Below are 134,486 nucleotides of genomic sequence, written 5' to 3'. Positions count from 1 at the left end.
TCAGCACGTGCTGGGAGAGGAGGTGACACGAGCCAGCTGCCCCCATCACCTCTGCACAGCTCTGATCACACCTTGGAATATCTCCAGGGAAACACAGCCAGCCATGGCTGGAAATAGAAATCAAGGCAAGGGAGGGCGAAAAATTAAGTTTTTGATGGGAATTTCACATTTCAGCAGGAGGAAAACATGCACAGAAACAGCCAAGGATAAGGATAAGAATAAGAATCCAATAACAAATCCAGGAGAAGGCTGTGGGGTTTTTTCCAGCCCACATTTCGTGGAGAAACCCTCCAGCTCCAGCCTGGTGCTGGCCAGAGGCTGCAGACATTCCAGCCCGGGATGGGAAGGAGATGCTGAGCCCAGCCTGGGGTCAGGGGTGGCTGGAACAAGGGACAGTCCCAGAGCCAGCCTGGAGGAGCAGCTCCAGCAGTGGGATTATCCCACTGAGGGACCAGGAGGATCCGTCCTGGACACTGAGGGGCTGGAGCGTGTCCAGGGCAGGGAACAGAGCTGGGAAGGGGCTGGAGCCCCAGGAGGGGCTGAGGGAGCTGGAAAGGGGCTCAGCCTGGAGCAAAGGAGGCTCAGGGGGCCCTTCTGGCTCTGCACAAGTCCCTGGCAGGAGGGGACAGCCGGGGGGGTCGGGCTCTGCTGCCAGGAACAGGGACAGGAGGAGAGGGAACGGCCTCAGGCTGGGCCAGGGGAGGCTCAGGGGGGAGGAATTTCCCCATGGAAAGGGAGCTCAGGCCTTGGAACTGCCCAGGGAGGTTTGGAGTGCCCATCCCTGGAGCTGCCCAAGGGACACCTGGAGGTGGCACTCAGGGCTCTGGGCTGGGGACAAGGTGGGGATGGGACACAGGCTGGACTTGGTGAGGGACTTTCCAACCTCAGAGATGCTGGGATTCTATGAGCTACTCCATAAATGGAGCAAAAGTCACATATTTTAAGGATCTGCCCCACAACTGATCCACAGCCCCTTCCTCATCCCCTGGGGCTGGTGCTGGAGGATCTGATCCCTGTTCCCTGTTCCCTGTCCATTTTCCCTGCTCCCTGCTCTCCCCCTCCCATCCCTCCCCACTCCAATGAATTTAAAGGAGCATTTATATCCCAATGTCCATGTTTACAATTTCTAATGGAGTTCCAATTATGGGCTGGGAAAGCAGCTGGAATTGAGCCTGTCTCCATAATTTATGGGCAGTGCAATCCCAACCCAACGAATCCCTCTCAGGAAGAACAGGAACATTTGTCTCCCGAGCTCCAGCAGCAATTCCTCATGCTAATAGAGTCTGTGATCCAAGGAAAATAATCCTGCCCAGGGACAGCAGCATCCCAAGGGATCCAGAGGACTGAACAGGCAGCAAAATCTTCTGGGATACACCAGGATTGGAGTGGGAGGATGAGCAGGAGAATGGGAAAATCCCTGTCTTTCCCGTGGTGTCAGATCTCTTCCTGTGTGTCCATGGAATATCTGAACTGAGGGGTTGGTTCCTGCCCCTGTGACATCCCAGTTTTCTTCAGGCTGTTTTTCCAAGAGGAACCAGCCCAGCCGGGGCTCGGACATGGGGCCTGGTGGTTTTTCAGACACCCAAAATTCAGATCTCCCCCGGCTGCTTTTTCCAGGCTGGATGAGCCCAGCTCTCCCAGCTCTTCCTGCGGAGTCCCAGGAGAGGAATTCCAAAGGCAGCAGATCTCAGGAAGCAGAAACCTTGTCCTGATGTGTCCCGGCACAAACCAATCCATGGCAATTCCTCTGAGCATTCCCAGGCTGGAGGGGCAGTGAATCATCCCAGAATTCCATAATGGTTTGGAAGGGACCTTGAAGCCCACCCAGCTCCACCCCTGCCATGGGCAGGGACACCTCCCACTGCCCCAGGATGCTCCAAACTCTGTCATACCCTGGACAATTCCAGGGATCCAGGGGCAGCCACAGCTGCTCTGGGCACCCTGGGCCAGGGTCTCCCCACCCTTCCAGGCTCATATATCCCATCTAAACCCTCGGTGTCTCAATTTGAAGGATATCATTTATATTAAAAAGACATTTTTGGCCCAATAGGACCCATGAGGAGCAAGATTCCCAAATAAACCTTCCCCACTGTCCTCCAATCTCTCCTCCCAGGGCTCTGCCAGGCTGTGGAGAGCAGCAGTGCAGGGACATCATCTCCATCTCCATCTTGATGACCTTGATTTTGCATGACAAGCTGCATATTAATTAATTAAAGAACAGGCCCAGCGTTCCCTGGAAAGGGCCATTCTTTTAATGCTGACAGGTAATTACAGCAGCAGAAATGATAAATCTTCCTGGGCACTGTTTGTCTTTAGGAGAGGCTTTAATTATTGAGATTTTAAGGCTGGAGGGAGCTGGAGATGTGTCAAGGGATGAAGGAAGGCTCAGGACCACCTGGAGTGGGACCTGATCCAGGCCCATCCCTGCCTTTCTTCCCAATCCATGGGAGGAATGCTCTGCTGCAGGAAGCAGGAGGGATGGGAACAAGCAAATAAAATCCACTGGAGAAATTCCTAACAGCAGGACAGACCTCTGGAGGTCATTGTCATCATCTCTCACCTGGCAGGGTCTGAGGAGGGATCTCCCTTTTGTGAGGATAACAGGAAAATCCTTATTTTTAGGAAAGAGTTAAAAAGAAAACTGAGATATTCTGTGAGGAGTGAAAATCACAGCTTGGTTTCTCATGCACTGCTGTGCCCTGCAAACATCCCACAGGAATTCCAGCTCCTCCTGGTGTCCTCCAGAGGGAGAGGAAACCTCCAGCTCTCTGCAAACTCACTCAAACCATCACCAAAGTCTTGGACAAGGCACGAATTTGAGGCTCTCTTTATCCAGCCAAGAACCTCCACAAAGCTGGAGGATCTCCATCAGCCCACCAGGATCTGCAGGATCTCCATCAGCTGTGCATGGGGACCAGGCCTTGCTGTCCTTGCATCCCACAGGATCCCAAAATCCCAGGTGATTTTTTAAGCTGCCATGGCCAAGTTCTTCCTTGCTTATCCCCCTGCTCAGCTCTGAGAGGGGATTCACTCTTGGAGGTGACAAATCCAAGCCAGGCCAGGGCTGGCAAATCCAAATCCAGCCAGGAAAGGGCTTTGGCTGTGAGCTGGGCAGGGAAGAGCAGCTCCAGTGGGTCTGGGTGGAGCAGCCACCAACACACAGAAAACGTGGACGTGTCCAATTGAAGGCTCATTGGTGTTTTCTGAGGAATATTTACCTGTCCCATCCCTGGAAGTGTCCAAGGCCAGGTTGGATGGGGCTTGGAGCAGCCTGGGACAGTGGGAGGGTGGCACTGGTTGGGCTTCCAACCCAAACAATTCCATGGCTCTCAAACCTGTTGAGCACTGCCCTTTCCTGAAAAATATTAAATCCACAGAGATCCAATTCCCTCTCGCTTCCTCTTCCATCCTTGCAAGGATCCCACAGCAGAAAGCGGGATCATTCCCTCCATGAGCTGCTTCCATGTGCCAGGACTCGCCGGAATTCCAAGCCCATGGGAAGAGCCCACCCCGTACCCCGACAGGAGGCTCTGCAGGATGGAGCAGGAGTTGGTGGGATGCAGGAATAGCCCCTGGAAAACATCCGGCCGAGGAGATGGTGCTGTCACGACGATGCTCCCATTCCCGACCTCTCGACTCCAAGCCCGGCTGTCGGGATAAGCCAAGGCAGCCGGGACATCCGGAGGGATCATTAGCGTGGCAATTAGCGCTCGGAGCGCTCATTAAAAGCCATCAATCAATCCGAGCTGAGCAGACATCAAAGCCGAGCCTCCCGCGGGGGAGGTGACAGCCGGGACACCCCCGGGACCATTCCTGGCTTTCACCATTGAAAACTGGGATTAAACACAGGGATTGGGGAGCCTGTGATCCGCCTGTGCCCCGAATACTCCGGGAAGTGTTGGCGCAGGGATCAGGATCCAGCAGCATCCCTGCTCCGGCTGTCCGGGAGGGTTTATTTCATCCCGGGAAAAGCTGGATTCGGCTGCGGGGAAAGGCAGATCCAGGCTGGCAGCGCATGGAATCGCAGAGTCATGGAATGGTTTGGTTGGAAGGGACCTTAAAGAACACCCAGTTCCATGGGCGGGGAGACCTCCCAGACATCCAGGGAGACTCCGGCTGATGGAGGGGCCAGCGGGATCAGATCCCTTGGAGACCCTTCCTGGGGCTGGGGCTCAGCCCCTCTGCAGATTCCTGCAGCTCCATTCCCATGGAGGGCTCTTCCCTGGTTACAAATCCTGGCCCCTGATTCCTGCTGGATCCTGGTTCCTGCTGGACCCTGATTCCTTCTGGATCCTGATTTCTATGGAACCCTCATTCCTGCTGGATCCTGGTTCCTGCTGGATCCTGGTTCCTGCTGGATCCTGATTCCTGCTGGATCCTGGTTCCTGCTGGACCCTGATTCCTGCTGGATCCTGATTCCTGCTGGATCCTGATTTCTATGGAACCCTGATTCCTGCTGGATCCTGGTTCCTGCTGGCCCCTGATTCCTGCTGGATCCTGATTCCTGCTGGATCCTGATTTCTATGGAACCCTGATTCCTGCTGGATCCTGGTTCCTGCTGGCCCCTGAGCTCCCCACCCCTCTGGAGCCGCTGCCCTCCAGCCCCTCCAGGTGCTCGGTGGCAGTGCAGGATCCCCTTTTCTAACCACAACTTCCAGACACAGCATTGAGACATCCCAGGAAAATCCCAGATTCCCTGCAAACCTCTGGGAGGGTTTCCACACAGCCAAGATGAGCCCATCCTGGTGTCCCCTGGGGCCATGCTCAGCCTTTGGATATTGTCCCACCCACAGATGTGCCAAGGGAAGTGTCCCTGGATATTTATCCTGAGCCATAATCCCCCTGGAGTCACTTCAGTGTTCTTGGGACAGAAACTAAGGATAAATCCAAGTCCAAACCCTCTCAATCCCTCCCTGTCCCCAAGCACAGGGAGGAGGGACAAGGTGTCACCATCCATGGTGACATGCCCATGGAACCCGGCTGGGGCTGAGCAAGGGACGAGCCAGCAGCCATGGACACCCCTGCCCTGGCCTTTGTGCCCAGCCTGGGTGGCCACACCAAGATTTGAGGCTTTCAGGGGGTTTTGGTGGCCACTTCACTCAGGGTTTCCATCCTGAGGAGGAGGGGACAGCAGTGCTCCTGTGCAGGGACATTCCAGGGATAAAAGTGCTGGAGTCTGGAGCTGGTGAGACATTGCCATGGAAACAGGAGCTCCAGCACCTGAGCAGCCCTGGAGGAGAAGGTGGAGGGAGCAGAGAGAGGCAGGAGAACAGGGGAGAGGCTCCAAACTTGGCCAGGCAGGAGGAGGAGGGAGGAAAACCGGGAAGAGAGGAAGCAGAGGAGATGGGAGAGGGAGGAGAGCTCTGCTGGGAGGGACACGGGGCCACCTGCAGCTCCTGTGTGACTCCATGGCTGGGAAAGCCACCGAGAAAGGGGCTGTCCCCTGAGGAGGTGATGTCCCCATGCTCATCTCCTGCACAGCAAATCCCAGCAGCGTGTCCAGGGAAGGAAGGATTGAGATCCTGCAGGAAGCTCAGGCCTGTCCCTGGTGTGAGGACAATCACAACAGGCAGATACATCCCAAGGATTTTCAGTTTCCTGGTCCCCACCTTTCTCCTCATCCTAGGGATGTTCAACCTTGAGACCTTCCCAGCACCACTCCCATAAATCCTGTGGGAATGAAGCAGCTCCCAAACCCTCCGGGCTCCACAGGAAAACGCTTCCTTCAGATGTATTGAACCTCTCCCTGCTGGAATCACCTCTTTCCTCCCCCATTCCCTCCCAGCCACCACTCCCTGTTTGCTCCTTATCCTGCTGGATGTTCAGCTCTTCCAGGGATGCACCCACTGGAATAAGAACACCTAAGTCTTTTTTCCTTCTATCAGATCCTTTCTCCTTTCCCCCCACCCCTAAAAATAGAAAATAAAGGGATTTATTCTCCTTCTTCCCAAACCCTGATCCTTACAAAGTTGTTTCTTTCTCCTCACCTGCATGAAAATTGTTCCCACAGGTGTTTGAGGGCTCGGAAAAGCAGAAACTTTATCATTTAAGCATTGAAGGATTTCAAATCCCTCAATTATCCCCATTTTGAGTAGATTGAAGGAGCCGAGGAGCAGCAGCTCCGTAACAATCAACACAAAAGCAGCTTCCAAGTGTGTCATTTATGTGGTTTTGTCCATGATCCTGGCAGGGAGATAAATTCCGGAATTTATTCCCTCTAATCCAGGCAGGCAACAATTGATGGTTTTTTAGGAGGGTGAAAATGGCCGTGGGATGTTCCAATGTTTATGGGCCGCTAAATTTGATTTATAGGGAATTATCAGCACTGCCATTGGGAAGGGTCCAGGGAGCTTAATATGATTTGCATTGATGAGATTAATATCAATTAACAGCTGCCAGGTTTGTGGAGCACAGCTGAGGCCTGATCCTGAACAGCTCCAGCTCCTGATTCTGAACAGCCCCAGCTCCTGATTCTGAACAGCTCCAGCTCCTGATTCTGAACAGCTCCAGCTCCCAATTCCCACCAGCTCCAGCTCCTGATTCTGAACAGCTCCAGCTCCCGATTCCCAGTGGCTCCAACACTAGCAGGTGAAGGGGATTTTTCTCTGCAGATGTTTGACCTCAAACCCCACAAATCCTGAGGAGTTTGATTGTTTTTTTCTGGTCCCAGCTCCACAAATCTCAGCTCGGCTATGAGACCCTTCAGAGGGGTGTAATTCCAGGGAAGGACCCAGGATGGACACAGATTCCATGGGGTGAAGCAGGGGCAGTCTCAGGATGTGTCTGCTCCACTCTGAGCCCGGAGGAAAGGGTAGAAGGAATTTTGTAGCTCCCGATCCTCGTGGTGCTTCAGTGCCCTCTCATGCCCAAATTTACGGAGGGGCTGAGCCTGGAATGAGTCTCCTCGGTGGATTTGGGAAAAGGAAGAAGCTTTTCCATTGGGACCACCCCCCTTATCATGATCCTGAAACTCCTGAAGATATAAAACCCCACAAACATTTTTTAATTTAATTTAATTTAATGCTTTAAACACCAGCTCTGGGCCACGAAGGCTCCCCCTTGGCTGGGAGGGAAAGGACTTGGGTGACTCCCAGTGCCAGTTGGGGTGTGGGAGAGAGCGACAGGGCTGGAATTGGTGCCAGGGATGTGCCAGGAGACCCAGCTCCCCTGGCACAGTGGGGATACCCAGGATTTGGGGCATTAGGAGGTGATTGAAGGTTTTGCTGTTGCTTCTTTTCCCTTCAAGACCTCTTGGCTCAGCTGGAAAATTCATCCCAGTTCTGTTCCACGGTACCAAATGTCACCCACCCTGCAAGCCCAGCCTTTGTCCCCTGAGCCAGGGGATGGAGGGGACAGCGAGGGGCTGTCCCCACTGTCCAGGCAACACAACCCACCCCAAGCCCAGCACACATGGATGGAGGCTGGGAGGCTCCAGGGTGGTAACTCCAAGTTTTATTGTGTGCCTTGTGTGAGAGCTCTGCCCCAGCCCGGACCAGCTGCAGCTGGGATGGACTGGGATGGACTGGGATGGACTGGGATAGACCGGGATGGACTGGGATGGACCTGGATGGACTGGGATGGACCGGGATGGACTGGGATGGACTGGGAGAGACTGGGATAGACTGGAATGGACTGGGATGGACCGGGATGGACTGGGATGGACTGGGATGGACTGGGATGGACTGGGGTGGACTGGGAGGGACTGGGATAGACAAGGGCTCATGGTTGGATGGAGATGGTGCAGCAGCCAGGCTGGGGATGGATGAAAAGCACGGAATTTCCTTCTCAAATGAGGAGCACGCCTGCCCAGGTGAGGGGAGTGACGTGCTCTGAGCTTGGAATCTGCTCCACACCACCAGGAGAATGGAATGGTTTGGGCTGGGAGAGCCTGAAACCCACCCTGTGCCACCCCTGCCATGGCAGGGACACCTCCCCCTGTCCCAGGCTGCTCCAAACCCCTCCAGCCTGGCCTTGGGCACTGCCAGGGATCCAGGGGCAGCCCCAGCTGCTCTGGGAATTCCATCCCAGCTCCTCCCCACCATCCCAGCCAGGAATTCCTTCCCAATATCCCACCCATCCCTGCTCTCCGGCACTGGGAGTCATTCCCTGTGTCCTGTCCCTCCATCTCTTGTCCAAAGCTCCTCTCCAGGTTTCAGCTCAAGCTGTGGAGCCCTGAAATGTCAGTGGGCACCACAAAGGCTCTTGTCCCACTGGAGGGGACACTGTCCCTGGAGGTGTCACCTCTCCAGAAGACAAAACCAGGGCTTTGTCCATGGATTCATGGAGCTGTCCTGGAAGCAATGGAATGATGGCTGGCCAAGGTCTCAGTGTGGAATGTCCCTCCCACACAAACTTCTCCACTGGTCAGGACACAGAGCCATCTCCAGCCCATTATCCCCCAAAACCTACTTCTAATGCTCTCCTGGAGCCGCTGGATCCTGGGAAGGATCAACTCATCCGAGACATCCGAGGCTTGCACGCATCCAGCTGCTCCAGGAAACAAAGCCTGACGTGGAATCAGCAGAGCCCAGGCCGTGCTGGTTCCGTGCTGTCCTTCAATCCTCCCTCTGGAGCTTCCTTTGGAATCTCTGCAGCTGCCCTGGCCCAGGGCTCTGGGCCTTCCTTGGCAGGATCAGGGCATCCTCAAACAGCCACGGTCCTGCTGCTTTCCCCCTGCACCATCTGGGACAGGATGGACACTCGGAGTGTGTGCGTGGAATATCCCTTCCATCACCAAGGTATGGAGTGGCCACAGGCACGGACCTCAAAAAGGGAGATTTAAATGAAGAATATGCACGGGATGCTCCTGGTTTTCCATCCAGAGGGAAAATTCCCTGGTCCCTGCAGCCAGCCAGGAACAAACACCTTCCCAGGAAGCACTGAGCCTCACCTACACCAATTAACAGGGTCTGCTTAATTGGGTTTCAGCCTAATGATAGAGAAGAAGGCATAGTAATCACCTTTAACTGCCACAGAAATGATCCTTTAATCATCATCCTCTGGGTTTATCCTGAGCTGGCACCTGCTGGATGCTGGGAGAGCTCCTCATTTCCAGAGGAATTCCAGCAAAGCCGTTCATTGCTGGGGTCTCCACATCTTGGAAAACGTCCCAGGAGGAGGAGACTGAAATCAGCACCTGAGTAAGGGGAGAGGATGGAGCCTGGTGCTCCTGGGAGCTCCTGAGGCTGCAGGGAGGGAAAACGGGCAGGAGGCTTCATCCAACGTGCCTGATGACCCCTGGAAGGGGAGTGGAGCAAGGAGGAGCTGCAGGCAACGGCAACAACTGCACAGACACCCCTGCTGAGCCCTGGGAAAATGGAGCTGTGGTTCTTTGGGAACCTTTGCCCTGGGCAGGGAAATCTGCTGGGAGCAGCGCTTTGGGATGGAGCAGATCCCACTCCAGCAGGGGCAGGAAAACTGAGGAGAGAGGGAAAAAAGCAACTTCCTGAAGGTCATTCAGCCAAGCAGGGATGGGAGGAGGACCCGGTGTCCTGGGAGTCCCCAGGCCCAGGGACTTTCCATGGGCTCAGGTAAGACAACAGGAATGACAACAGAGCTAGAAAAGCAATAAAGCTCTAATTCTCAAAATCCCTGCCTGATTTCCCTGGAATCCCCATCCCTTCTGCATACCAGAAGGATGGCTGGGACCTGCCTGGAGAGAGAGAGAAATCAGGCTCAGCTCAAGCCTTGTCCTTGCCCACCTGGTTTCCAGTTTATTTTGCTTTGGGAGCATTGCTTCCATTTCAGTAAAAGCAAGAAATCCACGAGGAGAAGCTTCTCCAGTTCAGACTTTTTTCTTCCCTACAAGTGGGAAAAGGAGCTCTGGATCCTGGAAAATGTTTTTCCTATGGGAAAGGGAAGCAGTGCCCAGCACAGCCCTCTCTGAAGGAAGCAGGAAAATCATCTCAGTGACTGAAGCTGTGGTGAAGCCACTGCAGGGGAACGTGGCTGACACTTTTCCTGCCCATCCTGAGGCCTTCACTGGATAGACAGGGATCAGCCAGGACACAGACTACCCCAAAATCCTGGAAACATCCCCAAAACCATGGGAAAACATGCTGGGATGGGAGACAGCAAGTACAGCTGCAGTGAGGGTGTGATGCCAGCCTGGGGATGGACTCAGCTGATGAGGAATTCCCTCAGGGCAGGAGTGAGCCCTGAGCATCTCTGAGTGCCCTGTGGCAGCACCCAGAAATTCCAGCCTTTCCCGGGATTTCACTGAGGGTTTCCAGCGCCTCAAATCGCCCCGGGGCAGGGTTTTGTTGCGTTTTTTGGGGTGTCAGCCCTTCGGAAGGGGTTCAGTGGTGATTCAAGCCCGCTGTGGGAGCGTCCAGGTGCGGCTGCAGAGCAGGAGGCTGTGGAAACACAACCCTAAACTCTCATTCCTTGCAGGGCAGGGGCGGACCCCGCCAGGACTGAGGAATTTAATGGGAATTTTGGGGATTTCGGGGATAGGAATTTAACGGGAATTTGGGGATTTCGGGGATAGGAATTTAACGGGAATTTGGGGATTTCGGGGATAGGAATTTAACGGGAATTTGGGGGATTTCGGGGATAGGAATTTAACGGGAATTTGGGGGATTTCGGGGATAGGAATTTAACGGGAATTTTTGTGATTTCGGGGATAGGAATTTAACGGGAATTTGGGGGATTTCGGGGATTTTTCTTCCACACGTCCGGACTGCTGTCCTACAGCGCCCCCTGGCGGCCGCTCCGCAGAACAGCCGCGACCCCAGGGACCATCCCCAGAGACCCCCGGACCACAGAGACCCCCGGGATCATCCCCCGAGACCCCCGGACCACAGAGACCCCTGGGACCATCCCCAGAGACCCCCGGGACCATCCCCAGAGACCCCCGGATCACAGAGACCCCCGGGATCATCCCCCGAGACCCCCGGATCACAGAGACCCCCGGGATCATCCCCCGAGACCCCCGGATCACAGAGACCCCCGGGACCATCCCCAGAGACCCCTGGATCACAGAGACCCCCGGGATCATCCCCAGAGACCCCCGGATCACAGAGACCCCCGGGATCATCCCCAGAGACCCCCGGGATCATCCCCAGAGACCCCCGGGACCAACCCCAGAGACCCTCGGGATAGACGGGAACAACGGAACCATCAAGATCCCCGAGACCCCCACGATCCTCAGGACACCCGAAACCACCGCGACCCCCAGACCTCCGCAGCCGCGTGTGCCCCAGACCCCCGGGACCCCCGGGACCCCCGGGACCCCCAAAACTCCCGCAACAGCCGCGCCCCCCGCAGCCGCACCCCCGTGTGTCTGTGACCCCCCCGACTCCTCACAGCCACACCCGAGCTGTGCCCGGCCCCCGTGTCCCCCTGTACCGCACCTGCACACACGAGTGTGCAAACGCTTCAGGTGTGAACACACCACCCCACACCCGATAGGTGTGAAAATAGCCACAAACAGCCGTGTCACACACACACACACACACACACACACACACACACACACACCCGTGTCACACACAAACACACCCGTGTCACACACAAACACACGCGTGTCACACACACACACACACACCCACACACACACACCTGTGTCACACACAAACACACCCGTGTCACACACACACACACACACCCACACACACACACCCGTGTCACACACAAACACACCCGTGTCACACACACACACACCCGTGTCACACACAAACACACCCGTGTCACACACACACACACACACACACACACACACACACACCCGTGTCACACACACACACCAGTGTCACACACACATCAGTGTCACACACACACATCAGTGTCACACACACACATCAGTGTCACACACACACCTGTGTCACACACACATCAGTGTCACACACACACATCAGTGTCACACACACACCTGTGTCACACACACATCAGTGTCACACACACATCAGTGTCACACACATCACTGTCAAACACACATCGGTGTCACACACACCCGTGTCACACACACACATCAGTGTCACACACACACATCAGTGTCACACACACACCTGTGTCACACACACATCAGTGTCACACACACACATCAGTGTCACACACATCACTGTCAAACACACATCGGTGTCACACACACCCGTGTCACACACACACATCACTGTCACACACACACATCAGTGTCACACACACACATCAGTGTCACACACACACCTGTGTCACACACACATCAGTGTCACACACATCACTGTCAAACACACATCGGTGTCACACACACCCGTGTCACACACACCCGTGTCACACACACACATCACTGTCACACACACACATCAGTGTCACACACACATCAGTGTCACACACATCACTGTCAAACACACATCGGTGTCACACACACCCGTGTCACACACACACATCACTGTCACACACACACATCAGTGTCACACACACACATCAGTGTCACACACACACCTGTGTCACACACACATCAGTGTCACACACATCACTGTCACACACACATCGGTGTCACACACACATCAGTGTCACACACAGCTGCACAGGCTCAGCTGTGTCACACACACAGCTGTATCAGTGCACAAACACAGATCCACACACGTGAACACCTGCACACCCTCTGGGGCTTGTGCTGCACACGGACACACAGACACACACACACACACACAGCCCATGAGCACACGTATGCACACACTCATGCTGGAACACACACACGCAGGGACACGCACGCTCAGGTTGTGCATGCACACACATGGATTTGCACACACGTGGATTTGCACACACACACTCAGGTGTCCATGCACACACGTGGATTTGCACACACACACTCAGGTGTCCATGCACACACGTGGATTTGCACACACACACTCAGGTGTCCATGCACACACGTGGATTTGCACACACACAGGTGTCCATGCACACACGTGGATTTGCACACACGTGGATTTGCACACGCACACTCAGGTGTCCATGCACACACGTGGATTTGCACACACGTGGATTTGCACACGCACACTCAGCGCACAGCGCCTACAACCGCACCTCCCACAAGAACATCACGCACTTGACGTCACGCGTTACGTCACACGCGCGCGCTGGGGGCGGAGCCTCTGCCGGGGTAGGCGGAGCTCCCGGTGAGCGCAGCGCTGTGGGGGCGGGGGAGTGGGCGGGGCCTGAGGCTGGGCTGGGGCGGGGCTATGGCCGATGGGCGGAACTTGTTCGGGGCGGGGTCTGGGCTCTGTTCGGGGCGGGGTCTGGGCTCTGTCGGGGCGGGGTCTGGGCTCTGTTCGGGGCGGGGCCCGGGCTCTGATCGGGGCGGGGCCCGGGCTCTGTTCGGGGCGGGGTCTGGGCTCTGTTCGGGGCGGGGTCTGAACTCTGTTCGGGGCGGGGTCTGGGCTCTGTTCGGGGCGGGGCCCGGGCTCTGTTCGGGGCGGGGCCCGGGCTCTGTTCGGGGCGGGGCCCGGGCTCTGTTCGGGGCGGGGCCCGGGCTCTGTTCGGGGCGGGGTCTGGGCTCTGTTCGAGGCGGGGCCCGGGCTCTGTTCGGGGCGGGGTCTGGGCTCTGTTCGGGGCGGGGTCTGGGCTCTGTTCGGGGCGGGGTCTGGGCTCTGTTCGGGGCGGGGTCTGGGCTCCGTTAGGGGCGGGGTTTGGGCTCTGTTCGGGGCGGGGCCCGGGCTCTGTTCGGGGCGGGGTCTGGGCTCTGTTCGAGGCGGGGTCTGGGCTCTGTTCGGGGCGGGGCCTGGGCTCCGTTAGGGGCGGGGTTTGGGCTCTGTTCGGGGCGGGGTTTGGGCTCTGTTCGGGGCGGGGTCTGGGCTCTGTTCGGGGCGGGGTCTGGGCTCTGTTCGGGGCGGGGCCTGGGCTCCGTTAGGGGCGGGGTTTGGGCTCTGTTCGGGGCGGGGTCTGGGCTCTGTTCGGGGCGGGGCCCGGGCTCTGTTCGGGGCGGGGTCTGGGCTCTGTTCGGGGCGGGGCCTGGGGCGGCGGGCGCGGAGCCGTTCCCGTTCCCGGTCCCGTTCCTGTTCCGGCGCCGCCGCTCGGAGCCGCCGCCGGGGCCTCCCCGCCCCGTCCCGTCCGCTGCGGCCCCGCCATGGCCGGGCGCGGCGCCTTCCCGCTCAGCCCGCTGCCCCCCGCCGCCGCCCCGCCGGCCCCGGGGCCCGGCACCGCCCTGCTGCGCGGCCCCAGCCCCGCGCCCGCCGGCGCCCCGGGCTACCGCGCCATGGGCCCGGCCGCCGCGCAGTACCAGGTGAGGCGCTCCGGGGCGGCGGGAGGGGCGCGGGGGGCACCCAGGGGCCCGGGCCAGCGCCGGGGGAGCCGGCGGGGCCTTCTCGGGGCAGCGCGGCCGGGCCTGGCCGGAGCGGGCCCGGGACCCGCGGTGGGGCCGTTCTGCCGCCCTTTTCAGTCGGGACACTTCCCTCTTCCCCCGCTCCCGCTTTGGACCCTCAAAGCCCGGTAAAAGTTCGGCCGGGTCCGTCCCCTCCCGCAGCGGGTGACTCCAGCCCGGGGCCGGGCCGGGGTCGCTCCCGTGGGGCCGTGAGCCCGATCCGTCTGCGCAGCCTTCCCGTCCCTTTCCCGTCCCTTTCCCGTCCCTTTCCCGTCCCTTTCCCGTCCCTTTCCCGTCCCTTTCCCGTCCCTTTCCCGTCCCTTTCCCGTCCCCTCCTGTCCCCCGGCACGGACCCGCCGGGAACACGTTTGTGTCCTTGGCAAAGGCGCAGGTAACGCGTGGTGTGCCGGTGTAGCCTCGGTGTAACCCCGGAGTATTCTCGGTGTAACCCCGGAGTATTCTCGGTGTGTCCTCCGGAAGGACGAGGGGTTGGACAATGGTGGAAGAGGAGAGCAGGCACTCGGTAATGTTGGGGAAAGTAAATCGAAACAACGAGCAGCCCTCAAGAAGGACATCAATTCACAGTTTTACAGCCTCACATCTTTTACAAGTAGATCCAGGAAGTGAGAGCTGTGTTTACAAGGGCCTGGAGGGACAGCACACAGGGAATGGATTCCCAGTGCCAGAGGGCAGGGCTGGATGGGATATTGGGCAGGAATTGTTCCCTGGCAGGGTGGGCAGGCCCTGGCACAGGTGCCCAGAGCAGCTGGGGCTGCCCCTGGATCCCTGGCAGTGCCCAAGGCCAGGCTGGACATTGGGGCTGGAGCACCTGGGACAGTGGGAGGTGTCCCTGCCATGGCAGGGGTGGCACTGGAGGGGATTTAATGTGCCTCCAACCCAAACCATTCCATGTTTCTGTGCTATTCCAGCAGGAAGAAGTATATCCTGACACACATTCCTGCTGCCCCTTACACACCCAGCTTCTCAGGTCACTCCAAGCTCATGCTGATTATTTTGGGAATGGGTTTTCAGGTGTAAAGCTCAGTTTTCCTGGCAGGCTGGAAATGGAGGAGCCCAGTTGTGCAACACGTTCTCCTGGGCTGCCGCTGCCTCCTCCAGAGCTGTACCTGATTTGCATGATTTAAAACTCAGGAAATAAACCAAGCTCAGGGAAATTCCGGCTTCTTAGCACAGGAGAAGGAAACAACTTCCTTCTGCAGCCTTCAAAACACCAAAACATGGTGTTGGAAGCTGAGCTGGCCGAGTGTGAGCCGCTGGTAACTCGAGGCGGGGGCACTGCCTGACCTTCCATGTGCAGGGTGCAAAATCCAGCTGGGAAGCTGGAGCCAGCTGGGAGCAGCCGGGTAAACAGGCTGGCAGATGCTGCTCCCCCGGGGGACGGCAGCAGGTGTCGGGAGCAGGGGGTGATGGCCCCGCGGTGATGGCCCCGGAGTGTCCGGCACAGCGGGATCCAGTCCCAGCACTGGTTCTGAGTGGCCTCTCCCTGAGCCTGGGAAAGGAGAGGATCCAGAGGGTCTGCCCTTTGTTTTGCAATTCCCAGGCTGAGGAAAACAGCCCCTCCCATCCCTGCCATCCCCCCAGGGCTTGGTTCTGTCCCAGTTTTAGGAAGAGCTGTGTTGTTTGGGCACCGGGAGACAGGAGAGGCCCTGGCCAGGCCAGCGAGGGCTTAGGGGCTCTAATCTCAGGATTATTAAACATATGCTCGTCCTTTGGACATCCTTGTGTGCCTGCTGGGGATTTCTTGGCAGCCCAGGCAGGGACTCCAGGGGACTCTGTTGGTGGGAGCTGATGTTTCCAGAGCAGCCAGGAGCTGGTGCCATGCCTGGAGCAGGAAGATCAGGCGTGGTGAGGAGGGTGGGCAGATCCTTCACCCTGATCCCTCTCCCTGCCCCTGGAGCAGCCAGGATGCCCAGGCTGAGCCCCAGCAGTCAGGTTCCATGGAAGCTCAGCGGGAAGGAACCTTCCTGTTTTTTCAGGTGCTGGTTTCAGGTTTAGGAGAGTTTTTCCCAAGTTTTGGGATTAACACCGTGGCCTGGAGTGGCATGGATCCATGTAGGATGAGACCTTGGAATTCAGCACTCTGGCTTTGCAGTCACCCCCAGCTGATGCTTCCCTGGTGCAGAATTAGGTTAAATACATTAAATGTATTTTATTGGCACATGTTGGGAAGACAGAGCCTGGATTCCCTGGGCCAGGAGGCTGCTGCAGCCTGAGAACTCCCGAGACTGGAAGCAGCTTTGTGATCCTGTCCCTGGGCACATGGCAGTGGGAAGCAAAGTCGTGCTTCATGGAGAAATCCGTGGAAGCAGTGGGATGGAGGAGCTGAAGAAGTGTGGAGTGTTGTGCCAGGTGAAACTCTGCTGGAGAGAGTGTAGTGCAGGAGAAATCCTCTCCTTTGGGAGCAGGCAGAGCAGTGTTGCTGCTCATGGGGCGGTTGGGACTGGCTTGGAGGGGGCCAGGGGACAACAGCCAGGGCTGGAGCTGTTCCAGAAAGCTGCTTGTGCTGGATAACCCCACCCTTCCCGAGGGAGAGGCTTTCCAAGGCAGGTTTCATCAGAGCCGGAGCCTGGAGCTGCTTCCAGCACTGATCCAAAGCAGATGGACACTGTCCTTTGGAGCAGGGGGAGGAGGGCAGAGCAGAGCTCAGGCACGCTCTGCTGCTCCTGGGAAACGTGACAGTGAAGGGCTGAAACAGCACCTCCAGCGCTGCTGCTCCCTCTGATTCCACAGGGCCTTCCCAGGAGCCCTCGAGGCTGTTCCCAGAAAGTTTGGGAACACCACGGGCAGGGTTTGTGCCAGGCCCATCTCTGCTCCTCCCCAGAGCCTCCCGCAGCTCCCAGGAGGAGCCAACACCTTCATTCCTTGTTCCTGCTGCTGTTGCTGTGACATCTGAATCCCTGTGACCTCTCCTTTCCCTTCTCTGGAACATGCAGGGCTCCAGCTGCGGGCAGGACGGGCAGGTTTGTCCAGCCCACACAGCTCTGCTGCTGCTGCTGGAGACATTCCAGGATGTGTCCTGGGTCTGCTGGGGGCTGTACTGGTGCTGTGCCCTTCTCCCTTGGATTTACCACGTCCTCATGTCGGCTTTACAGCGGAGATGTGGCTCCTGGAGCTCCTGCTGTGTCAAACACAGAGGTTTTCCAAGTGTGGGGGCATTTGGGGGCTTGCAGGGAGCTGCAGCAGAGTTTGCAGCAGCAGCAGCATCTCCATCCCAGCAGCACCTCCCAGCTTAAGGTCTGTGCCAGCACCAGCCCAGGCTCAGCCTGGCACCCTCCCAAGAGGGATTTGCTCACAGATAAGGAGGAACAAAGGGGAAAATCACCCTTTTGGCGTATGTGGGGGGCTCGTCTGATCCCGATCCATGCAAAGCCCTGTGCAGCAGAGCTCTCCTGGAGCCCAACCTGATGTGGAGCTGGAATCCTCTTTGAACAGGGATTGTTCTGTATCCCGAGGGAAGTGCTGCTGCCTGGGCACGAGGGGAGGAACTTGCAGGAAGAGCTCTTGGTGCTGGGCCAGGCTCTGCTCCAAAGCCCCTGGCGAGGGTGGATGTGAGCTCTGGCTCCCTGATTCCCTGTGCTGGATCCGGAGCAGGACAGGATGGCTGTGGGGAGGAGCCTTCCTCCCTGGCTGGGGAGGTGCAGGGAAGAGCCAGGATCCTGCAAGGGACATGAAGAGACTCTGGAGCTGTTAGCAGAATTCCTGCTTTGCCTCAGCTTTTCTCTCCAGCCCAGCTTCTTCCGGCAGATCCATTCTGGGATTTATTGCTTCTCCTTTCTGCTACCAGCCCCTGATTTCTGGGCTGCCCTTCCTCAAGAAGGGGCCTTTGGCAGGCTCAGGGGCTGCTGCCACGCCAGCAAACATCCCTCAGGAATGCTTCCAGCCTCCCGCTGGATTCAGGCAGGGCCATTCCGAGCAGAGCTGCCCCAGGGCCCGTGGCCTGTGCGGTGGCCTGGGCTGAACCCCGAGCCCAGCCCCATCCCTGGCAAGGAGCAGGCACGAGCTGTTGCTGTCCTGCCTGCAGAGCTGGATGGGATCCAGGCTGTGCCTCGCGCTGAGCTTGCAGTGTTTGCCCTTTGTCCGCTCTTCTCAGGGGAGGGGACAGCGCAGGCCCGGGGGTGGCACAGGGACAGCGGGTGCTGGGCAGGAATGAGCTCCTGCTTAGAGCTGGTTTAATCAAATTTCCTGAGTTTAAGCCCTCTGCATCCTGAGAATTTCCAGGCGTTCCAGAAGGGGCTGGAGACTGGCTTCACCCCGGGGCTGTGGTGCTGCCTCCTGGCTTGGCCTGAGCTTTTAGGCTGGGCTTGTGTGAGAAGGCTTTGGGAGCCTCTGGGGGCAAGCCCCAGGCATCAGTGACTGGTTGAGCCAAGAGGCTTCTCTGCTGCAAATTTGAAAATCCTGAGGGTAAACTGGGAGGGAAGATCTGTGTGGAGGGTTCTGCCCTCCCCTTATGGCTCATCCAGGTGCTCCAGTGTGCATCCTTGCTGGGCTGGGAGTTGCTCCCCAGGCAGCTGAGCTGTGGCTGATGGTTCTCAGATGGTTTGGGAGGTGATGGTGAAGTTAAAGTGGGACAAATCTGTGTATCCTTGTGCTGATGGAATTGTCTCGATGGAGCCCTGGAAGGAGCATCCGGACACACAAGAGACTTTACCCAAGGACGTGGCGCTGTCAAAGACTCTGAAACCTCCAAATCTCTCACTTTGGGGATAGATCCAAAATGTGCTTCATGGAGTGGCAGAGAGAGGGAGGAGAGGGCTCAGGGCTGCCCTGGCCAAAGGACAGGAGCTGGGCATGGCTGGGTCGGTTCCAAGCAGCTCCTGACAGCATTCCCAGGGCAGGGAATGTCTCTGTAGCTGTGGAACCTCCCTGGCCTTCCAGGCCCTGAAAAACACCCAGGGCAGGGTTTCCCTGGGAGCCATTTCCTTCTCCCGGGGGCTCCAGGGAATGCAGGCTCTGCTTCCAGCCTGGGCTCTGCACTGAGCTGCTCTGGTGGGCCAAGAATTTCAAATTAGAAGTTTTCCAGTTCCTTCTGGGGGTTTCTCTGCTCTCCAGAAGCCCTGGCAGGTGTCAGCACAGGTTTGGGTTCGTTCCACAGTCCTGCTGGAGCTGCAGAGTGACATTTACTGTGTTCTGTCCTGTTACACGGGGTGTGGGTCTGCCTGGCCCTGCACGATGGATTCCTTGATAAACAAAAAGAAACTGGGTCCTGGTCTCGTGGTTTTGGCACAAAAAGGTGCTGCTGGCCCTGCTCGCCGTGGGTGCTGCTGCTGGAGTCACGAGGAGCTGCACAAATGGGGCTGAGCAGGAGGAGAGGAACATCTGGGAGGAGGAAAAAGGAGCCTCCTGCCCTGGGGAAGGGCAGGTCAGAGCCCCAGCTCTGGGGTTGCTGCTTCAAAGGCTCTGGAGCCATGTGTGGTTGTGTTTGTTGTGTAACGGGCTCAGCCTGGGCCTGGGGGGGGTTGAGCTTCCACGTGCAGCTAATCCTGGGGCCCTGCTGCTCCCCTGATCCTGCCTGGAACACACTGCTGCTCGGGATCTGCCACTGGCAGAGGCACCAGGAGCAGCTCAAACTCCTGGGTTTGTGTTTATCAACTTTTCACGGAGGTGGGGGAGGTTTTTAGGCTTTTTTAGGCTGCAGCTCCATCAAACCAACCCCTGCTACAGCTTTGAGCTGTGGAGGGCAGGGCGGCTGCATCCCATATTCACAAGCCTCTTGCAGCCAGGGTTTGCTCCAGATGTATCCTGTGTGCAGGGAATGAGGTGTTTCCTTGGCTCCCAGCCCTGTAGGGCTGTGGGGATGTCCTGGCATGTCAGGAGCCTGCGGCAGGGCAGAAATGTTGCTCTGCTGGCTCGGTGGCTCTCTCAGCCTCCCACCTTGGCAGGGGGAGCTGAGGATCAAAGGATCCTGGGAAGCTTCTGGATCAGCCCCAAAGTGGGGCAGGGGAGGAGCAGGAGGGGTGGCTGGTGGGTCCTGGGGGGACAAGCTGGTGGCACCAGAGGGGCTGCCAGGGGCGACCCCTCAGGGCTCTGTTGTGGCTCCCCAGTTCCCTGTGTGTCCCTGGAAGGGGAAGGACTGGAGCTGGCTGTGGACACGGGGGAGCTCCTTCCTCCTCCATCCCTCACTTCCTTCCTGCCTGTGGGAGGAAGTGGGATTGCCCTGCTCCCCCTCCTGTGCTGCTTTCCAGAGGAACACACGAGGTCCCGGGGCTGGGGACATTGCAGGCGGTGTCCTCGTGCAGCTGTGGGGTGCTGGCACAGGGCCACCAGCCCGACTTTGGTTCCACAGCTGCCAGGCCAGGCTTCCCTGCCCTCCCTGGCTTCTGTTCCTGCTTCCCCATCACTTCCTGCAGCTCCTGCTGTCATTCCTTGCACCCTCGGGCAGGGCTGACACCGGGGGGTGGGTGACACTGGGGGGTGGGTGACAGCATGCTCAGGTCCCGTTTAACCGTGTCCCTGTTTCCCAGCAGCGCCCAGGGATGCCCCCTGGGAGCAGGATGCCCATGGCAGGGCTGCAGGTGGGGCCCCCAGGAGCCCCCCCGTACGGAGCAGCGACCCCGCTGAGGCCCGGCCTGCCCCAGGCCATGATGGATCCGTTCAGGAAGCGCCTGCTGACCCCCCAGGCACAGCCACCCATGGCCACCCCCAGGAGAGGGTAAGGGCTGGGGTCCCGTCCCGGAGCGATTCCCATGGGAGGACGGCGGGTCCTGCTGGGTGCCGGCTGCACTTTGTCAAATCACGGAATGGGTGGGGTGGAAGGACCTTAAAGCCCATCCAGTCCCACCCTGGGGCACATTCTGCTATCCCGGGGTGCTCTGAGCTCCAGGAAGCTGCATCCCTGCTTCTCAATGGATCCACCTTGTGTTTCACCTCATGTTTTCCATCTGAGCTGAGCCAGGAGCTGCTTTGTTCAAACCAGGCACAATAATTCAGTCCCAACAGGATCTTCTGCTGGGAAACCTCTCAGGAGAGCCCTGTTTTGGAAATACCTATATAAATAATACAGAAATGTAGATATCAATGGGATGTGACTGCAGACGCAGAGCTGTACAAAGGTGGCTGTAATTCCATTCAGGACAGGGATCCCAGGGCTGTGTCCAGTCAGTGTTTGACTCTAAGACCCCAAAGCCTCTCCAGGTCCCACTCAAGTGTGTCACAAGGGTCACATCATGCATGTCACATGTTGCATCCTATCCTGCTGCAGAGGAGGCGACCAGCAGGGTTTTCCTCCCTCCTGGCGCCAGCCAGAGCTCGGGAATGGGATGTTTTGGGCCAGAGGCAGAGATCCCTCAGAATTTGCAGTTTCCCCTCACTCTGATCTCCACACCAGGAGCCAAAGAGCCTCGTGGGGTCCCCAGCAGCAGCTCCTGGGGCTCATCCTCATCCTCCCAGGGGACCCTGGTGGCTCTGACAGGCCCAGATGTGGCTGGAAGTGTGGGATGGGGCTGGCAGATTTTAGGGATGCTCCCTGGAGCTGCAGTTAGAGCAGGACTCTTTGCTTGGGCTCTGTCAGCAGCTCCTCGCTGGTTCACAGCCCTGCTGATCCCTCTCTGTGAGGGCTTTTTGGCTCCTAGAATGTGTGGGCAGGATCCCTTGGTGCTTGTGGATGCTCAGGTCCCATTCCCTTCCCCGGTAGCTCCATTGGCTCCCTGATCCCTCCTGGGGCATCCCAGCTCTGCACAGCTGGAGCGAGCAGGGGATTGGGGACAGGGACAGCCTGGCACCCACAGGGCCATCCGAGCCATCCCAGGGATCAGCCAGGCTGGGCATTCCCTGCTCCCGGATCAAGGGAATAGAAGCTGCAGCTGCTCTGGGGTGTCCAGACCCTGGGGGCAGGAGGGGTTGGATGGGGCAGGAATTGCTCCAAAGTGGGGCTCTCTCCTCTCCTTGAGTGTTCTCCTGGACCCCTCCCGTGTGATCCTGCTGCTCCACATGCAGCTGGAGAAACAGGAATTCCCTGTGCTGCCCTGTCTCCCATGCAGGAAAACAGCAGGAGAGCATTCCCTGCTATGCTGGGATGGGCTCGGGAATCTGCAGTGAGCAGGATTGAATCCAGCTGAGCTGGATTTTCCCAGGATTTCAGCCCCACCACAGCAGGGTTTGGTTTGAGCTGGGTTTAAGGGAGTTCCTGGCAGTGGCTTTGGTTTGGAGCACTGGGAGAATGGGATGGCTGCTTTCAGAGGGGAAATTTGGGAATTCTGTCCTGCAGCCCTGGCTTTGCCTTGTTACCACCTCCGCTTGCTCCAGGATTTCCTGGATTTCCTTCCCTGGTCTCAGGTTCCAACATCCAACATCTTCCCCCCAGGAATATCCTGGGTGGGAATGGACCCCCAGTCCAGCCCTGGCCCTGCCCAGACCCCCCAGCAATCCCAGCCTGTTCATCCCTGGAGCGCTGTCCAAGCTCTCCTGGAGCTCTGGCAGCCTCAGAACCATTCCCTGGGGAGCCTGGGCAGTGCCAGCACCTCTGGGGAAGAACCTTTCCCAATATCCATCCCCCCAGGGGGCAGCAGCAGCTCCTGGGGGAGCTGTAACTCTTCTGTTTGCCAGGGTGAAGAGGAGGAAGATGGCTGACAAGGTGCTGCCACAGAGGGTGAGTGTCACCTCAGCCCAGGGGACAGAGCTGAGCTGCTGCAGGGGATGGGGGGTCCCCACACAGGGAGGATCTTCCCAAGTTCCCTCCTGCCCACTGGGAATTCCTGTTCAATCCCAACCCACCCTGGAATGTTTCTGTCTCCCTCTGGTGTGGCAGGAGAGGGTTGCACTGGGTTGGACTCTGAGCAAGTGAGGAGCAGGAATGGGGTGGGATGGAGATCTCAGAAGGTCCCTAAGAGTCCCTCTGGAGATTCCAGGGTTCCATTCCATGCTGGGACACCAGGAATGCTGCTGGGAGCGGTGACAGGCTCCAGATTGGTTTGGGCTGAGCTTTGCAGGGCTCCGGGCTGAGTTTAAATTAAGAACTGGGTGCTGGACTCATCACCTGGTGTCTCCCTGGCTGCTGGGGCTGGGGGGGTCCAGCCCATCCCAGCACACCAGGATTGACCATTCCCATGTCCAGATCCGGGAGCTGGTCCCAGAATCCCAGGCCTACATGGACCTCCTGGCCTTCGAGCGCAAGCTGGACCAAACCATTGCTCGGAAGAGGATGGAGATCCAGGAGGCCATCAAGAAACCCCTGACGGTGAGTGGGGGGCTGGAAATCATGGATTCATGGAATCACAGGGTCCTTAAGGTTGCAAAAATTCTCTAAGGTCATCAAGTCCAACCATCACCCTAAGCCATATCCCCAGGTGGAATATCCACACATTTCTGGGACACTTCCAGGGATGGGGGATTCCACCTCTGCCCAGGGCAGCACATTCCAATGTTTTACAGCCCTTTCCATGGATAAATTTTCCCCAATATCCAATCTGAACTTCCCCTGAGGCCATTTCCTCTCACCCTGACATGGAGATGGGTGCTGCAGTCCCCTCTCACTCCATCCTCCCCTCTCTCCATTCCCATTCCACAGCAAAAGCGGAAGCTCAGGATTTACATCTCCAACACCTTCACCCCAGCCAAGGAGGAAGGAGAGGGCGGGGAGCGTGTGGCCTCCTGGGAGCTCCGTGTGGAGGGGAAGCTGCTGGAGGATGTGAGGATCCAGCAGGGGTGGCAGGAGGAACTCTGGTCCATCAGGAGCATCCAGGAGGGAGGGAGGAGCTGCTCTGTCGGGATCCAGGGGGGCTGGAGTGGGGTGGTGGGAGGAGCTGATCCGTAGGGATCATCCAGGAGGGGTGAGGAGCTGCTCCATCAGGACTCAGGAGGGATAAATGATGGTGGGAGGAGCAGCACTGGTCCATAATAATCCAAGATAGATGAGGAGGTGGTGAGAGCACTAGTCCATAAGGATCCAGAAGGGAAGGAGTGCTGGTGGGAGGAGCTGGTCCATCAGGATCATCCAGGAGGGATGAGGTTGTGGGAGGAGGAGCAGTGGTCCATGAGGAGGTGCTGGGAGCACTGGTGCAGTGCTGGGGCAGCCCCCACCCTGCTCTGGGGCTGGGTTTGGGATCAGGAATCTCTGCTGCCCTGTCTGCAGCCCAGCAAGCAGAAGAGGAAGTTCTCCTCCTTCTTCAAGAGCCTTGTGATCGAGCTGGACAAGGAGCTCTATGGGCCGGACAATCACCTGGTGGAGGTGAGGTGGGAGGGATCCCAGTGGGAATGGGATCTCAGGTCCCTCTGGGTGCTCAGCTCCCAGCCCAGGGCCTGTCCTGCTGGGAGAGAGACCTGAGCAGGTTTTTGGGGCTGGGGGCAGTGCCCGGCCCTCTGTGGGGACCATGCTCTGCTGCTTTCCCAGCTCAAGGTCAGTGATGGATTTTGTTCCGTGGCAGAGCTCAGCTCTGAGCCCTCAGCTGAGCCCAGGTGCTCAGCCAGAGCTGGAGCTGTTTTGGGGGCAGGGAGGTGGCTCCAGGGGCAGCTTTCCCACCCAGCCTGGCACAGAGGGGTCCCCATGTGGGTGCTGATCCCACAGGAGGCTCATCCCATTGCCATGTGGGAAGGAGGATTTGCCCTCCTGCCTGTCCCTCAGCTGGAGGGTCCTTGGGAGCCGTGCCTGGGAGAGGGATCAGATCTTCCCTGGGTGCTCCTGCCTGGAGCTCTCTCTGCACCCAGCTCATGCTTTTGTCCCAGGAGAGTCTGTGAAGAGCCCAAATCCCCTTCTGGTTGGGTTGGGAGCAGCTCTGATGCACGTTCCCTGCAGGGTTGATCCAGAGGCTGTGGGAGTCCTGCACCCCAAGCACTTGGGGCTGGAACTGCCCCAGCCCATCCCAGTGCTGGAGCACATCCCGGGATGGGATGGACTGGGAGAGCTCTGAGCTGTCACCCCTGGGGTCAGGAGCTGCCAGGGTGTGCCCCAGGCTGTGTGGCTGTGCCAGCCCCTGCCCAGAGCCCCAGGCCAGCTCTGCAGACAGGCCCTGCTGGCAGGTGGCTCCCGTGGCCATGTCCTGAGCGCTGTCCCCTTTGTCCCCGCAGTGGCACCGGATGCCCACGACCCAGGAGACCGACGGCTTCCAGGTGAAGCGTCCCGGGGATGTCAACGTGAAGTGCACCCTGCTGCTCATGCTGGACCACCAGGTACGGCCTGGGGGGCAGCCAGGGGTGGGGATGGGCTGGGACAGGGCTTTGGATGAGGGTTTGGGGATGCAGGAGGAGCTCTGGGCAAGGACCTGCAGTGACACAGGGGCTGTGGGGGACACTCCTGAGGGCCAGACAGACCTCACCTTCTTCTTTGGGCAGCAGGAGAAACTTCTCTGTGAAAGGGAGTTAAAAACTGGGACAGAGCCTTGGATGAGGGTTTGGGGGATGCAGGGTTCAAAGGTGCACAGGGAGCTCTGAGCATGCAGTGCCACAGGGGCTGTGGGGGACACTCCTGAGTGTCTCTTCTCCGAGCCACAGGAGGAATTTCTCCATGGAAAGAGAGCTAAAAACTGGGACAGGCTGCTGTGGTGGAGTCCCCATCCCTTCAGCTGTCCCAGGAGCAGCTGGGCACACCCCTCTGGGCTGGGGGACAGGACAGGGGATGGCTCAGGGGTTGGGCTTTGCTCCGGGAGGGCTTTTCCATCCCCACTGATTCCGTGGCTGACCCTGGCTGTCCCTGCAGCCCCCCCAGTACAAGCTGGACCCACGGCTGGCCCGGCTGCTGGGGGTGCACACCCAGACCAGGGCCAGCATCATGCAGGCCCTGTGGCTCTACATCAAACACAACAAACTGCAGGACAGCCACGAGAAGGAGTTCATCAACTGCAACCGCTACTTCCGCCAGGTACCTGCACATTCCTACCTCATCCAGCTGGGAGAAGTCTCTGCCTGGCTCCCACCGCCCCTCCAGACTCTGGTTGTGCCCCTTCCCTGGGCTCTGCCTTGCACCACCAGCTTGGGGATGCCCCACCTGACTGCACATGTTGGGGGAGGCCCTGCCATGGGTGCCAAAGGCTCTGCTTTGCCCCCCAGATCTTCAACTGTGTCCGCATGCGCTTCTCTGAGATCCCCATGAAGCTGGCAGGGCTCCTGCAGCACCCGGATCCCATCATCATCAACCACACCATCAGGTGGGGGCACAGCGTGGGCACAGTCCCTGAGGGGCTCTGTAGGCTGGGCAGCACCTCCAGGGCTGGGGGGCTCCATGGGATGGGGCTAGGGGGCTCCATGGGATGGGCAGCGCCTCCCGGACTGGCAGACTCAGTGGGGGTGGGTTTTGGGTCAGGTGCTGTCCCCAAGGGCTGGGAGTGCCCCATGAGTGGAGAGGGAGCCAAGCAATGTCCCCAGGGCTGGGGAGCTCCATGGTATGGGGCTGGGGAGCTCCATGGGATGGGGCTGGAAGCTCCATGGGATGGGGCTGGGAGCTCCATGGGATGGGGTTGGGGAGCTCCATGGGATGGGGCTGGGAGCTCCATGGGATGGGGCTGGGGGGCTCCATGGGATGGGCTGTGCCTCCAGGGGGGGCTCCATGGGCTGGGGGCACCAGAGGTTTTGAGGTCTCCACCCTGAAGGACCAGCACAAGTCACCTGGGAGGGGAAGAACCACTGAATTTGAGGTTTCTTGGGCCATGGATGTTGCTGTCAGGGTCCATCCACCCCCAAGTCAGGTGGGGGCTCAGCAGGTCCCCCCCAACCCCATTCCCCCAGTGTGGACCCCAATGACCAGAAGAAGACAGCCTGCTACGACATCGACGTGGAGGTGGACGATCCCCTCAAAGCCCAGATGAGCAATTTCCTGGCTTCCACCACCAACCAGCAGGAAATCGCCTCCCTCGATGCCAAGGTAGGTGGGGACACAGGGGACAGCCCTGCAGGCAGGGACAGCCGTGTCCCATGGGGGGACACAGCTCGTCTGACCCCTGGCACCTCCCCAGATCCACGAGACCATCGAGTCCATCAACCAGCTGAAGACACAGAGGGATTTCATGCTGAGCTTCAGCAACAACCCCCAGGATTTCATACAGGAATGGATCAAATCCCAGAGGAGGGACCTCAAGGTAAAGAGGAACAATTGCTACCGAGGTTTAGGTTGGATATTGGGGGGAAATTTCTTCATGGAAGGGGTTGTCCAGCACTGGCACAGCTGCCCGGGGCAGTGGTGGAGTCCCCATCCTTGGAGGACTGGATGTGGCCCTTGGGGACATGGGTCAGTAGTGAACATGGTGTTGGGGTAAGGGCTGAAGGTCTTTTCCAACCTTAACAATTCCATGATTCTGGAGCCCTGGGGCTGGGAGGGGTTTTGATCCCTCGTGGAGCTCACTCCCGGTGCCCCATCCCGTTTGGGTCAGATCATCACGGATGTGATCGGGAACCCCGAGGAGGAGCGGCGGGCCGAGTTTTACCAACAGCCCTGGGCGCAGGAGGCCGTGGGCAGGCACATCTTTGCCAAGGTGAGCTCGGGGGTGGGGACGGGCTTGGGATGGCAGTGGCAGGTCCCTGGGACCCCGGGCAGTGTCCCCTGTCCCTCCGTGACCGCCGCGGTGTCCCCAGGTCCAGCAGCGCCGGCAGGAACTGGAACAAGTGCTCGGGATCCGCCTCACTTAAGGCGGGCGGGGCCCGGGGCCGCTCCCGCCCCGCTGCCCGAGCCGGACGGTACCGACTGGAAGCCACAGCACTTGCACAAACCCGATGTGCCTGGAGGGATGGGAGCCCCCCCGGGGCTCCCCGGGCCGAGCACAGCGGGGTCCCCGCTCCCCCCAAGCCCCCGCAGCGCCTCCTCCGCTTTGCATCGCGCCCTCCCCGCGCAGCCCCCGCGGCTCTCCCGCTCCCCTCCCGCTCCCAGAGCCCCTCCGGGAGCCGGGGAGCGCTGCCCGGGCCCGGGGAGGAGCTGCCAGCCCCACCCCGAGCCCAGCCCGCCCCGCCCTGCCCCTCTTCAACCAAAGTTCGTCATTCCAAACGCCAGCTCCCCCCGGCCCCCCGACGTTTTGCACTATTTTTGTGAACAGGTTTTATATAAAAAAAAACCACGAGAAAGAAAAAAAAAAAAAAAAAAGGCAGCGTTTTGTACAGTGGGTTTGTATTTGATTAATTAATTAATATATTGATTGAGCTCCTTTTCCTGCACTGGGCTCTGCAGGGGCTTGGGGAGGCTCCCAGGGCTGCTCTGGGGATACAGACCTAAGGGTTGGGGCTCAGTTTGTGACAATCAGTTTATTCCTTCCCCTCTTCCCACTGTTTTACATAATTCCATAATTAACCACTTGTCTTGACGAGGTTTGGGGGCAGAGGGGGTCGCTCTGCCCCAGGGGCCTGGGGCCAGGGGGGGCATGGGGGCACCAAGAACTGGAGATAGGAGGGAGGGGACCACGGGGACAGTGCCACCACTGCCACCCCCACTGAAGTGCCTTTGCCCCCCTGCAGGCTGCTGAGGTGGGGGGGTGTTTACAGAATCCCAGGGTTGGGCTCAGGGGTGCCTGCCTCTTCTGTAATCAGTTTTTGTCTATTTTGGATCTTTTCTAATAAAAGCAGTTAGCAGCAGCTCTGTGGGGTGTGTGCTGTGTCCTGCAGCTCTGGGGGGGTGCAGTGTCCTGCAGCCCCCACCCTGTCCCCAAATCAGTGCCCAACTCTGCCCAGGCCTGGCCACAGCAGCACTTTATTGACAGCACAGAGGGAGCAGCTCCGGCCTCACCGTTACTTCCACAGCTTCTTGATAGACATGTTCTTCTCACTGTCCTTCTGCATCACCTGGGGGAGGGGACAGGGTTGGCTCCAACATTCAGCAGCCAAACTGGCTGTTCATTACCCCATGAGCAAAGGGAGGGCTCAGCAGCCTCTCTGTCCAACCAGACTCTGTGCCCCAACAGCCTCTCCCATGTCACTCACATGGTGACAACCCCCTCGTTTGCTCCTGGCCACCAGCACCAGAACACTTTGTGCCCCTGTCACCCCCCACTGTCACCTCTCCCTGGCACCCACCTTGGCCACGGCCATCTCGAAGTCCTCCTGTGTGACGTGCACCCTCCTCTCCCTCAGCGCGTACATCCCGGCCTCTGTGCACACACCCTGAGGGGACAGGAGAGGAACCTCAGCCAGTGCCCCTGTGCCAGCTCCCACATCTGTCTCCAGAGTCCCCAGCTCACCTTCACCTCAGCCCCTGAGGCCCCTGGCATCAGCTCCGCGATTTTCCGCAGGTTGATGCCCCGGGTCAGATTCATCTTCCGGGAGTGGATCTTGAGGATGTCCAGGCGGGCCTGGAGCAGGGGCACAGGGAGGGTTGGAGCCCAGGAATGGCTCCCAGGGAGAGGGTGGGGACAGCAGGGACAGGTCAGCTGGGGGTGGCTCTGCTACCTCCTCGTTGGGAGGGGGGAACTCGATTTTCCTGTCGATGCGGCCGGGGCGCAGCAGGGCTGAGTCCAGGATGTCGATCCTGTTGGTGGCCATAATCACCTGCACGGGGGGACAGCTGTGACTGACTGGGCCCTGGGGGGCTGGCCCGACCCCAGGCAGGGCTGGCCCGACCCCAGCCAGGGCCGGCCTCTCTACCTTGATGTTCTTGGTGGCCTCGAAGCCGTCCAGCTGGTTGAGGAGCTCGAGCATCGTGCGCTGCACCTCGCTGTCCCCGCCCGAGCCACCCTCCAGGCGGGACGAGCCGATGGAGTCGATCTCGTCCATGAAGATGATGGAGGGCGCGTGTTCCCGGGCCATCACAAACAGCTCCCGCACCATGCGGGCCCCTGGGGGACACGGGGCTCAGCCTGGCCCCGGGCCCAGCCAGCCCCGAGGTGCCCCAGAGCCCCCGATACCTTCCCCGATGAATTTCTGCACGAGCTCGGAGCCGGACACGCGGATGAAGGTGCAGTCGGTGTGATGGGCCACGGCCCTGGCCAGCAGCGTCTTCCCCGTGCCGGGGGGGCCGTAGAGCAGCACCCCCTGGAAAGGCCACACGGCACCTCAGAGCCTGCCTGGGGACATGGGGACAGCCCAGGGACCCCCAGAGAAGCACTTGCCTTGGGCTGGGCGATGCCCAGCGCCTCAAAGAGCTCCGGGTGCTTCACGGGCAGCTCGATGACCTCCTTGATCTCCTTGATCTGCTTGTCCAGGCCCCCGATCATCTCGTAGGTGGAGTCCGGGACCTTCTCCACCATCATCAGGGACACGAGCGGGTCCACCTTGTTGGGCAGGATCTTGTGCAGGGTGTAGCTGTCGTTGCGCAGGGCCACGCGGCAGTTGGGGGTCACCTGAGGGGACAGCGGGGGGGCTGGGTGTCCCTGCCAGTCCTGGGGACCCCCGCAGCCCCCGGGCACTCACATCATTGATGTCGATGTTCTTGTCCACATCCACCACAAACTTCCCCTCTGGGTGCACCTGGAAAGCAGCAAATCCCCCCCTGGAGTTGTTTCCCTGGGAATTCCCTGCTGAGGGAACATCCACGTGGCCCGTGAGGCGCAGGAGCCACGAGCTCCAACCCCCCCGGACACCCCAGGGCAGCCCCAGGCCCAGCAGAGCCATCCCAATGAGCTCCTCTGGACAAGGAGCTCCCACCCACGTCCCTGAGCTGTCCCATCCCCTGTGGGGACACAGGGCAATGTCCTGTCACCTCGGGCAGCTCAGCCTCGTACCTTGACCAGCACCTTCTTCTTGTCCATGGCTCTCACCACCTCTCCCACATAGGATCCCTGCTCCTGCAGCAGCTGCAGCTCCTCCCGCAGCAGCCGCACTGCGACAGGACAGGGACAGCTCAGCACCAGCCCCAGGGCCTGGAGCCCCCAAAGCCCAGCCCAGAGCCCCCCAAACCCAGCCCAGAGCTTCCCAAAGCCCAGCTGAGAGCCCCCAAGCCCGGCTCAGAGCCCCTCAAAACCCAGCCCAGAGCCCCCCAAAGCCCAGCCCAGAGCCCCAAAGCCCAGCTCAGAGCCCCCCAAAGCCCAGCCCCAAAGCCCAGCCCCAAAGCCCAGCCCCAAAGCCCAGCCCCAAAGCCCAGCCCCAAAGCCCAGCCCCAAAGCCCAGCCCAGAGCCCCCTTCCCGAGCCCCAGGTGAGCAGGAGGCTCCAGGCCCCACCCTTGGCGTTGAGCTCGTTCCTCTGTGCCTGCAGCCGCCGCAGGTTCTGGCTCTTCTCGTTCACGATGAGCTGAAGGGGAAAGGCTTTGTAAAGCAGCCCTGGGCTCACCCACACCCAGCACCACAGCTTTTAGCACGGAATCATGGAATGCTTTGCGTTGGAAAAGATTTCAAAGCTGATCTCATTCTGCCCCTGCCATGGCAGGGACCCCTCCCACTGTCCCAGGCTGGCCTTGGGCACTGCCAGGATCCAGGGGCAGCCGCAGTCGCTCCGTGCCAGGGCCTGCCCACCCTGCCAAGGATCAATTCCTTCCCGATATCGCACCTAACTCTGTCCTCTGGCAGCTGGCACAGGGACCTGGACAGCCCCCGGCTGGGGACGTGTCCCCAGAGCCCAGGGGGAGGGTCCTGCCCGGGACAGGGGAGGGAACAGGGCCGCCCGGCGGCGGGGGAAGCGCAGTGACCCTGCCCGGTGTTCCCTGGGCTCACCTGCAGCTCCTCGATCTTGGACAGGTAATACTGCCGGAGCCCCGAGCCGCCCTTCCCATCGTCCATCTCCATCTGGAACAGCACAGCTCAGCGGCCTCTGCCACCCCCCGCACCCGCCGAGCCCGGGGCTGCCCCGCGGGGCCCCAATTCCCCCTCAGCACCGCGGGCCCGGCCCTGGCTCCTCTCCTCCCTCCTCCCATCCCAGTCCCCAGCTCCCGCTGCCGTCCGGGTCCCGAGGGTCCCTTTCCCTCCCTCTGACTCCCGATCCCCGAGTCCTGGGTGTCCCGTGTCCCCAGCGGTGCCCACAGCATCCCCAGCTCCCGTTCCCTGCGAGCCCCCGCTCCCGTCCCGCCTCAGGCCCCGCCGCCTTCCCGAGACCCGCCGAGTCACGGCGCTGCGAGGCCCCGAGCAGCCTCGGCCTCAGCAGAGCCCTGGGGCAGCAGGGAGCGCCCCGAGTCCCTGCCCGAGCCCCGCCGGTTCATCCCCAGCCCGGTCCCGGCCCCTCCGCACCTGCTCGGGCCCGTCCAGCGCCATCTTCTCCGCCGGCATCGGGCCCCAACAAAGATGGCGGCCCCAGCTTCCGCTGCCCGGTGTGATTGCATCACTTCCTCTTCCCCCGCCGGGCGGGTGCAGTGCGCATGCGCAACACCGCCTCACTCGTGTCCGCACTGCGCCGCCATGTTGGAGCGGTCAAAGGTGACTTGTCGGTGTTGTAGGGCACCGGCGGGGAAGGACGGGCCGTGATCGGGCCCGCGATTGCTTCCCGCACCTCCGAGGGGACTCGTTATCCTCGCCCTTCTTCCGCCCGCAGGCTGCGGAGGACGAGCTGCGCCACTCCTAAAATGGCGGCCAGAGCAAGAGGAAGCGGAAGCTGGATGATCCGCGCGGGGCACGCCGGGAAGGCGGTGCGGGCACGCGGCGGCACCGGGACCGGGACCGGGAGCAGGGTCAGGGTCTGGATCGGGACCGGGATCGGGATCGGGACCGGGAGCAGGGTCAGGGTCTGGATCGGGACCGGGATCGGGATCGGGACCGGGATCGGGAGCAGGGTCAGGGTCTGGATCGGGACCGGGATCGGGACCGGGAGCAGGGTCAGGGTCTGGATCGGGACCGGGATCGGGATCGGGACCGGGACCGGGATCGGGACCGGGATCGGGAGCAGGGTCAGGGTCTGGATCGGGACCGGGATTGGGATCGGGATCGGGACCGGGAGCAGGGTCAGGGTGTGGATCGGGACCGGGATTGGGATCGGGACCGGGACCGGGAGCAGGGTCAGGGTGTGGATCGGGACCGGGATTGGGATCGAGATCGGGATCGGGACCGGGATCGGGACCGGGAGCAGGGTCAGGGTGTGGATCGGGACCGGGATTGGGATCGGGACCGGGACCGGGAGCAGGGTCAGGGTGTGGATCGGGACCGGGATTGGGATCGGGACCGGGAGCAGGGTCAGGGTGTGGATCGGGACCGGGATTGGGATCGGGACCGGGACCGGGAGCAGGGTCAGGGTGTGGATCGGGATCGGGACCGGGATCGGGACCGGGAGCAGGGTCAGGGTGTGGATCGGGACCGGGATTGGGATCGGGACCGGGACCGGGAGCAGGGTCAGGGTGTGGATCGGGACCGGGATTGGGATCGGGATCGGGACCGGGAGCAGGGTCAGGGTCTGGATCGGGACCGGGAGCAGGGTCAGGGTCTGGGTCTGGATCGGGATTGGGATCGGGATCGGGACCGTTATCAGGATCGGGATCAGAAGCAGGGTCTGGGTCAGGGTCAGGGTCTGGATCGGGATCAGGGTCAGGGTCTGGGGCAGGGTCAGGGTCTGGATCGGGGTCTGGGTCTGGATCGGGGTGGTGTCGGTGTCCCGGGGGAGTCGGCTCGGGCTGGGGAAAGGAGCCCGGGGGTGTCAGGGCCGGGGGTGTCAGGGCCGGGGGTGTCAGGGCCGGGGGTGTCAGGGCCGGGGGTGTCAGGGCCGGGGGTGTCCAGCCCGGGTGTTCGGAGGCTGCAGGGCAGAGCGGCGGGGCCGGGCGCGGCTCGGGGCGGTGGGTGCGGGTGGGGACAGTGTCGGAGCTGGGAGCGGGCACCGAGAGGGCACCGGGGGGGCTGAGGGGGGTAACGAGGGAGAGCTGGAGAGACACGGGGAGCACGGGAGGGGACACCGAGAGGACACGGAGGGAGGCCGGGGCTCCCCTGCAGAGCCGCGGGGCCCCGGGCCGCCCCTCACTCGTGTTTCTCCCCGCAGGTCCTTGGCTGACAGCACATCCCAGCCCCCCCGAGGGGCCCAGCGCCACCAGCATGGGCAAGAAAAGCAAACTGGGCAAGAGCCGGCGGGACAAGTTCTACCACCTGGCCAAGGAGACGGGTGAGGGCCCTGCCCGGCGCTGGGGCTGGGGCCACGGTCCCCGCCTGTCCCTCCAGTAACCACCCCCTGCTCCCCCCAGTCACCACCCCCTGCTCCCCCCAGTAACCACCCCCTGTCCCCCCAGTAACCACCCCCTGCTCCCCCCAGTAACCGCCCCCTGCTCCCCCCAGTAACCACCCCCTGTCCCCCCAGTAACCACCCCCTGCTCCCCCCAGTAACCGCCCCCTGCTCCCCCCAGTAACCGCCCCCTGTCCCCCCAGTAACCACCCCCTGCTCCCCCCAGTCACCACCTCCTGCTCCCCCCAGTCACCACCCCCTGCTCCCCCCAGTCACCACCCCCTGCTCCCCCCAGGCTTCCGCTCCCGCTCCTCCTTCAAGCTGCTCCAGCTCAATCGGAAGTTCCAGTTCCTGCAGAAGGCGCGGGCGCTGCTGGACCTGTGTGCGGCCCCTGGCGGCTGGTGAGTGGGGACAGGCCACCACAGTGCCAGCAGCTGGCCTGGGCGTGTCCTGTTCCCTGCTGTGTCCCTGTCCTCCATCCCAGCCCCTGCAGCACGATCCCAGGCTGAGAGCTCTCCTGGGATCCTGCTCCAGCTTTGCTCCTCTCTGTTCTTCCCAGGCTTCAGGTGGCTTCCAAATTCATGCCGGTGTCCAGCCTGATCATTGGTGAGTGGAGCTGGGGACAGTCCCTGGGTGGGACACACAAACGGGATCCTGGGAGGAGGAGGGGGTGGATGGGGAAGCCCCTTGGGACGGGCTGGAGCCTCTTTTGAGGGAATTTGGTGTTTTTCTTCAACCAGGGGTGGATCTGGTGCCCATCAAGCCCATTCCCAACGTGGTGACGCTGCAGGAGGACATCACCACTGAGAAGTGTCGCCAGGTACTGTCCCAGGTGTCACCTGCTGGCCTGGGGCTCTGCAGGTCCCCTGTGGTGGCAGGGGGGTCACAGGGGATGGGGTGGGGTCCCTGCTGAGGGACAAATGGGTGTCACTGTCCCACAGGCCCTGCGCAAGGAGCTGCAGACGTGGAAGGTGGACGTGGTGCTGAACGATGGAGCACCCAACGTGGGAGCCAGCTGGGTGCACGACGCCTACTCCCAGGGTGGGGACACGGGGGACAGGGACCTCTCACTGCTCTCACAGAGTTCCAGGGTGGTTTGGGCTGCGAGAGACCTTAAAGTCCAGTGCCAGCCCCTGCCATGGCAGGGACACCTTCCACTGTCCCAACCTGGCCTTGGGGATGGGACAGCCACAGCTTCTTTGAGAAACCAATCCCAGCCCCTTCCCACCCTCCCAGGGAAGGCTCATTCCCTCTCTCCCTCTTCTCTCCTGCAGCCAACCTGACCCTCATGGCCCTGAAGCTGGCCTGTGAGTTCCTGTGCAAAGGTGGCTGGTTCATCACCAAGGTTTTCCGTTCCCGGGATTACCAGCCCCTGCTGTGGATCTTCCAGCAGTTCTTCCAGAAGGTCCAAGCCACCAAGCCCCAGGCCTCCCGCAACGAGTCTGCAGAGATCTTTGTAGTGTGCCAGGGTGAGCACCTGGGGGGACCTGGAGCAGCTGGGATGGGGCTGGGAAAACCTGCTGGTGGCTCTGATCCCTCCATCCCAGCAGGAATGGTTCTGATTCCTCCATCCCAGGAGAAAAGGTGTTGATTCCTTTTTCCTGGGAGGAATAATTTTGTGTCTGTGATTCTTTCATCCCAGGAGGAATGGTTTTGGTGGTTTTGATTCCTCCTGAGATGGTAGAATGGCTCTGAGCCCTCTCCCACAGAGAAGTAGCTCTGATTGTGGCTGATTCTGATTGCTCTGTTCCAGAGGAATGTCTGTCATGGCTCTCATTGCTCCATCCCAGGTTATCAGGCTCCAGACAAAATTGACAGCAAGTTTTTTGACCCCAAATATGCCTTCAAGGATGTGGAGGTTCCCACCAAGTCTGTCAGTGAGCTGGTCAGCAAAAAGAAGCCCAAGGTACGAGCAAGGCCAGACACTGATGGGACTGGGCCTGAAGAGGTTGTATTAATTAAAATTGTTCAGGAAAATGGAAGATTCTGGGATGGGAATTGTTGGAAGAGCCAGTTTGGGGGAGGTTTGGAGCCCTAAAGTGGCTGCAGTGCTGAAGTGGGGATAGTGAGGCTGGGGCTGGGTCAGTTAGACCCTACATGGGTTGGGCACAGGGTTTGTGTCTCTCTGAGGTGGCTCTAGGACAGTAAATCTGTGTCAGGCGGCCCCAGCTGAGCACAGAGCTGACACAAACCTGTCATTGTCAGCTCTTGTGTCTGAGGTGGGACTGGGAGCTGCTGCTGGGCTGGGGATGGTGATTTGTCCTAGCTCAGGCTGAGTTGCAAACAATTTTTAAAGTTCTCAAGTAAAACCCACAGACACATTTAGGCAGCCACTGCAGCGAGACACCCTTCAGGGCTGGTGGGGTCTGCCTGTTTCCCCTCTGCCTTGGCTGCCACAGCCCCTTGTCCCCCCAGGCCGAAGGCTACGCTGAAGGTGACACCACCCTGTACCACCGCTTCACCCTCATGGACTTCCTCAAGGCTCCCAACCCCGTGGATTTCCTCTCCAAGGCCAATGAGGTCTGTGCCTGCAAGGACTCCCTGTCCCTGTCCCGTGGAGGAGAGGCTGGGATTTAAATCCTTTTTCCTGTGCCAGATCACACTGGGGGATGGGGAGCTGGAGAATCACAGCTCCACCACGGAGGAGCTGCGCCAGTGCTGCAGGGACATCCGAGTGCTGGGCCGCAAGGAGCTCAGGTGCTGGGGGACACTGGGACAGCCCCAGCTGGGCCTGGGGGACAGCCACACCCCCCAGCTGGGCCTGCTGGCTGTCCCTAACAGCTGCCACCCCACCCAGGGCCCTGCTGAACTGGAGGACAAAGCTGCGGCGGTTCCTGGCCAAGAAGCTGAAGGAGCAGGCGAAGGAGCTGGATATCAAGTAGGACTGGGGAGCGGGGCTGTCCCCAGGCTGACATGGGCTGCCCTCAGCACAGCTCCTCTGAGCTCCTTCCTTTTGGCAGCCTGAGCTCTGGAGAGGAGGAGGACGGCAAGGAGGAGGAAAAGATGGAGAAGATGGAGGCAAAAGCTGCGGCTGCTGAGGCGAAGGAACAAGAGGAGGTGGAGCTGGCCTTGGCAGAGATGAAGGCTGAGGAGCTGGCAGAGCTGAAGAGGTAGAAAGAGGAGGAGAGATGGGGCTGCAGCCATGGAGACAGAGAGTGGCAGTGTCAGCCTGTTCCTCTGCTGGGGGGGATTTGTGGGTTTGGGGTCCTTGGGCTCCTCTAAGCAGCTGAAGCAGCTGTTCCAGGCTGTTCCAGCACTGGGAGCCCCTCACAGGAGGTTGGCAGTGCTGTGACAGGGGCTGAGCCTCTGGGGTGTTTGTGTGGGATGGGGACACTGTGGCCACACTCCTTTGCCTCCCCCAGGAAGAAGAAGAAGATCCTGAAGGAGCAGCGGAAGCAGCGGGAGCGTGTGGAGCTGAAGATGGACCTTCCTGGAGTGTCCATTGCTGACGATGGTGACACCAGCATGTTCTCCCTGCGCAGCATCCACAGGACCCCGGTGGGTGGGGGAGCTCCCGGGGACACCGGGCTGGGACAGGTGACTCATGTCACCTCTGTCACTTGTGTGACTCCACCCTGTGCTGCAGCTGCTGGATGAGCTGTCCCGGGGGGACATGGCCTCGGCTGATGCCCTGCTGGAGATGGGCCCTGCTGACGATGACATTTACCTGTCGGATCATGACGAAGAGGATGATGTGTCCCTGGCCAGCGACCTGGACCCAGAGGAGCTGCTGGAGATTGAGGCCCGGCAGCGGAAGCTGGAACGGGAGCGGGCTGGGAAGAGGTGAGAGGGGAGAGGCCTCCAGGGACAGGGGCTGCCCTGGAAGCAGCTCCAGGAGCCAGCTAGGGCTGGGGACACTGATCCTGCTGCTCCGTGTCACAGGCCGAAGTTCAAGCAGAAGGAAGAGGAGGAGGAAGGGCAGGAAGTGGAGAATCCCCTGCTGGTGCCCCTGGAGGAGAAGTCAGTGCTGGAAGAGCGACAGACCAGCCTGTGGTTTGGGAAGGTGAGTCCCTCTTGTGGGGCAGCAATGATGGAGCAGCCTCGGCCCCAGCACCTGCCCTGGCCTGCCCGGGGCTGACCCCCTCCCTGGGGCTGACCCCTCTCCCTGGGGCTGATCCCCCCTCCCTGGGGCTGACCCCTTCCTTGGGCTGATCCCTCTCCCTGGGGCTGACCCCCCCTTCCTGGGACTGACCCCTCTCCCTGGGGCTGACCCCCTCCCCAGGCCTGCCCTGGGCTGACCCCACTGTTCCCATCCCAGGACGCCTTCGCTGGCATTGAGGATGATGCGGACGAGGAGCTGGAGCTGGGGCAGGCTCAGATGTTGGCTGAGAGGCAGCGTGAGGCTCAGAGAGGTGAGGGGACACGGAGGGACAGTCCCACAGCCCAGTGTGGGGCACTGGCTCCAGCCACAATGGGGCTCTGCCCTGAGCAGCAGCATGGAATGGCTTTAAGGAGCAGCCAGTTCCAAGCTTTGCCATGGGCAGGAGCCCCTCCTGCTGGACCAGAGGCTGCTCCCAGTGTGTGTCGCTAACGAGCTGTCATTAGTGCAGTGTTAATGAGCAGGATCTCTAGAGGAGTGTCTGTAGCAGGGCCTGCCTTGGCTCTGTCCCACCCAGTGCTTCCCATTGCCAGACAAAACAACAAAGAAAGGGCAGAAGAAGAAGAAGGAGGTGGCCCAGGAGGAGGCTCCAGCCGAGCCCAGCCCTGCAGCAGCCACAGCTCCCGCTGCCAGTGAAGCTCAGGAGGAGCAGAGCAGTGACGATGACAGCAGCAGTGAAGATGAGAGGTGAGGGCTGAGGGGGGTCTGGGTGTCCTCCCGAGCTCCACAGTAGTGGAGAGCTGAGGGACCCCAGCCCTGGCCACTCCTCTCCACAGGCCACTGGCACCGGTGGGGAAGAAGCGGGGCCGTGTTGAGCCCTGTGGGTTCGAGGTGGTGCCCATTGAGAAGCCAGGTGAGTGGGGGGGCCTGGGGAGGGACAGGAGGTGGGGGCAGGGACAGACTGTGCTCCCCAGGGCTGCTCCCTGGCTCTTGGGCTACAGCCAGGCCAAGCTTTCCATGTCCCACAGTGAAAAGAGTCCTGGATGCAGAGGGCCTGGCCCTTGGCTCTGTCATTGTCTCCTCCAAAAAGGCCCGGCGGGACCTCATCGATGACTCCTTCAACAGGTACCGGGCTGGGGGCTGCAGGGATTGTTCCCCAGCAGGGACAGGGGAAGTGGGGCCCCTGTGTCCTGCTCACAGCTCACCTGGGCCCCTCCAGGTACTCCTACAACGAGGAGGAGGGGGAGCTGCCCGAGTGGTTCACGGAGGAGGAGCGGCAGCACCGGCGCCGGCAGCTGCCCGTGGATAAGCAGACGGTCGAGGCCTATCGGCAGCGCTGGAAGGAGATCAACGCCCGCCCCATCAAGAAGGTGGCGGAGGCCAAGGCCCGCAAGAAGCGGAGGGTGAGTGGGGGTGGGCCCCAGGGGTGCCCTGACTCCTCTCCCAGGGCCTCAGTCCTCCCTCTGACCCCCCTGTCCATCCTCCACTGACCCTGCCCCGATTCTGATTCCCTGTGTTTTCCTGACACCCTGCTCCTCCTCCAATGCCCCTGTCCCTCCTCTGACCCTCTGTCCCTCCTCTGACCCTCTGTCCCTCCTCTGACCCTCTGTCCCTCCTCTGACCCTCTGTCTCTCCTCTGACCCTCTGTCCCTCCTCTGACCCTCTGTCTCTCCTCTGACCGTGGCTGCCCCCCAGATGCTGAAGAAGCTGGAGCAGATGAAGAAGAAGGCCGAGGCTGTGGTGAGCACTGTGGACATTTCAGAGCGGGAGAAGGTGGCCCAGCTGCGCCGGTGAGTGGCCAAGCCAGAATCCAGCTCCTCCCTTTGTGGCTGGTCTGGCTGGTGGAGCCGTGTCCATGCAGCCACTGGGGCAGCTCTGTGTCCCCAGCCAGGCTGATGGAGGGGTGGCAGAGCCAGAGGGATGGGACCCGATGTCCCAACACTGGGTTTGGTTTTTGTCCCAGTCAGACTCACTCTGATCTTTGTCCTTCTCCTGCAGCATCTACAAGAAGGCCGGGCTGGCCAAGGAGAAGCGCCAGGTCACCTACCTGGTGGCCAAGAAGGGCGTGGGACCCCGGGTGCGGCGTCCCCCTGGCGTCAAGGGCCAGTTCAAGGTGGTCGACAGCCGGCTCAAGAAGGACGTGAGGGCTCAGAAGCGCAAAGAGCAGAAGAAAAAGCGCCACAAGTGAGGTGGGAGTGGCTCCATCCCCAGCAAGAGACTCAGCTCAGGGCACAGGGCTGGCTCCTGTGCCCCACTGCCACCTCAGGAGCCCTGGGGACAGGGCTGGGGCTTGGCCACACCTTGCTTAGTCTGTGCCTTGCTGTGACAGTGCCTTGTGCCCTCCCCTGGGGCATGGAGGGGTCATTTGGCCCCAGCCCTGCGGCCACAGCCCCTGGCCACAGCTCCAGGTGTCACCAGGCTGGCTGTGCTGGGTGACTCCCCTGGGAGATCACAGGAGCCTCCACAGCAGCCCCAGCTGTCCCCAGGGTGCGGGTGGCTCTGGGGGACATCCCTGGGCCAGATTGGTGACTGAGGTGGCAGAAGAGTGGTGTCTCTGCCCAGAGCTCAGGGACAGCAGAGTTTAAGGCCAGTCTGAGGCTGCCCAGGGCTGTGTCATGTGCCTGGGTGAGGTGAGGGACCCATGCTGGCACTGCCACATCCCCTTGTGCCATGTGACAGAGAGGGCACTGCTGGGTGTGTTCTGTGCACCTGCTCCTGCCTCGGGAGCCCTCCCCGCTCCACTCACCCGGCTTTGTCTGACAGGGATTGACTCTCCTGCCCTTCACCTCCTGCCCCAGGCCACAGCAGCCACCCTGTCCCCTCTGTCCCCACCTTTTCCAGGGTGGGACCCTCATGGAAAAGTACAACCAAGAGTAAAGAAGTGATTGACTATGGCTTTATTTAGACCCAGGGCAGGCCCTAGCTTCTCTCCAGCAGGCACCTGTCTGGTTTGTGCTGGGAGTTCAGAGTGTCCCCAAGTCCCTCGTGGTGACACTGGCACTGTGTCAGTGCTGGGGAGAGGGCTGAGGTGGCACCTCAGAGTGTCCATGCAGGGGTGGCAGGAGGTGGCCCAGGGGTGTCCCTGTGAAGTTCCCACTGTGGCTGCTCAGCCAAGTCCATCGAGTGGCAGAGCTCGAGAAGCCATATGTGTCCTTGGGCCTGCAGGAGCCCCTTGGCTGCAGATCCAGACCCAGCTATGGCTCCTGCAGAGGGGCCCTGCTGGGGGCCAGTGGTGCTGGGAGGGTCTCTGGGCCACCTGCTGCCCCCGTGGAGGGTCAGGACCATGGCCATGAGCAGAGACCCTCAGCCATCCCTGTCCTTGCTGTCCACAGGAGCTGGGGCAGGGCAGGGAGGGCTGCCAGGCTCCAGGCTGAGTTAGACGTTTTCCTTCTCCTCTTCAAGATGGAATATAGGGGTGCTGTGAGAGGAGAGTCCCCACAACCCCCAGCACCACCCTGGCTTACCCCTGACCCTCTGGTTGAGCCCCATCCCTTGGAGCTCAGTGTGACCCCAAACCCCGTGTGGAGCTCCAGGGGGTCGCTGGAGGAAGGCCAGGGCTGATGGGGACTGATCCCCCTCAAAGAGGCACAGCACCCCCTGCACCCCCAGCCTGGACACCTGGGCCCTCCCTGACCTGTGCCCCCAAGCTCTGGCCAGCAAATCCCCAACAATCAGGGCAGGACTCAGGGATGGGCTCCTCTGCCCCCCCCTCCCTGCCCAGCACAGCCCAGCTTGGCCCTTCATGGTGGCTGTGTCCCCATCAGGGTCCCGAGTGTGGGGTGACCCCTGGCCTGGCAGGCTCAGCCCCTACCTGAGCTGGGGGGTGCAGTGTAGGCCACATCCACACGGTCACCTGCAGTGGGAGAGGTGGTGACCATGGGCCTGGGAGGAGCTGCTCCCTTAACGAGCCAAAGCTCATCAGCAGGAGCTGGGAGCTCAGCCAGAGCCCACTGACCCCTGGGGCTGCAGGGGTGGCAGCAGGGCCAGGGGACACAGCCCTGCAGGCCTCACCTGTCTCGTAGTAGTCATACAGGGACACGGTGGCTGGCTGGAGGTTGCTCACCAGGAAATCCTGCTGGGCTCGGAAGGAAAAGGTCTCCTCCTCCTTGCTCAGCTGTGGAGACAGCCCAGGGGAGAGGTGCAGCCACCCACCACGGGGAAACCCCCAACGTCCCAGGGCTGCTGCTGTCCCCATCTCACCTGCTCCAGGTAAATGGTCACCTGGTCAGGCTGCACCTCCACCTTCTTCACCAGGTTCTGCCTCTTCAGCTGCAGGAACACAGCTCAGGAAGGGCCACAGCTGCTCCATGGGTGCCCAGCACCCCAAGCAGGTGTCCCTCCGTGTCCCAAAGCCCCCAGGGGATATCGCAACCTCTGGTATCCCAGAGAGGGGTGGGGGGCTCCTCACCTCCACCACGGATTTCTTGTCTGGGCTGTAGCCCGATGGCAGCTTGGCCTCGATGACAACCATGTTGGTGACAGGACGGTCCCCACTGTACCTGCAAGGGCAGAGCCCCGGGGTGGGCTTGGGGATTCCCTCTCTCCCTGTCCTCTCCAAACCCGGGAGAGCCCCAGTCCCTACCGTGCCCAGAGGCGGAGCAGGAACTGGGGGTTCTGTGTGCCAGGTAGCGGCTCTGTCTCCACCCGCAGCTCAAACGCCCCCGTGCTGGGAGGAGGGGGCACATTGTAGCGCAGGGTCACCTGGGGGACAGCACGGGGTGAGGCCAGCGAGGGGACAGGGACAGGGCCAGGGCCAGGGAGCCCAGGCTGTACCCACCTGTGCCAGGGCACAGCCCTGCCCGCGGGCTCGCAGCCTGTAGGTGCCCGGCAGCTCGGGCAGCGCCGCCCGCTGCAGCACCAGCCGGTTGCTGCTGTCCAGCACAAAGTCCTGCACCATCCCCGTGGGCGATGTCACCGTCACCGTGAAGTCCCCGTTGCTGCCATGGGTCAGGGTGGCGTATTTGGCCAGGGCCTGCAGGGCCACCACCGTGTCCTGTGCACGGGGACAGCGCCAGGGTCACCCCTGAGTGCAGCTCCCAGGAGGGGCCAGCTTGGAGCAGCCCCTGGGGCCAGGGCCAGCACCTGTGTGGAGGCAAAGCCCCCGTAGGGGTTCTGCTGCTTGCAGAGCCAGCGGACGATCTGGGATGCTGTCCCCAGGTCAGCAGGGGACACGGAGGGCTGGGACAGGTAGGCCAGCAGGACATAGGCTGTCATCTCCACCTCGGCCGGCGCAGCCGCGGCCCAGGACGGCTCCAAGGCCTTCTGAGCCTGCCCCTTCCTCTGCCAGTAGAGCTGCCCCTCTGGGGGAGAAGGGACGGCAGCTCAGCCCCTGCTGCTGGCTGGGCTGGGGTCTCCCAGAGCTGGCACTGCCCATGGTGCCCCTGCCTGGGCTGTACCTGCCCACTCAGAGCTGGCACTGCCCGTGGTGCCCCTGCCTGGGCTGTACCTGTGCTGACGCTGTGCTGGGCCAGGTGCTGCAGCTGCACCTGCTGCTGCTCCCGCAGCCCCGCCAGCCCGAACACGTAGGCGAGCAGGGCTTGTGTGTAGGGGTTGTCCGTGGGAGAAGCCTCCAGGCACTTCAGGGCTGAGCTCACCGTCGGCTCCTGGCGTGGTAGTGCAGTCAGGAGCCAGCCCAGAGCATGGGACTCGCTCAGAGACCCCAGTGCTGCCCAGTGTGGCCAACTGTGCCCTGTTTGGGCTGCGAGGTGGCCTGGAATGGCCAATCCCCTGTCCCAGCAGCTGTCCCCACCCCACCAGTCCCTGTGGGAAAGAAGGGTCCATCCTCACCAGCGTGGGCAGCCCCAGTTCCAGCATTGCTGCCGTCACATAAGCCGAGAGTGAGAGCTCGTCCGAGACACCGCCCTGCAAGGGGACAGCGGGACACTGATCCAGCTGGGCTGTGACACTAGCACAGGGACACCCCCACTGCCCAGACCATCCTCAGGGTCCCCACCCCAGCCCCTGCCCCACCTGCAGGGCGTTGTTGAAGAGTCTGCCCACGCTGCGGAAGCAGCCACTCTTCCTCTGGTGCTGCTGCAGCCACCGCAGCGCGTCCGTGATGTGCCGCTCCTCGATGGCCACGTAGGCCCGGGCATGCCCGAAGGACTTGAGGACAAACGCCGTCAGCCTGGAGCCAGGGACACATGGGAGGGCTGAGGGTCAGCACTGGGGCTCCCCGGTGGCAGGAGGAGCCCTGGATGCAGCTGCAGAGCCCTCACCAGGTATTGCCCTTGCGATCGCTCTTCCCAAAGGCGCTGTAGGAGCCGTCGCCGTGTTTGTACAGCAGCTCCCGCTGGTACCCTGTGAGGGGACACAGGGATATGAGGATGGAGCGTTGTGTCTGTGCCAAGGGCACCCCAGGGGAGCCAGGTGAGTGGGGAGGGGGCTGGGGGACAGTGATGTCCCTCCCAGGTGGGGTGTCAGGGTCCCACTGACCGCTCTGCAGGAACCCCTGTGCCTTGGCACGGATGTCCGGCAGCAGCTGCCCGGTTTTCTCCAGGTACTGCTGGATGTAGATGTTGGGGGCAAAGCGAACCATGTTCTGCTCCCCACAGCCGTAGGGCATGGCCAGGAGACTGTCCAGGTTCTGCAGGGCATTGCCCAGGATGTCACCTGACCCAGGGGGACACACCATCAGCTGTGCCCCTGCCACCAGCACCCGTGTCCCATGTCAGCTCCAGGTGGTCCAACGTCCTGCTGAGCCTGGGGACCTCTGCACCCAGGCTGTCCCTTGTGGTCCTCAGGCCTTACCCATCACGGTGATGTGGGCTCTCTGGGAGCTCTCCAGGATGTTTGCAGGAATCTCCAAGGAGACTTCTTCAGCACCTGTGGGGACAGAGGGCCATGACAGTGGGAATGCCCATCTCTTCCCAGTGGGTCCTGTGACAGCCCCACCCACCCTGTTCCTGCTCTGGCACCCTGGCCCTTGGCTCCTCTGGGCTGGTGGCCCTTGTGACCAATGGCCAAACAGCCCTGGCCCACATCCCACAGCAGTGCCTGTCCCCCTGGCCAGTCCTACCTTCCTGGCAGAGCAGGGAGCTGTGAGCCTTCTCCACCAGGATCCCCCCAGGCTGTGAGGAAGCAGCACCAGAGTCAGTCAGGAGGAGGGACCTGCCTGTCCCCCTGTCCCCTGGGTCACCCCTGGCTTCATGTCTGGGTGCTCTCCCACTGCCCCCCAAGGGCTGTTTTCACCCTGCTCCCAAATCCATCCCATTTTCCTCCTTCACAACCCTCTGACCTGCACCAGCAGGGGCTTTATCACGGTGTCCACGTGGCCCTGGGCCGGCACCAGGGGCAGCTCGTTGCCACAGGGCTCTGTGGAGCTGAGGGCCTCAGTGCTCACGGTGATGTTCACCTCCCCTGCAGGTGCAAATATGGCCCTCAGTCCCCAGGGAACCCCCAAACCTGAGCACAGCCCCCTGGGCTTGGGGTGGGGCTGGCTGGATTGGGCTGGGGGTACCCAGGAAGGGTGGGAGTGGAGCAAGGGAGAACTCCCCGGGTGCCGTGGGGTTCCTGCCTTCCCTGCCCACCCTACCCCACCCCCTGAGGGGGTCTCTGGGCAGCAGGGTGGGGTGGTGGCAGCTCTGTACCCAGGCTGGTGGCTCGCACGCCCCACTGGAAGGTCCTGGCTTCGTCTGCACAGACACAGCCCCTGTAGGTGTCCCCTGCACCTGGTGACACCTCCAGCTCCACTGACTCTGCCAGCGTCACCTGAACCTGCAGGGCACGGCCATGGCTCCATCAGACCCCAGAGCCGGCCTCACCTGAACCTGCCAGAGTATGGCCACAGTTCCATCAGCCCCTGCCACACCCCAGGGCCCCCTGCCCGTCCCCACTCACCCTCAGGCACTGGCGCAGGTAGTTGAAGACGGTGGCCCTGAGGGTGAAGGTCTCGTGGCGCACCACGGCGTAGGGCAGCGCCAGCTCCGCAAAGAACGGCTGGAAGGCCGTGAGGGTGACAGCAGGGGCCAGCCCCAGGCCCTGTGGGGCCATGCAGAACATCCCAGCCTCCCACTCTGTGATGGCATCGGGCACTGTCACCGTCACCTCAGCAGAGCCGCCCTCCCTGCAGCGTGGAGAACATCGTGAGGCCACCCCACCACAGCTGGTGGCACTGGCTGAGTGTCACCGCTGTGACACTGCTGCTGCCATCCCACAGGGAGGAGGAGTCCTGTGGTCCCCAACTCCCTTCCCTTAGGAACTGTCCTCTCTCACCCCACAGGGACCAGGTCCCACAGCCACGTCTCTGGGAAATACGTTCGGGGTGCTGCGGCCTTTTCCCCATCCCCAATGTTTGCGGTGCCTGAGCTGAACACTACCAAGTCTTCCAACGCAAAACGGGGTGCTGGCATCACTCCTGGAAAAGGCAGAACAGAACTTGGGGATCTCAGGTCTCAGCTGGACCTCACCTGCAGGCAGCACAAGGGTGACCAAAATCCTTTTCCATCCTCTTTGATGCTGAGGGTATTTCCTGGATGGCTCCAAGCCCCCTGAGGACACGGCAGCCAGCACTGGCCACCAGCTCTTTGCTCTTTCCAGCACAAGGGCTGTGCTCACCTCCAGGACCCGGCATTCCAACGATGGGGAGCCTGGGTGGGCAATCCTCCCTGGTCTTGGCACTGGTGAAGAGCTTCAGTGCTGCATCCTGTGAAAACGCAGAGGTTGTCCACCTCCCACAGCCAGCAGGAGGAATATCCCCATTCCAGCTGTGAGCAATCCCAGGGCTACAGAAAACAAGTGGAGAAGAAGCCTGGGTTTGGCAGGAAAGTCCTTTGCCACGGGTGTGGCTTTCCCAGCACTTGGGAGGAGCACGGGTGGCTCCTGGATGGGGAGGAACTGGGAGGTGCAGGTGGGTATTCACCTGGAATAACCTGGAGGTTTCCATCTTGGAGTCCCACCAGTAAAAGTCACACAATGGTTCATCCTGGATGCTGTGGGGGTAGTTGAACTCAGGCAGTGCTTTGTAGACCTGGGAATAAAGAAGTGCAGAAACCTAATTTTTGGAGCACAGGGCTCTGCCCGGGAGCCACCACAGCACTGGGTTCATGTGAGGGACACTTAAGCCAATGTCACCCCAGCCCAGGCTGCTCCTGGGGCTGCAGGGGGACCCGAGGCAGGGCCAGCACTCACAGCCTCAGCGTTGAGCTCAGCCTCAGGCTTCAGGAGCAGCACACTGCGATCCACAGCTCGGACAGCGCACAGGGAGCCCGGGGCAGCCCCCAGCTGCAGCCTCAGCGCTGCCCCAGGCAGGGCCCTGGCCTCTGAAAACGCCATCTTCACCTGCACAGGGACATCAGGGGACAGGGGCAGAGGGCAGTCACCTCCTGTGGAGGGGCAGGACCGAGCCACAGGTAGGGAGGGCTCTCCTCACAGGGTTTGGGGATCAGGGAATGGGTTGAGAGACTGAGACACTGCGATGCACCTGGAGCAGGATGGATCCCAAGGCAAGCACCTATGGACAACCCAACTCCTCTCACCTGGTTGGGGAAGCACTTGGCCACGTAGAGCTCAGTGGAGTCAGCCACCATCTCACCGTTGGGCAGCACCACGTAGACCAGAAGCTTGGCCATGGGCGCCAGCTCCAGCCCGATGGGCAGCTCCAGGGAGAGGGAGACCCTCTGTCCTGGGCCATGGAAAGGGGGGAGATGTTACCCAGGGAAACTGTGGCTGCTCCAGCCCTGGAAGTGTCCAAGGCCAGGTTGGACAGAGCTTGGAGCATCCTGGGAGACTGCAAGGTGCCCCTAGGCAGGGCAGGGGCGTGGAATGGGATGGGATTGGAAGCCCCTTCTAACCCAAAGCATTCCATGGTCCTGTGAGGAGCAGGCACAGGGAGCAGAGCCCTGCACAGCCCCTCCGTGCCATGGGACCTACCAGGCTCTGCAGCGACCTCTTTCCTGAAGATGCTGGTAATGGTCCCCTTGGCCAGGACCTGCAGGGGAGGGGGTGAGAATAAAATGGATGCTGAGTGTGGAATCAAAGTGCCTTGATGGAGGACAGACCCACAGTGTGAGTTCTGGGATGATTTTTGACCATGCCCAGTCTCCAGCCTCCCAACATCTCCCATGGGGGCACAGGCCAAACAGCAGCAGCAGGTCCCTCTGACAGGTCCCTTGGTCTCTCCAGGACAGGTTGCTCATTGTCCTGTCCCTGGGGACACTGCCATGGGGAGATGTGGTCCTTCCCACAAAACCACCCTGATTCCTGCTGCCCTCCCTCCCTGGGCCAGGGCTAACCATGAAAACCAGATCCAGGTTCTTCAGCTCACTGCCTAAAGCCTCCTTTCCAAAGATGGAATCCACATGGATCAGCTGGGAATGGCCGCAGGGCAGCTCCCCCTCAGGGTCTCGGATGTGCAGGAAGCTCCTGCTCTTCGAGGAGTAGGGCATGAGTGTCAGAGAGGCATCTTGGTCAGGAGCTCTTGAGTCCTCCCCCCCGCTCTCGGCTGTCCGGTTGAGTTGAGCCTGAGGTGGGAATCAGGGGGTGAATCCACCAGCAGCCCCCGAGGCTGGCACAGCTCCAGGCCCCACTGGAGAAGCAGCTCTGGGACCCGGGCACGGGTGGGGCCCTTACCCTCAAGGAGACATGGTCACTCCAGCCAGAGGCATCCAGCTGGAAGGAGGCTCTCCCTGAGCTGTCTGTCAGGAAGCTTTGTGTCTTCTCTTTTCCCTGGTTCCTGACCGAGAGCAGGACCTGCCTCTGGGGCAGCCCAGAGCTGTCGGCTCCCTGCAGCCGGATCTGTGCCAGGAGGGAAGGGGAGGTAGTGCAGATTGGGGCTCAGCCAGGGCTGGGAGCAGCAGGGTGAGCCCTGCAGGGAGAGGGGAGCCTCCCTTACCTTCCCTGTGTAGGGGAGCCCAGGCTTGTAGACGTGATCAGGGTTCTCAAAGGTGACCGTGACTGCTTCAGGTAAAACCTCACAGCTTTTGGTGCTCTTCATCTCCAGCCCTGTGGAGTGAGAGTGGGGAGCTCAGGGTGTTGCAGGGACACAGCTTAGCTCGGCCAGTGCCCCTGTCCCCACACAGAAAAGGTCTCTGGACATTTGGGCTTTCCTCCTGCAGCTCCCAGCACAGTTAGCATCTCCTACAAGAGCAGCAGAATCCTGTGGAATATTTCAGACCTAAAGACGAGGTGCAGCTGGGGGCAGACTCTTCAGAAAAGGCTCCTCACCATCATGAGAGGCCCCCTGGGGCTGCTGGGCACAGGGACAAGCCCAGCTCTCCTTTCTCTCCAGCCAGGCCAGACACTCAAGGTGGCAAGTGAGGGATGAGTTCCACCAGCCTGGGGGAACCCAAGCACTCTGCACTGCCAGGACTCTGCTCCCAGCGCTGGCAGAGCTGCTGGATCTTGGAAAGGTGTTTTCCTTCTGCTTGGAATTCCAAGTCTTGCCAGGCTGACCTGACTCACACCCCCACCCAAACCCCATCCCTGCATGTGCACCCCTAAATCCCAGCAGTGCTTTTGGGTGTTCCTGGAGAAGACCAATCCCTTGGGAGCACGCAGGGATGGCCACACCCCCATCCCCACCTGTCCCATCCTCCACCAGCAATGCCTCAACTTCAAGTTCCTTCCTCAACCCTGGGATGGTCTCGTCGAAGGCAGCCAATGGAACCTCTGTGGAGAAGCAGCCGTTCTTCTCCGTCTGGAGGGAAGATCAACCCGGTCAGCAGCGTTCCCAGGAAGGGAATGTCCCAGTGACACCCCTGGTCCCAGCCACACTCACCTGCCCAGTAACCTGGGTGCAGCTCTTCTTCCTCTGGTGATACCGGAACCTCTGGCTGAGGCACAAGCCAGCCTGGACCTTCCCCTGGACAGGCTTCCCGTAGGTGTAGCTGTGTGGGGACAGTGGGGAGACTGTGCTGGGGGGGCCCTGCTGCATCCCCTCATCCCCCCCTGTTCCCTGTTCCCAGCTCACCGCCCACAAATCCCCACTGGGAACTTCTCGTCCTTCTCCCACAGCGTGGGGACATGAATGGTCACCTCAAACTTGGGCAGCACTGGTGGACAGGCACAAGGACAGAGGGTGGTCACTCCCAGGACAGTGACAACACCTCCTGGGTGGCTGGAGGGGGTCAGGACCTGCTGTCCATGGGATACCACTTCCCAGTCCCTGTGTACCATATTCCTCCACGCTAAAGGAGTGGCTTTTCCCCTCCACGCTGATGGTGTAGGTGCCCAGGGCCGGCTCCGAGGCCAGCGGGAGGGACAAATCCACGATTCCCTGCCGAGGGGTCACCTCCCGCCACTGCGCGATGCGATTCCCGCTGGGATCCTGCACAGGACACACGGGATCAGCGCCCCTGGCTGTGTCCTGTGTCCCCTCTCCCGGCCCTCCGGGCCCACCCCCTGCCCTGGCTGTGCCGAACTGACCTTCAGAAACACCAGGGGCAGCTGGAAGGCAAAGAGAGGATGGTCAGAAGAGCAATTCCATTCCTTGGGGTCTCACCAGGGTGGGCACAGCCACGGATGGGGTAGAGGGAGGGTTTTCTGTGGGATGCTGTGAACTTCCCAGCCCTCAAGATGCTTTGGGATGGATTTTGAGCCTGGCTCTGGCAGGGATGGGCGGAGGGCACTGCCAGCATGGCACAGAGAGGTGGCACCTCCCAGTGCCTTAGGAAGGGTCCAGAACCCCTTTAATCTGGGAACATCCTGCACTTCCAGGGACCCCAGTGATTGCTCAGGGGTGCCAGAGGCTGAGCCTGCCAGAATTCCTGGTGTCTGATGCCTTGATGGATGTCAGCACATTCCTCACTTCCCACTCACCAGGGCTGCATCCCTCACTGGGAGCTGGTGTGGGCACATTCCCGTGTCACACGTGCCCTCTGCTTTCTGTGTCCTGCTCCTGCTGCATCCCTGAGCAGCACAGGGCATCCCTGCCCCCGGGGGCAGCTCCCCGGGCAGGGCTGGCCAGGGCAGCATTCCCATGGGGAAAGGTGACTCCCACACCTCTCCCACGGCTGGCTGGGACACTGCAGGGAGCCCGGGTCACCTCTCCATGCCCCAGCCCTGCTCTCACCTTCTGGTTGCTGGGGGTCAGGTCTTTATCCAAAGAGACAACTCGGAACTTCACTGGGAAAGGAAACGGAGGAGTGGCTTCATCTGAAGGGAGTGGAATTCCCCGTGGAAAGTGGATGGAAATCCACCCTGAGCCCTGCACTGCCCCTCAAGCAGCACCTCCAGTGAGTCCTGTCATTGCCCTTCGCCCGTGCTGGGCATTCCAGGATATCCCAGGATAATCCTTCCCATTTCCAGGCAGTGCAGGAGCAAGGCTGGGCCTCCTCACTCCTCTCCCCCACCAGGGCAGAGTGTTCCCTCCTGCCCCCCTCACCTTCCTGCCCAGGCTTGTAAACAGCCTTGTCCGTCTGGATGAAGATCCCGGGGCTCAGAGCTCTCAGCATCACCTTCTTCGACTCGGAGACATTCAGAGAATCTCCTTGGATTGAGACGTGCAGGGCCACGATTTCCTCCTTCCCTCTGGCAGGGGCAGGAGCCTGCAGGGGGAACAGCGGGCTGGGGGTGAGGGCAAGGACAGTGCCCAGGCTCCCTCCTGTGACCCAGAGCACTCCTCACCCCCAGGAACACCTTCCCCGAGCCAGGGGCTGGGAAGAAACATCCTTCCAGCACCCTGCAGGTCTGCAAACAGGATCATTCCAGCCACGGGATAAGCGGCTGAGTTCAGCTGTCAGCGTGAGGAATGAGACTGCCACAAGATGGGGAAGTTCCCAGTCCTCTGTGGAGCTGATGGACACAGCCTGGAGACCATCCAGGGCCCCCTCCCTGCTCCCAGCTGGTTTGGGGTGACATTGGGGTGACGCTCACAGGGAAGGTGACGTTCAGGTGCAGATGAGGCTCCAGGACCTCTCTCCTCAGCAGGGTGGTGGCCAGGGTCCCGCTGTCCCTCTGCAGATGGACATGGACCTGGACGGGCCCCTGGAGGTCACCGAGGTGCAGCCAGAGCGTGGCAGGGTGAGGGTGGTACAGCACGGCCGGGGACACCAGCACATAACTCCTGGCAGGGACAAGGAGAGCCCTGGGGGTGAGGCACAGCCAGCACGGACCCACAGAGACCTGGAAAAGCCCCTGGCAGCACAGGAACCTCCCCAGCCTCCCCTCCCTGCTTCTGGGCTGCCCTTGGCTCCTCAGCTCAGCTCTGCAGGTGAGGGCACAACAGCTCCTCAGAGGCACCAGAGGCACCAGGGCCGTGTCCTCAGTGCCCCTGGGCAGGGAGAACCCTCAGCCTGAGTGTGCCCACCCTGGGCAGCAAGCAGGGCATGGGAGGGATTGAGTCCCACCAGGAACTGCCAAGAGGCTGAGCCTAAACCATGCCAGCAGGCACAGGAGGAATTGAATCCCACCAGAAATTGCAAGGGAGCCGAGGTTAAAGCCGCCCCAGCAGGAACAGATGGACACAGAGGGGACTTACGGTGCTGCAGAGGCCCCGGCTGAGAGAAGCAGGATGGTGAAGAGGATGGGAAGGGCTGGAGACATCATGTCTCCAGCTGGATGTGGATGTTTGGAACAGCCACAGCCTCCTCCTGCGGGTCTTGGATCGCTCTGGATCTGTGTCTGATCTGCTGCAGGCTCTGAAATGGGATCTCTGTGTCCCATCCAGTGAGGAAACCGGGGCTGGCAGAGGCACCCTGGGCACCTGCAGATAAATCCAGGCAATGTTTGTCTTCTGCCCACAGCTTCCAGGGGTCAAGGATCCCAGGGCTGTTTGCAGTATTGGGAAAGGTCTCTGGAGTTCCAGTCTGGGGCTGGAGCCACCTCTGCACAGGTTTGCCGGGAAATGGTGTCAGGAGGCAGTGGGAACACATGGAAAACAAAAGTAGGGAGCACAACATGAGGAGTGGCTGGGAGCTGGGGGTGATTTCTCAGAAAAGGAAAATTTACAGCTATTTCAAATTTAACCAGATTTCGGCTGATCACATGGCCCAGGCTGACTTTTTTCCCAGTTTCCTCCAGGTTCATCAAATCTGGACACAGGAACAGGACAGTGTTGGGACGCGCCATCGCTTCGTCCGCTCCCATTCCACACATGGGACCTGGACACCCCTCTGAGCAGGGCCGAGCTGCTTCCCTCTGTCCTGCTGGGAATCTGGGACAGTTGAGGAGCTCCACAACAGCCCCACAGTGTCCTGAGCAATCCCCTGCTCTGGAGTTTGCAGTTCCCTTCCTTTTGAGGGCGTGGCCACCATGGAATCATGGAATTGTTTGGGTTGGAAGGGACCTTAAAGCACTTCCATCCCTGCCATGGACAGGGACACCTCCCACTGTCCCAGGCTGCTCCAAGCCCCATCCAGCCTGGCCTGGGACACTTCCAAGGATCAAGGGGCAGCCCCAGCTGCTCTGGGCACCCTGTGCCAGGGCCTCATGGGAAGCCATGGAGGGGGTTGATCTTTCCCATGGGATCTCAGCTGACCACGGCTCTGTCCCCACACCTGCCCAGTTCAGGTTTTGCTGGACACGGCTCGGTGCCCTTTGGAGCAGCCCCACAGGCTGTGGGTGGCTGGAGGGGGCTGGACCTGCCACCCCAAGGACACAAGGCAGGAGCACAGGCCCGAGTCCATCCTGTCCTGCCAGGATGTGGGAGGGGGGGTCAGTGCCCTGGCAGCCATCCCAGCATGGCTGGGTGGCACAAGGAGCTCACAGCTCCCCCAGCACTGCCAAGGCCAGCACTGACCCCCGTGCCCAAGTGCCACATCCACACGGCTGTGAAACCCCTCCTGGGATGGGGACCCAGTGCTGCCCTGAGCAGCTGTGCCAGGCTGGGCAGCCAAAGCAGCCAGGCAGGGCAGGCCTTGGAGGACCAGAAAAGGCAAATTGTTCCAAGAGCCCCTGTTCTTTTCTTCTCCTCAAGCTTTCACCTCCCACCAACAGTGGAAAATCCAGAGAAGGCTTTGGCTGGGTCCTGACCCTCCAGTCAGGACAATGTTTTGCCCAGAGCAGCTGTGGCTGTCCCTGGATCCCTGGAAGAATCCAAGGCTGGGTTGGCTGGGGCTTGGAACAGCCTGGGACAGTGGAAGGTGTCCCTGCCCATGGCAGAACTGGATGAGCTTTAAGGTCCTTCCCACCCAAACCATTCCAGGATTCTATTGATAATTAACACCCCAAACCCAAACTTTGGGCAGCCAAACCACCCCCAAGGTGGTGGGGCTGTGGTGGGACCCCACTCCAGCTCAGAGCTGACAGACCATGGGTGTTGGGAATCCTGGGAAGCAGGAAAGGATTTAAGGGGGTTTTCTGGAACCTTCCTGTGCCCTTGGCCATGTGACATGTCCTGATCCCATGGGTTGTTCCTCATGGGAAGCCTCTTTGCTGTTTGGTGTCAGATGATTGCAACAGATCTGAAGGATTTCCTCCATAATCCAGCTGCTCCTGAGAGCAGGAATGATGCCAAACCGGACCTCTGTACCTGTGGTTTGCACCTTTTATCCCAGGATGGGAGGGGAAATCTTGCCCACCCTGCCCTGTCCCTGTCCTGCTGCCACCCTGGGGTGCTGGCTCAGGAGATGCTCAGATAGGAAGGAGCCAGGACATCCCAAATCCCTGCCCAGCTGCAGGGAACCATCCAGCTGTTGGATCGTGGTCCAGAGGCCATAGAAAGGCACCTCCAGATGGGATTGTGTCCAGCTGGGCACAATCCAGGTGTTGCTGGGAATTTGAGGCTTCAGTGGATGCTCTTCTTGTAAATCTGTGTATTTACTGATGGAGGGAGAGCTCTACCTCGGGGGCAGACCCAGAGCAGTGTAACCCTCACCCTGAAGTGTAACCACCCCTGAAGAAGCTGTGGGGATGCTCCATGTGCAGGGGTGAAATCTCCCTGCGGAGATGGATCCCCCTCCCCTCAGCACAGCCAGGACACAGCACCAGCTCCGGACTCTTTAATGTTCCACCCTTGGCTCACAGCTCAGCTCCAAGGATGCTCTGCCCCCCCTGGCAACCTCCCCTGGACCTCGTGTGTCCCCCAGGCCACACACTCTGGGCCCCTCCCCAGAGCTGACTGCATCCAAGCAGCATTTCCAGCTTGTAGGAGCCTTTGGAAGGAGAATCCATGGGGGAACCCAATAATCAGGGGTGGAAAATGGGGCTGGGAACCCTCAGCCCTGCCTGGAGTATCCCTCCCCTGCCCAGCAGGCAGGCAGGAGCCATCCCGGGGACAGCCACAGCTCCACATCCAGCACAGACATCGAGGGGATGCACAGTCACAACGAGGGGTTTTAGGGGGTACCTTGCTCTGTTTTGGGGGTGCTGCCTGGTCCCATCCTGCCCTGCTCTGCTCCCCTTAGGGCACCGTCCTGCCGGGGCGGTGGCAGGGCTGCAGGACACCTCCTCAGGGGACAAGGGACACCTCCCTGCTGTGCCCGAGGGACTCACTCCCTCTGCCTATTTGCTGTTCCTGGCTGTGTCCCCCTGGCCCTGGGGCCTGCCCCTGTTGTCCCCCAGCCCCAGCAGAGGCTGCTCCGTGGCCTGGTCCCCGTGGTCACTCATGGACATCTCGGCCAGGGCCTCAGCCATGGCCTGGCGGACACTCTCGGTCAGTTCGGGGACATCCTTTGGGCTCAGGCCCCGCGTTTCCACCCTGGGAAGGACTCGGATGGTGCAGGTCCCTGGGAGAGGAGGGAGAAGCCAGGGATGTGTTAGAGGATCCCACCAGGAACCAGGTATTCCCCTGAGCATCCTCCACCCCAGCTGCCTCCCCACCCCTCAGCATCCCACAGACGCCCCCCAAGTGCCTCATCCCCAGCGCCAGCCCTGCCCTCTGCCATGGGAATTCCTGTCCAAGCCTTACCAGAGGTGAATCTCTTCTCCTTGGAGCTGAAGAAGTCCCAGTACGGGGAGATCACAATGGGAACAATGGGAACCTGCAGGACACAGAGGGTCAGACACCCCCAGACAGAGCTGTCCCCAGGTGGGACTGCTGCTCCTGCCTGGTGCTGCCCTGCACCATGTCCATCCCTGGGGCCAAACCCCATCCCTGGGGCCAAACCCCCATCCCTGGGGCCAAACCCCCATCCCTGGGGCCAAACCCCCATCCCTGGGGATCAAATCCCTGCATCCCTGGGGCCAAACCCCCATCCCTGGGGATCAAATCCCTGCATCCCTGGGGCCAAACCCCCATCCCTGGGGATCAAATCCCTGCATCCCTGGGACGAAATCCCCATCCCTGGGACGAAATCCCCATCCCTGGGACAAAATCCCCATCCCTGGGACGAAATCCCTGCATCCCTGGGGCCAAACCCCCATCCTGGGGGATCAAATCCCTGCATCCCTGGGACGAAATCCCCCCATCCCTGGGGATCAAATCCCCCCATCCCTGGGGATCAAATCCCCCCATCCCTGGGGATCAAATCCCCCCATCCCTGGGGATCAAATCCCCCCATCCCTGGGGATCAAATCCCCCCATCCCTGGGGCCAATCCCCCATCCCTGGGACCAATCCCCCACCCCTGGGACCAATCCCCCACCCCTGGGGCCAATCCCCCACCCCTGGGACCAATCCCCCACCCCTGGGGCCAATCCCCCACCCCTGGGGCCAAACCCCCATCCCTGGAGATCAAACCCCCCATCCCTCTGCCCCAGGGTTCACACCCACCCCACTCCATCCAGAGTGAGCTAAAGGGGAAGGAATCATTTTGGAAAAGGCCTCCAAGGCCACTGAGTCCCCTTTGATTTACCAAGAGGGTGCCCTTACCTGTGCCTGCACGGCCAGGTGGAAAGCCCCACGCTTGAAGGGCAGCATGGATTTGCCAGGGTTCCTGGTGCCTTCAGGGAAAACCCACACACGGAGCTGGAGAGGACAGAGACAGAGGTAACCCCGGGCCTCAGCCAGGTCAGTCCTGCCCACACCCCCTCACCCCACGGGTGTTTCCCCCCCAGACCCAGCTTCTCTCACGTTCTCATGCCGCATGGTGCTGGCAGTGTGGGAGATGACCTCGATGGCCGCGTCCCTGCGGTGGCGGTCGATGAAGATGATGCCACTGAGCCAACAGGCCCAGCCCACCGTGCCCAGGTACAGCAGCTCCCGCTTGGCGATGGGCACGCAGCGCTCGGGAATAACCTCCACCATTCCTGGGGCACAGATAACGTCCATTAACACCTGCCCAGCCCCGTGGGATTGGCGGCAGAAAAACCACCTTGGAAAACTGCTTGGAAGTTGAACTCTGCAGCTGGATAAACCAGCTGGATATCAGGAATAAGTTTTGCAGCTCAACCAGCCCTGAGAGGTGATGAGTGCAGAGAGGAGCTCTCTGGAGAGGCCAAACGACATCAGAGCACAGATGAATTAATCATTTATTCTCTAATATAGGACGAGGTTGGGTTTTTTAAACTTAAAGGACTTTAAGCTGTTCCCAGTCCCAGGACCACCCTGTGGCATCACCTTCCATTGTCCCTCCTCTCCCTGCAGCACAGCCCTCTCCTGGTCCATTCCCACCACACATCCCTGCCCTAATCCTGGTGCACCCCTGGAGTCCCCAGAGGTGCCAAGATCCCCCCTGCCCTGCCCTCACTCACCCATGAGGTCGAGGGAAGCCTGGTGGTTGCAGACGATCACGAAGGGCCCCTGCAGCTGCAGCTGCTCCGCGCCCCTCACCCGCATCCTGATGCCGTAGAAGCGCTTGAGGGGCAGGAGCGCGGCACGCAGGAGCCTGCGGAGACAAGGGACGAGGTAAGGCCGAGGGACACGGGTGGGAGCGGGTCTGCGCCGCCCGGGGCAGGCACGCTGGGCCAGGCTGCAGCTGCTCTGCTGGACCCGGGCTCAGGCTCAGGGGTGCTTGTGTTTCTCACACATTTGCAGCCGGTGAGGCTCAGATCTCACCCGGTTCCCACCTGAGCTGTGCCCGGCTCCTCGCTCAGAGCAGAAGGAGCTGCTGGGGAGGGAGAGTGACCAGCACAAGGTGGTGGGAGCGAAAAAACAGGATTTTGATACCCAGGGATGATGGGAAAGCAAAAAGAGAAGGGAGGGATGGGGATGGGGATTTAATATCCCAACGAGGACAAACTGTCTCTGCCCAGGGGAGCCTCCCAGATGCTCTGCTGGATCTGTGTGTGGACAGAAAACCAGATCCCAGACTCCTAAAGCCAGAGCTGGATCCCAGCCAAGAGGAGCTGAGCTGGGGATGGATGAGCACAGGGCATGCATGGCAGAAGGACAGGCAGATCCCCAGGGATGTGACCCCAGGGAGTGCCCCTGCACAGCTCTGGGCTGCAGGAGGAAGGGAAAACCAGCCAGGATACATTCCTTAGGGGAATCATAAATCACTCCACTGGACCTGCAGCGTCAGGAAGAGATGGATCTGAGCAGAAAAGTGGTGCCACATCCTGGGAGGGCTGGACAGGAAGGGGAATATCAGGATGGCAGTGATGGGTGATGCTCAGTATGAGAATAATGGGAGGAATGGAGGGAGGAGGAAGCACCAGGGATTCCAGCAGCCATGGAGATAAAATCCTGGGACACATCAGTGTTGGAATGGGGCAATGTCCAACCCACAGAGGGTCTGTGCCTGTCACTGCCCCCAGGGGATGGGGCAGGGGGCCAGGAAGGGCTCAGCACCAGGCAGAGGTGAGGAGGGAGAAGGAGGGGCAGGGTCCTGGCATCGCCCTCATCGCTCGGGAGCTGCAGGCTCAGAGATCCCTGAGGATCCAAGCAGAAGCAGTGCCCCAAAGCCAGGACTAATGACAGGGAAGTGCTCCAAGCCGCAGGCTTTGGGACTGGGAGGAGAGGGAGCTGGGCGTGCTGCGCCGGGCACTGAGGTGTCGGTGGGACAAGATAAGGCGGCTGAGTCACTCTGCCTCCCTCGGGGATTTCCACTAGGCCGGAAGCGTTGGCTTTGGAGCAGCTCTGGATGCTGTGTGTGCCCAGCATTCCAGCCGGGAAGGACCTGGGAGAGGCTGCACCACCACTGATAACAGCGAACCTCCGACCACACTCCTGCCACGGGCCGGGATCCATCCACAGAAATCCTCAGTAAATTTCTCAAGATGGGATATTTTCCCTGTGATGTAATTACATCCTTCCCAGTGTGTTCATCCTGCCCAGGAATCCAGCAACAGGATTGCAACACCCTGACCTTCCTCTGGTGTTGCACAGCAATGTCATCTCAGTGATGACATCTCCCTGCTTCCACCCTCAGCAGCGTGAGTCGGGACATGGCTGTGATCAGGACATGGCTGTGATTAGGACATGGCTGTGATGGGGCAGGGCTGTGCCCCTGACAGTTGATGGCACCACGACATCCCAAAGCCATAAAAATATGGAGCAGCTTGGGTTGGAGGGGACCTTAAACCCACCCAGTCCCACTCCTGCCATGGCAGGGACACCTTTCACCATTCCAGGCTGCTCCAGCCCCAATGTCCAGCCTGGCCTTAGGCACTGCCAGGGATCCAGGGGCAGCCATGGAAAAATCTGTGGCAGCCTCTCCACCCTCAATCCTGCTGCCACAGAGGTGTTGAAAGTGCTGTTCCAGGGTCTCCCATGAGCAAAACCAGAGCCAGGGACACAGCATTGGGTGTGCATTTACCCCTGCCCTGATGGTACCCCCAAACCCCCCTGTCACCACCCAAGTGAAGACCCCAGCATTGCCATGACCAGGAATGATCCCTTTCATGTTATCTCATCCCTCAGGGAATCTCAACTCCAGTGTGGCTTGACCCTCCCTCGGCACAAGCCAGCACCTCTCACAGCACAAGATGCACTTCCCTGCCCCACGGATGTGACCACAGCCCTCACCGTGGCCCCAGGGCTCTGCCACCAGCTGTGACCCAGCTGTGGGCCCATCCAGGGCAGGACAGAGCCCACAAACCACAGGATTTCCTCCACCTGAGCCAAGCCCCAGCCAGCTGTCCCCATCCCCAGCCCACACTCACTTCATGTTGTCCACGGAGCGTCCCCAGAAGGCAGCAAAGGGGGACAGCAGGGTGGCCATGGCCACGATCCAGCAGTTGAAAAAGGCCACCTTGCAGAGGTACTGGAAACAGGGGCTGCACCTATAGAGCAGCAGCGCTGCCAGGGGCAGGAGCAGCAGCCCGTGGAGCAGCAGCACGTCCATGGGGCCGCCCCAAGCTCAGCCCACGGCTGGGACGGGATCCGAGTGAGTGGCCGGGGCTGCCAGGAGCGTGGCAGGTGAATCAGGAGGATCCTGCGTGGGTGGCTGGGGCTGGCCCAGGGAAAGGCTCGGTGTGGATCTCATCCCCGGGGATGGAGCGGCTCGGGTGGAAGCAGGACACCCCTCCAAGGGTGGAGAGTGGCCATGAGTCACGGCGGGACCCTGAGTCACCCGAGGTGTCAGCGCTGACAGGGCCCTCCCGGGCTGCTAAGAGCCACTGCAGTGACTCCAGACTGGTAAGATCCAATCTGCTGAGCACAAAAGTGTCCCTGTCCTGGGAATCTCTGCTGCCTACGGGGATGCCAGCCCTGGGAAAGGGAGTCTTAGCTGGTGGGGACAGCAGGAGCTGCTCCTGGTCCATGGCCATCATCCCAGCCAGGCTGGCCACAGTCACCTGCTAGCACCCAAACCTCACCCTGCAGAGCATCAGATTATTGGAAGACATCTCCCACCTGGAATGACAGCAGGAATGTAGCACCAGTGCTCCCCAGCCCTGCTCAATTTGTGCAGCAGGAGCCCCTCTGCCCTTCCCCTCCCAAGGCCCAGCATCTGTCCCCAAGGTCCCCACAGTGCCTGGGGGCTGAGCTCTGCCACCCGCTGCTTCCAGCCCGAGCTGCAGGAGGTGCCAGCCCTTGGCCCAGTTGGCAGCCAGGGGTTGTGTTGCATGAGGTGTTTTCATGGATGCAATTAGCACAGGGTGTAATTAACCTCTCCTCCTGCTCTAGTGCCTTGCAATGGGCACACAGGAAACACAGTCCCCTGGAAACTCCTGGAACCAGGTCCTTGTCACAGGGACACCGGGCCCGTGTCAGCCCCCAGCAGCATCTCTCAGCCCTGCTGGTCCATGGCCCAAATCAGGGAATCACAGAATTCCAGGATGGTTTGGGTGGGAAGGACCTCAAAGCCATCATTCAGTGCCACCCCCTGCCATGGGCAGGGACACCTCCCACTATCCCATGTGGCTCCAAGCTCCATCCAGCCTGGCCTGGGATACCTCCAGGGATGGGGAAAGGAGGGACATCCCTGTGCTGCTGCCCAGAGGTGACCCTGGCTCAGGAGCTGGGAGCAGCGAGAGCCCCCCGTGCCTCCACACAACCCCGAGGGGTCTCTGGGGGTCTCCCAGTCCCCTCAGGCCACTACTGGGAAGGTCACATCCACTGGGCCCATCCCAGCCCTCCTGCCCCTCACCAGGCAGGACCTGCCCTCAGCCCAACATCTCTGCAGCACTGTCCCAGCTGTGCTGCTCTTCCACCCACACCTTCCCGTGTCCCCTGGAGGTGACAGAGATGTCCTCAGGCTCTGGCCATGCTGGAGGGTGCCCCAGTTTGACCAGTAACCCCGGGGTTACGTCCACCAGCGGTGTTGCAATGCCCATTGCTTCACCCTCCCATTCCTCTCATTATTCTCATATTAAAGCAAAGATTGGGTCACATGTCAAGCCCACCCTTCCTGTCCAGCCCATTCCAGGCGACTCTTCACCTCCTCCTTCCCATTCTGTGTCCATGTGGAAACCTTTAGGCACCAGCCCAGTCTCCCATCAAACCCAGCTTTGCTTTTGGATGCCTCCTTCAGTCCCTCCCAGCTGGAGGAGCTGGACCTTCCTACTGGAATCCAGCACGATCTTCCTGCTCCACATTTGTGAGCTTCTCCAGGAGCCAGGCTGGGGAAGATCTGCCCATTCCAGAGCACAGAGAAGGTAAATCCTGCCTTCCACTGAGCAGAGGAGAGGTAGGGCAGCCCAAGAAGGGGGTTTAAGGTGCCTTTCTGCATCCTTGACACTCCAGACCACCGGACCTGAGGTCTCCTGCCAGGAGCTCCACTCCAGGGAAAAGCCTGGAACCCCTTAGGGCTCAGCAGAGCTGGCACCACTCTGTGGGACTGGTGGGGTGGCACAGGCAGGGGCAGCTCCCCAGCACCCAAAAACCTTCACGCCCCACTTCCTCCTGCTTCCTGAGGAGCAGAGCTGAATCCTGGGAAACTCCGTGATTTCCCTCTTTCAAGCTGCTCTCCCAGCCACATCCCCACCAAGACCCAGCTCTCCCTGTGCTCTGGAGATCCCACTCTGAGGCTCCCAGCACCAGCCCCAGCACCCCCTCATCCCCACAAGCTCTGAAAGACCCCCAGGACACCCCTCAGCATCCCCCAAACACCAACAGACCCCCCATGACTCCCCCCCAACAGTCCCCAAGCACAGACAGACTCCCCCCAACAGCCCCCAAGCACAGACAGACCCCACCCAACAGCCCCCAAGCACAGACAGACCCCCCCAACAGCCCCAAAGCACAGACAGACCCCCCCCAACAGTCCCCAAGCACAGACAGACCCCACCCAACAGCCCCCAAGCACAGACAGACCCCACCCAACACCCTCAAACACCAACAGAACCCCCTCAGCAGCCCCTAAACACCGACAGACCCCCCCTCAGCAGCCCCCAAACACCAACAGACCCCCCCGGAGCTCACCCCGACCACCCCAGCACCCCCAGGATTTGAGAGACCCCCCCTCATCACCCCCAGGCCCTGACAGACCCCCCCCCCATGGGATGCAGGGGGCTCTGGGCCCCCCAGCCCCGAGGGAGCCCCTGCACGGAGCCACCAGCCCATGTAATTACAGATGATTAATTAGCGACAGCAGGGCGCTCTCCTAACAAAGCAAATTAATTACAGGCAACGCTGCTTTGAGAGCTGGAGGGACTAATGAAGGCTGGGACCACCTGGGCTGGGGCCACCCCCTGGCCCCGGGGACACGGCACAGCCTGTGCCACCTCGGGGTGTCACGGGCTGTGACAGCGCTGTGACACCCCTGCCCTGGGGCGCTGACAGCCGGGAAAACACCCCGAAACCGTGGGAATGGCGGAGTGTCCATCCGGGACCGAGGGATCGGCAGGCACAGCTCCCAGGCCCCGCTCCTCGGCGCTGTAGTACCCTGAGGGGACAGGGAGTGACAGGATCCCAGCCCTGAGGGGACAGGGAGTGACAGGATCCCAGCCCTGAGGGGACAGGATAGGGACAGGATCCCAGGCCTGAGGGGACAGGGAGTGACAGGATCCCAGCCCTGAGGGGACAAGGAGTGACAGGATCCCAGCCCTGAGGGGACAGGATAGGGACAGGATCCCTGCCCTGAGGGGAGGGGGAGTGACAGGATCCCAGGCCTGAGGGGACAGGATGGGGACAGGATCCCAGCCCTGAGGGGACAGGGAGTGACAGGATCCCAGCCCTGAGGGGACAGGGAGTGACAGGATCCCAGGCCTGAGGGGACAGGGAGTGACAGGATCCCAGCCCTGAGGGGACAGGGAGTGACAGGATCCCAGGCCTGAGGGGACAGGGAGTGACAGGATCCCAGGCCTGAGGGGACAGGATAGGGACAGGATCCCAGGCCTGAGGGGACAGGGAGTGACAGGATCCCAGGCCTGAGGGGACAGGGAGTGACAGGATCCCAGGCCTGAGGGGACAGGGAGTGACAGGATCCCAGCCCTGAGGGGACAGGATAGGGACAGGATCCCAGGCCTGAGGGGACAGGGAGTGACAGGATCCCAGCCCTGAGGGGACAAGGAGTGACAGGATCCCAGCCCTGAGGGGACAGGATAGGGACAGGATCCCTGCCCTGAGGGGAGGGGGAGTGACAGGATCCCAGGCCTGAGGGGACAGGATGGGGACAGGATCCCAGCCCTGAGGGGACAGGGAGTGACAGGATCCCAGCCCTGAGGGGACAGGGAGTGACAGGATCCCTGCCCTGAGGGGACAGGATGGGGACAGGATCCCAGGCCTGAGGGGACAGGATGGGGACAGGGAGTGGGGAAGCTCAGCCTGGGGTGATGGACGCTTGAGGGAAAGCTGTTCCCGTCGGGGGCCGTGGGGACAATGGGACAATGGGGACAATGTCCCCGGGGTGTCCTTACCTGCTGCTGGGAGGACGCTGGGTCCCACTGTCCCGGTGGCGCTGGGGGGTGGCGGGGGTGGCACAGCTCTGCTGGAGGGGAGCAAGTGAGGGGTTGATGTGTCCCTGGAGGCCCGGCTGGGCTGGAGGTGCTGCCACAGCGAGGTGGCACCGAGCCCACCCCGCACTCACCCCCCGGGCCCGGGCGGGGAGCGCAGGAACCGCACGGGGCGCGGGCCGGGCCAGGGGATGTAGTGATGGTGGAAAACCACGGCCTCCTCTTCCTCCTCGCCCTGCGGAGGCCCCGGCAGCACCTGCGGGAGGGACAGAGGCTGGGCCGGGCTCCAGGACCTCCAAAAGTGCCGCTGCCCGTGGATCACACCCATCCCACTCGGTCCCACACTGGACCTGGGGGAACACTGTTGGGGACACGGGGGGTGGCAGCCCCACAGATGGGACCAAAGCCCCGTGGGAAGAGCCCCTTTGATCTGAGACCCGTCTGAGGGGGCAGGGTCCAGTCCTGGTCAGCCCTGCACTGGTGGCACTGGGAGGGCAGGGGTGAGTGCTGGGAGGTGCCAGCTGGCAGCGAGCTCAGCAGCTGCCACAGCCCAGCCCTGCCCCAAAAGCAGCATTGTTCCCCCCAAGGAGATCAAATGTTTCAGATGGTTTTGGTTCGAGATGGATTTTTCAATGGTGGCCCCTGCAGAGCCTTCCTGCCTGACTGCGCTTCCAGAGGGTCCTGGCTCTTCCCAGCTGGGCTAAAGCTCTGCCTGAGGGCCTGGATGGGGTCTGAGCTGGCAGAGCTGGGGTTCAAACCACCACAGAGAGCCCCAAAACCCCAAAGGGCTGCTCTGAGCTGGGCTGGGACCACCCAAGTGCTGCACCCAGAGGGTCCCAAAGCAGGGTGTGGTGATCCTGCTCTCTTGAACAGCCCTGGGAAGGTCCCTCTGCCCACCCAGCTCCCCTGAGCCTCACCTGGGCTGGGACTGGGACTGGCCCCACACTGAGGGGCATCAAAGCTGCCATGGCCAGGCCATGCATCAGCAGCTGGTGCATTTGGGAGCTTTGAATCAGCATCAATTCCATCAAATCTGCTGGAGAATTGGAGATTCTGCGTCAGAGAGGGAGCAGATGGAGGGCAGGAAGAGCACAGCCTGGGATGAGTGCCTGGGATGGGGCGGCCCCAAGGCTCCTCCCTGTTCCCAAGCAGTGGGAGCAAAGCCAGACTTCCCCCACCCCGGTCTGGAAGCCCCATGTGGTGTTTAAAAATCATTTTGCTTGGATAAAGCTTGAAAATTGCCATATTTGAGCCTTTTCTTCCTTGCAAACGTGACCAAACATCTGGGCTGGCTCACAAGGAGTGATTACTGGGGCTGGAGCTCCAGATTTTCCACCCATTCTGGGGAGGATTTCTCCAACCCTGGAAGTGCTCAGGGGCTCAGGAAGCAGCTGCCCTGGCAAGAGCTGGCAGAGGCAGCATCCTTGGGGTGGCCCAGAGCACTCCAAGGTCAGCTCTGCTCTGTGCACAGGGGTTCACAGCCCCCCAAAGGGGCAGGAGCTGGGGCTGCACCATGGGGGTGACCCCAGGATCCCAATCCCCACTCCTGGGAGCTGGATCCAGGTGAGGAGCACGGTGGGGATGCCCAGTGCCTCCTCAGCCCCTGCCTTGCTCCACACGAGGAGCTGGGCCCAGAGCAGTGTCCCTGTCCCCTTGGCTGGATGGTCACACTGGGGGTGGCTGCTGAGGCCAGTCCATACAGTCCCAAACCTGGCTCCGCAACCCCCAAAAAACATCCCCATTTCCTGCATGTATGAAATTCCCATAAACCTGTTGGATTTCCCTGAGATCCTGCTGGCTTCATCCACCCAGAGCAGCTGGGGCTGCCCCTGGATCCCTGGCAGTGCCCCAGGCCAGGCTGGATGGGGCTGGGAGCAGCCTGGGACAGCGGGAGGTGTCCCTGCCATGGCAGGGGTGGCACTGGGCAATCCTTAAGGTCCCTTCCAGTCCAAACCATTCTGAGATTCCCTGGTTCCATGACCTGGGGCAAAAAAGGGTTTGGATCACCCCGTACCCCCATGTGCTCCAAAGGCTCCAGAGCTGCCAGGCTGGGCTCCCAGGACACCAGGAGATGGCTGTGACTCCAGCCAGGAGCATCCCAGCACATCCTGGGGCTCTGCTGAGCCGGCTCCAGGAGCAGGGAGCACCCAGCAGCAAGGAACTGAACCAGGGCTGGGACACGGAGTGCTGGCAGCTCTGAATGGATCCCACCCACCCCACGGGGCCCAGGCTGGGTCTCTCCTTTCTTTCCGCACTGATCTTCAGCATCCTTATTCCTCCCCAGATTTTTAAGGACAGCTCCACCTTCCCCCTCCAGACAGCACAAGGTGACTTTGCCCATGGTGTGTCCCCAGTGACCACGGGCCCCTGGCCCTGCTGCCAGCCCCCCGGCCCTGCTGCCAGCCCCCCTCCAGCCCGGATTGCTGCAGCCTGGGGGCACAAGGTTGGGTGAAGCCCCTCTGGACAGTGGCACAGCCCAGGGTTCCAATCCCACCTCACAATTCCAAGGAAGCCGTGGCACTCTGCCTGCAGGAAATGGGGTTTTGGAGAACAAAACCGGTGAATTTCAAAAATAACCAACCAGCCCCAAACTGTTTCCTAGGAGCATCTTGCAGCCCAGACTTGGTAAAAACCCCAAAAATCGCATCCCGTGGGGCCGAGCATCCATCCAAGGACGGGATGGACATCCTGAGTGTGGCTCTGCCCCTCTCACCCTGGAAAAGGCTGGGAGAAAAGCAGCGGCTGAAGTCAAGGCGGGTTTAGCGCTGCCCTCTCCCAGCTCTGCCCGTACCCACCTCCCCGGACGGGCGGGGGTCCCGCGGGGGCGGCCCCGGGCCCGGGGAGCTGCTGCAGGATCAGCACCGGCGGCCGGGACAGGGGGGCGGCTCCGGGGGGCGATCCCACGGTGCGGAGCTGGAAAGCAGCAGGGGAAGGAAAACACCGGAATTGCACATTCCCGGCTTAATTCAGCGTCCTGGCAGCGGGGCCGGAGGGGACAGGGGGGACAGGGCTGGTGACAGGCGGGGGTGGACAGGGGGGACAGGGCTGGTGACAAGCAGGGGGGACAGGGCTGGTGACAGGCGGGAGAGGACAGGGGGGACAGGGCTGGTGACAGGCGGGGGTGGACAGGGGGGACAGGGCTGGTGACAGGCGGGGGGGACAGGGGGGACAGGGCTGGTGACAGGCGGGAGGGGACAGGGGAGACAGGGCTGGTGACAGGCGGGAGGGGACGGGGCTGGTGGCACGAGGAGCAGATGGCCCGGGGGGATCAGGACGGGAGCCCTGGAGAAGGGAATGGTTGCTCTCCCCTGTTTTTTCCAGGGACACCTCCCTCCCATCCCAGGTGACTTCCAGACCCGGAGAGTCCCCAGCTCGGGGGGCAGGGATGGCCTTTCGGGGTTTGCAAATCCCCCGGTGCCCCCCCAAACCCCCCAGCCCAACCCCTCTGTCCTCCCGCCCCATCCCATCTCCACCCGTATCCGCAGAGGCGCTCCGGGCTCACCCTGCGTGGGACAAGGCCGGTCCCTGCCGGGGGGTTCCCCCAGAGCCCGCGGGGGTCCCCGGCTGCTCCCCCCTCCATGGCTCGGCTGCGAGGGGAGCGGAGCTGCGGCAGGAGCCGGGAGCGTCTCCAGGGCTCCCGGGACAAACAAACCGTGCCCGGAGGGAGGAATGTTCCCGGGCTGGTTTTCCCGGCAGGAAATCCCCGGGAAAGGTCCTGGGGATACCGGGCTGGGGTGTCCTTGTGTCCCCACGGGGCTGGGCCGTGTCCCCGACCCTGTGTCTCGTGCGGAGGGGTTGAAAGGAGCAGTAAAGGGGATCTGAGCCTCATTAGGGAATGGGAGGGACATTGGATTAATGAAGTCTCCCCAAAACTGGCAATGGGACCCCCAGAGTCTCCCCTAAAATTTGGGTGGCAACCCCAGAGACGTCCAAAATTCTCATCTAGAATTGGGGTTGGGAGCCACAGAAACCTCCTCAGAATCTCCCAAAAAGTGGGGATGAGACCCCCAGAGATCCCTGTAAAATTGAGAAAGGGATCCTTAGACATCTCCCCCAATAGTGGAAGATGGCAGCAGAGCCAGCAGAGCAGCACAGACTGCTGCTGGAGCCTCCCCAGAATTTGGGATGAGGCCCTCAGAAACCCCCCCACAAAATTTGGAATGAGAATCACAGAACCCCACCCCATCACCCAAAATCTCCCCAAAACTGGGGATGGGAACCAAATGTCTTCCCAAAAATTTGGGTAGGAACCCCAGAGACCCCCAGAAGTCTTCCCAAAATTGGGGGTGGGAACCACAGAACCTCCCACCCGCCACCCAAATCTCCCAGTATTTGGGAGGGGAGCCACAGAGAGCCCTGCATCCTTCCCAGGATATTCCCAAGGGGATTTGTGCCCTTGGGCACAGCCGGCTCCTGCTTTCCCCCGGCAGAGAGCTCATCCCAGGAAACCCTGGGGATGGGGAATCTGCACAAAACACTGAATTTCAGCCAAATCCACTCTGTCCCCCCCAGACCCCAAGCGATCCCAGCCCCCTGCCTCAGGCACCTCCCCTCCACCCCTTCAGCTCCCCCAGCCTCATTTCCCAGGCCCCTCCTCTGGGAGATTTCCATGGATATCACATCCCAGATCTGCCGTGCCCCAGGGCAGATCTGGGAACTTTTCCCAGGGTTTCAGCCCGAGGCCAGCTCTGCGCGGGAACAGATCTCTCCCAAAACTCTCGTTCTGCCCCTGAACAGCACCGGGGACCCCCCCAAATCCTCCCCCCAGGCTCCGAGCCCGGCTGCCTCAGCCCCCCTTGGCTCCAGTCCGGGCTATTTTCTGCTTGATTGGACTTTTCTCTGTGTTCCTAATTTTCCCGACCCCCTCTGGATTGCTTTTCTGCCTTTTGTTATAATCCTAAATTCCCATTATTTGCCCATTTAATTACTGTGCTGCTTCCTGCCTGCTTTGGCAGAGCCTGGCTGGCTGATCCCGATCTTATCTTCCCTTAGGAGGGATTCAAGCACCGGGATGGGGGATGAGGAGTGTGAGGGATCCTCGTGCCAGGGGTGGGACATGAAGGGTGACAGGGACCTGCTTGGAATGTCCTCAGCACCCCCATGGCAGCCTGAGTCCCTCTGGGGGGGACATTATTGAGAGGGGGGGAGAGAAGGAGAAGGAGAAGGAGAAGGAGAAGGAGAAGGAGAAGGAGAAGGAGAAGGAGAAGGAGAAGGAGAAGGAGAAGGAGAAGGAGAAGGAGAAGGAGAAGGAGAAGGAGAAGGAGAAGGAGAAGGAGAAGGAGAAGGAGAAGGAGAAGGAGAATTTGGGAAATTTTCTTGAGCCAAAGCAAGCACAAGCAAGGCTGGCCCCAGGTGTGTTGTGCAGCAGGGCAGGGCTTAGGCCGGGCTCAGCTTGGGGCTGTGCCTGGCTCCAGCCTGTCCCCTGTCCCCTGTCCATTTTCAATTCCCCCAGAACATCCTGTCAGCCCAACTCCCAAACCTCTTCAAAGCTCAGGGTGACAGAATTAGGGCTGCAGGTCAGGGTGGGGGCAGTCCCAAGGCAGAAGCACCCCTGGCCCTTTGGAGGAGCAGGAGGATGAGCAGGAGGATCCATGGCCTGAGGGACCTGAGTGGCAGGAACTGGCCAGGAGAGCAGAGACTGGGCACAGGGCAGTGCCGGGATGGGGACAGCTGTGGCTGTGCTGTCCCCAGGACACTGCCCAGGTCACCCTGCCGAGGTAGGAGTGATGCCCCAGCTGGAGGTGCCACTTCTGGTGACCCCCCTCTTGTGACACCCACACTGGAAGAGGTGACAGCCCTGGACTGGTCTGTGTTCCCACTTGGAGTGTTCGGTGGGGACACATAAAACATCCACTGGGAAAACAGGAGGGATCAGAGCATTCTCCAGCTCTGATGGGGATGGATCCCACTGTTCCCTTGGCAAGAGCCAAGGATCCTCTGCCTGAGGATACCCAGCAGAGGATTTGCTCCCTTTGGAAGCTCTGGAGCCCCTCTCTTAGAGCAGCTCTGGGATTTCTTCTGGAAACCCTCAAAAACTCCCCCTTCACCCGGCCCAGGGCCGGGATCTCAGCTCCGTCCCTGCTCAGGCACAGGAGCTCCGCTTTGGACCAGGAATTTTGCTTTTCAGGTCCAAAGCCTTGGAATGGGGTCAGTCCTGGGGGGCAGGAGGGACAGGGACCCTCTGCCACCCCTTGGGCCGTGTGGGTGCTGCTCCAGCTCCTGGAATGGGATCAGTGGGAACCAGCCCCTCTCTGCAGGGCATCAACCAGCTTTGGCAAAATAACAGGGCAGAGGCAGGCAGGGCACGGTGGCCCGTCAGACCGGGAGCACCGGGAACACCGGGAGCACCGGGAACACCGGGAGCACCGGGAGCACCAGGAAGCCGAGAAATCGAGCCCTGAGCTGCCCTGGAGGTGACAGCACATCTCTTGTGCCACTTCTCCGGAGACCAAGCAGAGCCAGAGAGATTCCCAAGTGAGGAAACCCCGGCAGGATCAGCAGCCTTGCCCAACACTCGGGGGAGATGAGGAAAGCCCGGCTGAGGCAACACATCCCCCCAGCCCCTGCTGCCTCCCGGGGCTCCACAAACCAGTCCAGAGCAGTTTGGAGCTGCACACGGGGACAAAGCCCGGCTGTGGGGTGGCAGTGTGGGAGCCGCTGTCCCCTGGGCTGTCCCCATCGTGCTGTCTCGTTCAGGCACTCAGGATACACCTCTGGGGACGCTCTGTCCGGAACTGTGAATGGGTTTAAGCTCCTCATTTTGAACGATTACAAAAAAATCGCCTTTCTAGGAGGTGTCAGGCTGACAGTGCTTTGATCTTCATCGTCCCCAAGCTGTCACCCAGCCGTCAAAGGCTTCTCTTCCTCCGAATTTCCCTTCCCAGATTTGTTTCCTTCCACGGAGCCCAAAATCCAGGAAGAAGCAGCTGGCGCGGGGCGGGGACCCCGCCTGGCTACATCCCTGCTGGGATGGAGGCAGCACAACCAGTGATCCCAGCCCTCCCCAAAAGAGCGTTTGTCACCTGCAGGAGGAGTCCTGGCAGTGACTTCCTTCGCTTTGGGATCAGCTGAGTCGTCGCTAATTCCCGGCGGGATCAATGGGAACAACGCCCGTGCTTGCGGAACAGCCCCTGGGGACATTCCCTGGGGCTCGGCAAGGACACAGCCACCCTTCCCCTCCACCCGTGTGCCCGAGCAAATCCTCCTGTCCTGCCCGCTCCTGTCCCCTCCGCCTGTCCCCACTGGCGCTGGCACACGGGTGGACACCGCCACCCCCTACGGGACCCCTGGTGGAGCCCAGACCGGGCAGGATTTGGGTTCGGCATCTGCAATCCAGAATTTGTCCTCATTTATTTCCCTCTTGCTCCCGCCCGAGGTCAGCAGGGCTGGGCAGGTCGCCCCGCACCGGGAAGGAGGTCGGGCCACCATCGCCTGTCCCAGCTCCTCCTTGCTGGAGGAAGATCGGGAGCAGCCGGGAATGTGTGGGCTGGGAATCACCCGAAGGACCCCCGGAGCTCCTCATCCTGCTGGGAAAGGGGAGAGGAGTTCCCATCCCACGGCGAGGACTTCCCGATTTCCTCCGGCTTTCCAACCAGCCCGGCCACCTCCCAGCCTGGGGACAAAGCCCGCAGCCCGTTTGCCACAGACGGCACCAAAGTGGCCTCGTGGGGACACCCGGGGCACCCGGAGATGGTGGCACCAAAGTGGCCCCGTGGGGACACCCGGGGCACCCGGAGGCCACCCCCGCCCCCCCAGAGCAGCCCCTGGGGCGGTGCCAAGGTGGGCGCGGGGTTCTTCCAGCAGGGATGGTTAATCCGGGCTTTAGGCTCGTCCCAAGTGTTTATGGGCTGCTGGAAGATGAAACGATTCATTTGAGCGGTTCCATTTCAGATGTTAATGAGCCTGGCCCGGCCTCGGCAGCTTTGGTGTCCACAGAGCCCCGGGCTCAGCCTTCGCGTCCTCATCAAGGCAAAGGAGGCTCGGAATCATTGCGGACCCGGTTCTTCAACCCGCGGTTGTGAGGGTGATCTCATTTACAGAGAACTTCTTAATAAGACCCCCCTCCAAGATTTGGGATGGGACCCCCAGAGGCTCCCCTAAAACTGGGAATGGGACCCCTAAAAATGTCCCCTACTACTGGGGAGGGAGCTCCCAGAAACCCCCAAAAGTCTCCCCAAAATTTGGGATAGGACCCACAGAGACCCCTCCCCAGTATCAGGGATCCCTAAAGTCTCCTCTAAAGTTTGTGTGGAAACCCCAGAGACCTGCAAAAAATTTCCCCAAAAATTTCCCAGAGAAACTCTCTCATAATCTCCCCAAAACTGGGGATGGGAACGCTAAAGTCTCCCCAGAATTGTGGGTCCCATTATTAACATAATTAAAATGGTGACATTTGAGTCAAAATTCCCCTTGCTGAGGGGGCTGGGGATTTCCAGCAAAGAGAACTCTATAAATACATTTATTTTACATATCCACAATACATATTTATATCGATTTTATACATATTTATATATTTACATATACATAATTTTATTTTTTTCTGTAAGAAGAGCCCAGGTGATGCTTGGGGGTCTGGATCCAAGGGCAGCCCCATCCCTGAGGGAGATCCAGGAATGCATATCCAGGTGTTCCCGGCTCTGTGTCCATCCCAGGTTGTTCCTGGGCTCCCCTAAAACCTCCCCTGCTCTGCTCTGGCACCGAGGTGACAACACCCGGCACACACCAAAACACCAAAATCGCGACCCCAGACCCAGGGCTGGACAGAGTTGGGGTCAGTTTGCAGAGGGGGTGGGGCTGTCACACACCCAGAGCCCATCCCAGGACTTTCTGGGCAAGGGGGGATATCGGGGAGGGGTTCGGGGTGTCCCGGGGATGGGCTGGGGCAGGGCTCTCCTGCAGGGAGCAGCCCCGGCCCCCCGTACACGGTGTGACCCCGGATACCCGCACCCATCCCGGGACCCGCACCCATCCCATCCTATCCCATCCCATCCCATCCCGGGTACCCGCACCCATCCCTGCCCCCCGCACCCATCCCTGGCACCCGCACCCGTCCCGCTCCCCCAGCCCATCCCGGGCAGCCGGGGAGCCGGGAAGGGCTCGGTGTCCCCGCTGTGCCCCCCGAGCCGCCGGTGCGTGCTGGGGGGCGCTGCCAGCCGGGGGTCCCTCCCCGAGCCCAGCGGGGGCAGCGGGAGCGGAGGGAGGAGCCTCCCGGTCCCAGATCCCGCAGCGGTGACATCCAGGCTCGCGGAGAGAGCCCAGAGCGCCGGGCACTGCGGGGGGACACGGGCGGGGGACACCGGGCAGGACCGGGACCCGCGGCAGGGAAGGGTCCTGAGGGACACCGGGCAGGACAGGGCTGGGAAGGGCAGAGGGCAGGGGGCAGAAAGGTGCTGGGGCACCCCCGGATCATGAAGGAGGAGCTGGGCTGTCCCCAACCCCTCGGGGACAGAACCGGGACCCCACTGGGTGCAGCCATCGGGGGGCCCTGGCAGCCGCCCTGGCCCCGCTCGCTGCTGCTCCTGCTGCTCCTCCCCACGCTTCAGGTGAGTGGCCCTGGGGACAACGCGGGGACAGGGTGGGGGGCACTGGCGGTCCCCCCATGCCAGCCACCCTGGGGCCCGGGAGTGAAGGGTGGGGGCTGTCTATCCCACCCCATCCCATGGATCCCATCTCATCCCATCCCATCCCATCCCTGTGGGTCCCCCTTGGGGACTTTCCCCACAGCTCCTGGGGACAATGTGGTGACAAGGCTGGTGCTGGGGCCCCCCAGGACAGAGGTCCCACGGATTCAGGTCCCAGAGATGATCCCTTGGGAATGGATCATCCATCCCACATCAGCCAGTGTCCCACACCCCTTGGAGGAGCCCTGAACTCCCTGGGGAGCATCCACAGGCACAAAGGCTGGGATGGCTGCAGGGTGCAGGGGACAAGGACAAGCGTGAGTGATCCCCACCCCAGGACATGGCAACGGTTGGCACCAAATCCTTGCGGGAATGGGGGGAGTGGGGTCCCTGCCAGAGTGAGTGAAACACCCCTGAACTGGTCAGGCTGCTCTGGGGAAAAAGGGGAAGGGGAAAGGGAAAGGGGAAAGGGAATCTGGGCTGTGGGAGCACTGGAGGTTTGGAGGGTGTTAGAGTCGTATGGTGTCAAGCCCCTTCCCAGGGGGAAACTGAGGCACAGCAGGAATTCCCTGCCCTGCAGGGAGCTCTGCACATTTCCTGTTCCTGCTCCACCATCCTGGTCCTGCTGCCATAAATAATAAATCAAACCCAGCAGGTCTGCAGCTAAACAGGGGTGAGAGAAGCCCCTCTGCCCCATCCATGTCCTCCATCACTGGCAGGATGGAGAATTCCTGGGCTTTCTCGGTGCTGTGCCCAGAGCCATCCCCAAAATGCCTTTTCCAGGCTGGAAATTCCCTTGAAATCTTACGTTCAGCAGGAAAAGGAAACAAAATTTCCTGGGGGAGGTGAAGGGACCCTGAGGAGTGGCTGCATGGTCAGCGCAGGGCAGGGCAGGGCTCAGCCAAGGGATGCTCCAACATCCACACTTCCCTCTCTTGGGAAGTTCATGGATTCACCCTCATCCCTCTGTTTCTCCACAGACATCTCTGGCCCCTCACCTAAAACAATCAGCAATCCAAGCCCAGCTCCTGGCCCCAGATCCCTGTCCCAGACAGCCCTGAACCCAGATGCTGCAGGGATGCTTGGGAATGGGCAGAGATGTGTGGGAATGGACATGGATACATGGAAATGGGCACAGACACTTGGGAATGGGCAGGGGTGCATGGGAATGGACAGACAAAGTTCCTGGCCTGCTCTCAGTTCAGCCTCAGGCTCCTGATTCTCCAGCCGGGAGCCAAGGAGGAAAATCCCAAAGCAGGGATTCCCAGACAATCCAATCCCAGCACACTGAGCCACCACGTCTGTCACATTTTTGGGATCTGGACATTCTCCCTGGTGTTCCATCACCTCTGCAGGCAAAGCCCAGAGCTGGGAATGTGGGAGGACAGAGCTGGGAATGTGGGAGGTGTCCGTGCCCCTGGCAGGGGGGAACGGGATGGGCTTTGTGGTCCCTTCCAAGCCAACTCCATGATTCCATTTCCTCAGTTCCATGACCCTGATTCCACAGTTCCATGATTCTCCTGCCTGCCCTTTCCCCTTCTCCCAAGGTGCGAGGGACTCATCCCGACTGCTCCGTTGTCCTCCACTTCCAGAAGCAAGAAGCAGAATGTCTGGAGAGGATCGGGAGTGAGAGCCAAACCCCAGCACTCCCTGGGCAGGAAGGTGAGGGTGAGCCTGGGATCAGCTCCCCTGGGACCAGGGCAGGAATTCCTGAGGGGTCCTTGGAGGGTGATCCATGGTAGGGGATTGCAGAGTGCCCATGGATGTGGAAACGAGGGGATTTCCAGGGAAATGGAGAGCAGCACCAAGGCAAAGGACAAGGATCCCTGCAGAGCCCCAAAAATGCAGTTGGAATGGGATAGAGGGGATTGAGGGACACAAACAACAGCAGGAACTCAGTCCTGGTGGATTTAGAGAATCAGGGAATGGTTTGGGATTGGGAGGGACCTCAAATTCCACCCATTCCCACCCCAGCCATGGCAGGGACACCTCCCACTGTCCCAGGCTGCTCCAGCCCCAATGTCCAGCCTGGCCTTGGGCACTGCCAGGGATCCAGGGGCAGCCCCAGCTGCTCTGGGCACCCTGTGCCAGGGCCTGCCCACCCTGCCAGGGAACAATTCCTGCCCAATATCCCATCCAGCCCTGCCCTCTGCCACTGGGAGCCATTCCCTGTGTCCTGTCCCTCCATCCCTTGTCCCCAGTCCCTCTGCAGCTCTCCTGGAGCCCCTTTAGGCCCTGCAAGGGGCTCTGAGGTTTCCCCAGAGCCTTCTCACCCCTCCAGGGATGGCTTCATGGAATATGGCAGTGTTGGATCAGCCCATGTCCCTGGCAGAGCCCCCTCGATCCCCCTGCACCAATGCCAGGGCTGTGGCCACCAGCACCGGGGTCACTCCGTGGTGTCACCATCTCACATCTGCTCCCCTTCCTCATTCAGCAAATTTTACAGCCAAATATTTTTTGAGCAACTCAATTTTCCCATATCTGGGATTTTAAACAAATTAACTTGTTGAAAAAACAATTTTCAATTGCTGCTTTTGGACATCCTTTTTAAAATTGCATCTCAGTTTCCATCCAAAGGGGAATGGCCCAATCCCAGGCAAAAGCTGTCACCAGGAGAATAAGGAATGCGTCATTCCAGGGCTTTAATCTCATAGTAGTGGAAAAATTAAGCAATAAATGCATATGAAGGCACATAATTGCTTAAGTAACTCAGCAGAGATGTCATTTATCCTTCAGCTTAGCGGGGAAAAGCCAATTTGATTGGAAAAAGTCCATTTTGCAACCTGAATTGTGCCAGCCAAGGGGAAGGAATCTCACTGCAGGGAAATATCTGAGAAGCAGGAATGTATAATGAAAACCTGGGTTTAATCCCGAGGTTGCTGCTGTCCCCAGTCCACCTGAGCTGCATTCACCCCTTCCTCTGCTTGTGCCAGTGTGGGAGGTGTGAGCGAGGACAGGCTCAGATCCCATGGACAGAGTGGGAGGGCTCTGGGAACAATTCCTGCCCAATATCCCATCCAGCCCTGCCCTCTGGCACTGGGAGCCATTCCCTGGCTCCTGGCCCTCCATCCCTTGTCCCCAGTCCCTCTCCAGCTCTCCTGGAGCCCCTTTAGGCTCTGGAAGCAGCTCCAAAATCTACCTGGATCCTTCTCCTCTCCAGGTGAACACTCCCAGCTCTCCCAGACTTTCCTCACAGCAGAGATCTTCCATTCCTTGCACCATTTCCGTGGCATCCTCCAGACTATGGGGGCTACAAATTCCAGAGGATGTCCTGGAGATTCTCCAAAGGCTCCTCTGGAGCCAGGCTGGGAGAGCTGGGGGTGCTCACCTGGAGAGGAGAAGCTCCAGGGAGAGCTCAGAGCCCCTTCAGGGCCTAAAGGAGCTCCAGGAGAGCTGGAGAGGGACTGGGGACAAGGGATGGAGGGACAGGACACAGGGAATGGCTCCCAGTGGCAGAGGGCAGGGCTGGATGGGATATTGGGCAGGAATTGTTCCCTGGCAGGGTGGGCAGGCCCTGGCACAGGGTGCCCAGAGCAGCTGGGGCTGCCCCTGGATCCCTGGCAGTGCCCAAGGCCAGGCTGGACATTGGGGCTGGAGCACCTGGGACAGTGGGAGGTGTCCCTGCCATGGCTGGGGTGGCACTGGAGGGGCTTTAAGGCCCTTCCAACCCAAACCATTCCCTGATTCCCTGCTTCCACAACCCCAAGAAATGAAGTGACTGATCCCAATTCTGTGCTCACTCCCCTGATTCCCCTGAGCAAAAACCAAGCCTCACTTTGGCATTGTAGATGCAAATCCCTCTGTGCCTGTACTGACACCCCCAGGCTGAAATCAGAGGAAACTCATCAGACTTGTCCAATTCCATATTCCCTGGCTGGCAATGGATGTGGCTCCAGGTGAACAATGTGGATCTGCAAGGTTAATGATGGAGCTGTGCTGGGACAGGAGCTGGCCTGGAACGGGGTGTCCTTGTCCCGTCCCATCACGAGTTCCTCCAGGCCCGAGTCTGCCTGGCTTTGCTCATTCCCAAGGAAATTGGAGAGTGATTTAAACGGGAATTGAGTGCTGGATAGGGAAAGTTGTTTAAGGTGATCACTCGCAGCAAGCTTTGGCTGACTTCCCCCTGTCCTTGGGGATACATCCCGAGCTGAGCCTCCAGGTGCAACAATCCAGCAGAAATCTGTGTTATTTTAGGCGCCAGGGGCAAATCCCAGCCCACCCCACAGGCAGGGTCTGATGCAGCCCCGGGAGTTCCCAGGTCCCAGCGCTGGGAGAGGATGTTCCCAGGAGCAGAGCCAGGATGCTCCCGGTTCCTGCGGGGCCCGGCCCTGGATGGGGGGACAGCGGCGGGGCTGCGGTGTCACCCGCACGTCCCCTCCTGGTGTCACCGCGGTCCCCTCTGTCCCCAGGCTGCCCGACGGAGTGGGACGGGGTGAGCTGCTGGCCCGCCCTGCCCCTTGGCCAGTCCCGAGCTGTCGCCTGTCCCGACATCCTGAACGTCTTCAAGAAGTCCGAAGGTCTGAATCCAGCGGGGATCGCTCATCCCGAGGGACCCACCCACCCTGCCAGGGACCCCTGTGCCCCCCCAGCCCTTCCCTGTGACCCCGCAGCTCCTGCCTCTCCAAAACAAATGTCCTTGGTGTAAATCGCATTCCAAGCAGGGGGCAGGAAAAGCAGAGATTCAGGGAGCTGCCACAGCAGGACCCAAATCCTTTCATCCTTTGTGGGTGGAGCACCTGGGGACCTCATCCTCCATCCTGGTGACACCGGGACAGTCCCCGGTGCCCTCCTTCCCCACACACCATCCCAGCCCTCCCGAGATGTCTCCATCCCTCTTGAAGGGCTGGGAAGGAGAGCTCCCACCCAGAGCATTCCAGCACTTCTGCGGTCTCTGAGCGCTTCCTCAGACAGGAGTAATTTGGAAAATGCTGGGAAATGTTTGCTTTGGGGCAGGAACAGCTCAGGAGAGGCTTGATGGAGCCCTCACAGGAGGAATGAGCACTTTTATTGCCTCAATTCCCAATTCCCATCCACTGGAGGGATCTGAGTTTGTTTTCACACCCTGCCCAAAGTTTTCCTGGCAGCTCCAGGCACAGGGCCAGAGGGAGTGATGGGATCCAAAAGGGATGGGGTAGCAATGGGATCTGCAAGGGAGTGATGGTGTCTGGGAGGGAAGGAGCAGTGATGGGATCCAAGAGGAGCAGTGGGATCCAGGAGAGATGGGACAGCCAGGCCACTCGGGTACCACACTGCTGTCCCCATCTGTTCCAGGCTGGGCATTTTGGGGATGCCATCAGAGGTGACACCCATGGCTCCCCTGAGGTCCCTCCTTGCCCTGCAGGGTGGATCCAGAGGAATTGCACCAAGTGGGGCTGGAGCCTCCCCAGCCCCCCCTACCACAGCGCCTGCCAGCTGGAGACCCTCAGCAGCAACGACACCGAGGCCAAGGCACGTGGGACCCCTGAGGCTGTGGGGAGCTGCCCCCATGGCTCCCTTCCCCTCACTGGGCAAGGAACCATGGAGATGTTCCCAGGGTTATCCCATCGTTGAAGGGGGAGCTGTCCCTGCTTGTCCCACACCAGCACTTCCCAGTCCATGTCCCCTCACTGCCCTGCTGTCCCTTCCAGAGAGGTCATTTTGTCACCATGAAGGTGCTCTACACCTGCGGCTACTCCACATCGCTGGCAGCGCTGCTCCTGGCCATCGGCATCTTCTCCTGCTTCAGGTAGGGCTGGGAGCTGCTCCAGCCCCAGGGGCTGCAGGGACACAGGATAAATCCCAGCAGGGATAGCTGTCCTCAGCCTGTCCCCTCCTGGAGCAGCCAGGACCCATCCTTGCCAACAGGAAAACTGGGAAGCCAGGAGAGGAATGGCAGCATTGTCCTTCCCTGGTGGCCCTCTCACGTTCTGGTTTTGCAGATCTCCCTGTGCTGCAGATCTGGGCTCTCCAGAGGTTTCTGGGATGTTCCCTTGTCCCTGAGCAGCCCCAAGCACAGCACAACCCTGCCCTCCCTGATTTTAGAGCAGGAAAGCTTCTCCAGGGCTTTGTGACCATCACTGGCAGTGATCCCTGGGCTGGGCTCCAGCCTGGGAAGGGGACACCAATCACCTTCTCTGCCCCTGTTGGGGCCCAGCAGATCTCTCCCTCCTGCAGGAAGCTGCACTGCACCAGGAATTCCATCCACATCCACTTCTTCACCTCCTTCATCCTGCGGGGCACCGCTGTGTTCATCAAGGACAGCGTCCTCTTCTCGGACGAGTCCATCGACCACTGCACAATGTCCACGGTAAATCCCAAATCACAGCCTGGGAATGGGGCAGGGAGAGCAACGGGGGCTCATTGGGAAGGGGTTGGTGGGACCCAGGCTGGATTTAGCACTGCAGAGAGAGAGAGAGGCTGTGAGATGGAGGAAATTCTATCGTGGGTGGCCTTGGGGAGGTTCAGCATTTCTGCATCTCCCTCTGTGCAGGGAACAAGTTCTGTCCTCAAAGCTGCCACTGGCCTCAGGCTGAGTGTCCCTAGTGGTGTCCCCAGTGGTGTCCCCACTGGGGCTAAAGCTCAGCACACCCCAGCAGCACCAGGATCTGCTCAGATTTGAGGTTTCCAATAAAAGCAGGAACTTCTGAGTGAAGATACAGCACCAAGAACACCACAGACACAACCACAGGGCTTTTTAAGGTCCTACAAAAGCAGCCCGTGGTCACCTGCCTGTGAGGCACAGGCAGAGCAGAACCTGGTGCAGGTGACTTGAGGGACAGGGGCAGAGTCCCTGGGGCTGCATTGAAAGGTCATCACTGAAAGGTCATCACAGGTGTCCCCAGGAGGGGGGACACAGGGGGGTGACAATCCCGTGTCCCCAGGACAGGCTGTGCACCCTGAGCCGTCCCACTCCTCCCCTGGCAGGTGACCTGCAAAGCAGCGATCACCTTCTTCCAGTACTCAGTGCTGGCCAACTTCTACTGGCTGCTGGTGGAGGGGCTGTACCTGCAGACGCTGCTGCTGCTCACCTTCACCTGCGACAGGAGCTACACCTGGGGCTACATCCTCATCGGCTGGGGTGAGCCTGGGAACACCCCGGACACCCCTGGACATCCATGGGCAGGAACCAACCTGGGAATGGCCTGATCTGAGACTCATCTGGCCAGAGGTCCCCAGGGCTGCTCCCAGCATGTCCCACCCCAACATCTCCTGCATGGCCTTGATGGGCACCCACCTGCTCCTCCCAGAGCCCAGAGCTGCTGGGGAAGCCTGGCCTGATCCAGGACAGGTTCTCCCTTCTTCCCACACCCACCTGGGGCTGGGAACACCCATCCCAGCCTGGGTGTGATGTAAGAGCTCAGGGCTGGGAGGGCGGCCAGGAGGTGGCACAGACACAGAACCATCAGTGGGCACCATTTCCTCCTGGAGAAGGTGGGAAGGTTGTCACCTTCCTGCCACTTCCAGAACTGAGCTAGCCACGTTTCCGGGGACAAGGGACAGAGGGGTGGCACAGTGACTTCCCAGAGCACTGGAGGGACCATCCCTGCCTGTGTCCTGTCCTTGCAGGTGTCCCCGTGGTCACAGTTGGGGTGTGGGTGCTCACCAGGCTCCAGTACGACAACCATGGGTAAGAGCAGCTGCCCCTTGGCCTTCTCCAGGCCACCTCAGCCACGTGTCCCAGTCCAAGTCCTGGGAAATGAACCTTTGGCATGGGATGCTCAAGAGGGGAGGACTGAGCCAGCGCTTTATTTAAATATTATTTCTGTTTCCTGGTGGGTCTCATGGCAAGAGGGGTGCAAAGGGGTCAGGGGGACACACGGGTCCCAGTGGGCGCCAGAGCCAGCTCTCCTGTCCCGTAGGTGCTGGGATGACTACTCCAGCCCATACTGGTGGGTGATCAAGGCTCCCATCCTCCTGGCCATATTTGTGAGTGTGCTCCCTGAGAGCCCCACCCCAGAGCCAGGGGTCCCACGCGGCCAGGGGACCCAGCCAGGGGTTGTGCAGAGCCTGAGATGTGGCTTCCCGGGACAGGTGAACTTCCTCATCTTCCTCAACGTCACCAGGATGTTGGCACAGAAGATCCGGTGCCCAGACCTCAGCAAAACCCACAAGCAGCAGTACATGTAAGGGGACAGGGCTGTGCCCACCGGGTCTGGGGTCCCAGGGCAGAGGAACCCTCCTTGGAGGAGCACAGGGGACAATCTTGGCGCCTCCAAGACCTGCCTTTCACAGAGAACCTGCTTTGGGGTTAAGACCAAGATTCTGGGGAGGTCTCACAGGGCTGCAGGAGCACCCAGTCCCCTCTCACTCTCCACAGGAGGTTGACCAAGTCCACACTGCTCCTCATCCCCCTCTTCGGGGTGCACTACGTGGTGTTCGCGCTCTTCCCTGAGCACGTGGGCGTGGATGCTCGGCTCTACTTCGAGCTGGTGCTCGGCTCCTACCAGGTGAGATGGGCAGGGAAAGTTCCTATGGTCCCACCCCAAATCCCACCAGGAGCCCCTGGGATGTGGGACTTTGGCCTCTTTTGGGAGAGGGTGCCCCCATCCCCCTGGGGCAGGGCACAAGGGACAATCTGGGCCTGGAGAACCTGGCACTGATTTCTCCTGCCCTGCGGGGGGTCAGAGGTATGGGAGGAGGTAAAGGAGGGAGAAGATGAGCACAGAGGGGTCCAGCCCCTTCCTTGGGGTGAAAATTGTTCTCCCTGTCCTCCACAGGGCTTCCTGGTGGCTCTGCTCTACTGTTTCCTCAATGGGGAGGTGAGTGTGTCCCCAGCCCAACCCCGGGCACCACTGCGGGCACAGGGACACCCCAAGGGTGCCCCAAAGCCACACGTGGGCACAAGGACACTCCCCCCACCCCCTGCCCCCCAATCCCCCCCAGGTGCTGCCTGGTGTCCCTGGGTGCCAGCACCGTGGTGTTGCTGCAGGTCCAGGCTGAGATCAGGAGGAACTGGGGCAAGTGGCAAAGGTCCATGGAGAGCAACGTCTTCAACCTGGCCACCCAGGACTTCACAGCATGACCTGGCCAGCGCTCCAGGGAAGTGCTGCTGGAGGAGCAGCTCCATGGCTGCGGTCCCAGAAAGACCCAACCCCCCTTATTTTGGAGGTTCTGGGTCTAACACCCTCAGAGGGTGGTGGGGACAACCATGGGAGAGGCTCTGCCTGCTCAGTGCTGGTGGATCTTGCACCCTGTGGTGGCACCTCACCCCTCGGAGCTCTCACTGCTTTGGGGCAGAGTTTCAGGCAAAGGGAAGGGAAGTTCTCCACTTTTCTGCCTGAAACTGGGAAGGAAACACAAAAGTCCTTTGCCAAAGCACAGCTGGTGGTTATTGTTTGCACTGGGAGGAAAACGAGCAGCCCTGATACTGAAGGGATTCACTGATGGATATTTTCCCCCTTCCTTGCTTTACAAAATTTCCCTTCTGGGGAACACAGCCAGGAGCCACCCTGGGGATAGGGGAAGGATACAGAGAGAGACAAATCCCCACAGCTCTACAAGAGACCCCCAACAGCCTCAGGACCCAGTTCCTCAATTCCCAAAATGCTTCCCTTTCTCCCATGTCAGTTGATTGAACTGGAGATGTTCCCTTGCCAGGAGAGCTCTCCCAGTCCTTTGCACTGAGGAACTTCCCTGGGGTTCATCTTCCAGGGATAAGAAGAGTTTTGCCAATAAAATCCCATTCTCAAGTCCAGCCTCGCTTTTCAGAGGGTTGTTTTGCTCCACAAACCCAGAGAATTTGGGACTGGGGGTGCTGCAGGATGAAAATCCTGCCCATGGTGGAATACCTGGAACTATCTCCCAGGCAATCTCTGCTTTTCCCCTGCCCAGCGAAGTTCACAGAGGGGAGATGGAGGAGGAAAGTGAGGAAGAGCTCAAGGTGGGGGCACGACGAGCTGTCCCAGAGGTCCTGGAGTGCCCTGTCCCCTCTGGGTCACAGCTGCCCCCACCACCCCACAGCCTGGCCCTGTCCTCTCACCATGACCATCCTTCATCCTCCCATTCTGAGCTGCTGCCCTGGCCACTGGTGCCTCCAGGAGTGAGAGGGCCCCAGATGCCCTCTTGCCAAACTTCCTGGCCTCTCCCATGCTCCCAAGACCGGAGCCACCCGATCCCAGCCTCGCTTCTCACTCTGCCTGGGTTGTCATTTCTCCGTGGTGCCACATGTCCTTCCTTAAATAAACCCCACTTGCTGGCCCCTGTCCAGGCTGCAAGATCTCCAGAGATCCTGTCTGGGAGGGCACTGAGAGGGAAACAGAACCCCAGGGCTGATTTGAGGTGAGATGGGAGATGTCCCATTAAAAAACGCTCTAGAGCCCGCACATCCTGAAGTACCAGGAACCCTCCAGAGGAGCTCAGGAGCTGGCAAATAAATCCATGTCTGCAGCCAGGAAGGGACCAGAGGTGAATAGAATCCCTCTCCATCATTAGTGAGGATGGGATGATTGGCAGGGATGAGGCAGCAGCAGATTGAGCCAGGACTGGGGGTGCTCAGTGGGAACATCTGTTTCCATAAAACATTGCAAGACTCTGGATTTTCACTGATTTCCAGCTGTGAATGGATTTTTAGGGTGATAAATGACCCCCAAATGACCCTCTGGGGTTTGCTGGGCTTTGAACCCCATGGGACAGGAGCCGCATGGGACTTTGAGCACCCTGCAGGACAGGAGCCCAGTGTGGATCCAGGAGGGGACTGGGAATCTCCCTTAGCCTGCAGGAAAGGTTTTCCAAAGGTTCCCAGCACGGACCATGTCCTGCAGTTGCAAAAGACCATGGAAAGGAACCTTAAAGGGTTGAAAGAGGTTGAAAGAGGGCAGGGACACCCCCCACTGTCCCAGGTGCTCCAGCCCCAATGTCCAGCCTGGCCTTGGGCATTGCCAGGGATCCAGGGGCAGCCCCAGCTGCTCTGGGCACCCTGTGCCAGGGCCTGCCCACCCTCACAGGGAGGAGTTTCTTTCAAAAATCCTCATAATCTTTGAGATTTTTTTCCAACCTAAAACATCACTGATGGTTTATCCTGTGCTCGGGGAGGCTGAGCCCAGGCAGAGTAGGGTCAGATTTCCCCTTTCCCAGCATGGCCGGAGTGTCACAGCCTGGAATCCTCCTCAGCCTCCTGTCCCCGGGGTGCTGTGTGTCCCCGCAGGGCCGGAGCGGTGTCTGGGACAGGGGACAGGGGACAGGGGACAGGGGACAGGGGACAGGGGACAGGGGACAGGGGACAGGGGACAGGGAACAGGGGACAGGGGTGTTTTGCCTGGAGCCGGAGGGTGGCACTGCGACCCCTCCACAGCGGCTCGGGTGGCAGCGCTGGAGCCACCCGCGGGCACAGCGGGGACACCCCGGGGGGACAGCGGCCACTGACCCCGGCTCCGAGAGCCCCGGAGAGCGAGGTAAGAGCCACACTGCTCTGCGGGAAGAGCTGGGACAGCCCGGCAGGGCCGGCCGGCTGCGGGTTAATCCGGGATGGGGTCGGGAATAGGGAGCGCGGTGCCCGATGCTGCTCTCCGTGCCTGCATTCCCCCTCCTACAGAACCGCCTGAGCGCAGAGGGTGCCCTGTGCTTCCATCTGCTCCTTCATCCCGCTTCGGGATGGTCCCGGTCCTGCAGCTCGGGGAATTCGCCCGCCCCGTGCCCCAGCACATCGGGAGCTCCCACCTTTCCCAGTGCGGGCAGCTCCGGTCCTGCCCAGACCCTGGGACCCTGCGCAGGGACCGGCAGAGCCCCAGGGACACTGGGACCCACGGCAGGGACAGCGCTGGCAGCACAGGGGAGCTGGAGAGGGACTGGGGACAAGGGATGGAGGGACAGGACACAGGGAATGGCTCCCAGTGCCAGAGGGCAGGGCTGGATGGGATACTGGGCAGGAATTGTTCCCTGGCAGGGTGGGCAGGCCCTGGCACAGGGTGCCCAGAGCAGCTGGGGCTGCCCCTGGATCCCTGGCAGTGCCCAAGGCCAGGCTGGACATTGGGGCTGGAGCACCTGGGACAGTGGGAGGTGTCCCTGCCATGGCTGGGGTGGCATTGGGTGGGTTTAAGGTCCCTTCCAACCCAAACCATTCCCTGATTTTGTGATCCTGTGGTGGATCCAGCTCCACAAGCCAGGGCACATCAAATACTCCAGAGTCCCCGAGGCTGGACCAAGCATTGTCCTAATTCCACCCTGGAAACCCAAGGACACATTTTTCTCACCCTGACCAGTGTTGTCCGTACCTCTGGATGCCCCAAGATTCCATTCCCATTGGGATTTACTTGGTGTTGCAGACAGAAATGTGCTCCTGTGCCCTGCTGGGGACCCTCGGTGTCCCCACATCCCACAGGGCAGGAGACACATCCCAGGGTTTCCAGCCTCACTCCAAGCCTGCTCTTGGTCTGGGAAAAGCAAAAATGGACGTGTGCAGCTTGAAAAGTTTTCCTGTGCTGACAAGGCTGGGCTTGGGGCAGCTGCTGGGAGCCACCAAACATCCCCTGAATTCCCTGCTGTAACCAACAGAGCAAGTGGAAAGTCCCCAGAGCCACAGCAGGAGGGTGTCCCTGTCCCTGTCCCTGTCCCTGCTGTCCTCACCAGCCAAACCCACTGCACAGGATGCACAGGGAATGCTCCATGCCCCTGGATCGTGGCTGTTGTTCTCCTGCTGAGCTCCCAGTGGGCTCCCAGTGCCAGCCCTGGGAGCTGCTCTGCTTCCCTCCCTCTCTTCCCTCGCTCTTTCCCTCAGCTTTATCCCCTCAGAGCCTGCTTGAGGCTCCAAGCCAGCCAGAAGAGCCCCGATTTTTAATTGAAGAGATCCAAGTTATGCCTCCCAAAGCACACCTTTGGCATCCCCTGCTGGAGCTCATCCCGCACCAGTTTTCTCTGGAGAGCTGAATTGGCTCTTGCTCTGCCTTATTCCCACAGTCTCACAAAGGAAAGGAAAATCGTGAGTCTGAAGCAGAATTAACCCAAGGAACTTCACTTCCCAGCTCCCTGGTGTCAGGGCTGCTGGCCTGGCCATGGATGTGTTGATTGTGGAGGATGCTGGAGAGGACAGGGGCGAGGGGCTGGGCAGGGAAAGGGGATTCCCGTGGGATTCCAGGCTGGGCAAGGCAGGGACTGCAGCTGCCACCCCAACACCGGGAAGTTTTTCCAGAGTTTTTTGGGACTGGAAAGGCAGAAATTATTCACAGAGGTAGTGGTTATAGGGAGGTGATGAGCCCCTCTGCTGCTCCCCCCAACACAGCCCCGAGCACCCCAAAAGAGCTGGCCCTGCAAGCTGGGTGCCCCTCCACCCTCTCCTCCTGTCCCGGGTACACCCCCCGAGCACCCCAGAAACCCCAGAAGTGCCTGGGCTTGGCAGGAGCTGCCAAAGGCCCCGTCAGGAAGCGCAAAAGGGGAGACAAGCCCAGGGCAAATTCCTGTGTGTGTGTCAGCCCGGCCGTGGCTCAGGGGCCCCGCGAGCAGGACAGGTGAGGCACCGGGCCAGGGATGCTCCTGGCGTGCTCTGCTGAAAGAGGGTGGGAGAGGGGGGACAAAAAAGTGACAGACCCCCCTCGTGTGCCAGCAAGAGGAGGAGCGAGGCTGCTCCAGGGCCCCGAACAATGGGAATGACGCTCCCGAAGAGCCACGGGCTCGGGGACAGCTCGGGCAGCAGCGCTGGCACCGAGCGCTCCCCCGCCCTCGCAGTTGTCCCGCTGCCCCTTCCAGCCCCTGTCAGTGCCGGGGAGGCGCTGGCCAGGGTCGCTCCCATCTCCCCTGAAGCTCCCCGGGTCGCAGCGGGTGCCGGAGGCAGCCCCGAGCCAGCTCCGCACCTGCGGGCCCGGGGCAGGGCCCGGGCAGGAGCCGGGCCCGGGGCGATGGGGCCCAGCCGTGATTGGCGCGGCGGGGGACGAATGCCACAGCCAGGCTACCTGAAGGACCCCGCATGTCCTCAGGTTTCACTCATGACCATCTGACAGCAGCAGCAGCTGCTCTGCCAACTCGCCGAGCCAAAGCCTCCAGGAGTCGAAGGAGAGGGAAATTCTGGCCCTAAAAGGTTTCTCCTTGGGATTTCACACTCTCCACCCAACAGTAAGTACTGGGGTCAGCCCTGGGCTGCTGCCAGGGCCCCGGGCAGGGGCTGCAGGGTTTTGGATGTCCCCAGGTTTGTCGCTGTGCCTGCAGCTCTGCCGGCAATGTCCCGGGATTTGCGGTCCAAGCGCTGGAGGTGGACGGGACCGGGACGGACTCTGTTGTCTCTGGGGGGGTGTTTAGGGCTGGAGGCACCTGCTGGACCCCCCTGCATGGAGAAGTGTCTGGGACAGGGGAGAAAGTCCCCACAAAGGTGCAGGCAGGGCACGCGGATGAGGGTGGCAGCAGCCAACAGGCCCTCAGTGGCCACAGAGCTGAGTGAGGATGAGAGGGGACATTCAGGGACGCGGCGAGCAATGGGTTCCTGAGCCACCCTCCCCACTGCAGTAAATGAGCCACAGGCAGGGCTCACAAGTCGCAAGGCTCCTTTCTCCTGGCTTCTCCTCCTGGAGGTCTAAATATAAACCCCGGCCTGGGCAAGCCAAGGTTGCAGGAAAGGTCTGTGGGTGCTCCCAGTGTCTCCTTTCGGGAAGGGCCCTGTGCCTGCAGAGCCCCCGTCCCCCCTGGGGCAGCAGGGAGGGACCCCGAGGGCAGAGGGGAGGAGGTGGGACCCCTGTGCCATGCGGGAATGGCAGGGATGGGGTGGCAGGGAATGGGAGGCTCTCCCACACTGGGGCTGTGGGTGCATGGGCACAGCCAAAAGGGTGCCAGGGTGAGCCAAGGGTGGGGTTCAGGACTGGATCCCCCATGGGAATCAGGCAGTGCCAGGCTGGGGTTCAGCTTGGGGGTTTTGGGAGCTGTATCCCCCCCGTGCCAGCTCCCATCAGTCACTGCATGAACAGGGCCCGCTGTGCACCCCCAGAGTCATTTTGGGGTTTATCCAGGGGAAGACAGCCCCCATTCCCCCACTGCCCCTTTCCCCCCCATTCCCCCCATTCCCCCCATTCCCCTCATTTCCCTCATTTCCCCCATTCCCTCCATTCCCCTCACTCCCCCCATTCCCCTCATTCCCCCCATTCTCCCCATTCCCCCCATTCCCCTCATTCCTCCACTCCCCCATTTCCCCCATTCCCCCCATTCCCCCATTCCCCCCATTCCCCCCATTCCCCTCATTTCCCCCATTCCCACATTCGCCCCATTCCCTCCATTCCCCCATTCCCCTCATTCCCCCATTCGCCCCATTCCCCCCATTCCCCCCATTCCCCCATTCCCCCCATTCCCCTCATTCTCCCCATTCCCCCCATTCCCCCCATTCCCCCATTCCCCCCACTCCCCTCATTTCCCTCATTCCCCCACTCCCCCATTCCCCCCATTCCCCCATTCCCCCATTCCCCCATTCCCCCCATTCCCCCATCCCTCATGCCCGGGATGGAGCTGCAGAGGGGAGTTTGCCGAGGAGCACAAGCATTTCCTCCCCTGCCCTCACGGGCACTGATGGAGCTGTCAGGACCAGCCCGTGGCAGCCAAGGGATGGAACTGTGGCTGCCAGCAAGGGACAACAATTCCATAAAGCCCTGGGGAGGACAGCAGGACATCCCAGTCAGTCCCATTATCCTGGGGAAATCCTGAATGGGTTGAGGCAACACAGGAGCTGCCCCCTCTGGTCCTTTCCAGGAAAAATGCTGGATTTATAATGGTTTGGGGGGGGAGAAGTATATTTACAGGAACTGATTAACAAGCACAAAGTCCTGCCTTGACTCTACTGTGCTAATATTCAAATAGCATTTTCTACTTTCTGATGCATGCAGAAGGGTCCAGTTCGGGCAAAAGGGCTCTGTGGAGTCCCTTGGGCAGCTCCAGCTCCCACTCAAGGAAATTTGCTGGATTTGGGGTGGGAGAGCGAGCGGCAGAGCCATGAGGAGACACCCAGCACTTTTTCTGTTTACAGCAGGTTGGAATAATGAGGTGGTTTCTGTGCAGGGAGAAAGGGGAGAAGGTGATGGATGCTTTGGGAAGTTGGGAGGGAAAAGATCCCAGTTTAGCTCAGGAGAGAGCAGGGAGGATGCTCAGCCTCTGTGCCTGTGCCATTGCCTCCCTCCTGGGATTCATTAATCCCTGGGAATATTTTGCTTTTAGGTCCCCATTCTCCATTTCCAGGTGGATATGAATGAGGTCCCTTGGGCTGTGAGGCTCAGCATCTCTGACAGCTCCAGGTACTCCGTGCTGGTCCTGGTTTGCAGGTGTCTGGTCCAGGGAATTGGGATCCAGAGGCTGCAATGGGAAAAGGGGCATCCTCCAGCCCTGGGAAGTTGCAGAGCTCCCGATACTGCAAATCCCAGGGGAGCAGTGGGGCTGGAATCTGCCCCTGGTGCTGTGCTGGGGACCCCTGGGGGAGCTGGTGTCTCTCCTGGCATCTCCCTCAGGGGGGACATCCCTGCCCCCCGTGCCCCCGAGCCTGGGGGACTCTGGGGGCAGCAGGTCACTCCAGCCCCACGCCATCCTCCCTTCTCCCTCGCTGTCCCCTCGCTGTCCCCTCGCTGTCCCCTCGCTGTCCCTTCGCTGTCCTCCCAGCACGGCTCAGATCTTTTCCAAGCCTGACACGGGAGCTGCTGGCAGGGAGGAGCCGCAGCTCTGGATGACACCCGAGTGCAGGGTGGGCAGTGGGCAAGCGCAGGGTCCCCACTTTAACCCTTCCCTGGCTGTTCAAGCCCCCCAAAATAACCCCGAACCGCCGGCCAGCCCGGTGTCCCCTTTCCATCAATTCCCTGTCCCCCAGCAGGGACAGCAGGAGTGGGGATGGGGTTGCATCCCCGGCTCCAGGCAGGAACGGGTCAGTGCGTGGCTGCAGGATGGTGCAACCTCCTATTTCCATCCGCGGCCGGGGAGAGTATCCCAGGATTTCACAGCTCCCGGGCTGTGTGTGCCACCCCGCCCCGAGCACAGCAGGTACAGCCTCAGGGCACCGAGCCCCCGGAGCTCCAGAGCAGCAGCGATTCGGGAATTGTAGGGAATTCATTCCCACATGGGTTTGATTCTGGCGCAGGAGCGGAGGAGCCTCTGCAGGGCTGGAGTTTTGGGGTTGGTGTCCCAAACAGGAGGAGCTGTGCCCTTGGAGGTTCAACACGGAGGATTTGGCTCTCCAAAGGAAGGCAGTGCCGGGATGGGCTCGGTGGAGTCTTTGCAAGGAGCTGGAGGAGGGAGCAGCACCGTTTTTGGCAGGTGCAGAGCACCCAAAGCAGTGCAGGGCACCCAAAGCAGTGCAGGGCACCCAAAGCAGTGCAGAGCCCATGGAAGGTGCTGCTGGAATGGGACACAATTCCAGTGAATTGTGCATCCATCCTGTTCCATGGAAATGTGCTGGCACAGCTGCTGGGTGTCCTTGTCCCAGAGCAGCAGGAGGCTGGAGAGTGTTGGCTGGCACCAGGAAAAGGCTGGACAGTGTTGGGAGGGCTCCTCTTTGTTTGAGACAGGCAAAAAGCAGCGGAGCTGCATCGTTTCCATAGCAGGGAATTCATTCTCTGTGTGCTTAAAATCACAGAATTAGGGAATGGTTTGGCTTGGAAAGGCCTTAAAGCTCAGCTCATTCCATGGGCAGGGATATCTTCCAGTATCCCACGCAGCTCCAAGCCCCATCCAACCTGGCCTTGGACACTTCCAGAGATCCAGGTGCAGCCACGGCTGGATTTCTCTGGGAAATCCATTCTAGCCCCTCAGCACACTCCCAGGGAACAATTCCTGCCCAATATCCCATCCATCCCTGCCCTCTGGCACTGGGAGCCATTCCCTGTGTCCTGTTCCTCCTGTCCTTGTCCCAAGTCCCCAGGTCCAGCCCACGCAGCCCCCCCAGTGCCCTGTGCTGCTGCCCTGGGTGGCCAAGGAGGGCCTTGGCAGGGGCACTGCGGTGGCACCTGAGGAGCAGGAGCTGCATCTCTGTCCCTGCTCTGCCTGGGAAACGACATCCAGCACTGCTGGGCTGGCTCTGGAATCATTTCCCAAGGGCTTTCAGCAGACTGAACCCCCTGGCTGGGTTCGGGGTGGATTTCAGGCAGCCCATGGTGATGGATGCGCTTGGAAACCTCCCACATTCCTGCTGGCACACTTGGCTTGGGCCACGCTGCAGGCAGAGCAACAAACCCCACCCAGAGCAGGGTAAAGAGCCACGGTGGTGACAGGAACCGGCACTGGGGACATGTCACTCACGGGAGCCACCAGTGCCAGAGGTGTCTGAGCCACACCGCCCCGCTGAGCGCTTAAAACCCTCTGCAATTCAAATGATAATGCTGGAAAATTAATTAATTTTTTTTTTCCTCGCTCTCTTAGTCTTCTGAGGGAACAGGCTTGGGGGGACTTAATTTTCTCAATGGTATTGTTTTCTTGTGAAAATCACCCACCCTCTGCCTTTAAAGCAGCCTAAAAACCCAGTGAGTTCCCAGAACCACCGTGGTGGTGGAATTCCAGCATCCCTCAGCAGTGTCCTAAGAGCCATTTGTGTGTAAAGGGAAGTTTTGGAGATTTCCTGTATCAGATGGTTTTTGGAATGGAGTTACAGCGTAGAATTAAGGGATCAATATTTATCCAGGGATGGAAGCTTCAAACTCTTCAGTGGCACTGAAAGGGATGTAAATTTGTTTATAAAATTGTTGATTTTGTCTGGCACAACTGAGGGTGTTCTCAAGTTCCTGAGAGAAACAACCATAATCCTGAAAATGCCAATGCCCTTCTCAGCCCCTGGGAAATCTGCAGGACCTGAGGTGAATCTCCCCCACCTGCAGGATTGAAGTTCTCCACCCCCTGTGCCACACGTGCATAAAAAATCTATTTCATGACAGATTTTTTCAATATTCCTAAGTTTTATCCTAAAACTTGTGGAAAATACAGTCAGAACTAAACAAATAAACATCCCATAGGACTTGTTCAGCCCATGGTATCTCTAGGACCACACCAGGAAGGTTTTCTAGAGCCATCAGACTTTCCAACAGAGCTTCTGTAACCCTGCAGATTCCTGGTGCGCCGGCTGGGTTTGGAGCAAATTTGTGTTTTCCTGGCAGCCTAATCCATGGAATTTGGTTTTTTTTTAAAACTATTCAATGCATGCAGGGGTGGGGAGAGGGTTTCATGGGCACACAGCAGGGTTGGCAGAACAGAGTTGGGAATGGCTCAGGAATCTCAGAATCATGGAATGGGTTGGGTCAGAAGTGACCTTAAAAACCATTTAATTCCACCCCTGCCATGGCAGAGACACCCCCCACTGTCCCAGGCTGCTCCAGCCCCAATGTCCAGCCTGGCCTTGGGCACTTCCAGGGATCCAGGGGCAGCCCCAGCTGCTCTGGGCACCCTGTGCCAGGGCCTGCCCACCCTGCCAGGGAACAATTCCTGCCCAATATCCCATCCAGCCCTGCCCTCTGGCACTGGGAGCCATTCCCTGCCTCCTGTCCCTTCATCCCTTGTCTGCAGTCCCTCTCCAGCTCTCCTGGAGCCCCTTTAGGCCCTGCAAGGGGCTCTGAGCTCTCCCTGGAGCTTCTCCTCTCCAGGTGAACATTCCCAGCTCTCCCAGCCTGGCTCCAGAGGGGCTCCTGGTCTCCTCTGGCCTCACCCCACAGAATCTCTACCCTCCCTTTCCCTGCTGCCCCGGGAAGGCAGCCCAGGACAGGACTGGGGGAAAGCTGCTCCTGGAGGATGTGCAGGGGAGGGGGATGGTGTCCATGCAGAGCCGGGGACATCCCCGAGCTCCCAGGACTGAGCTGTGACAGCCCCAAACCGTGTGGGACCAGCTGGGCCCCACTGCCCCATCCTGCCCCACATGGTGGGGATGCAGAGGGAGGGCTTTTCCTGTGGGCATCAGCCCCGGGTGCCCTTGGGGTGGAGGTGGTGTCTGGGGGGGCTCTGGGAGGCACGGGGGGGATGCTGCAGGATTGTGCTGGGCTGGTTTGGGCTGGGCTGTGACAGGCTCTGAGTGCTGGGTGCTAACACAGCTCCCGAGCGAGGCCAGCCCTGGTTGGCACCGTCTGTCCCCTCGCTGCCCTGGTCACACGAGTCCCTTGTCCCACACTAATCCCTGCCCAGGGCCCCGGGCCTGGCTCTGCTCTTCCTGCTGAGTGAAGCTCATTTACACCTGCTCGGGGCCGGGCCGGGTGTTTTCTCTCTTGGACTCGTGTCCCCGTTGGTCTCTGCGGGGTTTTTTTCGGGATGAGCCTTGCAGGGCAGCTTTACAGGTGAACTTCTCTTAGAGGAGGTCAGGGCAGCTCCTTGAGCTGCATTTGGATGGTCTCATCCCACTGCTGCTCCCGATGTCCGTAGAGCTGGGATCTCCTGGGAGCAGCATCCACCCTTGGCACACCCCCAGTTGTGCCTGTCCCGCTAACCCAGCCCTGAGTGTGGTGAGGGGAAAACTGCATCACTCTGGGCTGGTTCTGTGAGCAACTCCAGGGCTGCAGATGCTCCCCCAGAGGACAGGAGACTCCAGGTTTGCAGGTGATCCCCCAGAACCTTCCTTAGGGAGGGAGAAGCTGGAGCCTGGGTCAGGCAGGTGGGGGGAGACCCCAAGCCCCTGTGTCCCCCAGGGCCAAGAATGTCCTCCCCTCTCTTCCTCGGCCCATGGGAGGTTATTTTCTGGGCAGAATTAAGTGCCTGGATGGGGTGACTTTTCCAGCAGCCTCAGACAGGACCTGCCACCCTCTTTCCTGTTATACAGAACCTCTTACACATCCCTGGGAGCTCCCAGACCAGTCCTGTTATTTTGGTGCCTGATTCCTTTGTGTGCCCTCAGAGCAGCAAAAATATCCCTGGGAACTGAATTCTCTCCAAGTGCAGCCCAGGCACCCCTCAGCCAGGAGCTGCTCCCAGCTCCCTGCTGGCAATTCCTGATGCAGGAACTGGGGGTTGAGATGTTCATCCAGGACATGCCATGGGCAGTGTCCCAAAGCTGCAGTTCTGTGTCACAGCAAACAGGACTCATGCAGCTTAGATGGGTGGCCAACATTTAAGAAGCAAATAAATCAGTGCTCTGTAGAGACATTTTAAGTGATTGATTTCCCAGCAGGAAGGATGATGGGGCAGGGATCTTCCTTAATCAGGGACTCTTGGAGGACTCAGGTCCTGGAGAGCTGGGCCAGAGCCCCGAGGGAGCTCGTGGGTGATTTGTGCCCAGGGCAGCACCTGTCACTGGGCCTGAGCTGCCTTTACCTATGGAGGCGCAAAGAGTTTGATCTGGGTTATTTATAGGAGCTGCTAAAAATGTGCCAGGATGTGCCAGGGCAGGGGCAGGGGCTGCTCCTGTTCCCATGGGCCGGGACTGGTCCCTGGGTGGGATCCTTCACCTGGGCTGGGGGACCCGGCCGTGTTTCCCCCCTTGTCCCGGCTGCACCAGGGTGGGACCGGCTCTTCTGGGGACAGGGGGTGCTGGGCTGAGCCCCCATGGAGCCTGGGCTTGGCTTTGGTTCCGAATTCGGGCAGCAAGCAGAGATGCTGGTGGCTTCCCTACTGCGGTGTGTGGGATGTGGACACGGGATTAGCCCTGCTCCTGCTCCCTGGAGCCATCCCATCCTCTCTGGGTGGCCCCAAAGGGCTCAGAGAAGGACCAGGAGCTGCAAAAAACACCAAAAAGCCGAAAAGAATTCTCATGCCGGGGCAACACCCCGCTTTGAGCCTCCCAGTGTGACGCCGGGCAGCGCTGCCCTGCCCCAGCATCTCCCCCGGCGCCGCCGGCCCCGCTCCCCGGGCTGGGGAGCGGCTCGGTGGCTCCGGCCCAGCCGCAGGGACAGCGACACGGGCGGCAGCACAGCCGGGGCTGCTCCCGCCGGGTCAGGAATGAGCAGAGTCATGGGGCTGCAGAAACCCGAGCCCGGCAATGATCGCTGGTGGCAGCTGGAGGCAGAGCTGGGACAGCGCCCCCGGCACTGCACCGGCCCGGGCTCCTCCCGACAGCTCCGCAAATCCCCATTTCCAGGGAAATCGCCCAGAGCAACGAGCTCCTCTGAGTCCTCAGAGCTGGCAGAGAGGTGGGAAGGTCCCCTGTGGGCACTATGGGTCCTGCTGGATCATGGGTGCTGTGATCCCCTGCACCAGCGCTTTCCCACTGGGATTTGGGGTGATAAAGCCAGACACAGCCCTGTGCTTTTTGGCTTTTTGGCTTTTTTGAGCCCCCTGTTACCCAAAGCTGCTCATGAAGAGCAGGAAGTGGGTGTAATCCAGAGTAACCCCGTGAGAAGCAGCACTGGCAGCACCTCTGCCCCCTGCCTGGGCATTGTCCCCTCCCAGACACACCTGGGGCCCCAAATTCCCTTTTTGTTCATTTTGATGAGGTCCCACCTCTGGGGTCCATCCACCCCTCCCTCCCCATGGGGGACCTGCTCTGGGCTCTGTTTTGCAGCAGTTGGGGCCACAAGTTGGGCTGGGGCCAGTCTCCACTTTGCAGTGATGTGACTCAGTTTGTGCCATTAAATAACCCCGTTCAGCGAGGACAAAACTCTCCCTAAAGCAGATGGAGTCAGAGAATCCTTCAGGTTGGAAAAGCCCTCAGAGATCATCAAGCTCAACTGTTCCCCCAGCACTGCCAAGGCCACCACTGGCCCCTGTCCCCAAGTTCCACATCCACATGGCTTTTAAAGCCCTCCAGGGATGGGGACTCCACCACTGCCCTGGGCCGCCTGTTCCAAAGTCTGACCAACTTTTCCATGAAGAAAGTTTCCCAACACCCAATTTAAACCTCCCCCAGCACAGCCATTCCCTCTCCTCCTGTCCCTGTTCCTGGGAGCAGAGCCCACCTCCCCGGCTGTCCCCTCCAGTCAGGGACTTGTGGAGAGACAGAAGGGCCCCCTGAGCCTCCTTTGCTGCAGCTGAGCCCCCCCAGCTCCATTTCCAGTCTCTTTTCCCACCAGGGCTGTAAATATCTAGTTTTCCCTAATCCCAAAAGGCTGAGGATTTGCAGCTCTCAACACAGCAGGGCTGGGGCTGTAGGGAGTATTGATCCTGGAGGTTTTTTGGGGGCAGGTGCTTGGCAGCTTCACAGAAAGTTTGGGTTTGCCAGTGGGATGCTTGGTTTGGGAGGGTGAGGCACAGAGGCACAGCTGTCCCCGTATCCATGAAAAGCAGTGTTGAGTTTTATGGAATATTGGCTCATATCCCACACAATCTGGTGGTTATGGGGCATTATCAAGGCACAGGGGCTCAAAGCAAGAACCTCTGTGGTATTGGGGGAACCTCTACCAGCATCTCCACCTCTCCCAGGGCATGGCAGACTCTTCCCACAGGTGCAGCCACTGCTCTCCTCCACACTTCCCTCTCTCCAACCCTTTTTGTGCAGCAGAACATCCTCACCTCTCCTAACCCACCCACCTTATTCCTTCTGGGAAGTCATCCTGATCCTTGTTACATTCAAAAGTGCCATTACTACTTCACTTTTTGGCTCAGGATATGCCTTTAACGCTTCCTGGGAGCAGAGCCACCCAGCAGTGCAGGTTCCTCATGCTTCCCATGGCTGGGAGCTGTGCCAGGGCCACGGCCCTGCAGGGCCCAGCTCCTCTGGCTGAGGAACCTCTTGTTTAGGGCACCACAGGCCCCTTGCAGGAGCTGCAGGAGCAAAGCTGTTGATACCCTGCCAAGGGGAGGCAGCTGGAGCGGGGCTGCTGTTTCCCAAGGTGTTTGGTTGTGTTGAAACACCGTGTTTGGGTTGTGGAAATGCACAGCCAGGTGGTGACAGGGACACCGGGTGTCCCAGCCTCATGGTGCCTCCTGATTGGAGGCAGAATCACAGAATCACAGAATTAATGAATTGGAAAAGACCTTTGAGATCTTCAAGTCCAACCATGACCCAACACTCTCTTGTCACCCAGACCATGGCACTCAGGGCCACATCCAGGCTTTCCTTAAACACCTCCAGGGACGGTGACTCCACCACCTCCCTGAGCAGCCCCTTCCAATGCCCAGTCTGTCTGGGAAAAAATTGATGTCCAGCCTCAACTTCCCCTGGTGCAGCTTAAGGCTGTGTCTCCTTGTCCCATCACTGTTCTTGGGAGCAGAGCCTGCCCATCCTGTCAGGGAGTTGTGGAGAGCCAGGAGGTCCCGTCTGAGCCTCCTCCAGGCTGAGGCTTCCCAGCTCCAAATGGGAGTGGGGTCTGAGAGGAGCAGGAACACATGGGGTGCTGCGTGATCCACACATGATGACCTTCCCTGCGAGCTCAGTATTTCTGCCATAAACCCATTTGCTCAAACCCCACTGAGAGCCTCCACCAAATGTCCCCAAGATGTCTCCAGCTGGTATTTCAGCCCGTTGTCCCTGCAGGCTGGGCAGGGGTGGCCCGGAAGCAGAATGAGAGGATGGCCGGCCTGCCGCACATCCCGGGCCCCGAAAACCTGCGCCCCTTCACCCCGGCCTCGCTGGCCGCCATCGAGCAGCGCATGGCCGAGGCCGAGGCGCTCCGGATAAAGCGGCAGCATGTGGAGATGCCTGAGGAAGAGGAGATCAAGCCCAGCAGTGACCTGGAAGCCGGCAAGAACCTGCCCCTCATCTATGGTGACCCACCCCTGGAGCTCATCGGGACCCCCCTGGAGGACCTGGACCCTTTCTACAAGGACAAGAAGGTGAGGGCCAGAGCTTTCTAAGGTGTAAGTCCCAAGCAAAAGACCAAGCAGGGACCTCCTGTGCTTTCCACCGTGCTTACCTGAGCCCATCCTGGTGATCCACCACCCCAGACTGCTGTGGTTGCTTCTCTTCCAAAGCAGAGAGGATCTCCAAGCCTTTGGAGCTCCAAACATGCAGAGGGCTCTCCCCTCCCTTGGTTGGTGGTGTTTTGGGGGTGCAGAAGGACTAACCACCCCCTCTCTTATCTCCACAGACATTCATAGTCCTCAACAAGGGCAAGTCCATCTTCCGCTTCTCAGCCACCCCTGCCCTCTACATGCTGGGGCCCTTCCACCCCATCCGCAGAGGAGCCATCAAAGTCCTCATCCATTCATATCCTTGATCTCTGGGATGCTGCTCCACGGTGAAACCCTGGTGCTCAGATCCAAACAGGACAGGGACAAGGGAAGGTGTTCATGATGGGGTGGTGAGGAAACTTCTGGGACCCCAGCACAGCCAGGACCTGCTGTCCAGTGCTGTAGTCTGAGGAGTAGCACCTTCGTGGCACCGAGAGCTCGCTCTTGGTTGGAGAAGGGAGGAATCAGTTTGGATGGAGAAGGGAAGAAGCTCAAGTGGTGAAGCTTCCTAGGGAGAGGTTGAAGGGTTTTGAGGCCTGGGCAGACTTGGAAAGGAAGGGAAATGCTCATGGGTCAGGGGATCTGGTCCCACTGGGAGGTGGGTGAGTAGGGGAGCTCCAAGGAGGCTTTGGGAGAGGGAAGCAGAGGAATCAGGACAGAGAGGGAATGCAGGAAAGGAGCCCAAGAGCGTGAGGGGCACTGCAGGGTGGGTGGAAATGATCCCAGCAGAGCTCTGGAGGAAGTGAGGATTTATTGCCATGAGGGAGGAGGAAAAGAGGGAGGTTTTGTGGCAGAGGGGTCTAAGCCCAAGAGTTAGAACTTTCTTGAAAGGGGCTGATGGTTTTTGAGGTCTGGAGCGACTATGAAAGGAAGGGAAAGCTGTACCCCAAGGTGATGGAGAGGAAGGAGCACAGGGGGTGGAATGGGAGGCAGAACAATCACGACAGAGCTGGGAAGGGGTGCAGAAAGGAAGAGAAGGGGCTGGGCCCATGCATGGGAGCAGAGAGGAAAAGAGGAAAGTGGGAGCACGGGACTGAGGTAGGAGGAGCAGGGCAGGGTGAGAGACCAAGGTGGCAGCCAGGACAAGAGGAACAGGAACACTTGGCTTCCTGACCATGGGAAGGGGGGATCCAGGCACCATCCAGAGCATTTGTCCTTGACCAGGTTTTAAATTATTCAGCATGTTCATCATGATCACCATTTTAACCAACTGTGTGTTTATGACAATGAGCAACCCCCCAGCGTGGTCCAAGAACGTGGAGTGAGTCCTGAGACCTCCCCCAGCCACAAGGACAGCCCAGCTTGGCAATGTCCCTCAGGAGGGACAAGACCAAGGCTGGGAGAGGGGGGTGGGGATCTAGGCACCCTTCAGAGCAGGAGAAGTGTCACTGGGAGGTGCTGGTGGCCCTCAGAAGGGATGTCCACACTCTCCGTAGGGCATTGAAGAATGAGAATGTTTCAGAGCTGCCCAAAATCAGGTGGGGTCCCCATGTCTGGAGAGCCCTGAGGAGCAAGTTGGGCTGGGCTGGGCTGGGCTGGGCTGGGCTGGGTCAGCACTGTCAGTCTGGAGTGGCCAAGCTGATCCACCTGTCCAGGGACCATGGACAACTCAGGGGAGAGAGAAAATCCAGCATTTTCTGCTGTTGTTCTGCACAGTCAGGTCTCAGCAGGGCTTTACAGAGAGCATGGGGGTGGTGGGACATCAGCAGGGACAGAGGTGTTGCAGAATGGTCACCACAGGGATTGGTACCTCAAGATGTCCAACCCACCTTACAAGGTGAAGTGAAAATCTCTCCTAGTGCTGAAGCACCCCAAAAACCCATCAGCCCCCAAACTCAAGATATTTCCTCTGGGAAGGGTGGACAGAACCTTGGACCTGGGCAGGTGTCTCCTGAATGATCAGTCCTGTTTCAGATATGCCTTCACTGGGATCTACACCTTCGAGTCTCTCATCAAGATCCTGTCAAGAGGCTTCTGCATCGATGACTTCACATTCCTGCGTGACCCGTGGAACTGGCTGGACTTCATGGTCATCTCCATGGCGTGAGTCCGGTGGGATGGGGAGGACAGGAGGGAAATTTGGATGAATGAGGACTATTCTGGACAGAGCCCCTGGAGCTCTTCCCTCTCCTGTCCCACAGCTACATTACTGAGTTCGTGGACCTGGGGAACATCTCTGCTCTCAGGACCTTCCGTGTCCTCCGTGCCTTGAAAACCATCACAGTGATACCAGGTGGGAATTAGAGAAGGGGCCTCCCCTCTGTGTCTTCCCCTGAGCTCAGGTTCCCAGCAATTCCTGGTTCTTTTGGCAGCTCCAAGAGAACACAGGAAATTAGGTATTTGATAAATTTTCCACATAATTTGGCTTTTGGGTCAGGTGCTGCTGATTTTACATCTTGAAATCAGCTGTACTCATCAGGTTGTTTGGCAGTCCCTGAAGAGGCAGATATGATGTTTTTAAGGCTCCTTGGAGATGAATTAAGGGAATTTGTGCTCCCAGTGGATTTATGGGTTTGACAAACCAAATCTCTCTGTTTTGTGCCCACTGTTGGCTGTTCTGGTGCTGAGTCTGAGATATTTAACAGGTATTGGTTTAACATCACCCTAAACATCCAAACTTGTGTGAGGAGCACCTTACCAAATCCCTCTGATTGCTGATTTCCAAATTTGATACCATTTCAACACTGTGCTTTCAACACCTGGTGCAAGCACACAGAAATCTGAAGCATGAGATTGAACTGAAAATGAAAATTCTTTGCGGTGATTAAATCCTTGTGGTGCCCCTGCAGGCTCCAGATCGTGAGGGTTCACATTTGAGTGGGTTTTTTCTTCATCAAACAGGCTAAAAATTGCATTGAGCAAAATGTAAACTTCTGCTTCTTTCTGGAATGACATCCCCAAGGGCTCTGCAGAAATAGCAATGGCAAAAATAAGCTGGTTTAGAACATCTGACCTTGGTCAGGCCCTTGGAGAACAGGATTTTACCTAAATAGTTTGGGGAACAAGGAGCTGGCAGGAGGACAGGGCTAAAAATCATTTCCTTGGGGAATTTTTTCCATGTGAGAAAGCTCTGGGCTCAGAGAAGCTCTAAAGATGAACATTGGGATGTCCCAGCATTGCCCATCATCCATGCAGACCTTGGCTGATAGGAACTCCATCCTCCATGGAAAAATCCCACTGAGGATCTGTGGATGAGCCTCCTCTGGGGAGGGAACAGTGATGTTCAGGGGAGAGATGGGTTAATCCAGATGCAGATGTCACTTTGCCTTCACTTGGGCACACTTGGGATTTTCCAGCTTGAAGGGATCAGGATGAGGGGTCTGGCTGGGCTCTCAACCACCCAGGGACAGCAGTTAGACCCAGAGGCTTTCCTGGAACTGGGAAAGGTGCACAGGGTCATCCAGCTGGGGCAGCAAAGAGCTTCTCCATGTTGCACTCTAAAGTGCTTCACTCCAGGGGTTTGGTACAAAAAATGCCAGATTGTGGCATTTAGGGCAAAAAGAAAATCCAAAGGAATTGATGGCTTCCAGGTTGGGATGGGCTTTGGTCTGGATACCCCAAGGCTGGGATGGGGAAGTCACCAGCACCAACCCAAAGGTGACAGTTCTGGGGGGCCCAGCCATGTGTGGGGACAGAGCTGGGATGTGGTCTTTGGGACCTGAACTCGGTGGTGACACACGTCCCCACCAAAGCCAGCACCTTTTGGGGACACCACAGCCTGCTCCCCACAATTAACAAACGAGCAACCAGCTTAGTGGTGACACCTCCCCCCAGGGCTGAAGACGATCGTGGGGGCTCTGATCCAGTCGGTGAAGAAGCTCTCGGATGTGATGATCCTCACGGTTTTCTGCCTGAGTGTCTTCGCCCTCATCGGCCTCCAGCTCTTCATGGGCAACCTCCGGCAGAAGTGTGTGCGGTGGCCTCCCCACAACAGCACCTTCCTGGAGGATTTGGGGCTGGACAACGACACCTTGGTCAACTCAACCTTCTATGACTTCATGGATGACTTCACTGGGAACTTCACCGGGAACTTCACCGGGAACTTCACCAGTAACAGCACCTTTGACTTTGAGGCCTACATCAGCGATGAAGGTAAAGCTCCTGCAGCCCCTTCTCCTCTGAGCCCTGACCCTGGTTTGCTCCTCAGTTTCCTGCTCCTGCTGGCCACTCCAAGGCTTGCTCACATGGATCTTCCTGCCAAGGCTGGTGGGTGGAACAGGCTGTGCACCCTCACAGAAGGGACAGATGAGATCACACTCCCCTGGACAGGGAAAATGAGGTCCACCTGGACAAGCTAAGCTCTTCCAGGAAGGCTTCACAACAGGAAGGTTTGGATGGACCAGTGTCTCCATCTCTCTCATTTGATGGTCAGTGCCAATGTCCCATCAGGGTGGTTACAGCAGAGAGACCAAACCCTTGAGGAGCAGGTGGAACTTTGGGTGGAAAAACAGAGGAAAATATGCAGGAATGACATTTTTAACTCACTTTTCACTATCTGGATCCTTCCCCAGGTACCACAGTGCCCAATGAATCCTTTCTGCAACATCAGAAAAGCCTCAGGAGGGGAGGGAGGGGTGGGACCAACACAGGTCCTCAGGAAGGTCTAAGGTGCTCCTTTCCTACCCCTTCTTTGAAAATTTTGCCCAAAATGAGGTGGGTTTTTAGTTTGTTCTTCAGTTTTGAGTTTTTAAACTCCATGAAAATGTAAAACCTCAGCAAATCTGCCTGGTAGAGCTTCAGGGTGGCATGGTGCCCCACAGGGATGCTCCACATCTCATTCAGGGCACTCAGCAGAGCTCAGAAGGCTGGGCTGGGTCTCAGCTGAACTCCTTTGGCCCCACAATCAGCTCTGGTATTCATTACAGGAAGGTTTTGGTAGGAGACAAGTTCAGTCCAAAGGATCTGATGAGCTCCATGCAAAGAGAAGCCACCCAAGGCCATGAGCGCAGCAGAGCAGCTGCTGGGGCCAGGTCAGAAACCTGGAATTGCACAAACAGGATATTTCCTCCCACACAAAGAAGCCTCGTGGCAAGGAGGCAGGCAGAGCCAGGGAGGATTCAAGAAGCTCCACAAGTCCTGGGAGGGCTGTGCTGGGTGATGTTCAGGATTGGATCCAGCTGCCCTTTGCCATACCCAGGTCTGGGATCTGCAGGTGCTCCTCTGTGGCTCTGGGGCAGGTGACCTGTGGTGGCACTCCTTGGCAGCTCCTGTGGCTCTGGAGCCATAAGGAAAAGCTTTATGGACCCCTGGTCTGTGAGCAGGGTTGGGGGTGTCCCCACCAGCAATGGGAGCAGCAGCAGAAGGTGTAGCCATGGAGCAGGAGCAGTTTCCCCAAGTTTTTCTGGGACTCCTGCAGTGCCCCATGCTTGGTGCTTCCTGCAAATGCCCTGATTTCCCAGGAAAACAGGCCAGCCCTGATCCTTTGACCTCATGTTAGCCCATTTTTCCAGATGGCCTGGCCCTGGCCAGATTCAGAGCTGTTTCCATGCTTGGGAGGAACCTGGTTGGATTGATGAAACAATCCCAGGAACTCCCTGAGACAGAGCCGAGACAAACAACAAAGTCAACAGAGAGTAGATACCCATGTGCCTGACACTGGGAGTCAGCAAATTCCCCTGGGATTGTCAAGGAATTTTCCTGACAGCAAGTTGCATCCAAGAGTTTGAAAATCGATGTTTGTGCTTTTCTATTTATTTATTTATTTATTTATTTATTTATTTATTTCTATTCCTTGCTCTTTCCCCACCTGCAAAGCCAATTACTACTTCCTGGAGGGAGCCCTTGATGCCCTGCTCTGTGGGAACAGCAGCGACGCTGGGTGAGTGACACCCTCTTGTCTGGATCGCTGGGAGGGGACAGGAAGCTGGCACAGCTCATGGCACCCCTGATGCTTGGATGGGACAGGGAGGGAGCTGGGAATGTGGCTCTGCAGGGGAGCTGTCCAGGAATCCCAATGGATCAGCTTGGGGACCATCCTGAGGGTATCAGTTGGATCATCCCAATGGTATCAGCTCGAGGGGGTATTGATCCAGGCATCCCAAGTGTAGCAGCTTTGGGCCTATCAGCTGGATCATCCTGAGGGTATCGGCTTGAGGGGGTATCAGTCAGAGCATCCCAGTGGTACCAGCTCCAGGGTATCAGTCTGGCCATCACAACTGAATCAATGTTAGGTGGAGTCTGTTCAGGCATCCCAAATTTATCAGCTCGAGGAGTCTCAGTCCGAGCATCCTGCCTGTATCAGTTTTGGGGGGTATCAGGTATCGGATCAGGTGGTATCAGTCCAGACACCTCCTGTCTCATCCTGGAGGGGAGGGTCCCCCCGCTGCACCCCCTCTCTGCAGGGATGGGTTTGGCTGTGGGGCTGTGCCAGGGTCTCATCCCTGCTGCCCCCCGGCAGGAAGTGCCCCGAGGGCTACGAGTGCATGAAGGCCGGCAGGAACCCCAACTATGGCTACACCAGCTACGACACCTTCAGCTGGGCCTTCCTGGCCCTCTTCCGCCTCATGACCCAGGACTACTGGGAGAACCTCTTCCAGCTGGTAGGCACCACCCCTCCATCCCTGTACAGGTGTTCCTCTTGTTTCCCTGCTGCCCCTGAGGTGAAGGCACTGACTGGAAGCCTCTGGGTCCTTTTCCTGTGTTTTGTGGATCCAGCCAGGATCAGTGAAGATGGGGATGGTGCCATTTACTACGTCCCTACCATGGGAGTGCAGTGCATTTCCCACAGTGCTGTCAGCTCTATCATGGAAGTCAGGGACTGGTAAGATTCTCCAGAGCATCTCTGGTTCGAGCTGAGGGACAGGATGAGGAGGAGAAGCCGTGTCACTTGTCCCCTCATTGAGTTGTCCTCTAGGGGGACACCACAAAACCCCAGCTGACCCTGGCTCCAGAGGCTGGCCAGGTAAAAGGGATCCTACACCTAAAGCTACCCCTGTCCTCTGGAAAGGTTTGCCCAGATGATGATCAGAGTCAGAAAAGGACCGTGTTGGCCTAGAGGTGAGACCTGAGAATGTGGGGGCTGAGCAAAGCGAGTCAGTGATGGAATACTGGTCCCACTTCCATCGCTCCTAGTCCTTGGGAACCTTGGGAACCAAGGCTTCCCTCTGCCTCCCACCAGTCCTAACACAGTGCCTGGGCCTGCAGGAAGGTCCACTGGGCAATGACCAACCCTTGGAGAAGACAGGAGCAAAATATTTCCCTCTTACCACAAGGAGGGTGTCCCAGGGCAGCACCAGGAGCGTCACCAAAGGGACATCATGACATCCCTGCCACCTCTTCCCACAGACACTGCGGGCAGCAGGGAAAACCTACATGATCTTTTTTGTGGTGATCATCTTCCTGGGCTCCTTCTACCTCATCAACCTCATCCTGGCCGTGGTGGCTATGGCTTACGCTGAGCAGAACGATGCCACCATGCTGGAGGAGCAGCAGAAGGAGGAGGAATTCCAGCAGCTCATGGAGCAGCTGAAGAAGCAGCAGGAGGAGCAGGAAAGGCTGGTGAGTGGGAAGAGTGGAAGTCAAAATGAGGGGTCTTGGGAATAGGGAGAAGAAATGGAGACAGCAAGCATGGTGTAAAATCCAAAGAAAAACTCCATTTGGTCCATAGGAAATAGAAAATGAAGTAACTATTTTGGGCATCACATCTGAATCAAAAAACTGCTACTATCATGGGTGGGGACAAAAAAAGCTGAAAAGATCAAATTTCCACATCCAAACCCCAGCCCAGGGTGCACTAAGAGGCAGCAGAGAGGAGCAGCACAGGGGTGAAGTGTTGTTTGAGAGGTGGAGGAGGTGAGGGACATAAAAGGCCTCAGAAGTTCCAGTAGATCTGCAGCACATCAGGAAGCCTGGCAGGAGCCCAGCTCGGTGTCACCAGGGCACAAAGGAGGCCCTGGGAAGATGGGGAAGCTGCAGCACAGCTCAGTGTTTCAGCAAACCCTTGGCTTTGGAGACACAACGAAGGGCTCAAGACACCTCACCAGTGAGATCCTGGTGTCCTATGGGAGCCAAGGAAACCTGGAATAGTGGAAGTGTCCATGCTCATTGCAGGAAGGTGTGAACTTGAAATTTTAATAGCACTTTTGGAAGGAAAAAGACAAAAACCAAAAAGCATTAAAAAGAAACCAAAACAAAAAACAAAAAAACAAAACACCTCCCACTACCCTAGGTTGCTCCAAGCCTCATCCATCCACCACTTCCAGGGATGGAAGGAATTTTCTCACCCCTGGAGCCCTCAGCCACCGTGGGATGTCCCCACGGCTGTGGACACACGGGTGACAGGGACGGGGTTGTGCAGTTGCAGGAACACACATCCAGCAGCGATTCCCTGTCCAGCAGCGTGGCCGGGAAGGGGCACGACTCGGACCTCAACAGTGACCAGGACAAGGCCAAGGACTGCAACGGGCAGGTGGTGCCCAAGATCACCCTGCAGAGATCCGACACCGTGATTGATGTAGGTGCCAGCTCTGTCCCTGCCATCCCTGAGGGTGCCCACCCTGACCAACCTCCTGAGGGGACAGCCTTGTGCCCACCTCGCTATGGGTTGGGTCCTACGAGCCTTTTTGGGGTCCACACCTTGCACTCAGAGGTCTCTCCAGACCATTTCCTGTCTTTTGCCTGCTCTGTCTTTCAGAGCATGGAATAACTCTGCATCCCTCCCTCCTCTCCCGTCAGTTCAACCCCACCTATGAGCCAGAGAAGCCGGATCTCAACCACCTCACTGTGGGCAACCAAGATGGGCCAGGGCTGGAGAAGAGGGTGGGAAGTGCCATCAGTGTCATCTCCAATGCTGTGGAAGGTATGTCCCGCTAGGTGAGGGTCCTGGTCAGTGCTGGAGGGCCTGGGTTGGTGACAGTGGCTGTCCCAAATTTCCAGCCCCACACAAGGGATGACTCCAGCACTGAGATCTCCCTATCAGGTCAGTGATGCTCAAGCCAGACTTTTCATCCCAGCTCGCTAGGATGATGCCTGGAGGCAATAATCCAGTGTCTCACACAAATTAATGGGATTGCAGGCGATTAGAGGAGTCTCCAGAGCCAACTGAGAACTGCTGGGCAGTTTCCTAGGAGCTGCTATGTCAGCTTCAGCAAAAAGCACCATGAACTCAGCAGTTCATGTCCCCTGTCCACCCAAGAACGGGCACAAAACCCTCTGGTTGGCCCAGAGCAGTCCCCTTGGATGTTGTGGGGATCTCAGGGGGCAGGGACACCTCAAATCCTGCCCAGGGGCTGGGAACAGGAGGGAGCAGGAGTGCTGCCCATGCCCAGGCAGTTCCCTGGCTCATCTGCCTTTCCATCCCTCTCCAGTTTGGAGGGCCAGGTCTGCATCATCCCTGCCTGGGCATGGGAAGGCTCCTCCTTTTAGCCCCTGTATTTTTTGGGTGCCACAATAAAAACAAGATCTAAAGCTTTTAGAAAGTGTCCAAAGGAGGGCTAAGAAGATGATGAAGGATCTGGAGGAGCTGCATGAGGAGTGGCTGAGGTCACTTGGTTTGTTCAGCTGGAGAAGAGGAGCCTGAGATCAGACCTCAGCTCCTCCCCAGGGGCAGCTCCAATCTCTGCTCTCTGGGACAGGGACAGGACCCAGGGAACAGCTGGAGCTGGGCCAGGGGAATCTGGGATGGAGATCAGGAAAGGTTCTTCCCCCAGAGGTCCTGGCACTGCCCAGGCTCCCCAGGGAATGGTCCCAGCCCCAAGGCTGCCAGAGCTCCAGGAGAGCTTGGACAACACTCCAGGGATGAACAGGCTGGGATTGTTGGGGGGTCTGGGCAGGCCAGGGGCTGTATCAGTCATCCCTGTGGGTGTCTTCCAGCTCAGGATATTCCATGATATTAAAATCATAGATGATCCAGAGCTGGTCCAAGACCTGAGGAGAACTTCTCCTGAGGATCAGCACTTGCCCACCCAGGTGAGGACAAGATAATCCCACACTTTTCCTTTCCCACCTTCAGAACTGGAAGAAGCTCACCAGAAATGCCCACCCTGGTGGTACAAATTTGCCCACACATTCCTGATCTGGAATTGTTGCCTTCCGTGGGTGAAGCTGAAGGAGTTTGTCAAGCTGGTGGTTATGGACCCTTTTGTGGACCTGGGCATCACCATCTGCATCGTGCTCAACACTCTTTTCATGGCCATGGAGCACTACCCCATGACGGAGGAGTTCGAGAATGTGCTGACCGTGGGGAACCTGGTAGGGAGCTCCATCCCTCCCCCTCGAGCCCCATCCTGCATGGCAGATCCCCTCTGTGTCTGTGTGAAACATCCCAGCTGCTGGCAAAGCACTGCAGGGCTCTGTCCACAGCATCCCTGCTCAGGCCTGGGCTCCGGGATGGCCCAGACCACGGGCACTGATGTGGGATTGGGATCCAGCATTCCCTGCTCCCCTCCTGCTGCAGTCCCTGCCCGGCTCGGCGCATCCTGAGCCAGCCTGAGCCCTGGGTGACACCACAGTGTCCCTGAAAAGCTGGGTGGCCATGGAGCAGAGCAGAGGGTGTTCCAGACTGTGGGAACAAACAGATCCCCACTGAGCAGGAAGCAACAATGCAGCATTAAAATTAGTAATAATCAGGGATTTGCCCAGTGGAATCACTGCAAATCTCGGCTCTCCTGATTTTATGGGTGCATTTAGGGGCTGCTCCTGCTTGGAGCTGGTGACAAATGGCTCTGAGCTGGATGGATCTGCTGGTGGGACAGGGCCAGGAGCCCCCTGGCAGCGGTGGGAAATGCACAAAGGATTGGGAGAGCTCCCATCTCCTCTGCTGCCGCTTTGTCCTGCTCCAGCACTGCCAGGGCCTCTGGAAGCGCAGCCCTGGAGTGACAGATGCTGCTGCCCAGGCAGGCAGGACTGGCTCTGGTTTCCTTCAGGAAATACAAGGGGATTATTAATGGGCCGCTGCTCAAGGCACGGTCGGGCTGAGGCGGCTCCAGCCCTTCCTTGGAGCCAGGAGCGGATTCTGGCTGCGGGTGCAGCCCCGGGGGGATGATCTGCTGGGGAAGGGCCAGGTGGGGGTGGGAGCAAGTGGAGGAGATCCCACTGAGCCAGGGATCCCCCCAATCCCCTGCCCGTGCCCGAGGTGGGAGCTGCAGCACTGCTGCCCGTCCCACCGCAGGGTTAAAGGACAGGGACAGGCATCGGCTGGGAGGAGCAGGACAGGGGATGTTTGTGGGCTGCCGTGTGGGGATCATCCACTGGATACTGGAGCAGGAACAGGACAGGGGACATTTGTGGGCTGGCATGCTGGGGACATGTGGGGACAATCCCCTGGGATACTGAAGGTATCCCAGGGGATACCAGGACAGAGGACGTTTGTGGGCTGGCTTGCAAGGGATGTGTGGGGGACAACCCCTGGGAAGCAGGAACAGCAGCCTCCCTGCTGCTCCTCCCTGCCCAGTGAGGGACAGACCTGTCCCAACACCATCCCCAGTCAGCAGATCTGTCACCGGGCCCCCTGCACGTGCTGTGCCATGGAATTGCAGCAGGGATGTCGATTGTCACCTCGCTGAGCCCTCTCTGCAGTGACACAATACTGCAGGTGCTGTTGTGGGCCCAGGAGAGGAGCAATGTGTAAAATCCAGCTCAGATGTCACAGGGCTCAGGGAGGTGCAGGGGCATCCCAGTAGCAGCCCAGTTCCCAGTGCTGGGCATTCGTGATTTCCCAGTTATTCCAAAGGCATCTCTTTGCCAAGGAGATTTTATTTTTAATTTGCAGCCTCTGTGTCCCTCCAGAGGAATCAGTCACCAGTATTCCCAGTCTGGCTTCACCAGCCACACTGGGCAGCATCTGGGGAGCTTGTTTCCAACTGGGACAGGCCCCAGTGGGGTAAAATGCTTTGGGAATACACCAAAAAAGAGGGATGCTGCCCACCCCAGCCCACAGCTCAGCACCGGTTTATGAACAAGTAATCAAAGGTGCTGCTTCCCACAGGTCTTCACAGGGATCTTCACAGCAGAGATGGTCCTGAAACTCATTGCTCTGGATCCCTATGAGTATTTCCAGCAGGGCTGGAACATCTTCGACAGCTTCATTGTCACTCTGAGCCTGGTGGAGCTGGGCTTGGCCAACGTGCAGGGGCTCTCCGTGCTCCGCTCCTTCCGCCTGGTACGTGCCAGGGGACGCCTGGGCGGTGACAGGGACACGGTGGGGATGGCTTGTCCAGCCTCACTCATGGCTCAGCTTGGGAGGGACCAACTTGGCCCCTGTTAAAGATAAGACTGAGCCAAGTTAAATATTCAGGGAAGTTGGAGTCAGAGCAGTTGGGGGTTTAACCCCTCCTGCCTTGATCAAACGGCCCCAGGAGGGTCAAATGGCAGTGTCACAGCCTCGCTGGCACCTTGTGGCAATGACACCCCCAGCCACCTCCCTTCTCTCCCACAGCTGAGGGTTTTCAAGCTGGCCAAGTCCTGGCCCACCCTCAACATGCTCATCAAGATCATCGGCAACTCCGTGGGTGCCCTGGGCAACCTCACTCTGGTTCTGGCCATCATTGTCTTCATCTTCGCCGTGGTGGGGATGCAGCTCTTTGGCAAGAGCTACATCGAGTGCGTGTGCAAGATCTCTGTGGACTGCACCCTGCCCCGCTGGCACATGAACGACTTCTTCCACTCCTTCCTCATCGTCTTCCGCATCCTCTGCGGGGAGTGGATCGAGACCATGTGGGACTGCATGGAGGTGGCCGGCCAGACCATGTGCCTCATCGTCTTCATGATGGTCATGGTCATCGGGAACCTCGTGGTGAGCCTGGGGGCTGGGGACACCCTCGCTGGGGGCAGGGACAAAGGGGGCATGGGGACATCTCTGTCCAGCTCAGCTCTTCCACAGGGCTGTGCCCGTGCACAGGGGCTGGTTGGAGCTGTGGGGAGTGCAGGGATTCTCCTCCCTGCCCAGGCCCTTAGGATGGGCTGTGTCAGCTCTGTGTGAGAGGGAGAAATGATTCCTGAGAGACCTCCAGCTGAAACCAGACCAGGAACTGGGGGGAAACTGAGGCACAGAAAACACAAATGGGCTTTAGGCAGAGGCAATAGCAACTCTGGGATGAAAAAGCACCCAGCTTCAAGCTGTCCTGTGTCCTCCACTTGGCTTTTCCAGCTTTCCTGCCCCATTTCCCACCCTCTTGATGAGGGATGGAGGCAGAGCTCCATCCATCATCCATCATCCATCCATCCATCATCCATCCATCATCCATCCATCATCCATCCATCCATCATCCATCATCCATCCATCCATCCATCCATCCATCCATCCATCCATCCATCCATCCATCCATCCCCCCCCTTTGCTCCAGGTGTTTCTGGGAGCAGCCCCCCCGCTCCCCCCGCAAGGCTCCTGCAGCTCCCCAACCTCCCCAATCCTCACCGTGCCTCAGGTGGCACCTGGTGATGGCCAACCTCCTTCCCTGTGTCTGTGGGACCCCCTGCTCCCCTCACCCCCACCCTGTCCCCGCCCTCCCCACTCCCCCTGGCTGCCTGTGCTGCCCGAGCTGCAGGTTTGCGAGTTCCAGGCGAGCGTGAAATCCTTTCTAAACTTGGTAACCCCATCGCTGGCAGCTCTGGAGCTTGTTTTGCAGCCTGCGTGGGCCCAGCTCTCCCTTCTTGAGGAGCAGGGCAGGGGAGGGAAGCGCCGACTCGCTCCTATTACTTGCCGGGGTTGTGTAATCCCTTTGGAATTTGCTTTGAAAAACTATCTGCCCCCGGGAGCTGCTGACCCCTGTCCCCAGGGAGGCTCTGAAAGGAGCCCGGGAGAACCCAGAGCAGGCCCCGGCCGGGGTCAGCTTGGAGTGTCCCAGTTTGTGGGCACAAAGCTGGGATTTGGGTGCCCTTCGGCTTCCCTGGCTCATGCCAGGGATTTGAGACTTTGAAGGGAGAAGCCCTGGCTGCAGACCTCGGCCCAGGTCTGCGATGGGCGGTGCTGGGCAGACGAGGGGAGCCCATCTCCCAGCAGCCAGCAAAGGTTTGTGATGCCACCTTTCGAGGGTTCCAGGGGAACCCTGGGTCACGCTGAAAATCACACATGAGGGCACCTGGAAGGAGCAGGAGCCTCTCCAGAACAATCTGCAGGGAGTGCAGGAGTTTGGACTGGGAATCACAGCTGGGGCTCCCTGCAGAGCCCTCCCAAAAGGGGCTCTGGAAAGTTTCCCTCTTCTGGAGCCCATTTTTGGAGTAGCACAGTCCACATCCACCTCTCCAGGAGACTTTTCTGGAGAAGACACAGGGGCAACACAATTTCAGCTGGTGTGGTCAGTGACAGCCCTCACAGGGCTTCAGGTGTCCCCATCCCGGGGCTGTGGGTGTCCCCATCCGGGGGTGCAGGTGTCCCCATCCCGGGGTGAGGGTGTCCCCATCCCGGGGTGAGGGTGTCCCCATCCCGGGGGTGCAGGTGTCCCCATCCCGGGGGTGCAGGTGTCCCCATCCCGGGGGTGAGGGTGTCCCCATCCCGGGGTGAGGGTGTCCCCATCCCAGGGGTGAGGGTGTCCCCATCCCGGGGGTGAGGGTGTCCCCATCCCGGGGGTGCAGGGGTCCCCATCCCGGGGGTGCAGGTGTCCCCATCCCAGGGGTGAGGGTGTCCCCATCCCGGGGTGAGGGTGTCCCCATCCTGGGGGTGCAGGTGTCTCCATCCCGGGGGTGCAGGTGTCCCCATCCCAGGGGTGAGGGTGTCCCCATCCCGGGGTGAGGGTGTCCCCATCCCGGGAGTGCAGGTGTCCCCATCCCGGGGGTGAGGGTGTCCCCATCCCGGGGTGAGGGTGTCTCCATCCCGGGGGTGCAGGTGTCCCCATCCCGGGGTGAGGGTGTCCCCATCCCGGGGGTGAGGGTGTCCCCATCCCGGGGGTGCAGGTGTCCCCATCCCGGGGGTGCAGGTGTCCCCATCCCGGGGTGAGGGTGTCCCCATCCCGGGGGTGTGGGTGTCCCCATCCCGGGGGTGCAGGTGTCTCCATCCCGGGGGTGAGGGTGTCCCCATCCCGGGGTGAGGGTGTCCCCATCCTGGGGGTGCAGGTGTCTCCATCCCGGGGGTGAGGGTGTCCCCATCCCGGGGTGAGGGTGTCCCCATCCCGGGGGTGCAGGTGTCCCCATCCCGGGGTGAGGGTGTCCCCATCCCGGGGGTGCAGGTGTCTCCATCCCGGGGGTGAGGGTGTCCCCATCCCGGGGGTGCAGGTGTCTCCATCCCGGGGGTGAGGGTGTCCCCATCCCGGGGGTGTACGTGTCCGCTTCCTGAGCTGCACCCCAGCCCTCGGGGCAGCTCTGCACCTCCTGCACGGGCTCCATTTACAGGCCAGCAGAGAAACCTCTGTGCCTTCCTCCTCCTTCTCTCTGCCAGGCTCTCCTGGCCGTGCCTCAGGTATTTCCGAGTCCTGGAGCCCGTCCCAGAGGCTCCCAAGTATGCCCGTGCAGGGAGGTGTGTGTTTCTCCGCGCTTCCCCTGCGCAGGAAGAAGGTGACCCGTCCTTTGCTCTTAATGACACTTTGAGCATTTCCTTTGGGGTTATTCAGGGAAAAGGGAGGAAGTCCGTCGGGTGACAAGGTAATGAAGTCCTGTCCGACAAAGGCAGAGCCAGCGGCACCCATTAACTGTAACTGGCACTTAACGGGGGCATTCAACTGCTGGGCCCGCGGGGATTTATTTAAAGACGTGGTTTAAGGCACAAGGCATGAGCCATGTGAAAACAGCAGTGTCCTTGGATAGCAGCTAATTCCCGTCTCAGATGTGCTGCTGGCACCGCACAACACGGCACAAACACCGACAGCTGTGGGCTGGGTCTGTCCCTGCTCCGCTCCATGGGGGTGCCTGTCCCACTCCTCTGCTCCCGAGCTGCTCCAGGTTTCTGGCAGGCACCAACCCCAGCTGTGCCAGGAGAGGCTGTGGTGGGGTCCAGTCACGTTTTGGGACGGTGAAGTAGAAGGGGAAGCACACGAGCCCATGCTTGGAGTTTTATAGAGCATTTACTGGCTTGTGCTGAGATGAAACATCGCTTTGATGGAGCAGAGCAGTGCCTGGGACACAGGGATGGGGTCACAGCTGGGGTTCAGGCTCCTCCATGGCTCCAGGGTGTGGGAGACCCTCTGGAGCTTGCTGGGCATCTGAGCTATCAAGGCCAGGGAAGAGGAGAAGAGCTGCAGCTGAGAGGACAAGCAGGAGGTTTCATTCTGGGGAGAGGAGGGACATAATCACGGAATCATGGAATCCCAGACTGGTTCGGGTTGGAAGGAACATTAAAGAGCATTCAGTCCCACCCCCCGCCATGGCCAGGGACACCTTCCACTGTCCCAGGCTGCTCCAAGCCCTGTCCAACCTGGCCTTGGACACTTCCAGGGATCCAGGGGCAGCCACAAGAGCTGAGTTGCATCCCTGGGTGTGGTGGGGAGAAACACCAGAGGCTTGGGGAGTCCCCTATGGGATTCCTGGAGCTCCAAGAGACCAAAGGAAGGGACACACTCACAGATCCACAGCAGCGCTTGAGGGGAGCTGAAACCATGACTGGCATCACTTGCAGAGGGATCTGCAGGACCATGGAAGCCCAGGGTGAGGTTGACGGCATCAGAGCTCAGGGGGTTTGAGGAGGAGTAAGTCCATGTCCTCCAGGAACCGGGATTGGCACCTCTGCAGTTCGCAGAGCTGGGGAGGGCAGGGCAGAGCCCATGAGACCCTCCATGAAGGGGTTTCTCCACAGCCGTGAGTGATCCCTGCAGCTCCAGAGGGAAATCCTGCGGCTCAGGACCTGCTGGACCTCAGGGCTGGAATTTGCTTTGTCTCCTCCAGGTGCTAAACCTGTTCCTGGCTCTGCTGCTGAGCTCCTTCAGCGCCGACAGCCTGGCAGCGTCGGACGATGACGGGGAGATGAACAACCTGCAGATCGCCATCGGCCGCATCAGCCGCGGCATCGCCTTCGCCAAGGCCACGCTCCTCGCGCTGCTGCGCCGGCTCTGGAAGGGCAAGAAGGTGGCACCAGAGGAAGAGCAGGACCCCAGTAAAAGGGACAACTCTGTGATCAACCACATGGACACGGCCCTGGAGCCAAAGTCAGGGTACCTGGATGGCATCACAGGCAAGGAGCACATTTTCATGGATGACCTGGACCACATGAATTTCATCAACAACCCCAACCTGACGGTGCAAGTCCCCATCGCCTCCGAGGAGTCCGACCTCTATGAGGAGACCAGCACCCAGTCCGACACCGAGGACACCACCAAGGTCAGGAAGGCAGATGGAAGGGAAGAGTTTCACCCCCACACTGGGATTGGCTCATTCTTGCTGTGCTGCCCAAAGAATTATGTTTGGGTCACCTTCAGCTTTCTCACAGAGCGTGGTGTGGGCCAAACTTGGTGTTTTCCAAGCTGGCATTTCCCAGTGTAAGCTGGGGTGAGAGGGGAGGGTCCAAGCAGGGCTTTGGCTGATTTGGGTCAGACTGTGGGGTTATTGGCAATGCCAGAGGGCCCCTCTGCACCACAGGGGCAGTGCAAGGGTCAGAGCACTCAGTTTGGGGTTAAAGATGTTCCAGAGGAATCCGATGCCAGGAAATCTGCTGATGGCACTATCATTGGATCCACTGCTAATGCCTCGGAAAGCATCGTCCTGAACCAGATGGAGGAGCTTAGCAGGGGTGAACATGAAGCCAGGGATGTGGGATCCAAAGTTGAGACAGCTGAGCCTGGTCTCCAGGGGACTGCTGGGGTCCACTGGGAGGGCGGCAGGGGGACAAGAAACTTGGGAAGACCCAAGTGGACACAAAAGGGTGATGGTGTTGTGGGAAATTACTGCTCACTGCAAGGTCCTGGGGACACAGGGGGCAGGTGCTGAGGGGGACAGAAGGAGGTGCATGAGCCTGGGAAGGGGCTTTGTTTGGACAATAGGACAGATCTGAGTAGGGATTTGTCATGTCTGGATGGCAAATGCGTACTCGGGAGCTGAGGGAACTGTGACAAGCTCCATCCCAACCAGCCCTGCCAGGTCCAAGAGGCATCTGGTGCTGCTGAACACCTGAATGGGACAGTACAGGGAGCCCCAGGAAAGGCTGGGAAATTAAGCAGGGCTCCCAAAACTGCAGAGCCTCTCACCTCCCTCCCATCTGCAGGATCTTCAAAGCTCAGCACGGTGACAGGGACCCAGCTTGGCACAATATGGGGCAAGGAGAGGGAACAATCCTGATTATTTGGTGTTATCTGGGACAATAGGGGGGTTTCAGCATTTGGGGTGTAAGAGTGGGACAGGAGGAAAGGTGGGGCTGGCCATCGTCACTGCCAAGCCCTACAGAGGGGACAAACTTGCATGGAGCACCTTGGTCAAAGGAATAGGTCAGGGGGGGTTGCTGCTCTCAGTTCTCTCAATGTTGCCACCAGGAGAGCTGGCATTTCCCCCCAAATTTTTCCTATCACAACCCCAGTCCCACAGCAGCAGTGCCCAGCACACTGGGCACACTGCAGAGGTGATGCCAGTGCCAACCTGGCCACAATGGGAGAGGACACATGGGGTCCCCGTGGACCTCAGCTCCCTGTCACCACAAAGTGCTTCCCAGCAGGTGGGAAAACCTTGGTGTGCAGCCATTGGACCCGTCCTGGCACAGCTCTGGGCTTTAGGGTGCATTCAGCCCACAGCACCTGCTCCAAACACTGCACAGAAAAGCTCTGAGCTGACCACAGCTCCTCAGCACGTGCAGCGGGCAAAGGGCACCTCTCAAACTGCAAATACCAGTTCAGCCCATCGGGACTGCTGGGTGTGGTGCCTAAATTCAGTCAAAGCTGACTCAGGTGGGAGCCAAGGGGGTGCATTAAAAACAGGGGCCCTGGCCAGGCAGGGGTAATGATGGGATGCAATTTACCATGGAATCACAAATTATTTGGGTTGGTAAGAGTGTCAAAGACCATTTAATTCCATCCCCTGCCATGGCAGGGAATACCTCCCACTGTCCCAGGTGCTTCAGCCCCAATGTCCAGCCTGGCCTTGGGCACTGCCAGGGATCCAGGGGCAGCCCCAGCTGCTCTGGGCACCCTGTGCCAGGGCCTGCCCACCCTGCCAGGGAACAATTCCTGCCCAATATCCCATCCAGCCCTGCCCTCTGCCACTGGGAGCCATTCCCTGCCTCCTGTCCCCTGTCCCAACTCCCTCTTCAGCTCTCCTGGAGCCCCTTTAGGCTTTGGAAGGGGCTCTGAGGTAACTCAGACCCTTCCCTTCTCCAAGCTGAACACCCCCTGTTCTCCCAGCCCGTATATACGAGGTGAAATGACAATTAGCAAGCAGGTGCTAATTGGTGGGAGCCTTGCGCTGTTCCCTGGGGTTGGTGCCAGCCGGGTGTGTTCTCACTCCGGGGATCAACTCCAGATGGAGCCAGAGCCCCGCACTCCGCTCACTCCGGGGACACTCCCACCGTGACGAGCCCAAACCGCGGGGCCTGCTCAGACAGTGCTGATAAATCCTCTCCCCTTCCAGAGCAGCTCCTTTCCAAGGAAAAGCTCTTTTTTGGTGGAAACGAGAGCGGCAGGATCATCACTGCTGCAATTTTGCGTCTTGTGGGTTGATTTCTCTTTGCAGCTCAGAGCAGCGGGGAGGTGCCAGGCTGGGCTGTGGCTCTGCAGAGCGAGTGCCGGGTCTCAGGGCTCTGCCAGGGGCTTCTCCCGTGGGGATCCCATCCTGCTGAGATGCTCCGGACCGTGCTGCAGCACAGGGGTGTTGTCAGTGGAGCTGAGGGAGCTGGAAAGGGGCTCAGGCTGGAGCAAAGGAGGCTCAGGGGGCCCTTCTGGCTCTGCACAAGTCCCTGGCAGGAGGGGACAGCCGGGGGGGTCGGGCTCTGCTCCCAGGAACAGGGACAGGAGGAGAGGGAACGGCCTCAGGCTGGGCCAGGGGAGGTTTGGATTGGAGATTAAGGAGAATTTCTTCACTAAAAGGGTTGCCCAGCCCTGGCACAGCTGCTCAGGGCAGGGGTGGAGGCCTCATCCCTGGAGGGGTTTAAAAGACACGTGGATGTGGCATTTGGGGACATGGATCAGTGGTGGCCTTGGGCACTGCTGGACTCGATGGTCTCGGAAGGCTTTTCCAATCTGAACAATTCCATGATTCTTAGTTCTGTGAATTGTGGAGTCATGGGCTGAGTCAGGGTGTGCAGCACCAAGGATGGGAAAGGATGGGAAAGTCCTGGATTGGGGGGAAAGCCCCAGCCAGGCTGGAGATGCTGTGCCAGGAGTGTGATGGAAATTGCTCTCCAAACCTGCTGGTTCCAGGTGTGGGAGGACTCAGAAGCCCCTAGGGATGGGTTTTATCCCTGTCCCCACCCAGGAGAATCAGCCCTGTGTCCACCCACAGAACTCCTGGGTTCCATGAGCCATCCAGTGGCCTTTTGGACCTTCCCCCACATCTCCAGGGCAGTTGCACTGCTTTGTCCCCACCTTCCCCCTGTGTGAGGCTGTCCTGGGGGCAGACCTGGGGGCTCCTGTGTGTCCTTCCCTGGGCTCACGTCTTGCCTGGCTCCGTGCTGAGACTCCCTAATCCATTGCCCCTCCTGTCCCTCCCTCCCGGCCTCAACTGAGAGTGGTCCCAGTGGTCCTTGAGAGCCACCAGCTGTGAGCTGGTGCCACCCCTGCTGCTGTGTCCTCTCCTGCGTGTCCCTAAAGCAACATTTCCTCACAGAGAGGTGGCTGTGGCCCCTGAAGCTGTGGGCAGTGACAAGCTCCCCCCCAGGGGCTTTTCCCTGTTTTTTAGAGGATGGAGCTGCTCCTTTATGGATTACCAAAAGCAGGAGCAACCTGAGGGGAGGATTATCTCCTTCCCATGTGAGCCAACACCTTCCTGTGCTGGAAAAAGGATCCTCTGGTTCCTGCTGCTCCCAGGTAGGATAGGCAGGGCTGGGGATCTGCCCATTCCTCAAGTGTTGCAAGAGGGCTTCTCAGAAAGCCAAAAAAAAAACCAACCAAAAAAAGCAGAGGAAAAGGAGCCCCAGGGGCTTGCCAAGGTTTTCTCTTGTTATCAGCCCCTCTGGCCTTGCTGAGTGGTGTCTGGGAAGGCAGCCAAGCTGAGCTGTGGAGCAGGCTGGAGCTGAAGAGAGGTATTTGGGATGCAGGTTTTGAACTTGGGTGAACCTTGGGCTGAGGGCCCTTCAGCAGGAGCTGAGCCAGAGGGAGGAGAAAGGAGAGGCTGCTTGGGTTTCTGCACCAAAGCAGGGGTTGGCAGAGCAATTCTTGGATGGGGACACACAGAAGAGGAGAAGGTGGTAAGAAAATCAGCCTGAGGTGGTGGCACAGGTGGATTGGGAGATGGAGCTGCTGTGCTGGGAGGAAGGCTGGAATCAGGGGAGCTTGTCCCTCTGAAGCTGGATGAAAAGCAAAGCTCAGCTACCAACAGTTCTCCAAGGTTTGCAGCCCTGGATGATTGAACAGCTTCTGGGCTTTGTGTCCGTAGGAGAGGGACTCGGAGCATCCTCCAAAAAAGGGGGTCCCACCACCCATCTGGTCCTGCCTGGGCTCTCTGGGGCAGGAGGAGCATGGCTGGAGGCAGCCAAAGCCCAGGAGCCTGGCCTGAATTCCTGTCCCTCTGCAGAACCCCCTGTCCAGCAACAATGCCTCGTCCGTGTGCAGCACCGTGGATTACAAACCCCCCGCGCCCGAGGAGGAGGAGGTGGCAGAAGTGGCTGAGGAGAGCAACGAGCCCGAGGAGTGTTTCACTGAAGGTGAGGGACAGAGCAGGGCTGGAGACCCTGTGGAGAGGGGGAAATGGGGGTGGAGGGGCCACTGCCAACCAGTTCTTGCAGCACAGGGACCCCCAGGCTCCCTGAGCTCAGCCCCAAGTCCAAATCCTCCTGTACCACCACAGAGATGATCTCCATGGAGCTCCCCTTGTGCACCCCACTATGCCCAGCAGGATCCTGGTCCAACTCCCACCAGGGAGGGTTTAAAATGCCAATAAAACTGGGAATAGTGAGTGACCCCCAGCCCTGTGTTCCCAGGCTGTGTGAAGAGGTTCCCCTGCCTCTACGTGGACATCACCAGTGAGAAGGGGAAGGTTTGGTGGAACCTCAGGAAAACCTGTTTCCTCATCGTGGAGCATGACTGGTTTGAGACCTTCATCGTCTTCATGATCCTCCTCAGCAGCGGGGCACTGGTAGGTCTCACCTTTCCCCTGTCCCAAGGGCTCTGCAGCAGCTTTCCAGCCGGGGGGAGCCCAGGCTCTGGGCATCTCCTGTGACAAATAATCCAGCTGTGGGCAGAGGTTTGATTTCAAACCTCATCTGGCTCAGGTCTAACATCCTCCAGGAGTCTTGGTACCCCCTGGCCATCCTCCCCAGCATCCCTGGGCCATCATCCACGGGCTGTGGTCCATGGGCTCGAGGGGATGGCACTGCCTACAGCCCCCACTCCTGCTCTTAATGCCAGCTATGAACCATCTGAACCATGTATTGAGCTTCCCGTGGTTTCTCATTTCACCACCACCATCACTGGCTGTCAGGAAGCGCTTGACAAACAGTTCATGGTTTTTATTTTGCTGTTCAGCACCTCCATCAGTGCCTGGTTCCCCCTCTCAGAACCTGGGTGTTCTGTTAAATCAACCTAATTAATTATCTGTGCTGGCCTGGTGTTGTTCTCCAAGTGTTTGGGCTGGATTTAACACAGGAAATGCCAACTTCTCTGCAGGTTTGGAGGTGAACAGAGAGGGAAGGGGAACAGAGGGACTGAGAGGGCTTTCAGACACTTCACGTGTCTGCAGCTCGCTCTGAGGTGGTTTGGGGATATCTGAGGTTGTAGCTGGTGCAGGAATTGAAAGCTGTGCTACACCAGCTGTGCAACACCTGGGCACCACTCCCCTACCTCTGAGTGCTTACTCAAGACGTGAGGCAGCACTCACCCAAACTCCTCATGGCATTTTCAAAGCTTCCAAAGCATCCCAAGGTGTGGGTTGGTGTCCTGGGGTTTGAGCTGACACCTGGGAATTGGATGCAGCTGGACTTTGGCTTCAGGGAAGCTCTGCTTTAGGTCCAACCCCACAAAGCCAACAGGGACTTGCAAACAGGAGCTGAACCCCACATTGATCAAGTCCTCATGCACCAGCCATCCTTAGGCTCCCAGCTTCCCAAGCCCTGGGAAAGCAGGGAGATGCCATCATGGGTGTGCTCTGGGATGCCACAGGTCCCAGGGAAGATGACTGTCAGGTAGCTCCATGGGGTTCTCCATGGAAGATGACTGTCAGGTAGCTCCATGGGGTTCTTCATGGAAGATGACTGCCACCTAGCTCCATGCCCCTTGCAGGCTTTTGAGGACATCTACATTGAGCAGCGCAAGGTGATCCGCACCATCCTGGAATACGCAGACAAGGTCTTCTCCTACATCTTCGTCATCGAGATGCTGCTCAAGTGGGTGGCCTATGGCTTCAAGGTGTACTTCACCAACGCCTGGTGCTGGCTGGATTTCCTCATCGTGGATGTACGTGATAAGCAGGGCCAAGCCAAGGGGCTTGGGGGCGTTAGGGGCTCTTAATGAACCCAGATTGTATTTTAGAGGATAAAGGGGTGGCTGTGGAATGAGGGCTTACACCATTACTTAAAATAATGGTCCCACATAGGAAGCAACACTTCATTCCTGGTGGCAGGAACCTTTCAAACCCTTCTGTTTTACACACAAGCCAAGAACAGCCCCTGAAGTTCCACCAGGCCCAGTAGAGCTGTGAAGGGACACAGGGTCTCCCAAATGGTCCATGACAGAGCAATCTGTCCTTTCTGTGCCCCACATCAATTCCACCCTCACACTCAAGAGGTGTCAGTCTGCCACATCCCTGGCAGTGTCCAAGGCCAGGTTGGATGGGGCTTGGAGCACCCTGGGACAGTGAAAGGTGTCCCTGCCTTGGCAGGAGGTAGGACTGGATGGTCTTTAAAGTCCCTTCCAACCCAAACCATTCTGGGATTCTGTGACTCTTGAGGTGTCTGGCCACCAGGGACCCCAAGGACTCAATGTCTTTGCCCCAGGGCTAGAGGATGAAAACCACCCTGAGTGACTGGGGAGAGAGGGAAGGGCAGGAGCTGCAGTTGTGTTTCCATCTGAGACGCTGCTGATCACTTGGGCTCCTTCCAGGTGTCCCTGGTCAGCCTGACAGCAAACTGGCTGGGATACTCCGAGCTGGGAGCCATCAAATCCCTGCGGACACTGAGGGCTCTGCGACCTCTGCGTGCTCTGTCCCGGTTTGAGGGCATGAGGGTAAGTGTGTCCCCATGTGCTGCTGGCCCTGACAGAGATGTGAGAGCCTTCAGCAGTCCCCTACGTCACGGATATCCCAGTTGGTTTTCAGGGGCCCTCAAATCGGTGGGATCAGTGCTAAGGTACCTTTGGTCCAGTCTGACCTCACTCAGTGCTGCTGGGGAGGGCAAGGTTGGGGCATGGGGACATGAAGGTCCCATCCAGGTCCTGCAACGTTTTTTCTCTCCTTGCAGGTGGTGGTGAATGCCTTGCTGGGCGCCATCCCCTCCATCATGAACGTCCTGCTGGTCTGCCTCATCTTCTGGCTGATCTTCAGCATCATGGGGGTGAACCTGTTCGCAGGGAAATACTACAGGTGTGTCAACACCACCACGGGTGAGCTCTTCGACATCGATGTGGTCAACAACAAGAGCGACTGCATGGCCCTGCTCCACACCAACGAGGTCAGATGGGTCAACGTCAAGGTCAACTTCGACAACGTGGGCTTGGGATACCTGTCCCTGCTGCAGGTGGTACGTCACAACATCAGGTGTCACTGTCCAAGATGTGTGGAGCAGGGCACTGAGATGAGCATCAGGACTAATGTGGGATGAGGTTTCTTAGCTGCTTCTTAGCTCCAAAGCTGGTTTTTAACCCCAAAGAAACCTTTAAGAAGGGGTTTCCTCCTAGCCAAGGAAGGAAAAGGGACAGGCTAGAAAATGGGAGGGGCAGGTGTCACTAGGGAGCTGCTACAGATGGGTGCAGACAGGGCAAAGCAGCCCCTGCACAGCACGGGGTGCAGGAGTCGGGGCTCTGTCTTACCCCTGCACCCCTTTGGAAAGTTCAGTCTGTAGGCTGTGGGACTTTGTGTGGGGCGGATGACGACTGGAAAAAGGGCACGTGTGTCCCCTGCAGGCAGTGGGTGAACACACCCAGGTTCCACCGAACTCCCCACAGCTGGGCCGAGCGGCAAAGGGGAACTGCTCACCACAGCTTTAACAAAAATATAGGTGTGGGCTCCATTATGAGGCAAACTCCCATCAGATCCAGGGGAACTGGTGGCTGCAGAATCAGAAAACAACCCCAGCTGATGACCCTGCTTCTAAATTCAGCTTCCTCTTCAGCCTTGTTGTCCCATCAGATTCAGTAAACATGATGTGCATACCTTTTGTTTAACAAATCAGCAGCAAAAGGCTGTAAGAGATGCAGTGGAGATCCAATAAAAAGTTTGGTGTAGTCCCCCACCCCCACTGGGATGGGAATTCAGCAGAACCAGAGGAAGGATATGGAAGTCAGGACTATGAAGGTGACAGAGTTTGGGACTGGAAATGAGGCAGCTGGCCCTGGCACAGCTCTGCCTTTGGGAAAAATGACTTCGAAGTCAAAGGGAGAAGGGAGAAAAGAGTCGATTGCATCTTTTCCCTGTCTTGTTTGCAGTGGTGTTTTGGGAAGTCACTGGTAGCCTCAGCCCCGGAATGGTCCATGCATATTCACATGGGAATTTCCATATTTCTGGGACATTTTTCTTGTGGATTCAACTCACATTCCTCTCCTCCCATTCCCACAGAGAAGCTGGAGTGCTCAGAGCTAAACCACAGACATGCACCCATCACCTTCCCTTTCTTCTCAGCCCCAAAAAACTCCCAGAAAATACATTCTTCTCCACTGCCATAGAGTCACAGAATCCTTTATGTTGGAAAACTCCAAGTCTGACCATTCCTGTTCCCACAGGCAACCTTCAAAGGCTGGATGGACATAATGTACGCGGCCGTGGACTCGCGTGAGGTGAGGCGACAGGCAGGGACACATTGCTGATTCCAGGGGTGGATTCCCCTTGGCAGACTGGGAACAGGATCCCAGAACTGAGGCTGAGGTGGATCCTTGGCTACAGCAGCACCTCTGGCTCTGCCTTTTGCTGCTGGGGACTGCCTGCATCCCACCCATGACTTCAGCCAGGACATGGGCTACAGGGTGGAGAAACCCCCAGGATGTATCAGCCATGGAATCCCAGCATGGTTTATGTTGGAAGTGACCCTAAAAACCATCCAGTGCCTCCCCCTGCCACGGGCAGTGACACCTTCCACTATCCCAGGTTGCTCCAAGCTCTGTCTAATCCAGCCCTGGACAGCTGGACAGCCACAACATCCTCCTGCTGAGGTGCACAGCCTCGAAAAGGGCAGCCATGTGTCCCTGTGCCGCCCATGTCATTGTCACTGCAGCCTGGCCCCACACTAGGCTCCCACCCTGCCCCATAGCTGGGGCTGAATCCACTTAGCTTCAGTTCCAGGGGCCAAAATCCCTGTTCTTCCCCCACTCCTCCAACCTAAAGGCTTGTCCTTCTGCCTGCTGTGACATGATGTTCTCCATGACCCCTCTAGCTGGGAAAGCTCATCCCATCCTGGAGAAAGTGCCTGGTTTGCCTTGAGCAGTCAATGGGTTATGAGAACAGAGCAGCCAGCATTTAACCATTGGGTTCAATGAGTTCTTAAAAGAACCCAAGTGTTTGAAGAGTGCTGTGCACACATCCCCAAATGTGTCCCCGCAGAGAAGGGGTTTCCTACTGTTCTCCAATCACACTGGGTGTCACCCCATACACCCACAGGCCTGAAGGGGTGGTTTTCATTGCCTTTCTTTAGCATGCTTCCATCACCCTCTGAAAATCCCTCAGGCCTCTGTCCCACCTGGGACAAAGCTGGTTTGGGAGAAAATCCTCCCTGTTCTGCCAAAAGTTTTCTTCAAAGTGGGGGAAGCCAAGGGGGTCACCTTGGGGTGCCTCTGATCAAACACAGAGCAGGATTAAGGGATGCTCCCTGGATTAGGAGCATTGTCCAGGGTTGTCAGGTGGTGTCACCCAACTGTGCTGGTGTGACAAATTAATTCATTTTTTCTTTCCCCTCTCAGATATATTTTAGCCCTTGGAATACTGATTATCAGGAAGAAGCTCATTTGCTCATTAATATCACTGCAAAGGACATCCCTTCCCATTCCCCAGCTCTGTGTGATCGGGGGTCAGCATGTCCTTGTCCTTCAGTCAGTGTCACATGGATGTACCTTCCCGTGGCTGCTCCTCTTGGGAACACACAGCCCAAAGTTTTGCAGCAGCCACCCCCTGGCTCTGTCCAAACACCACAAGCCCTTATCTCAGGACTTGGGGACCCCCTTTTGGGACAGGGTCAGTCTCACATTTCCCATCTTTCCTGGCCAGATTGAAGAGCAGCCACAGTACGAGATCAACCTCTACATGTACATCTATTTTGTCATCTTCATCATCTTTGGTGCCTTCTTCACCCTGAATCTCTTCATCGGCGTCATCATCGACAACTTCAACCAGCAGAAGAAAAAGATGAGTATTTCCCAGCTCCTGAGGTGCAGCTCTAAGTTGGAGGGGACCAGCACAACTGTGGGGTGATGGGACAAGGGCTACCATGCCTGGGGCTAGGATGGATCCCAGAATTCTTATCCATTAGTGCTTCCTGCACTGGACAAACAGCACATGCAGCTTTGTGTCCTGGTCATGGCAGTTACAGAGGACTTAATTGATGGGTGCAGAGGGAGGAAGCAAAGGGAAGCTGTGTTTTCTCTTGCCTGGGCCATCACTTGTTTTCTTTTCCCACCCTGGGATCATTTTCCTATGCACGAGGTTGAGGCTCAACTTTTGCTTCCAAGCCAGTAGCTCAGGACTGACAGCCCGGAGCAGGGGGCAGGTGGAGGGTGGGCAGGGCCGAGCGCTCTGGTGACACCGAGCATGGTCTGCAGGACACAGAGAGGACACCCTGCTCCCAGCAGGATCTCTGAGGGGCTGGATGGTGGGAAGGGACATGGTCAGACACACTTGGTGGGAAGAGAATTCCTGAGACTAACAGCAGTGACTCCCTTTATACTTTGGAGGCAAAGACATCTTCATGACGGAAGAGCAGAAGAAATACTACAATGCCATGAAGAAGCTGGGCTCCAAGAAACCCCAGAAGCCCATCCCCAGGCCAGCGGTATGTTGGGCTCATCCTCCTGGAGTGGAGCACACAGGGAACGCTTCAAGCCACCAGCTGTCCCAAAGGGAATGAGAAGGGTCCAGGGAAGACCATTTGCCCCATTGTTACTCTTCAGACAGGACCTGGCCAAGAGCTGGGACATCAGAAGAGGTTGACATCAGGCCACCTCCTTTGTGTCTGCTCTTTAGTCCTTGGTCTGCTGGCAAGGGCAGTGATGGGGCTTCTTTTGCAGGAATTTGGGTTTTTTCCTGGTTCGGCTCCCAGCTCCTCTCTCTCTGTAAGGGAGCTGGGCTCAGCTTTCCACCCGCAGAAGGGACCCTGGTCTGGCCAAAATATTCTCAGTTGTGATTTGGGAGATCTTTCTCATGTGTTAATTTGTGCCCTATTAGCTGTGGGTGTAATTAGCAAGTGATTTTGCCCTGTGCCCAGCTCCTCCTGGCTGTAGCATTCCCAGGTGTGCTCCATCCTGAGAGGTGCTGGGAATTCTCCCCCCATAACTTTTGAGGCTGTGAGAGCTATTCTGGCCACAACCCTGAGGTTTCCACACTTGTAAATATGGTTCCTTCTTCTCTTTCTGTTGTGTTTTTTTTGTGTCTGTCACACGTTCCCACCTCTTCTCTGATGTTCCATCATCACCCTTGTGTCCCTCACTGCAGAACAAAGTCCAAGGGAAAGTGTTTGACTTTGTTACCAAGCAAGTGTTTGACATCACCATCATGATCCTGATTTGCCTGAACATGGTGACCATGATGGTAGAAACAGATGACCAGAGCGAGCTCAAAACCTCTGTCCTCTACAAGATAAACCTGGTCTTCATCGTCATCTTCACCGGGGAGTGCGTGCTCAAGATGTTTGCCCTGCGCCACTACTTTTTCACTGTGGGCTGGAACATCTTTGACTTCGTGGTGGTCATCCTCTCCATCCTAGGTGAGTCCTGCTGCTCCCACCGGTCCCTCAGGGATCCCACTGGACAATGAAGAGTGGAAGTGGAATCACCAATCCACACCCACTGAGCTGTCACTGGACCCTGCTTGCACCCATCCTTTGAGCAGGGCCAAGGCAGCAGGACCCTGAGACATGAGAGATGTGAGGCCACTCGGGGCCACCAGGCTCTGCTCCTCCTTGGTGTTATTTCCCTTGGCGTTCTCTTTCTCTGAAACAGAGCAGCCAGAGTTTAACCCTTGGGTCTGTCCTCAGAGGTTATTTTTTAATGTTTTCCCTGTCAGTAGAGGAACATCAGGAGTGGCCTCACCTCACTGTGTCTGCCCAGAGTGGAGCAGCTCCCCTTCACCCCCTATTGGTGGCACAGCAAACTCATCTGTCCTTCATCCCTCCACAGGTATTGTCCTCTCGGACATCATCGAGAAGTACTTTGTGTCCCCCACCCTCTTCAGGGTCATCCGTCTGGCGAGGATTGGCCGCGTGCTCCGGCTGATCCGAGGAGCCAAAGGCATCCGGACGCTCCTCTTTGCCCTGATGATGTCCCTGCCTGCCCTGTTCAACATCGGCCTCCTGCTCTTCCTTGTCATGTTCATCTACTCCATCTTCGGCATGTCCAACTTCGCCTACGTCAAGAAGGAGTCAGGGATCGATGACATCTTCAACTTTGAAACATTCGGGAACAGCATCATCTGCCTCTTCCAGATCACCACGTCAGCGGGGTGGGATGGGCTCCTCAACCCCATCCTCAACAGTGGCCCCCCGGACTGTGACCCCGAGCTGGAGAACCCTGGGAGTTCAGTGAAAGGAGACTGTGGGAACCCCTCCATTGGCATCTTCTTCTTCTGCAGCTACATCATCATCTCCTTCCTCATCGTGGTGAACATGTACATTGCCATCATCCTGGAGAACTTCAGCGTGGCCACAGAGGAGAGCAGCGAGCCTCTCTGTGAAGACGATTTTGAAATGTTTTATGAAACTTGGGAGAAGTTTGACCCGGATGCCACCCAGTTCATCGCCTACAGCACCTTGTCTGACTTTGTGGACACCTTGCAGGAGCCACTCAGAGTTCCCAAGCCCAACAAGATCAAACTTGTCACCATGGATCTACCAATGGTTGCTGGGGACAAAATCCACTGCCTAGACATCCTCTTTGCCCTGACTAAGGAAGTTCTGGGAGACTCAGGAGAGATGGATGCCCTGAAGGCCACCATGGAGGAGAAGTTCATGGCTGCCAACCCCTCAAAAGTTTCCTATGAACCCATCACCACCACCCTGAAGAGGAAGCATGAGGAGGTCTGTGCTACCAAGATCCAGAGGGCTTTCCGGAGATACCTCCTGAGGCGCTCGGTGAAACAGGCGTCCTACATGTACAGGCACAGCCAGGACGCCCTGGGCGAGGACGCGCCCGAGAAGGAAGGACTGATCGCCACCAAATTGCAGGAGATCTATGGGAACACAGGGACAGATGTGGAGACAGCCCCTGCCTTGGGCCTCGAGCCCATTCCCAGCTCAGAGACACCCCAGGATGCTCCTGAGGAAGCACAGGCTTGGGCTAAGGAACGTGTGGTGAAGGAATCGCTGGTGTAACACAAGGAGATTCCACCTCTGGCCCAGCCTGAAGAGACTTCATTTGTATCTCCTGTTCAAAGCTCTTCCATGCACAGATCTCTAGATCTTAGATATTGAGCTAATTTCACATATTTCAAGCAACCACCTTGAATTTCAAAGCAGAATCTCCTCCTGATCCTGGGTTTTACTGCCCACTGCACTTGCAAAGAGTTTAATTCTTTTTCTTATGAGAACTCAAATGTGAAATCTATTGTCAGTGAAAGAGACACAAGTTAGTTTTGAAATGATCTCAGCACGGTAACAATGGTCTTTAGGCATGAACAGAAGAGTATGGTTGTCCTTTCACTTAAAGTAATTATTTATTAATGTTATTTCACAATTAAGAGATTTTCCTGTATTTTATTCTTCCAGAGTGCAGCCAAGCAACCGGTGAAAGATGAGCCAAGTGAAATAATATTAAGAATAATTACGGAAAACAGAAGGTTTTGTGAACAAAAATCTCCAAAGTCTTAAAGTAGCACCTTTCTTTTGAACTTTTGAATAAGCTTGATGATTAGTTTTTGTTACATACAAGAGAAAGTGCAATTATGTCTTAAAAATTGGTTTGCAAAGCCAAAGCAAAGCATCTGCAGATTTGTTCTCAGGGTTAAATATCAGGTTTTCAAGGTCTCTGAATATGCATTGAAACCAGAAATCATTCAGGTCTCTGTATGACGAATGTAAACACTGTTTATAATTAAATGTTTTCCCATTTCCATCCACGTTTTGTGGCAGGAAAGCAATGGGCAAAGGCAGGGTTTGGAAAACATCCTCCAAGAATCCTCAGTCCCCAGGACAAAACTCTCCAGGGTTTTTTTTCCTAGCCCTGTTGCAAGAGTGCTCTTGGTTGGAATTCCAAATGTCCTCTTCCTTAGTGTTAACTAATGAGATGCACCCCCAGGGATTGGAGCAGATGTCTGAATGATCCTTTCCACGAGCTGCTTTAGGGGTGCCCTAAATCCCAGCCAAGCCCCAGGTGGCTGCATGTAATAACCAGTCCCATTGGGGTGTGAATCCCAAAATCCTCAGGCAGAGCATCCTTCCCTAGGCTGGGGCTGTGGAGAGGCCCCGGTGGCACATTCTGGATGGGCCAGACAGGTCCTCACCAGGAAACCTCCAGGCAGAGGAGCGTTTTCCCAGTGGGAAAAGGGATTTCTTGTTCTTCACACACGTGAGCAGAAGGAAAGTAGATCAAGGAAAATAGCCCTGGCACAGCTGTGGCTGCCCCTGGATCCCTGGAAATGCTCCCAAGGTTGGGAGCCAGGTTGGACAGGGCTTGGAGCACCCTGGGATAGTGGAAGGTGTCCCTGCCATGGCAGGGGTGGCACTGGATGAGATCTGAGGTCCTTCTACCCCAAACCATTCTGTGATTGTGTGAAAAATGGGGCAAAAGGCCCCATGTTCACCTCTGACCACCTTCTGCCTTCAAGGGAAAAAAACCCCTCTTGAGATCAAAACAAACATGAACCAAAACCTCTTCCAGTTCAAATAAGGGCTGCTCCTGAAGCCAAAGGCTCTTTCTTTTTGTACTCTGATGATTCTCTTCTCTTCTTGGGCTGCTTTGGGCGCTGCCATCATGGATGCCCCACGGCCAGGCTCGCCAGGAGCAGTGCTGAGCTTGGCTTGGACCCATGAGCTGCGAGCCAGGTGGCAGAGCCAGGGACACTCGGCTCGTCCCGTGGCCCTGTGCTCTCATTTCCATGTCGATGCTCTCTGCAGCAGGAGCCTGAACTGCTGTCGCTGGCGTTTCCATGGGAAGCATGCCTGGCACGGCAGTACCTGCCCGGATCGTGGTTCACAATCAATGCTGCTTCTACGTTTGTGTTGTCAGGTATGGGGAAATGCCCCAGAGCAGGTTTTGTGTGAGCTAAAGCCATTTTTCTTTGTACATTTCTTACAATAAACAACTGTAAATGATCTGTTATTACGATACCAAGTGTGCTGGGGTGTCTTGGGAGAGGAATGTTTTCCCTGCACTGGGAGGGGTGAACACCCCTTTCATGGGTCCCTGTGCTTGGCCTTGGACCTGCCAACCTCAGCAGGACCCTGGGGGTCTCATCCTGCACAGGGGCCCCCAGGGCTGTCCCCCAGAGCTCCTGCTCTGCTCATCATCCCATCCCCAGGACCCCAGGGCTGGCTGACCCCGGGAGCCCCAGGAGACACCGCTGTGGGAGGGTTTGGAGGAGGTTCAAGCCCCCGAGTTCCCCACACAGGCTCCAGCCCCACCGGCGTGGGAGCAGGTGAGCATCACTGCGAGAGGACAGGGGTGGGTGAAGGAGGTTCTGCGTCAGCCAGGAGCCGCCCCCGGGCCCCGCTGACGTCCCCGGGGCCACGGCTCGGGCTCGCCGCTGTTTTTGCTGCCGCTGGAACAGCTCGTCCAAGGGCAGGCGGGCAGTGCCACGCAGGCGGGGGCTGCAGGGGATGGGGCACAGCCTGGGCACTGTGAAACCCAAACCCCAATGAATAGAGAAGGGCTGGGGAAGGTGGGGAAGGTGCAGCTGCCGGCAGTGGCTCTGCTCTGCGGGCCATGGAGCCAGAAGGGCCATGGGGAAGAGGTGTGGGGACATGGGACCCTCCCCGTGGGTTCCCCTACACCCCACTTAAGGGTTGCTATAAGCACAGGGGTCTCCAGGAGAGACCAAGCCCCTCTGTGCCTTTTAAGGGTGCCAAGGAGCCCTCAGGCAGCACAGGGGCTGATTTGGCCACTGACACTGCAAACCCTCTTCAGTTTGTGCCCCACTCCTGGCTTTACCTCACAGGGCCTTTCCAGGCACCTCCAGCATCCCGGCTCCCATCTGCACCCCCAGCTCCCGCAGCCTCCCACAAAAACCCCTCCAAATGCCTGCCAAGCACATGGGCATCCCTTTCCCTTTGCCCTGCTGGGGCTTCAGGGCCAGGCTCTGCTCTTCCAGCCAGACCCAGGGGTGATGGCAGCAGGGACTTGGCAGTGCTGTCCCTATGTACAGAACCAGGAGAAGGCACCTCTCCCATCATCATTCCCTCATGGAGCCAGTTTTTCCCTGGAAAACTTTATTTCTCTTGCTTCCTGTCCCTTTGCATGCAAAGTGAGGCTGGGGCTGGTTCCCAGCACCCATCAGATGCTCAGAACTGGCAAAAAACCAACCCAGCCTGCAGAAGATGAAGGTTTGGGGAGGCCCCAGGCAGTGGCACCAGGCTCTGGGGACCATGCCTGGCAGAAGAACCCAAAGGTGTTTTTCACTGGAGTTACAGTTCAGTGCTTACCCACAGCCGGTAACGAGCAACAACCAGGGGGGCAGAGCCTGGGGGAAACTGCTTTTTTACCAGAACTCACCTTGGGGGGCCTCCTTGTGCTTCCCTGGGGCCTGGCTCTCAAGGGTTCCATGGAGAAGGCTCTTGGAAGTGGCAGATGGGGTGTGGAGAAGGGGGTGGGCATGGCTGGCACCCAAGTAACTCCTTATTTTGGCCATTTTCCCCTCTCATCTTCTCACTGGAAGTGCTCACAAAACATTGGATGTGGCACTTGAAGACATGGGTTCGTGGTGATCATGATGGTCCTGCTGAGCTGATGATCCTAAAGGTCTTTTCAAACCATAATGATTTTGTGACTGACTCATGTTTCTACGATTTTAGATTTCTGGACTCCCTGGGGTGGAGGAATGGGAGCTGAGGGACTCATCCCACTGCATCCCACAACAAGCAGCCCCACAAATGTCCCCTGTTCTTATCCCATTCCTGCTGCAACTCTTGGCTTCTGGGCCACCATCAATCCCTGCCTGTCCCTTCCAGGCACAAACACCCTGGGGGGATCTGGGTGGAGCTGAGGAGAAACCCTGGGCATCACCCCCATCCTGTCCTGTCCCCCCAGGGATGTGTCCAGGCAGCACCAATCCCATTCCCTGGGCACATCTCGTGCTCAGCTCGGGTTTGGCACCTCCTGCTTCGCAGATGGGCTCATGGCCAGCTCTGCTGCAGGTCCACACGAGCCCCGGCCACCCCCAGGGAATATTGGCACCACTGGGAGCCAGCAGGGGACACGAGGGCGGGCAGTGCCCAGGGACACGGGGATGGACAATGCGGAGGGACAGGAGGATGGATGGAGCACAGGGAGCCCAGCCCACAGGCACGGCCGCCGCAGCGTCTGCACCGCATTCAAAACCAGCCCCGAGGGAAAGTCCCCAGCGGGGAGGATTTACATGAGCAGGAAAGGGGCCGTGCAGAGCAGCAGCTTTGCCATTTTTAGGTGCTGTAGGCAGGGTAGTGGGAGCAGCCGCTGCTTTTGCAGAAGCACAGGGTGGATGTTTCCCTGCCCTGGGCACTGAAATATGGCTGATCTGGGCACGAGGCTCTGGCTGCTCCAGGTGACCCTCTGGCTGCTGGCTCTGCTCACAGGTAGGCTCCAAACAGGGTTTGCACTTCAGAGCAAGGAGCCAGGACAATGGTGTGTCCCCTGCTCAGGGGCTTCCCCCAGCTCTGCCTCTCAGGGCAATAATTTTAATAATTTTAATAACCAGCACAATTTTAAGCTTTGTGCTGGTCTCTGTCAGTCCTGCTCTGTGCTGGGAGACTCCCAGGGAGCCCTGGAGGGCACAGAGGGCTCGGAGCCCAGTGCCTGCCTTGGGTTTGGCTTTTGCTTCCCTCGGGGCCGAGCAGCCAGGACACATTCTGGGGCACACAGGTGGCTTTGGCCGAGTCAGTGCAGAGCCAGCCTGGCTGGGGCTGCAGGTGACAGGAAAGAAGGGTTGTTGAGGTTTTTTTTACCATTTATTACTCTCAGAGGCCTGGGGATGGAGCTGGCACATTGCCCAGCCATGTCTCTGCTCTGTGGGGTTCAGTGCCCAGGAGCAGAGAAGAAATGGGAGGAAAAAGGCTTTTGGGGTGATTTGTGGGGTCTGTGAACATCTCTGCACTGTTCCCCTTGGAGAAGCAGTAACAAAGCCCAGGACACAGCTCCTGTCCCCTTCCAGCTCCTCTTGCCTGATGCAGGGACAGCTGCAAGAACCTGGAGCAGATCCCACCCTCAGAGGGAAACGTGTGCCCACAGGATAAAGGGCTCTTGTGGTGCCCACACAAGTCCAGCATGGATTCAAGGCTGCAGGGTTTGAACTTGGCTCTCATGATGACTTCGGGGGAGGACAGGGGAGTTCCCTTTGTCACCTGTGGCTGCAGTGGAACTCCTGACTTGGGGGGGTGTGCAGGCTTTCAGGTGGAGGACCAGCCTGGTCTTCCTTTAGAAACACCAACAGAACCTGGAGGGCAAAGCCTTGGCTGGTGGCACTGCAGGTG

The 134,486-nt window shown here is 59.0% G+C and overlaps 9 protein-coding genes across 19 annotated transcripts in view; 5 read left to right on the top strand and 4 right to left on the bottom strand.

Moving 5' to 3' along the window:
* The first annotated feature begins 13,906 nt into the window (after positions 1–13,906).
* Positions 13,907–28,780, top strand: SMARCD2 (SWI/SNF related, matrix associated, actin dependent regulator of chromatin, subfamily d, member 2). Of its 3 annotated transcripts, none has more exons than XM_058858076.1 (13): positions 13,907–14,200; positions 20,761–20,948; positions 22,841–22,883; positions 23,349–23,471; positions 23,802–23,921; positions 24,366–24,461; positions 25,298–25,399; positions 26,040–26,087; positions 26,276–26,373; positions 26,951–27,086; positions 27,178–27,300; positions 27,592–27,693; positions 27,794–28,780. In XM_058858076.1, the coding sequence occupies exons 1-13, from the start codon at positions 14,045–14,047 to the stop codon at positions 27,845–27,847; spliced, it is 1,389 nt and encodes a 462-aa protein (XP_058714059.1). In that variant the 5' UTR covers positions 13,907–14,044; the 3' UTR covers positions 27,848–28,780. The 3 variants fall into 3 exon arrangements, with proteins under 3 accessions (XP_058714059.1, XP_058714058.1, XP_058714057.1); XM_058858075.1 differs by having other exon boundaries at positions 13,909–14,200; positions 20,764–20,948; positions 25,926–26,087; XM_058858074.1 differs by having other exon boundaries at positions 13,909–14,200; positions 25,926–26,087.
* A 96-nt stretch (positions 28,781–28,876) lies between these two features.
* On the bottom strand, positions 28,877–32,437 carry PSMC5 (proteasome 26S subunit, ATPase 5). Its single transcript, XM_058858077.1, has 12 exons — positions 32,297–32,437; positions 31,787–31,858; positions 31,298–31,367; positions 30,862–30,959; positions 30,551–30,607; positions 30,250–30,480; positions 30,046–30,172; positions 29,786–29,976; positions 29,591–29,689; positions 29,383–29,493; positions 29,219–29,305; positions 28,877–28,987 (listed from the first exon to the last, which is right to left on the bottom strand). Exons 1-12 carry the CDS (start codon positions 32,333–32,335, stop codon positions 28,934–28,936), a joined length of 1,236 nt encoding a protein of 411 aa, XP_058714060.1. The 5' UTR covers positions 32,336–32,437; the 3' UTR covers positions 28,877–28,933.
* A 108-nt stretch (positions 32,438–32,545) lies between these two features.
* FTSJ3 (FtsJ RNA 2'-O-methyltransferase 3) lies at positions 32,546–41,147 on the top strand. Of its 6 annotated transcripts, none has more exons than XM_058858064.1 (22): positions 32,546–32,739; positions 34,026–34,145; positions 34,498–34,603; positions 34,762–34,808; positions 34,943–35,022; positions 35,144–35,243; positions 35,477–35,671; positions 35,993–36,108; positions 36,618–36,722; positions 36,799–36,899; positions 37,000–37,080; positions 37,163–37,312; positions 37,565–37,700; positions 37,789–37,985; positions 38,085–38,205; positions 38,461–38,554; positions 38,835–38,988; positions 39,078–39,154; positions 39,270–39,366; positions 39,461–39,644; positions 39,937–40,031; positions 40,240–41,147. In XM_058858064.1, exons 2-22 carry the CDS (start codon positions 34,079–34,081, stop codon positions 40,427–40,429), a joined length of 2,493 nt encoding a protein of 830 aa, XP_058714047.1. In that variant the 5' UTR covers positions 32,546–32,739; positions 34,026–34,078; the 3' UTR covers positions 40,430–41,147. The 6 variants fall into 6 exon arrangements, with proteins under 6 accessions (XP_058714047.1, XP_058714046.1, XP_058714051.1 ...); XM_058858063.1 differs by having other exon boundaries at positions 32,571–32,733; XM_058858068.1 differs by lacking the exon at positions 32,546–32,739 and adding an exon at positions 32,763–32,781.
* LOC131588977 (alpha-2-macroglobulin-like protein 1) lies at positions 41,118–52,871 on the bottom strand. Its single transcript, XM_058858062.1, has 36 exons — positions 52,658–52,871; positions 52,054–52,243; positions 51,563–51,725; positions 51,251–51,303; positions 50,605–50,625; positions 50,353–50,506; positions 50,150–50,231; positions 49,958–50,066; positions 49,762–49,876; positions 49,073–49,182; positions 48,811–48,975; positions 48,474–48,701; positions 48,112–48,169; positions 47,718–47,863; positions 47,371–47,520; positions 47,102–47,209; positions 46,798–46,885; positions 46,456–46,597; positions 46,081–46,306; positions 45,831–45,957; positions 45,479–45,600; positions 45,260–45,311; positions 44,992–45,066; positions 44,677–44,853; positions 44,460–44,541; positions 44,212–44,368; positions 44,029–44,103; positions 43,688–43,844; positions 43,324–43,541; positions 43,019–43,234; positions 42,824–42,942; positions 42,650–42,740; positions 42,442–42,510; positions 42,253–42,355; positions 42,053–42,094; positions 41,118–41,636 (listed from the first exon to the last, which is right to left on the bottom strand). Exons 1-36 carry the CDS (start codon positions 52,840–52,842, stop codon positions 41,617–41,619), a joined length of 4,395 nt encoding a protein of 1,464 aa, XP_058714045.1. The 5' UTR covers positions 52,843–52,871; the 3' UTR covers positions 41,118–41,616.
* A 2,238-nt stretch (positions 52,872–55,109) lies between these two features.
* LOC131588983 (1-acyl-sn-glycerol-3-phosphate acyltransferase alpha-like) lies at positions 55,110–62,049 on the bottom strand. Its single transcript, XM_058858078.1, has 6 exons — positions 60,102–62,049; positions 57,750–57,883; positions 57,130–57,305; positions 56,929–57,024; positions 56,027–56,099; positions 55,110–55,844 (listed from the first exon to the last, which is right to left on the bottom strand). Exons 1-6 carry the CDS (start codon positions 60,281–60,283, stop codon positions 55,621–55,623), a joined length of 885 nt encoding a protein of 294 aa, XP_058714061.1. The 5' UTR covers positions 60,284–62,049; the 3' UTR covers positions 55,110–55,620.
* An 882-nt stretch (positions 62,050–62,931) lies between these two features.
* Positions 62,932–67,899, bottom strand: PRR29 (proline rich 29). 2 transcript variants are annotated; one of them, XM_058858079.1, is made up of 6 exons: positions 67,777–67,899; positions 67,070–67,187; positions 65,192–65,310; positions 64,409–64,530; positions 64,239–64,309; positions 62,932–63,265 (listed from the first exon to the last, which is right to left on the bottom strand). In XM_058858079.1, the coding sequence occupies exons 1-6, from the start codon at positions 67,852–67,854 to the stop codon at positions 63,114–63,116; spliced, it is 660 nt and encodes a 219-aa protein (XP_058714062.1). In that variant the 5' UTR covers positions 67,855–67,899; the 3' UTR covers positions 62,932–63,113. The 2 variants fall into 2 exon arrangements, with proteins under 2 accessions (XP_058714062.1, XP_058714063.1); XM_058858080.1 differs by having other exon boundaries at positions 64,239–64,306.
* A 5,782-nt stretch (positions 67,900–73,681) lies between these two features.
* LOC131588750 (vasoactive intestinal polypeptide receptor 1-like) lies at positions 73,682–82,895 on the top strand. The gene is made up of 13 exons (XM_058857660.1): positions 73,682–73,816; positions 75,442–75,556; positions 78,304–78,411; positions 79,236–79,342; positions 79,522–79,619; positions 80,048–80,180; positions 80,798–80,951; positions 81,440–81,500; positions 81,733–81,799; positions 81,905–81,996; positions 82,191–82,320; positions 82,591–82,632; positions 82,803–82,895. The coding sequence occupies exons 1-13, from the start codon at positions 73,682–73,684 to the stop codon at positions 82,893–82,895; spliced, it is 1,335 nt and encodes a 444-aa protein (XP_058713643.1).
* A 4,906-nt stretch (positions 82,896–87,801) lies between these two features.
* SCN4A (sodium voltage-gated channel alpha subunit 4) lies at positions 87,802–131,151 on the top strand. Of its 2 annotated transcripts, none has more exons than XM_058857952.1 (26): positions 87,802–87,913; positions 98,133–98,431; positions 98,686–98,806; positions 99,722–99,809; positions 100,463–100,591; positions 100,690–100,781; positions 102,323–102,640; positions 104,303–104,366; positions 104,946–105,087; positions 105,833–106,045; positions 106,845–107,000; positions 107,222–107,345; positions 108,498–108,736; positions 110,472–110,645; positions 110,922–111,278; positions 115,295–115,726; positions 120,059–120,188; positions 120,465–120,619; positions 121,762–121,935; positions 122,581–122,703; positions 122,937–123,215; positions 124,414–124,467; positions 125,888–126,025; positions 126,564–126,668; positions 127,328–127,598; positions 128,011–131,151. In XM_058857952.1, exons 2-26 carry the CDS (start codon positions 98,168–98,170, stop codon positions 129,198–129,200), a joined length of 5,532 nt encoding a protein of 1,843 aa, XP_058713935.1. In that variant the 5' UTR covers positions 87,802–87,913; positions 98,133–98,167; the 3' UTR covers positions 129,201–131,151. The 2 variants fall into 2 exon arrangements, with proteins under 2 accessions (XP_058713935.1, XP_058713933.1); XM_058857950.1 differs by lacking the exon at positions 87,802–87,913 and adding an exon at positions 90,052–90,066.
* Positions 131,152–133,460: 2,309 nt separating this feature from the next.
* CD79B (CD79b molecule) overlaps positions 133,461–134,486 on the top strand; it is a 6,421-nt gene continuing 5,395 nt past the window's right edge. For both annotated transcript variants that reach the window (XR_009279675.1, XM_058858001.1), the window contains exon 1: positions 133,461–133,592. Coding sequence is in view for 1 of the 2 variants with exons in the window: in XM_058858001.1 (XP_058713984.1) it covers positions 133,526–133,592 (67 nt within the window). In the remaining variant the exon portion in view is untranslated. The remainder of the gene's footprint in view (positions 133,593–134,486) is intronic.

This window comes from Poecile atricapillus, chromosome 27, assembly GCF_030490865.1.
Source record: "Poecile atricapillus isolate bPoeAtr1 chromosome 27, bPoeAtr1.hap1, whole genome shotgun sequence".
Classification (NCBI taxonomy): Eukaryota; Metazoa; Chordata; class Aves; order Passeriformes; family Paridae; genus Poecile; species Poecile atricapillus.
The sequence above is the reverse complement of the archived record's forward strand: the minus strand, read 5'-3'. Positions and strand labels throughout refer to the sequence as shown.

Coding starts and splice junctions, on each gene's coding strand:
- SMARCD2 (XM_058858074.1), top strand. CDS start 14,045: ATGGCCGGGCGCGGCGCCTTCCCGCTCAGCCCGCTGCCCCCCGCCGCC. Junction 22,884..23,348: donor ACAAGGTGCTGCCACAGAGG/GTGAGTGTCACC, acceptor TCCCATGTCCAG/ATCCGGGAGCTGGTCCCAGA. Junction 26,374..26,950: donor ATCATCAACCACACCATCAG/GTGGGGGCACAG, acceptor CCATTCCCCCAG/TGTGGACCCCAATGACCAGA.
- PSMC5 (XM_058858077.1), bottom strand. CDS start 32,335: ATGCCGGCGGAGAAGATGGCGCTGGACGGGCCCGAGCAG. Junction 29,306..29,382: donor CCTCAGGGGCTGAGGTGAAG/GTGAGCTGGGGA, acceptor CTGTCCCCTCAG/GGTGTGTGCACAGAGGCCGG. Junction 28,988..29,218: donor TCGAGATGGCCGTGGCCAAG/GTGGGTGCCAGG, acceptor CCCCTCCCCCAG/GTGATGCAGAAGGACAGTGA.
- FTSJ3 (XM_058858064.1), top strand. CDS start 34,079: ATGGGCAAGAAAAGCAAACTGGGCAAGAGCCGGCGGGACAAGTTCTAC. Junction 35,244..35,476: donor GCACGACGCCTACTCCCAGG/GTGGGGACACGG, acceptor TCTCTCCTGCAG/CCAACCTGACCCTCATGGCC. Junction 36,723..36,798: donor TCCTCTCCAAGGCCAATGAG/GTCTGTGCCTGC, acceptor TTCCTGTGCCAG/ATCACACTGGGGGATGGGGA.
- LOC131588977 (XM_058858062.1), bottom strand. CDS start 52,842: ATGGGACACAGAGATCCCATTTCAGAGCCTGCAGCAGATCAGACACAG. Junction 50,067..50,149: donor CCAGTGGGGATTTGTGGGCG/GTGAGCTGGGAA, acceptor GTCCCCACACAG/CTACACCTACGGGAAGCCTG. Junction 45,312..45,478: donor TAAAGCCCCTGCTGGTGCAG/GTCAGAGGGTTG, acceptor GCTTCCTCACAG/CCTGGGGGGATCCTGGTGGA.
- LOC131588983 (XM_058858078.1), bottom strand. CDS start 60,283: ATGGACGTGCTGCTGCTCCACGGGCTGCTGCTCCTGCCCCTGGCAGCG. Junction 57,306..57,749: donor GGCTTCCCTCGACCTCATGG/GTGAGTGAGGGC, acceptor TCTGTGCCCCAG/GAATGGTGGAGGTTATTCCC. Junction 56,100..56,928: donor ACCTGGCCGTGCAGGCACAG/GTAAGGGCACCC, acceptor TGTGTCCTGCAG/GTTCCCATTGTTCCCATTGT.
- PRR29 (XM_058858079.1), bottom strand. CDS start 67,854: ATGGAGGGGGGAGCAGCCGGGGACCCCCGCGGGCTCTGGGGGAACCCC. Junction 65,311..67,069: donor ACCCCCGCCCGTCCGGGGAG/GTGGGTACGGGC, acceptor CCAATTCTCCAG/CAGATTTGATGGAATTGATG. Junction 64,531..65,191: donor CAGTCCCAGTCCCAGCCCAG/GTGAGGCTCAGG, acceptor TCCCTCCCGCAG/GTGCTGCCGGGGCCTCCGCA.
- LOC131588750 (XM_058857660.1), top strand. CDS start 73,682: ATGAAGGAGGAGCTGGGCTGTCCCCAACCCCTCGGGGACAGAACCGGG. Junction 75,557..78,303: donor AGCACTCCCTGGGCAGGAAG/GTGAGGGTGAGC, acceptor CTCTGTCCCCAG/GCTGCCCGACGGAGTGGGAC. Junction 81,501..81,732: donor CTCCAGTACGACAACCATGG/GTAAGAGCAGCT, acceptor CCTGTCCCGTAG/GTGCTGGGATGACTACTCCA.
- SCN4A (XM_058857952.1), top strand. CDS start 98,168: ATGGCCGGCCTGCCGCACATCCCGGGCCCCGAAAACCTGCGCCCCTTC. Junction 106,046..106,844: donor AGGAGGAGCAGGAAAGGCTG/GTGAGTGGGAAG, acceptor GGGGTTGTGCAG/TTGCAGGAACACACATCCAG. Junction 120,620..121,761: donor TCCTCAGCAGCGGGGCACTG/GTAGGTCTCACC, acceptor TGCCCCTTGCAG/GCTTTTGAGGACATCTACAT.